This window comes from Pelobates fuscus, chromosome 7, assembly GCF_036172605.1.
Source record: "Pelobates fuscus isolate aPelFus1 chromosome 7, aPelFus1.pri, whole genome shotgun sequence".
NCBI classification, from domain to species: Eukaryota; Metazoa; Chordata; class Amphibia; order Anura; family Pelobatidae; genus Pelobates; species Pelobates fuscus.
Window position 1 is genome coordinate 137053027 of NC_086323.1, and position 131034 is coordinate 137184060.

Consider the following 131034-nt stretch of genomic DNA (forward strand, 5'->3'; position numbering starts at 1 on the left):
GTGAATATTTTTATAATGCCACTCATACAGTGCTTCTGGCCTGGTTTTCTCTTGGGTATTTCTTTAACTTGTCTTTTGAATCAGCTTCACCAGATTCCTTTAACATAGTCATCATTCCAGCACACTTCTTTAACACCACAGATATATTTTGAATATTTTTTTCTTCAAATTGATCCCATGACAACTTATTGAGGTCACGTGTACACCTTATTTATATTGGTGACCCTACATTGATTGCCACATGGCCAAGCTAAACTAGCAATTAATTTAGTTCCATGCTGGATAGCTCAGTTAACAATATTCTATCCAGAAAAGGATATCTTCAATTATTTTGACTATATTGGTGTGGATTTTCCCCATTTTGTTCCCAGGAGAAAAAATAAATAAAATAAAAAGTATGGCAGCATAAACATTCCAGCAATGTAGCAGTAGAGCTGCTTAGTATGAAGAATAATGACGGATAAGAAGAAACACATTACCTTATACTGTTTTTATTAATAAAGACGTTAAATTTTCCTTTACAAAACAATGCATTATCTTCACTATCAATCTAAAAACGGGTCAACGTAGGTTACCCACAAAACATGCTTTACTCAGAGAATGTTGCTTCTGTTAATTCCTCCTCTGCCCCCCATAGCATGCGTGACACCTGCAAAAGACAAAAAAAAACATAATACCTGTTAGGATAGGACAGATCTACATGTTACATGTGTGTAACTGCTTGTTTGCATTGTTTTACGTTACAAGATACAGCAGAAAGATGAACTGTAGAGACTTCAGAAATTTGAGACTTTTTTAATTCTTTATTTTGGCAGATGATGACAAAGCAGTTTCATTAATAAGCATATTCAATATTTTCAAACAATGGTGTCTAGTGTGTTCATCAAATAATAAAAAAAAAAAAAAAAAGGTTAGTGATGAGCAGGAGCAGGTAGTTGAAAGGTTAGCCTTCTCTGCCGGTTAAGCATCTAGGTCGGTAAGACTGTGTCAATGGCATTAGTGTATCTCCTAGGTGGTGTGTAGGCCTCTAACCTATGAGGCAATGGGGGTGTGGGAGGGGAGGGAAATTGTAGGCTTATAATACCCTGTGACATTATGAGCATTGAAAGCCATCTCTTGGGGGTGGGTTTATGTTTCTATAGCAGTACTAAGTTGTCCACCATAAGGCGGTTGTGTGTATAACAGCAACAAGTAAGCACAATTTTCCATACATAAATAACATCGGCATAAAAGCAGAAGGTAAAACTAAAACATTTGGTGACTTTGGTATGGTCAGCAACATTTAGGTTCTCATTCTCGCCCTGGTACAAAGGGAGTGATCGCTGAGACGTCCCAGTGATGGTTGGTTCTCCAAGGGGTTGCGTCAGATATGCCTATTGCCTGGAGGAAGGCCGGGCCCTCTGTGGGCCTTATTGCTCGCAAGGTTTTCCTCTCTTGGACTACTGTGATGGATCTTGGGCAAGTCCAACAATCAGCAAGTCCTGAGGTTTGTAGAGCTCCAGTAATGTATTTGACTTTCTACACAGTAGTGTGGGCCTGCTGAGAGATCTTGCAAGATGGTGATGCTGTTTGATTCAAATTGAAGCAGGGTTTTCCCATTTTGTGCAATGAGCCTTTGTTTATCTGCGATGGATTGGAAGCACAGGATTATGTCTCTAGGACCTGTGGTTGGAGCTTGGGAGGATTTTGTGATGCGGTATGCCCAGTTGAAAGCAAATTGTTTAGCGGATTTCATAGGCAGTATGATTGCGACTAGGAGCCCTATGAGGCGGGGAATATTTTAATGTTGCGTTGTCTTCCCCAGTCATCCAACTGGTCCACTCGAGTGGATAGAGTGGTGTGCAGTGATCTTAGTTGCTGGACAGATTCACTCAGGGAAATCATCCCTTGTTTGAAATCCAGTAGGACCTCCTCCCTAGCCTGTACCCTCTCTGCCACTGCTTGCACTTCAGTCTTTACCAGAGTCAGTTCTGCCGAGAACATGTTTTGAAAGTGCATGTCTTGTTTTGTTGATGGGGGTAGTTTCATTGGCAATGGCTGGGGCTTCGGCTATCACTATTCCTGCTGCGGGCGGTGTGGGGGCAGCTTCAGGCTGAGTTGCAGCCATACCTCTAGTACGCGCAGGGGTCGCCAGCATCTGGCTGATATCTTGCCCATCCTTAGAGGTGGGTCGAATAAGTTTCTTGCACACCATGTTTGACACCTCAGGAGCTGTATAGCAGGTCTCTGTAGGTAAGTTACTGTATGTGTCCAGATAGCCCCAGTATGCTGCACTCCGTTCCCGCGGGACTCCTGCGCGGTAGGCCTGGCTTCCCCACCACTGTGTTTAGGCACTCGCAGGAACAATTAAAGGCATCTGCCAGATTGGGACTGCTTCCTACATATGGTGGTGGTGTTTCTGCTTCGATAGAACACTTGTTTCCAAAGTTAGTTGGTTGTTCAGTGGCGTGATCTGAGCTATTGGAAATGGCGTCTAGCTCGGTGTGCTGCTTGGCTCCACCCCCATTGTGGGATTTTTTTTTTTTTTTTTTTTTAAAGAGTTCCAAGTAAAATATACAGCAGAAGCCAACCAGTAGTTGGCTACTTTTGCACTGACCTCTGACCCTATACATTCTAAATCAATACAAATGGTTCAGAGAAGGGCTACTAAACTGGTTCATGAATTGCAGGATAAAACTTATAAGGAGAGGTTAAAGGATCTTAACATGTATAGCTTGGAGGAAAGACGAGATAGGGGGGATATAATAGAAACATTTAAATATATAAAGGGAATCAACACAAGGAGGAGACTATTTAAAAGAAGAAAAAAAAAAAACACCACAACAAGAGGACCTAGTCTTAAAAGGGAGGGGCAAAGGTTTAAAAATAATATCAGGAAGTATTACTTTAGTGAGAGGGTAGTGGATGCATGGAATAGCCTTCCAGCAGAAGTGGTAGAGGTTAACACAGTTAAGGAGTTTAAAGGGACACTATAGTCACCAGAACAACCACAGCTTATTGCATTTGTTCTAGGGGGTAGAATCATTCACGTTATAAACAGTCTTTTCAGAGAAAATGCAGTGTTTACATTACACAGTCTAGTGATAACTTCACTGGCCACTCCTCAGATGGCCGCTAGAGCTGCTTCCTACCTCAATCTTGCCTAGTTTGAATCACAACATTCAGTATCTCCTCCCTCTACATGCAGACACTGAACTTTCTTCATAGAGATTCATTGATTCAATTCATCTCGATGATGTCAGTGGGCAGGTCTGAAGGAAACAAAGCAAGCAGCTCCAGACTTTAATACAAGTAAGATTTTACTATATTTAGGGAGGCATGAGGGGACCAGGGTGGCTAGATGGTGGTTTTAACCCTATAGGGTCAGGAATACAGGTTGTGTAGGATAGGCACAATCCTAACTATAAGATATGGCCAGGGACTAATGAAAGTATTTAGAAAATTGGGCAGACTAGATGGGGCGAATGGTTCTTATCCTCCGTCACATTCTAGGTTTCTATGGTAAAGACCTATTTTGGTTAAGTGCACTTGCCATGACTTGGCTAAAATTGAAAAACAAAGCATACAAAGTATACATCGATACCATCTATAAAACGTATTATTCTGGCCTACCTACCAACTATCACATGGGTTGTGCAAAAAGAAAAAAAAATTGGAACAAATTCCATCTCAAACCTAAAACGGCAGTCAAAAATCTCCTTGAATTAAGATGTTTTTCTGCCACATATTAAAGCTTATATACTATATTTCGCAAGGATTCACCCAATTGCTGTTTACACATCTGTACAGACTGATAAAACCACCTCTTCAGGCAGAAAATTCCACATCCTTGTACTTAAAGGGAAACTATAGTGTCAGGGAAAACAATGTTTTTTCCCTCTGCGCTGGCTTGGGTCCGCCTCTGTTCCTCCCCTAGATGTGAGCCGGCAGGGGAAACCTAATGCAAGTGCCCTAGGATTTCCCCAATGGGAAAGCCTTATACAATACTTTCCTATGGGGATTCTGGAGACGCAGGATGTCCTCATGCATAGCGTGAGGACATCTGGTTGACAGCCACTAGAGGTGGAGTTACACCACAAAGCTAATTATTGCAGTTAAAAAAAAAAAAAAAAAAAAAAAAAAGAGAATGTTTGCATGGTTAAGGGTGCTGGGACACTGCACCCAGACCACTTCAATGAGCTGTTAATTTCCTTTCTTCCAGTCTAAACACCTGACCTCGTGTCCCATGTATAGTCCTGTTCATGAATAGATTTCCAGACAATGTTTTGTATTGACCCAATCACATGAAAAACATTTTATATACAAGTAATCCCTGCAAAGCCAAAGCATAACATGCTGGAAACTCCCAAATACTGCAAGCATGGGTATTGGGAAGGCACAAATTAGCATACAGCACTTTAGCAAATGTCAGAGCACAAACAAGCACCTCCAGAGCATTTTGGAACCATTTTGGAACAAGAGAAAATTCAAATATGTACACCTGTTAAAAGGAAACTGAGGGAGCAGCAAATTACATTAACAAACCTCGTTGTCTGTTGAACTGACGCCCACGAACTCCAGTCCTTGCAGGTTGCGGCTGTAGCCTCACTCTCCGGAAAGGCTTTGGTTGGCTGGTGCTTGTGTCTAAAAAAAATAAAGACATTTATTTAAGAATTTTTACACACATCTCAATTATGATAGATACATTTCTTTATACATTAGGAGCAATATAATCATGAACCAAGAGGTAGCCCCTCTAAAGTTTAGCAGCTCTCTTAATAAACTACAATGTCCCATCACAGTATATTTACTTTGCGTCCTCTTCCTACTCCATCATTCATTCCCCCATTCCATCTATCCCATCACTTGTTACACCATTGTCCGTTCCTTCACTGTAACTTATATTCACAAATATCCTCCCTTCCCTATAACCTCTAAATTTCACATTTTGCAATACATTCATCCCACCTGTGTAGGAGTAGTGACAGGTTTTCAATGCACGATTTGGTTAATGAAATTACATCACTAGCTCCCAGTATCCATCTCTCACAGGGGTTAACAGTGTGAATAAAATATTTACCTGCAGAACTACTTGAAGGATCTTGGCTTGTGGAAGGAAGATCTGATTCAGGTGCTTGTGCAGCTTCCTCTTCTTGCTGCGACTCAATCTCTATTGTGGATTCAGAGCCAATTCTGGAGGAAATTAGAAAAAAGTCTTATTTAGTACTACATTTGTTATGTATATGTCCAGGTAGAAACCTCAAATTACATAGTTATTAAAAAGAGACTTGTGTCCATCACGTTCAGCCTTAATTTCTTACATATGATTTTGTGGTTGATCCAAAACCAAGAAAAACTCCTTCTTGAACCCAGAAAGGCAGTGAACTTTCTCCTTGCATGAAATGGCTATTACCTCACATATTAAAAATTATATCCCAGAAAATTATGTTTTTGCAAAAAAATCATCCAGCTGCTGTCTGTACAGACTGATGAAACCGTTCAACACTACTGGTACGATTAAATATTTTGGAACTTTGCAAGAAGGTCAGTACGCAAGATGATTTTTTAATATATTTACTTACAAATACATTTGTTAATTTTATTGGATGAGGTTTGCAAATAATTTATATATTTTTTTATTTATAAATCCACAATTTTTTCTTGCAACTGGTGCTTCCATCTTACTTCTCTGAGAAAGTATATACAGAAAGAAGAAATTAAAAATGTTGGGGTTTCTTTTTAATCTTTTGCAATCTGTGTCCTGGCTGTGGCCAGATCATTTGTCAAATCTTTAATAAAACAAACAAAAAAAAATATATGTCAGTTTTATTTAATAGTTACATTTTCAGATGGCTCCCCATTAAAGTAAAAATAATTTATATATATATATATATAACACACAACAAAGTTACCCTTCAGATTCTGCTTCCACAAAAACCTCATCTCCTTCATCGGCTGCTCCGGAGTCCACACCAGTAGTAACATTCCCAGTTGATGTGGTGACCATTGGAACAGACTGGGATGCGTGATCTGAAGTGTCAGCAGCTGTGTTCTCCGCAAAAACAGAGACTGAAAAAAATAAATAAACCAAAATACAGTTTTATGGGAATCAATTTGTTCCTGTATTCCAGCAAATGTAAAAGTTGCCGTTCCAACTGTTGTGGACTAAGCACCCAGTGAAGAGCCAGCATCATGGAAGTTTAATTCACAGCCTCTAGATGGCAAAACGTTGCCCATCACTGACCATTCCTGCTCTGAACACAATACTCTTGCTGCAAAATCTGAGTTTGTGATCACAAAGTAACTTGCAAATCTGAGTGTGTACAAATGAAAAAATACATTTGTTTTAGCTATTTTTTTTTTTTAAGAAATCTGTGACATAGTAAACTTTACACTATTCTAAACATAAGATTGGTCTCTAATTGTGCCAACTCATTATGCATTGCTGAATATAAGAAGACAAATCCACAAGTTGTTAATGACAAACTGTAACCATGGCCCATATGTGATATAAAAAAAAACCCAAAACAGATTAAACAATACATATACACAAATATATAGGATAAGAGTTTTCTATAGGATACATTACAGCCCAAAAGGTTATTCAGCATGAAGTAGGGATTATTTATGTAGCATTGGGCTGTTTATTCATGCAATATTAGAATTTTTGGCAAATTAATTCCATTAATCCAAGTTAATGGAGTTTATGTCTGCAGAGATAACGCACTTTTACATAACAAAAATGAAATGTTATAAAACATATACAGAAAGACCTGTTAGTGAACAGTTAAGGTGCTCTCCAAATGAGTGATTAACCGATTAAACTGAATAAAGATTATGAAATTATTGCAAGATGAAAAATGTATTTTTTTATGGTAACTAACAAAATAAGTTGCAACTGTTAAACTAATCTAAAAGTGATTTTAAATACAAAATCTTCATCTGGTTGCAATAGTAAAGATTAAAACAACCAGCAAGAAGGAATCCATACATTTAAAGAGGATTTAAAACAGTCTTACCGACTAGAGACTAGGCCCACTACCCAAATCCCGACTGTGCCAGTTTCTGTTCAGCCTCTTCATTTCACTTTAACTCTCCTGCAACCCACCATATTAAATCTGCAGAAAGGTTTTATCTAAGAGTTTCAGTGTTAATAAGTTAAGCAAAGCGATTTCTGCAACATACCTGGCGCTGCTACTTGCAGTGGTGTAGTTGGAACACTGCGGCCACCAGACTCATCTTCATGCGCAAGAAACAGAGGTGTTTCATACATGCCTAAACCTACCAATAAAAGTAATGGGACAATACTTTAAAACTACTATACAGTCCAAGTCCCATAACGCACATTCTCTGCCTTTAAAACATACTTCAATTTTAGTGTGGCAAACACTTCATTAATGTCAGTGTAATATTAGGCAATAAATACACAGCAAAGTAGGATATCCAACAGAGCAACACATGTAATTTACTACTGGGGGAAAGTATAGCAAAGGAAAATAATGGTCTCAGCAAAAAGACTTGAATGTTCTAAAACAAAGACATATGAAAATGAAGCCTCCATCACCAAAAACAACTCCAAAAAAAAGGTTATTTAAAAAAAAAAAAAAGTCACCCCAAAAGTAAAAAATAAAAAAAAATCTATTAACACAGCAGGAGATAAATTCTAAATTATAGACTATAGCATTAGGAATACAAATATGCATAACGCTTTAGAGCCCTAGTCACATAAACAAAGTGATTTAACACCTAAATGGAAGAGAATTGAGCAGTAAGGCTTCAGGAGTATGATTTATACACAAAAACTGCTCCATTAAGCTACGGTTGTTTTGGTGACTAGAATGCCCCTTTAAGGTTTGCATTTCTCACATAAGGGAATAGACTATTCGAGATCGAAAGCAAAACAGTGCACTGTGACCGGGGTAGCAAATGCAGTCAAACATACACCCCAAAAAACAAACGTGCTAAAAAGTATTATATGAAGAGAGTAAATAGAAACAATACCCATCAATCATGAACAAATACCAAACTCTCCTCCGCTTTCCGCATCCCAGAATAAATTAAAAAGGACTCACCTCCTTGTGATGCAAGCTGTCCGAGATCAGAATGACTAGAGCTGGCCTGTGGCATGTCTTCTGGTGGCCCAAACCTAAACCGAGGAACACCAGCAACCTGAGGTGAACTAAATAAACCATATTAAAAATATTAATGGCAACAGAATTCTTATTTTATATCCAAATATATATAGCAAAATTATGCTTCCCAAAATTCTTGCCACACAGTGAGATGTGTGTGGGAAAATAATTAGTGTTAAAAAAACAAACAAAAAAAAAAAAACTCGGAACCCCCCACCCCACACATTTTCTTGGTTTTGTGAATAATATGTGCATTATTAGTGCAACTTAATAAAAGTAATTCAACATTAATTATTTTTTGTCCTGATTAAGAGTATAGAATGTCTAGGATTTCAGTTTATTTTTGGTAATTACAGTTAAATTATAGCTCTGCAAACAGAGCATATGTCAGTCTGGGGCCACTGATTCTGCCCCTAGCTGATAGAGTATCAAAAGAAACCTGGGTTTCCTTGGTACCAGCACGGATTTAACCCATGCTGATACTTTTTGTCCAATGGTGGCCTACAGCATCATGCAGTTAAGTCCTGCACGATGGCATAGACCATCATGTGGGGCTCAAGTGGTTAAAAGCCTGCCACATCATCATTTTCCAAGTCAGGCTTGCATGTAAATGTTGGCTAGCCATTTAAAGTTTGGGGAGAGAGTGTTTTTTGACAGACTCAAGCACCCTGTTGAGTATAAGTGATATTCAGTGCATTGCTTCTGCTTACTGTGGAGTGGAATACTGAACTGGGATTCTTATAGAGACTAAACAGCGGTCTGTGTTTGGGAAGAGGATTATGGACAAATAACAGGGTGAAAGTTAGTGGAATAAAAAGGAAATGGTAGGCTGAGGAACTAACGAGGCTAGGTTGAGTTAGGTAGACACAAATATTAATCTGCATTCCCAAATACTGATCCATTCTATCAGACATGGCTTATAGATATCTCCTGTTAGGCAAATAAAGAAACAGCTTAACATAACTTACTGTATAGCCTCTGCAAAGCCATCTGTGCGATGTGGTACTACAAGAGTAGGGGTACTGGGCACGGTCCTGTCTTCATCATCAAAAAAGTGTTGCTGTGATGGTACAGATGGTATATGTGATCAGTTCAAAGTATCCCGACTCCCATACAGAAGACCGCAAAAAGCTCAACGCCTGATTTTATTAATTACACCAGGAATTGTGGAGAATTGATCAGGAAAACCACATTGTTCGTTGAAAAATATGACATTCACCTGTCAATTTTCCACAGTTAACTATATAATATTTGGTCCACAATGAAAGAATGTAACCATGCACAACTCACAACCGGGTGGAGGGGAAAAAGAGGAAGGAGCAGATGTAGGAGTGAACTACTACCACCACCAGATTAATGTGTAAGGCTGAATAATCTTAAACAGTACAAGGTTATTCACTAGAGTGAGAATCCAAAGTGAATTTCAAATACAAGATAAAAATAGCCAAAGTGGAAACAATCTCTAATTCAGCTACGTTTTCAGTTGTGTGTGTCCTTAAGTTTGAAATTGACTGAATTCTCATTTTAGTGAATAACCCTTTTATGCACAATCCAAAGCCTTCTTTCAAAGAAATAGAGGTAAGGGAATAAGGGAGAAGAGACAAGCTCAGACTAAAATGACAGAAAGGAGAAAGGTTGTCTTTTAAGCAAGACACTAAACACCCCAGGGAATGGAACTCCTTTAATGACCCCAAATAGTATTGCATTTAGTAGGCTGGATAAGAGTACCCTCTTGGAAAAACCAAGTTGATATTTGATTTGGTTGTGATGGAACACTGCAGAAGGACACATCCCCACCCATTGGGAATAAGGAACGGCAATGGTGTTAATCTGGAAAAAAGGCAATGGAGGACAGATCTTCCTTGCTACTCTCGGAAAAGGGAAAGGAGGAGGAATCAGAGGTAGGAAACCATCGGCACTTCAGATGTTGTGGACTGCACCTCCCTGCTTTGCTAGTATTATAGCAGTAAGATTATAGGAGATTTTGTCCACAACATCTGGAGTGCCAATGGTTGCGATGGTTGCCAACTCCGATATAGAAAATAAACTTCAGACCAACTATCGGTGAAAAGCATATATTATACTGCAGAATTGCTCATGTCACCAGTTGTCCTCATCAAGGTACTTCTCCTGTGGGTAACTGAATATCTCTCCTGACTCATGTAGGAAAATCAATCTACACTCCATGTATACCAATAGACTGTAGCTCAATGAGAAGTCTTTGCAAGGCAGGTTCTCTGAGTAATTGAGTAAGACCTGTTCACACAAAACACGTCAGCAGGCTAACTGTGTTTGGACTGGTCCTTTAACGAGGAGGACAGGTTCGCTGGACAAAAGAGTCAGTAAATGATACTTCCCAATTTGAAAAAGTATAGAAATGGAACATGGGATTTAAAAAAACACACACTCTAAACATTTGCTAACATGAGTGCATAGCTCAAGTTCTGTACAGTTGTTAAATCATAATCCACATTTTAACTTACCATTCCACCAATGCCAGGGGTTAACTGAAGGCCACGCCCAACAGACTGCCTGCGTGCCATTTGTATTCTCTAAAATGGAAGACATTGGTAGACAAGGCATTATGAACAATACATTTCAACCATCGGCATACACGTGTGTTGCTGCTTCTAATGGAATATGGACTAAACTTTACTGTATTCATTCCAACAAAATGCAAAAAAAAACAAAACACGACCAACCCCCCCCTCCCCAATACATCCCTGTTTGTTTTCTACACTTCAAATGATAATTATAGCAGTAATGCATTGACGGCTTTACAAAAATGTTGCTCACAATAGCGGAATACTCTTCTCTAATGCATAGGAGGTATAGTTTGATTGTTTTCTAAGATGACTGAATATTAGCAAAAGTGCAGTGCTCAACACCTACACCAACATGAATTCAAATAAAAATGGTTCTATAAATACAGATAGAGAGATCCAGTATTAATATTAACATTTATTCGTTTTAAGTTTTGTAAACTGTGTGCTTTACTTAAAGGAACACTATAGTGTTAGCAATACAAAGGTAAATCGTGTTAGTGTCCATACCTGTGGTGGTGGTCCCAATTCCTGTGGTGGAGCATGGATTGTTAGACGAGGAGGGAGTGGATGAGGTGGTCTTCGCGGTGACTGGGGAGGACGGGGGCATACTCTGTCTGAAGCAGATGATGGTTGCTCTTGTGCCTCTTGTGTGAAAGTAGACTCAGCAGGCCCAGTGTCACCTAAAAGTAACAATTGCATGCAATATTAACTTTACAGTTCTATGCATTTTTAGCCATATATTCAAACACACACTCTTTCCAAATGGATGCAGTAGCAATTACACTAGGACATTGGTCATCAAAACCATATAATTATATAACGTAGAATCAGTAAAGGGACACAGAGAATCACATGCCTATGGAAGTAAGAACAGATTTGTTTTATTAGGTAAAACAATGAACTGACAATTTCATTCAATCATTGTACAATATAAAATGTCTCATCTTAATTTTATGAAAATAGCATATGGGAGAGGAAACACACACGACTAGCAATATCACCGTGGAGATCTGTGAACCAATATATACAAATAACCTGAGGTTACTAAAGGGGAAAAAAAAATGGATATGCAAATATTTTTTTTTATTAAACACATGATTTGGTTAAAGTTTTTCCTTTCCATTACCAGACTCAATACTGCAACACACCTCACATATACATAAACGTATTTCAGACAGCAACTTTACTTGTGGTAGCGGTAGAGTGAGTTATTGCTTTCACACATACCACTGTTTTGAGAATCAGCAGCTCTTTGGTTCCCATCTCCTGTACCCATACTTTCTTCTGTCTCTGTACCAGGATCTGTACCTTCAGCTCCCTACAAAAAAAAAACCAAAACTAAATCCTTAGATTATAAAGGAAAACAGGTTTGATATTCATAGCAATGACAACAGTGGGTAACATTCTAATTTTGAAGGGTTACTCCAAGTACCATATACACTTCAGTGATTTCAACCATCATGGTTCATCCGCCTGTATGAGCATGGTACAATAGTAATGTGATTAAACAGCTGGAGGTTTAATTATACAAACACACGATGGTCATCCAATAATGGTATGCTTCTCCCAGCCACCCAGAGCCCCACCTCTGACATGCTTCCTTCTGTAGTGAGGAGGAGTGACATCACGGAAGGTGGATTGGGTTGTAAGAGGGAGAGTGGTGCATGCAAGGGTTGCTCCAACCAAAAGTGTAGTTTTGGAACAGTTGCTTCTTTGTAAATTTACACATTTAAACTAAACCCGGATGATCATAACTTGTTAACATTTCATGTGATGCTAGGTTTTCTTTGAAAATGTATTTTAAAGACTATGCAACGGACAATGCAGTTCAATCCAGGCACAGCCAAGGCATACAGTGCAAATAAGAGAAACACAAACATTGCTTCCTTCTCTGTATTGTTTCTCTAGGATGGCTACCAGGTGCAAAGAACAGAGTTTATAACGATGAGTGAAAGGGATCGATGATGTAGGAACCCAGGTTCTGGACACAGAGGTGTTGATATATACACAATTAGATTATATTTTCCCCACACCTCACATTTGTTAATTGCAGGGGATACATAAACATTATAGATCACTTTTCTTTAAAGTGAAACAAGCACTTTTCAGAATGCTTTAATATAGTGTACTCCCGTGAAGCTGCATGGTGCAATGGTTAAACATTAACTCCTGGTATTATGGGGAGTGGGGGGAATCTGAGATGCAAAATACAGCCTTTTGTCACCAGCAACCGTAACAGAAAGGCTATTTCTTAAGCTGGTCCAGAACATAAAGCACCCTACTGAAATAATTGATATGAACGGTTAAAGCATTGACTTCACTCATTGCATCCATTTTTAAGACAGACATTGCCAGTTACCTCAGCTTCGTCTCCTTCATAAGCTTCATTTCCATCTGCACTTCCAGTTTCTTCGTTACTTTCATCACCATCTCCCATGCCGGTGTCATCATCATCTTCTTCCTCATCCTCCTCATAGTCCTGTAAAGAGAATAAATAAAACCATTGAACATGCTCACGGAAAATTCTAAAATTTCTACTTGTGATTATTGCTTTCCCACCAACAGTTGTACCTCCTGGTCTTCCTCATTTTCATCATCCTCCTCTTCATCACTATCTATCACAATAACATCAGCACGCTTGGGAGGGGTATCCAGAGAGGATTGTACAGTTTGGGACTGATCAGAGGACTGGGTTGCCATGTCCAGAATAGATTGTGAAGTCTCCTCACTGTCTTCAATCTGTGGATAGTCCAGGGAACCACACTGTAAGACCGTGTAAAGATTTAGGATTAGCTTTCTGGCACACGCTGCATCACGCTTACTGCAAATGGCAGACAAAATCTGTTTTTGGGTCGCCAAGAAAGCTTTTTATAGGCTAGTCACTGGAACAAAGAACTTGTATGTTTTACACAGTAGAAACAGAAAGGACTTTGGCAAAGTTCGACAGCTAACCAAAAAGGTTAGTTAAGGTATATACCGTCAATTTGATTCCTTTTTTTAAACTTTCAAATTGAATAAAAACACTGCAAATGCAATTCACAGTAAGTAAGCAATACACAAAAATAGTGACTACATGTAAGGTGTAATCTCCAACGCAGGTTACAAGCCTACTGACAAATGTCATACTTTAGGCATTGTCATCTATAGAAATAGGATTACACAAGGTCGTGAGTAATTCTTCAGTTAGGCCAGCTGCTTAATAAAATCAAATAGGACCTCCATCATGTTAAAATCTTACTATGGATGTACCGAGTGGCAACTAGTAGTTGTACAATAAATATAAAAATACTATGTCGGAATGTATTGGACTCAGAGAAGGGAGAAGTTCAATGTGTTATTATAATAGCACCATCCCCACATAACACCAGGATAGAAACTAGAAAGCCATATACTCCAACGGGCTGGTTTAGGACAGGTCTCAAGTGAACCACTTGGCAATATGACAGGAGAGGATATCCAGTTGGATAGATACCGCAGTAAAACTTTAGATAAATAAGTTTTTTTGGTTTTTTTTTAAATTAAAAGGTGAGCCAACGAAACTAATAGACATAATTGGCCTTAATCAAATATTAAAGCAAGATTGTCCATTATAAACAGCAAGCATAGCACATAAACAGGTTACCTGTGTGTCTTGTGATTCCTGGTTAAGAGTCTGGGATTCTGCCTCCATTTCTTCTGTTATGACTTCCTCCTGCAATAAAGACATTTATAAATTCTATTATAGTCCACTACATTCCCTTGACATCCCTCTGCTATATACACGTTGATGAAAGGTTGCAATAGTTGATGTGCATCTTGTTTACAGATTTACATTTTATTTCCCTGGCAGCATGGAATACCTGTAGGTGCGTGAATGCAAAGGCATACTTGTAAGGTTAGCCAATAATACCTTAGGATTTGTGTAATTAGGGTGTCTAAATAAAAAGTGGTACTCTGCCCATCTGCATAAAAGGTCAGTGTATGTGATGCAGGGTTGTATTTATATCCCTTCTAGAACTATGCTCCTTCAAGTACTCCTGTCTCAGCCAATCCTACAATAGTGAGACACAGAAGAAGCACTATTCCCTGCTGCTATGTTCACAACCCAGTAGACCCTGGTAACTAAACAGGGCTTGATTTCCACTTGACACTGGAATTGACATTTTGAGCAATCAACATACAAGTTCTCGCTCAAACTGTGGGTAAATGTTTCAAGCTGTCTACACAAATTTAAAGAGACATTCCTGTTAACATTGCTGCAAAAATGCTTCTCATCCCAACTTTTGAAATAAATGTAATATTTTTATAGATCTGTGTTGACAAAATCACTAAAAGGTGTTAAATAGTCCAACTACTTTTCAACCCCTCTGTTCCTGTGCGTCCATGTGTTTGGTTACAATTACATGTCTGTTAGTCCACTCATTACACAGTTACGGAATTTTGCTGGCGCTATATAAATAAACACTGACTTGCATAAAAAAAAAAAAAAAAAACACAAATAAAAAAAAAACACTTCTGCTTAGTATTACTTGATACCATTTTTTTCTTAAAATATTAAAATACACACCTCTGCTCCAGTTTGTTGTAGGACCTTAATCTTTTTATTGTGAGGCATATCCAAGTCTTCAACTGACTGCTCGACTGTCTCGGTTGTGCTTTCTTCACCCTCTTCACGCGGTCTCTTGGGTGCCAAAGAAGTTGCTGCAACCGAAATATCTCGTATATTAAATTAAAGTAACGAAAAGGCCATTTGTCACAACTTTGATCTACAATTATTTAAATCATGTATAGGCTTGTGTGATTTACACACAATAAATTACCAACATCAAACGAAGAAGACCAACAGGGTAGAATCTAGTTCTTTGTCTAACCTGCTAAATGCTCAAGTATATTCATGGTAATATTTTCATTTCAGCTGGTATGCATGTCAGTCTAGAATGATACAGATATGCACTTCTTTAGGTACTTCTTGTTTTTCTGGTCTTATAGACACAGCTAAAAAGGAAATTCTCAATCTACTTTAGTTAGAAATTTTGGGAAACTTTAAAAAAAATTATTCATTGGCTGAGTGTCAACTGATGACTGGGATGACCAAAAGTGTAGAAGCTATTTACAAACTATCCACTATAGAACAGATTTTTTTTAACTTTTGATTCTTTCCCTTCATATAGATTTCACACTAAATTAAGTTCAGTTAGCAATGACACAAAAACTGAAGCAGGTCCTTCTCCATTGCCAACGTTTTACATTTAGAGTTACAAAATTCTGCACATCAACCCAAGCAAAGGAAGAAAAGGAATGAAAACCCAAACTTGCCAATACGATCCTATCCAAGACTGTCAAAGTGCCTAAGCAGCTAGAATTGCAAAACACTGTACTCAAAGGATATATCTTTATTCCTGCAATGATGTGGGCCATACATGTATCTGAACAGATATGAAAGTTAAGTGTGTGTTTATGTATGCACAAACAAAGCTTGTCTGAAATCTGAGGTTTCTTAGACGATTACTACAGCATCAGAGTACATTGAGTACATGCCAAGAACAGTGGTGGAGCCTCACTGACTTCGGTAAGAGATTGAAAGTTCCACATGAATTCTTGTGACAATATCTACCATGAACAATAACCAGTAAGCTATTATAATACAAGACCGTACTATATGGGTGGGTCTAGTTGTACTGTGGTCTCCGCCAGATAAAATCCAAACAAAATACAGTCTCTTGAGGTCTTCCCTTTCATGGCTAGGTGTCACCACCAATTACAAAATCTGCCAGCTTGGATCATTAATCAGAAAGATATTAGGCAACATTAAAGGGACACTCCACTGTCCAAAAAAATAAAAAAATGCAAGTTTAGTAGCTATTGGTTGGCTAGATAACTGTGGCACTCAGTCATAACAATGGAGAGCCAAGTAGATTGTGCCATTTGACCTTTAGCGTTCGTAGAAAACTTACATGGATTATATAAAGATGTGGAGGTTGATGGCCTCTCAATCTGAGAACTCTGAATTACTTCTACCACAGCAGGTTCTTGAGTGGATGGCTCTACTGTGGCATGCGTTTGCTGTGTGGGCTGTACAAAGGCAGTGGCTTGGGTTTGCTGTTGTACAGTTAAAATGGTTTGTGGAAGGGAGGTCTGAACATTTGGGCTGGTGGAACGGACAGATCCACTGGTGCTACCAAAAACAGGAACATGTTCCATTAGGCCTTCAGGCTGCATGGCTAAAAGACAAATTGTAAAAAACGGTTAATTGATTTGATGAACATTGCACCATACAAATACCATTCTAGTAGCAACAAATTAAAATAAACCATTACAAATTAACGCATGCAAGTTTAACTATGCAAAAAATAAATAAAGAAATTACCTTCCTGCGTCTCCACTTGTGTTGTAGGCATGACAGTTGCCGTAGGTGTGGTGGTTGGATTAGATGCTGTTGCAGGAGTGACCATCGGGCGTATACTAGCCCTTGGTGTAGGCTTGTTACCAGGTGCTGTGGCAGTGGTCACCTTGCTTGGAGTGGCTACCACTGGTGTGGGCTTGATATTGGCTGTTGGAGGTTCTGAACTACTTGTACTAAATATAAAATGCAAGAACTATGGTTAGAGATGCCAACTATGGACTCTTCAATGGATGAGTGTGTGCACAATGCAGCTGCACTAGAGATGGCAAGTACACTTTAGAAGTATTCGATAAAAAATAAAAATAAATAACCATGAGTAATGATAAAGTAATTCTATAATTCTTAGTCTACAAGGCATGACTCAAAATATAGAAAGTATAAATAGACCTTAATAAATCGTTTTAATCATATCGAAAAGACTAAAGTATGTATTATAGTAAACTAAAGATTTTAGCAAACTAAATCTCAAAAAAATAGTCTAGAGTACAAGAAGTGTTTGTATCTTAAATCACTGCAAGGGGATGTTTTACCCTTAAAATGTTGCCTTGCCCTCAGCATCTTCTGTCTATGCACATCAAACCTTTTTGCAACAACTTGTTATTACATTAATGTAGAGCACTGTAGACTATGTTGGTGTGTTAATATTATATCCAATACAGTACGTCTAAATATGGTGGAACGCTGACATCTAGTGGTTAGAAAAAGTGTTGCAGAATACAGTCTCCTGTCTAATGAACCTTTCCAGTCTAACTCACACTTTATGTGTTACAAAGCATGTCTTCATATTACACATTGACTCTGCAGCTTTCTTTAACCAATACAGATTTCACATTCTGCCCATACTCTCTAGTTTAATGTAACTCCTGCCCTCATCCAAAATGGCCACTCGGTAACAACCACTTCCGGTGACACCATATCAGTTTTCTGTAATAGTGAAGGAAGCCGCATCCGCAGTGTGAGCAGTGAGTGCCGGTATTGTGCTCAAGAGACAGACCCAAAGTGGCTTCACTGAGGACACTGGAGCAAGGAGAGGGAGTGGATACAGAGGGGCTGGGATTACAATATCCATATTAACAGTATGTTTATATAGAGAGATAGCTGTAGGGTGCTTTCGCAGTACTGCACGCAGGAGAAGTGGTGGCATTTTTTGGCAGATTTAACCCATTTTCGGACGAAAATTCAGACAGCTAAAATTTTGGTGCATCCCTAATAATAATAATAATATAGAAACTGAAAGTGAACAGATTTCTCCAATGATTTATCTAAATTTCCACATTAGTCATTTGCCTTTTGCTGGCTTAAGAATAGATTTACATAGATGTAAGAAAAAGTTCTTTCCACTCCTGTCAAATCACCAAAGTGACATAGGCAAAGAGTCAAATAGGCAGTGTTCAGCATATCTGTTGGCAGGAGAACCCTCCTCAATGTGGGTTCTCTTGCTTGTCTTCAGTATATGAGAAAACAATGTCCACAATGGGAGAGGATGGACTTCAGACAGGCTCTATGAGAGCGAAGCTGGGATATGGAGAGAAATAAACAAGGATTTATTACAGCAACTTCTGAGAGGCATATTTCAGCTGGAGAGATATAACAGAAGTGCAGGAACAAGTTCAATCTGCTACAGGAAACAAGTCAGTGTATTTAGTAATATCAAAACTTTGTAAATAGTTTAATAAGAGAAAGAGGGACGGGGTGGGAAGGGCGAACAAACACCTCACAATAAAAAAAACAGAATAAAACCCCCACACAATTTCTAGTGTTAAGACTAATTACTTACGTTCCCCTTTCTCCAGGCGCTGGTGCAGTTTTTAAGGTAACCCATTGTTCACTAAGCTGCAAAAAATAAAAAAAAATTAGGTTACTCTAAATATACACTAAAAAGGAGGGAGTCAAATCTGTTTTACTGCCAACTGCATGCTATGTTTGAAGCCATGCTCCATTTCCAGGACTGAACCAATTGTAAGCACCAACACATGATAGACCTCTAGTGCTTATGAACCCCTATATTTTACCTTTCCCCATCAGTTTTTTTTATGGATTTTTACCCAAAAAAGATATGGGAAAGGGTTGCAGCATTGGTCAATGCAAACAAACATCGATTCATATATTACGTGTTAAAGCAATAGGATCATATTCGCATCACAAGTTTGAGGTGGCATAAGCCAAACATTGTGGGTAGATACCCACAGAAGTCTAATGAGAACATTTGTATTTACAAATGTATTTATTACTGGTATTTATAAAGCGCCAGATTCTGCAGCGCTGTACAATCAGTGGAGGACTTACAATATACACAAACACATAAGGTAGAGAGGACCCTGCCCCTAAGGGGATATGTAGCCATTTAAGCTCTTTGTAGCAGTTTTGATAACATACAGCCATGTGTAGGGGGAAAGTGGTGCAGAAGGAAAAACTGGATAAAGGGGAGATAGGGTGCATAGCCATCACACAATCTGTCAGTCTTGGATGAGGCTCCTTGGGAAAACCTCTGTAGAGGTGTCCTCGCTGGTAGAGGTGGGGGAGGAGGGCTTGCAGTCTGGAAGACTTTAGGTAATTTACTCTTCGCCCTGTGTAGTTGTCCTGGGCGTCTGAGGTACCAGATTTATTTATAGCTCTCTTTGGTCCACGATATACATTAAGGGTTAAAGTTGTGTCATGGTTGATCGGGTGTAATAGTTAAACCCAGTCTAGAAAGGTTTTATATGGTAAGGTGGAGTCTATGGACATACATTCATAGTAATACAGGTGGATTTTTATTATAATTGTAGTGAGGGACAGGTGTGTTGCTTCCAATGGTTTGCTATGAGGTTTCTGGCAGCTATTAAGAAAATAGCCAACACAAGGGTTTAATATCAGGGCAGTCCCACCATGTGGTGTGTCATGAGGGCATGATTGCTTTCTAAAGACCACTGTCTGGAGAATTTGAATGTCTCCTGTGGTAGGGTTTCCATTAGTACTTTATAGCAAAGGGATAGCACGTTGGGCATTTTCGGTCCTTGCCAGCATCTGTTATACAAGAGTTGTGTGTGTGTCTGGTGTCTGTAGAGATAAGTCCGTCTAAGTGCTGGACCTGCCTTTGTACAATTCTTTTCATTTGAAGGTACTGGAATATCGATGAGTTTAGCAATCTGTAGTGTGTCTGGAGGTCTGGAAAGGCCTTTATAGATTCCCAGTGACAGAGATAGTCTATAGTTTTAATGCCTAGGTTCTGCCATGATTTAAGATTTAGTCACAGTGATATCGCCTTCAGAGCCGTTAAGGGCTTATACTGTTGAAATAGGCTGGGTTCTCAGCGTTTACCTCGGAGTTGGTCCCATTGGTGAATGGATAGCATGGTAGAGGGAAATAATGCGGTTGAGCCCCAATTTTTTTTTTAACACAGACCTAATCAAAAAGTCATGGTAACACAATGAAAATCTAGCCCTGAAATTAGTAAAGTTACAATGTTGGGAGGTTTAAATTCTTATAAAAACAATAAGCCAACCATTTCCTTGCTAAATTATTTATTTTATAAATACAAAGGCATCATAGGACAAAAAAAATTTGTTCAACATGCTACCATCAGCATTGCACCAAAGTCACTGCAATGGAAATCTGGGTTCTAGGTTAAGAAAGTTATGGATTACATTTGTTTCCAAGTGTATAATGTTATTGGATTACTACGCTTACACACACCATTACTAACCGAACCTTAGCGCCAAGCCTTCCTGTCAATTTACTCTTTCACGACAGTTTTGCCATACCTTATTTTCTTGAGCCTCATCCCTTTGCTCGTGATGGCGTTGTTGTTGCTCCCTCTGTTCTCTTTCTAGACGGGAAATACGGCCCTCGTACTGTGATTTCAGGGCGCTCATGCGAACCTCCAGTTCTTCTCTTTGCTGGTCTAATTCACCAACCCTCTGTTTCAGTTCTTCGTTCTCTTTAAATAATTGGTCCTTAGATGCTTTAAGAAAACACAAAAAAAAAAAAATATCAAAAAAAACCAAAAAACTGACATATGTCCCAGAAATAGAATTACAAATGTTGGAGTAATCTATAGAAATGGGGAAAAATCTTGAGTACAAACTATTAAAATAAAAGGACAAGTATGTTGTTAAATTGTAAGGTGTTTTCTTTACATCATTTCCCTCTAGAAAAAAATTAAGGTTTTAAAGCAGGGGCATCAAACAGAGGGCAAGGCTTTGGTGCAAAGAGAAAGCAAGATAATAGATTGGCTTTTCTATAATTTAGTGCCTGCATCATGCATTAACATAATATGAGAACTCTGAGCACAGGCAGAAGCTCAGAGAAACCTCAACAACTTGCCCTTCGTTTAGTCCCCACTCAGGTCTCAAAAATGTTTTTCAGTGCTTGTGCCATTACACATAAAACCTAAACTATTTGCATATCAAACTGATCCCTCCCATAAGACAGCCTAGATCCAAAATGCCAGCAAAAGAGGTGTATATATAATATACCACCAGGAATGAGTTGAAGGGTGTAATACAAAAAGTAGGAACAGAGAGGAAAACTGGTATAAAAGGCAGTTAACATAAAAAGGTAAATAAACAGCATAACTCTGCATCATGGCAAATGTTATAGTGCAATGTAAAATATTATTAACCCTCTTAAACTAGTATTCAGGATTAGAACTGAATGTATTAAACCAGTGCATGAAGACATGCTTACAAGTAAGTTGTGCTAGTTTCTGCCTAGCTGCAAATAAGGTTTTCCTGGTCTTCTCTTCCTTTTCGTTATTCTGCAGCCGTGTCTGCTCTTCTTGATTGCTTTTGTCTTTTAAATCTTTCTGAAGCTTGGACAAGTCTGTCTGCAGATGTGAAAGTTGTTCTTGCAAAACCTTTAGCTCATTTTCTTTATCATCAATAATCTGTAAGAATGAGGTCACATGCCAAAACAAACAGATTAGGAGTCTTAAAAAATACAAAATATTGAGAGTACTTTTATTTTACACAATGGATTAGTACCACATGCAAATACAAAACAAACTTCAAACATAAAAACTACAGTCCTCTATGAAGGGCACATTAAAATGACTAGGGTGATTTTTAGCAATATTTTGCAAAATACTACTTCATTGCAATGCTCTGTAACGCACACGGGTTTGCATAGAAACATACAACGTGACGATAGACAAGAACCATTCGGCCCTTTTTGTCTGCCAACAAACAATACCTGTAAATTAATTTTACCTTCTGCATGTTGTCCACTTGGCTTTGCAAAGTTGTTGTTTTCGTCTCTGCTTGTCCCAGAGAATCTTTTAACTCCTGCAATTCTTTTTGAGTAGCTTGGTCATCAGATTTCTCTGCTTGAGCTGCCGCAGTCTCTGTAACCAGCTAAAAAGAAGATTGGGGGGGGGAAGAGTGAGAGATAACAGAAGAGAAAAAAAAACAGAAAAACCAAACAAAAAAAACTTCAGAAAAGTAATTTACTCAATTTCATCCTGTAACATCTGTGCCAAGTACACACTGTATGCCATGATCAAGGCTTTGCATTTTGGATTTATGCTATACAGGATTGATTTAACATTTTAAATAGAATGCTACTAGCCTGGCCTTAAACATTACTCACAACTGCAAGTCTGAAAAGTCAGTAGCATAACGAGAGTGAAATTTCTACTCGTCGAGGATTAATTTTAATTTGCCAATGGCTAGTGTATATTTTAAGCCCTGCTATACACTCGGGTATCTCAAGTTGAAATGGTGATAGTTAAAGGTAACACTGTAGGAATCCGCAAATTGCACCCATCAGTAATAACCGAAAGTTTACACATGGGAGGGACTTTTAAACAAACTTAATTAGCAATGATGGTACACGCCTGAATATTTTAGTTACCCCCCCAAGCCCCCAGTTCTCCGCTCATCACCTTAGTTATTCTGTTCTATCAACTCACTTTGTCATGCTGAGCTTTCAACTCTTCATACTGAGTCTTGTATCGTCGTCCAATCTTTTTGACTTGGGTTATAGTTTTCAATTTCTCTTGGATATCTGCAACTTTTGCATCAAGCTCCTTCTGGAGGTTTTCCTTTTCTGCTTTCATTTTTGTTAGCTCTTCTCTTACATTCTGAAGTTGACTCTGGCTTGTATTTAATGAAGCATTCGTTCTATAATAATAATAAAAAAAAAACATTAGTCCAACGGGAGTAAAGGAATGTAGAAAGTAGTTTTGTGATTTTAGTTTTGATTTTTTTAAGACATTACAATGCGTTCTAATAATATTTCATGACAGACTCATATCAAAATAATTTTTTGTGTGTTACATAATCAGCATGATTGCAATTGCAAACGGATAGGAGTTTAAATACAAGTTAATACGATGTAGTTATATTCTTTGCCTTATTAGATCTAGTTCATTAACAGAAAATAAACACTGGGCAAGTCTTTATAAGCTTGGCAACAACATCACTGCACTCAAAGTTGTATCACACAACCCCGTTAACTTCCATGAAAAGTAGTATGCCAAATAAAAACATGTATTTAGCTAGAACAGCTGTACACTGCCCAACAGTAAGGGACTTGGCCATTCCATTTTGGAATATGAACCTTTAACAGATTGTTAGGACAGCAATTGTCCTTTCCTAAAATGTTTAACAGAGAATACAAAATTAATAATTTAAAAATGCACAAACAGGGGGCGTGGCTTGACCGCCGAGAGTGATGGCTGCTTAGGCAGAGAGCTCAGCGCCCTGCACGATCCAAAAGGCCACGCAAACTGCTACTTACCCCTGCCACCACTCCTACAGTACTCTCACTACCAGAGGGAAGGGCCAGGCAATGGCAGCAAACAAAAAATCCGGCAAGAAGCCGAAGGAAGGTACCCCATTCGTCGCCGACCTGCTCACAACGCCTAGGCCGCACACAGCTAAAGATGGCGGCGGCCATATGAGCGTGGGCTCCCCGGACTCCAGAGAACACAGTCGCCTACCGCAACAGGCAAATAATGCGGAAATACTACAATCTCTGGCAGAGGTGAGACATTACCTGGCGGGGGAGATAGAGAGATCCGCAAGAGAAGTAAAGGCAGAGATACAAACGGTGGGCTAACGCACAGAGGCCTTAGAATGGAGGATGATCACGTGGTGGCGGCCCCTCCGTGAGCCAATGTATATTGCTACGCCGCACTCCGTGTCGACACAAAAATAAAGAATAAAAAAAATAATAATGCACAAACAGCCATATATTTGGTTCTTGTGCCTCACAAGAACCAAAATTATTATGCACCAACTTCCTGGTGTTTTCTTGTGGCAGGAGCAACTCTTATAATTTTATTACAGATTATTGTTAACATTACCTGGCAACCTCAGTTTTTAATTTTCCAGTCTCTTCAGTCAGCTGCTGGATTCGTTTCACGTTTACATCCCGCTCAGAAACCAGCTTTTTGTACTCTTCTACATCAGTATCCTTTTGCTGATTCAATAAATGCTTTAAAATAATAAAAAAAAAACAAAAAAAAAAAACATTAAAATAATTTTTGGATCACGGAATCAGTATATTGGTCCTTTAGAGAGGAATAGTCATTTTTTTAATAGTCATTAATCTAGCATCGTTAGCAAGGAATAAGCAAGTAATCTGCAACAGATGAAAGCTATAGAAGAGCACTTCACTGGATTTAAAAAAAAAAACAAAAAAACAAAAAAACAACCCAACCAATGCGTATATACTACTGGTAGGGAATTAAAATAAAATAAAAAAGAAATAAAAAATCGCCAACAGTTGTTAGCCATTAGCATGTGCCGTCCTTTTGTAGTGAGTCTGGATTTAAATAATTTAAAATCTGATCATATTTAAGCCAACAACTAACATGTATACTTTCTTTTGTATGAAATGTTGCAATGGTATATATGTGGCAGCTTGTATTCCCTTAGCCTTTCATGCTCATATTTAAGCCAAATTAAGACACATTATATTACACATGCACACATAGCTACAGCCTAGTGTGCCATTCACAAACTGGATGGCCAACATCCACAAGTGACAATTTTCCAATTAGAATACCCCAAAAAATAAAAGGCAAACTAGAACAGAAGACTTTATACAATGTCTTTGGTAAACAGACAAAAATTAGATTTTACCCAATTTTCTATTTCTGAGGATGAATATACTTAATTCTTAAAGTTTCCCAGCCCACTCTTATTATGTTATGTTTAACCAGCTGAACCAGACCAGCAGAAACATCCTGGTAATACGTCCTGGGCAAGTACTCTTTGGGATACTTTCAAGTGGTTTTGCAATTTTTGAGGGAAAGAGAAACGTAGCTACCTTACAATATTTCTCTCTTGGATTTATCAAAGTTTTTTTTTTTTTTTTTTTTAGTGAATAACTTCATGTTGACTCTGAAGGCACAAACCTTGGTGGCTAATTGGATATCCCAAGGTTTACAGAGAAACAAAAGCCTTCAGACACAACCTCATATTGGGCATAAAAGCAGCAAATGTGAAGATACCTGTGTTCGAGCTTTCCATCGCTTTACATCTTCCTCAAGAAGTTTTTTCTCTGCCTGCAGCATGCCACTTCTCTCACTAAGCTCAGAGTTGGATTCTTGCAGGGGCAAGATGTTTGTTTCCAATTTACGAATCTAAAAAAAATTAAAATGTTTTGCTTTAATGAAAAGTTCAACACTTTAGAAACATTTTAAAGGATGGTAATGCCACTTTTATTGCAACCAGTTTATAACAGATTTGACTATAGCTTAATGCAGGCAACTTTTTGGCACTCCAGATGTTGTGGACTACCATCCCTTATGATGCTTTGCCTGCTTTATGGCTATAAGAGAAATCTGGTAGAAAACTTCTAGAGTATTGATTGTAGACTACCCCAGGTAGTGCAAAGCACAATAAAGGTTTTATATGCAGGGCTTAAACCGGGGCGCCCAAAAAGTAGATCTTCAGAAGTATTCAAACTTCAGCCTCCATGATGCTTTGTCATTCTAAAGGCTTGCAAAGCATTATAGGAGGACAGAGGTATACAACATTTAAGAATCTACCTTTGGCTTAAAATTTCCACTTGCAACCAGCCATGGGAATTAATTAAAATTTAGACCTGATAGAAATTCCACCATTGTTTTCCTGGCACTTTATATAAAATACACACAAGATATATATATATATTATATATATATTATATAATATATATATATATATATATATATATATATATATATATATATATATATATATATATAATACACACGCTATAAATATATATATATATAAAATACACACACACACACATATATATATATATATATATATATATATATCACACACACATATCTCACACACACATACATATATATCACACACATATATATATATATATATATATATATAAAATCACACACATACATATATATATATATATATCTCACATATACATATTACACTTAGTATGACGTGTGTGTGTGTGTAAAATATATTATAGATTAGAAAAATATATATTTATAATTTATACATTTTTTTATTATTTTAAAAACTTTCACCAGCAAGGGGACTGTCAGCACTATGGACACCTATTGCGGCCATGTAACCGATCTTTCAGAGCTTTCACATGGCCCCTGGGGGTCCTGAATTGGCCCCCCAGTGAAGAACACTGATTGCCGGCGGGGGAACGGCAGCGATCGGGTGAGTACATGGGAATGTAGGAAGAGGGAGGGAAGGGGTTAATAATTTACAAAAAACAAAAAACCTTTTAATCTTCACTGAGTGCCTTGACCCCTTGAGAAACTCAGCACAGGCAGAGCATCGGATGCCTGCATGATTGCTTCCCATGCTCTGCCTTACTGCCGGGCGCCACCCGGAAGTGATCGCTCCGGGCGACCTGGCAGGGAGACATCACTGCAATACCATCAGAGCGGCTGGAAGCGATCATGAGCTTATATTGCTCTAATTCGCCGCAGATGTATTAGATACGTCTGTGTTCCTTAAGGACCGGTTTGTTTTTTTGGGTCGGACGTACCGGATACGTCCGCGGTCGGGAAGGGGTTAACCCCTTAAGGACCAAACTTCTGGAATAAAAGGGAATCATGACATGTCACGTGTCCTTAAGGGGTTAAAGAGGTGGTGTGAGGACAGAGGAAAATTTTCCTATGGTACGGTTAGACCCAGCTAGCTTACATGGATCAGTGAGCAATCACAGAAATACAAAAAACACCAGATATGTTCATAAGCTTTCTGAAACATTGATACAAGTCTTTTATAATGGTTTGGAAACCTAGATTACTTCAGGAGAGTCAATATACTGCACAAGGCTGTAGTAACTTACTAAAGTACAATAAATAATGTATACAAAATTCACCTTAGCTTGTAGTTGTTGCAATTCCTGATCTAATTTTTCTTTGTCTTCCCTTAACTGCTTGTTGCTTTCGATTAAAACATTCATTGTTTCAGTCTTCTTCATTAGTTCTTCATGTTGGGCCATTGTTTTGGCGGTCACCTGAATTACAAACTAGAGTCAATGGAGAGTGGTATCAAAAAGGCCACTGAAAGCCTTCATTTTGGGCCAACAAGAGGATTCCCACAAATTGAGAATTAACTCTGCATTTTTCTGGTTGTAGAATTTACAACTTTATGCCACACAAAACAGATCCCCAAAAATGTTATGTTACATTTTATAGTTTACTACAATGTAGAATATATCCATTAAACAGTGTATTGTAAAATAATTCAATACATTTATATCTAAATGCATCAATAGTTGGTATTAAAGAAAGACTCCAAACCTCTAAAGTATTTCACTGTGCTCAAGGGTTAACAGTGTCCTCTCGGTCTTAATTTATAAAATTGCCAATTTTGAGAGAGAAAGATATTTAAAAAAAATAAAAACAAACACACATTTGGTTATATATAAAGCTTTTGGGTTGTGCAATCCTCACTAGTCTAGAGTGAGCACAGTAAAAAACATTGCCATGCATGCACACTGCCAGCCTATGAGCAGCACTGGTTTGGTTGGGAGATGATCGTTCATCATGAGCTCCCGGAGTCAGAGCAGAGCCGCTGGGAGATGCACAGTGTTTTAAAATCAGTTCAACACTCCAGTGTTAAAGTTATTTATAGCACTGGAGTGTGCCTTAAAGTGGCTCTTTCACCCCAAACTTGCTTTTCCTCAATCGAGTCTTATCTCGAGAGGAAAAAAAAAAAAAGGGACTACTTTGTCTTATGAATGTTGAAGGGCTTAAGGAAGAGAGCAACTTTAAAGTATTTTGGTTTCACCAACATTTGACTTAAAGTGAATACAATCTTGGAGTTTGATTAAAAGTTATGTTGCCTCATAGGACATACTCCCTTTTCATGCTACTGACCTGGACTTTTTCGCGCTCTGCATTCAGACTGCCCTGCAGCTCCTCAACCTCCCTTTCCAAGTGCTCAATTCTCTGCCTGTAGCGCAAGCATTCCACCTGAGCAACCTCAAATCTTGCTTCAGCAATTTCCTTCTCTCTACGCACAAACCTACAGGAGGGGGGGAAATATATATTAACTATTTTTTTTATTTTTGTTGTGCATTATATGGGTTACAAGCAGTCCTGTAATGCCACGACAGCAGTCACAGGTGTATCAACGTTAACATCGTCATGACAGGTTTAATCTGCACATTTTTTGTGAGTAGGTATACGTACTAGTACGTGCAACCAACGTTAACAACGAGCGAATTATTAAAAGTTTTGCTTATTAAAACGTACATATCATGGAAAAGTTGGTAGAGAAAAGACAAAGGAGAAGAACAAGGTTTGAGCATACAATCTACGTTCAAGGTTATACTAGGTAGTTCACATCTCTCGCTTGTGTGTGTGTGTGTGTGTGTGTGTGTGTGTGTGTGTGTGTGTGTCAGGTTCTCTCGCTTTAGTGTGTGTGTGTGTGTGTGTGTCAGGTTCTCTCGCTTTAGTGTGTGTGTGTGTGTGTGTGTCAGGTTCTCTCGCTTTAGTGTGTGTGTGTGTGTGTGTGTCAGGTTCTCTCGCTTTAGTGTGTGTGTGTGTGTGTGTCAGGTTATCTCGCTTTAGTGTGTGTGTGTGTGTGTGTGTCAGGTTATCTCGCTTTAGTGTGTGTGTGTGTGTGTGTCAGGTTATCTCGCTTTAGTGTGTGTGTGTGTGTGTCAGGTTATCTCGCTTTAGTGTGTGTGTGTGTGTGTGTGTCAGGTTATCTCTCGCTTTAGTGTGTGTGTGTGTGTGTGTGTCAGGTTATCTCTCGCTTTAGTGTGTGTGTGTGTGTGTGTCAGGTTATCTCTCGCTTTAGTGTGTGTGTGTGTGTGTCAGGTTATCTCTCGCTTTAGTGTGTGTGTGTGTGTGTCAGGTTATCTCTCGCTTTAGTGTGTGTGTGTGTGTGTCAGGTTATCTCTCGCTTTAGTGTGTGTGTGTGTGTGTCAGGTTATCTCTCGCTTTAGTGTGTGTGTGTGTGTCAGGTTATCTCTCGCTTTAGTGTGTGTGTGACAGGTTATCTCTCGCTTTAGTGTGTGTGTGACAGGTTCTCTCGCTTTAGTGTGTGTGTGTGACAGGTTCTCTCGCTTTAGTGTGTGTGTGTGACAGGTTCTCTCGCTTTAGTGTGTGTGTGTGACAGGTTCTCTCGCTTTAGTGTGTGTGTGTGACAGGTTCTCTCGCTTTAGTGTGTGTGACAGGTTCTCTCGCTTTAGTGTGTGTGACAGGTTCTCTCGCTTTAGTGTGTGTGACAGGTTCTCTCGCTTTAGTGTGTGTGACAGGTTCTCTCGCTTTAGTGTGTGTGTGACAGGTTCTCTCGCTTTAGTGTGTGTGTGACAGGTTCTCTCGCTTTAGTGTGTGTGTGACAGGTTCTCTCGCTTTAGTGTGTGTGTGACAGGTTCTCTCGCTTTAGTGTGTGTGACAGGTTCTCTCGCTTTAGTGTGTGTGACAGGTTCTCTCGCTTTAGTGTGTGTGTGTGACAGGTTCTCTCGCTTTAGTGTGTGTGTGTGACAGGTTCTCTCGCTTTAGTGTGTGTGTGTGACAGGTTCTCTCGCTTTAGTGTGTGTGTGTGACAGGTTCTCTCGCTTTAGTGTGTGTGTGTGACAGGTTCTCTCGCTTTAGTGTGTGTGACAGGTTCTCTCGCTTTAGTGTGTGTGACAGGTTCTCTCGCTTTAGTGTGTGTGACAGGTTCTCTCGCTTTAGTGTGTGTGTGACAGGTTCTCTCGCTTTAGTGTGTGTGTGACAGGTTCTCTCGCTTTAGTGTGTGTGTGACAGGTTCTCTCGCTTTAGTGTGTGTGTGTGACAGGTTCTCTCGCTTTAGTGTGTGTGTGTGACAGGTTCTCTCGCTTTAGTGTGTGTGTGACAGGTTCTCTCGCTTTAGTGTGTGTGTGACAGGTTCTCTCGCTTTAGTGTGTGTGACAGGTTCTCTCGCTTTAGTGTGTGTGTGTGTGACAGGTTCTCTCGCTTTAGTGTGTGTGTGTGACAGGTTCTCTCGCTTTAGTGTGTGTGTGTGACAGGTTCTCTCGCTTTAGTGTGTGTGTGTGTGTGACAGGTTCTCTCGCTTTAGTGTGTGTGTGTGTGTGACAGGTTCTCTCGCTTTAGTGTGTGTGTGTGTGTGACAGGTTCTCTCGCTTTAGTGTGTGTGTGTGTGTCAGGTTATCTCTCGCTTTAGTGTGTGTGTGTGTGTGTGATGTTCTCTCGCTTTAGTGTGTGTGTGTGTGTGTGTCAGGTTCTCTCGCTTTAGTGTGTGTGTGTGTGTGTCAGGTTATCTCTCGCTTTAGTGTGTGTGTGTGTGTGTGTCAGGTTATCTCTCGCTTTAGTGTGTGTGTCAGGTTATCTCTCGCTTTAGTGTGTGTGTGTGTGTGTGTCAGGTTATCTCTCGCTTTAGTGTGTGTGTGTGTGTGTCAGGTTCTCTCGCTTTAGTGTGTGTGTGTCAGGTTATCTCTCGCTTTAGTGTGTGTGTGTGTGTCAGGTTATCTCTCGCTTTAGTGTGTGTGTGTGTGTCAGGTTATCTCTCGCTTTAGTGTGTGTGTGACAGGTTATCTCTCGCTTTAGTGTGTGTGTGTGACAGGTTATCTCTCGCTTTAGTGTGTGTGTGTGACAGGTTATCTCTCGCTTTAGTGTGTGTGTGTGTGACAGGTTCTCTCGCTTTAGTGTGTGTGTGACAGGTTCTCTCGCTTTAGTGTGTGTGTGTGACAGGTTCTCTCGCTTTAGTGTGTGTGTGTGACAGGTTCTCTCGCTTTAGTGTGTGTGTGTGTGACAGGTTCTCTCGCTTTAGTGTGTGTGACAGGTTCTCTCGCTTTAGTGTGTGTGTGACAGGTTCTCTCGCTTTAGTGTGTGTGTGACAGGTTCTCTCGCTTTAGTGTGTGTGTGTGACAGGTTCTCTCGCTTTAGTGTGTGTGTGTGACAGGTTCTCTCGCTTTAGTGTGTGTGTGTGTGTGACAGGTTCTCTCGCTTTAGTGTGTGTGACAGGTTCTCTCGCTTTAGTGTGTGTGTGACAGGTTCTCTCGCTTTAGTGTGTGTGTGTGACAGGTTCTCTCGCTTTAGTGTGTGTGTGACAGGTTCTCTCGCTTTAGTGTGTGTGTGACAGGTTCTCTCGCTTTAGTGTGTGTGACAGGTTCTCTCGCTTTAGTGTGTGTGTGACAGGTTCTCTCGCTTTAGTGTGTGTGTGACAGGTTCTCTCGCTTTAGTGTGTGTGTGTGACAGGTTCTCTCGCTTTAGTGTGTGTGTGTGACAGGTTCTCTCGCTTTAGTGTGTGTGTGACAGGTTCTCTCGCTTTAGTGTGTGTGTGTGTGACAGGTTCTCTCGCTTTAGTGTGTGTGTGTGTGACAGGTTCTCTCGCTTTAGTGTGTGTGTGTGTGACAGGTTCTCTCGCTTTAGTGTGTGTGTGACATATTTTAGTTTTAAATCAAGCTTAAACATTTGGCTTTAAACACAGGTTGGGATTATAAGTATGTTAGAACGGTGCTATAATCACGCTATAAACAATTCAAGTAACGTAAATGCATATCATTTAGCTATATCTGCATAGGTGCATAGTGGCAGTGCGTGGAATCGTTTAGCTAGTAAGAATTTTTATTTTTATACCGGCTATCCTAACTGTCCTTATCATGAGTGACTAAACATAAAACATAATGCATGAAACTTTGCTTTGCCATTAATCAACTGGGTGAGAAAAAAAATTAAAGAAAAGATACTTAATGTGCCATATTCGCCTCTAGGGCATAGCGGTGAGAGTAATCGGTTGATAGGCTAGTGTGGGTAGCTTTGTGCGATGTATGTCAAACTAGTGCATTAAAGTATAGGTCTAACTTGCGCATTAAGCATGAACTAATGAATAAACAAACATAATAAAACATGGTATAAGTAGTGGGGGGTATGCTTTGCCAAGAGGTTGATTGTGGAGAGACGGTCAATCCTCACCCCCTTTGGATAGCCAGTCCAGAGCACCCATGAATGTCCAGGGAAATAAGGGTCAGTAAGGTGTAATTCATGTTCGTAGGCAAGAGCCTTACAGTGTCTGGTGGAGGTGTCTTGGTCTCTGTCTGCAACGTCTTCTGCTGTCAGCCGACGCCTATTCTGCAGGGCTTTGAGTGGGCCTCCTGGGCCAGCGTTCTCCCGCTCTCGTGCCGCGGAGGGGTTCTCCGCTTGTGCCTCCCGCCAGTATCAGGTCTCGCTGCCCCCTGGTCATCGTTACGGCCGGCACCGTAAGTTTGCAGGTGCTTTGTTGCGCCTTGCTGGGTGAGGGTCGTTGGGGCCGCTGAGGTGCTGGTGAGTTGGCATGTTTCCCCCTGAGGCTTGAGGACGCGCCCGTCGGGGCCCCGGGTACCTGGCGCTGTTGCTCCCCTGCTTAGTCTTCCTCCGAGAGCCATCCTGGAGGCGCGAGGGGCATTCCTGCTTAGGAGTCGCCGGGTTGCTGTGCGGATCCACGCTTCCACTTTTCTCATCGCCCTCCTGAATGTCTGTACCTCGGTATGGTGCTTGGCCCAGAGGCCGGCGCGCACTTGATCATGGAACGTCCATGTGTGCTCAGGAGGCTTAATCCGCACGCGTGTTAAGGTTGGCTGTGAGTGAGCCGCCATCTTGTTTGGGCCCAGGCTGGCCCGTCTTGCTTTGGGTGCCCTAGCATGGTCACGCTTGGTTGTAGGGGTGTTCGCCCCCATCGAGGACCGGGATATCCCCCGCCGGTCCATAGGGGGGGGGGGGGCAGCAGGGCTATGCTGCATCTGGGCTGCTGTGTCGGTCCCTTGCCGAGGGATCGGCCGCCTCCCTCGGGCCGTGGGTTCCGCTCCACTACAGGCCGCATGGTCTGCCCGGGCCATTCCGTCTCACTTAGGTGCCGGACTGGTAGCATTCTGTTCCACCTGTGTTCGTGAGACGGATTCTGGTCACCTTGTGCCGCCAGCGTTAACGGTCCAGTCGGTGGTCGCTCGTTTGTGCCCAATATTGCTGGAGCTCTTAGACCATGCATCTGGCCATCTTGGCTGTCAGGCCCCGCGCCCCCCCCATATATATATTAACTATTGATCTTTCTAAAACACAATCAATACAAACATGACTGTCCTACACAGGACGTTTTACAGGAGTCTATATACTTGCCTAAGAATCTCCATTACTTGTTCCTGGGACTTGCCCTCTTCGCTGAAGGACACATTCAAAGATCCTTCCTGAACAGAGACAACCATCTTTTTGCTGAGACTTTCTATCTGTTCGTGTAACAACCTGTTTTGTTTATCCAGGTCTTCACAACGGGACTGGTGTTTAGTTACCTCATCCTGTAAAAGAAGGAAATAATACATATATTAAAATAAATTAAGCCAAGTGACATCATAAGAGCCATTTCCTCCTCAATAACTCCGTTCTTGTTAGAGTTCTAATAGCATAAAATTAGTCAACAATTTTGAGATCACCTTCCATTTTGAGGTTTACTGCTCATAAATGCTTAGAAATATAATCCATATAAAATATGTATAACCTACTGCCTAAATCTTCTCTTAACAGCAGTTTCCTTTAGACTATACACATATTATAAAGAAAAAGGAACCTACCAAACCTAAAAGTTTAGGCAACTAAAAAACAAACTATGTCTTGAGACTATGAGTAATCTTTGACAATTATCCATGTCTGTATAATGTGATGCTATGTGACGCAAGATACCTATATAATCTGATGTGTTATACCAATTAACTCAGAATTGATTTGGACCTCACAGTGGTATTGTGAGTCAATTATCCAGGCTTGTAGATTTAATGCATTGATTGGACTGTAAGGAACTGCCGCTGAAATATCCCCGGGGAAAGAAAATAGTCCTAACCATGTCTATACTCACACTGCTCAATTCCCAGAGGTGGTTCAATATAATAGTGAAAATCTCAATATCTTACTATGACCACTCTTTACCTTAAGCACACGCTCACGATCTTCCCAGGATGACTTTAGTTCTAGAAGTTGGGACTCTGCTTTCTGTGCAGTTTCCTCCAATTTCTGACGGATTTCAGAAGTACTGGCCATTTGTGCTTTTGCGGCCTGAAGGGCTTCCACATCTGCTGCATGCAGCATGAGTTCTCGTTCATACTTATTTTGTGCTTCGGCAGCAATCCTGGCCTTGACATATAAAAAAAAAAAAATTATTTAAACAAACTTGACAATGGCACAAGCCAATTAACAGTGTACCCTGATAGGAACTTACCTGTTCTTGACAATCCTGTCTAGACTTCTGCTCGTTGCTAGTAGCTGTAGTGGCCCTCTGAAGAGCTTGCTGGACTTCTCCCTGCAGGCTGGATAGGCTTTGTCGGAGTTGTGCCAACTACAAAAGACAAAAGATAATTTCCCACATTTCTTGGAAAAAAAAAATGTAAGCAATCCAAGAATCTGAACACACACAAATGTATGTTTACAAATAAATTAAGTTCCTTCTTTAAAACTATTTGAATTAACTTTCCAAAAGTAAATAGATTATATAGTACAATATTCACCACCCCCAAATTCCCATTTGAAACACGTATGGTCTACTGCCTTGCAAAGAATTGTTATTCACACTAGTGCAGGCATAGGCAACCTTCGGCACTGCAGATGTTTTGGATTACGCTTTGCCAGCATTGTGTGTGAGAGCATTATGGGGGATGTAGTCCACAACATCTGGAGTGCCGAAGGTTGCCTATCCCTGCACTAGTGTATGAAAGTCATAACTCAAGCTGTATGTAAAAAAATGCAAAAACAGATAAACAAAAAAAAACCACAAAAAAAAACCACAAAAAAAAAAAAAAAAAAAAAAATACACACTATAACAACCCCTGATTTAAAATCTTTATTGATTCACATTGATAATGCTGCCAAATCAAATTCCTGGAATTAAAAAAAAAAAAATTATTATTTTTTTTTTTTTAAATGCATTATAAGAAGAAATTAGCCAATTAAGGAAAGCTAAAAACAAACTGAAGCCATTTAAAACTTAAAAAAAAAAAAAGTTCAGCGGAGGTTTGTATCTAGGGCTCCTTGATGGAAACCCAAATCGTCGCTCCTTGGACCGGTGGGGGGGGATATCTCAGTCCCCACTGGTATGCCGCCAACCAAAGTTGACCACAAGCCAGTTGCAGAGGATAGAGCCAACCTGAAAAACCTGCAGGGCCAAATCCTTGAGGCCACCATTGCAAGATAGCTGCTGCAATGTCCCGAGCCTATCATCCTACCCTGGCTCAGAAATCTGAACGGTTGACGGTGAAGAAGCGACTGACACTTCATTCCTGGAGAACAGGGAGCAGGCACCCTAGGCTTCAGTCCAACCAGAGACAACTCCATTGGCACAGCTCACACTCGCAGGAGGATGGGGACCGAAACGAGGGAAACGTGCACTGGATTGTGCTAGAGCACCACTATAGAGATCCTGAGTAACATTACTCTGTCAGGTACACTGCATTGTGTGGTGCTGTTATGTTATGTTATCTAACCCTTTGGGAACAAAATAAGGAACCCCTAACAGACCTCCCGGCTCCTCCTGGACAGCTGAATATGTTACTTGTTCATGATTTTTAGGTTTGCTGCTTAATGTATCAGTTGGTCCCAGTGGTTTACTAATCTCAATTTCAGAGTGATATAAAGCATGGCATTATGGCTGTTCTTAGTTTACTGCAACCAGTGCCTCTATCCTACTATGTTATGTTATATAACCACTTTAATCATACCCTCACAGCACCGAGTTTATCGCTTTGTTTATTTTTACTTAATATATATATATATAAAAAAAAAAAAAGGCCCCTGTGTAATGTGGGTGATATGTTATGTTTTCCAGTGTGCGTCTGTTGAATTTCTGTATTGACATGCTTATATTGCACAATTACTATAGGACGATGGAATTTTGTCATTAAGCTATACGCCTCAAAAAAAAAAAAAATTCTAGCTTTTCATTGAATGAATGGAACACTGAATGAGAAGAAAAAATAAAAAAAAAATACACCAAATATAGGATTTAAAGCATAGCAACCAAATATGTTTAGCCAAGAACCACATATATATTAAAAAATAAAAAACGAGAAGGCGGATTTAAAATCAGACAGAATAATTCTCATACTTTGGGAACTACATTTATAAGTCAATGTTGAGGCAGATGTACTACAGTAGTAATCACATCCAATTCATTGATACGGACATGCTAGTAATGGCTGGGTTTTTCAGTTACCATAGACATACCTGTTGCTCCAAACTCCCAACGGCTTTGTGCTTCTCATCTCTAAGCTCTTGCTTCTCTTTCTCTGCTTCCTTTATTTTCTTTTCCAGTTGAGCTTGGTACTCAGATGCTTCCTTCATACGAGACTCAATCATTTTATAGGCTTCCTCAGTGACCTTTAAGTATTTAAAAAAAAAAAAAAAAGTAAAAAAAAAAGCACAAGAGTGTGTAAAGTGAAAGCCTATAAGCACCAGAAGATGTAGGTTTAAACCTTACAGATAGGATATTAAAAATAAGAAATACGACAAGGAGAAGAAAACAAGCAATAAATATCACGATCATTAGCCATAAACTAGATTATATTTACAATACACACAAGTACCTGAGAAAAAAGGAATACACAAAATACCAACCAGATGGCTAAGTAAATTTTTTCATAAAAAAAATAATTTGATAACTAAAAATGCACCTGTTTTTCCTTGTCAAGAGATTCTTCCAAGCCAAGGACAACAGTTCTGTACTGTTCCACATTGCTGGTCGCAGTTTTCAACCTCTCTTTAACGTCATTAAGCTGCTCTTCAGACTGTCTAAGTTTTGTCTTAAGTGCCTCGATATCTTCACCGTCATTACCTAGGGGCACATTAATAAAATTTATTGCACAATTTTTCATTAAACAACAAGTTGCATCTTTGCATCAGAGAGTAAAATTACCCTGCTCAGCGGCCTTCTGGCTTGAACGAGATGCAAGCTGTACTTCAATATTATTCAGCTGTTGCTTCAAAACAGAAATTTCCTTGTTTGCATTTTTCAGAAGTTCTTTTGTGTTACTATGCAGATTTAACTCCGATTCATATTGTTTTTTCAGATCCAAAACCTGTACCTACAGCAGAATAATAAAATGCCATTTAGCCATGCCACACTTTTATTCAATACATATAAAGTCTTGCAGAACTTGAAGTGAAAGCACTAACCACCCATTCAAATGCACGGAGTGACCACATGCACTAAAAAGTTGAAGCATTTTCAATACAGTTAACTTACTCTAAATCGGTCTTTTTTCTTTTTTTAAAGTATAGTATTTTTACAGTGTCCTGAAAACTAATTATACTTATTGGCCTTTCTGAAATCTTACCAAATACCTGCAACTGATTAAAAAAAAAAAAAAAAAATCTCCTTTTTTTCCCATATATCACTATGTGGTGTATTTAGTTAACATTAAGTTTTATGGATTTGATAACTAAATTGTTTAAATCTAAACCAAAAATGGATTGGGGGAGGGAAAGTGGTGGGATACAACTCTGCCAATCACAGCACTGAGGTTTTTAAACAGGAATTAGGCCATTTCATATCAAATGTATGAAATCTTTTATTTTATTAATAAACCTTTATGTGTAATTATAGCAGGGCTTAAAAAGTCATAGGCCACTTGCCAGACTTTTAAAGCCACTACAAGCGTGGAGAGTCCATGGTACATTAACCAGGACTAGACTGTCACTCTCCAATGGCAAGTGGAAATTTTAAGCAATGATTAGTGTCTTAACTTATTCACTAATCAAGTTACACGAGTGGAAACAATATTTTGATAGTAAGTAGGTATCCATAATATTGGCCTTAAAAAAAAAAAAAAAACGAAAAACCAAAACAAAAAACACCTTAATATCTTTAATATTCTCCCCCACTGAAAACTGTATTTTTATTTAAACACATTTGCAATGTTTCCATTATATTTTGAGTGTACTTACATCTTGGTTTTTGCTCAGCAAGTGTTTCTGTTCCACTTCATGCTCCAATTTCTTCTTAGCCTGGGCCAACTCTTGCTCCAACTTTTCAATCTGGTTGTTGTATCGCTGTCTGATCTCGGTGTCAGATCGGTCCAAGGTAACCTTTAAGGTTAAAAAAAACCCCACAAAAGTGTTGGCCAGAAAATACTAGAGCTGTATCATTACACCAAATAGCTCTCTTCGATTTGTCAAATAAAAAGCTAGCCACGATTAACGCGGTTTGGTGCTAAAAGGTATTGAAACCAGATGAAAATCAAAAACGTACAAAGATAGGATAACCATTTTAAAAGACTTGACAAATCTAAAAAGCAGTTCCCAAGTGTCTCCAATTATTTAAAGCACCAATGAGAGACTCCAGGGGTCCCTCAGGGCATAACCCTAGATAGTAATGAAAAACAAACACCAAAGGTGAACCCACTATACTTCCTGGAGATATGAATAGTAGTAGTATGTGGAATGAGTCTTAGATATTGAGCCTGTAGCAAAGTAAATATCCTACCAGATACTGCAATACACTGCTAGAAATAGAATGAAATAAATAACAATGTTATATGGTTACACTCCTACATCAAAATAAAGGGTATACGGTATCCAACCTTACTAGTATAGAGATAATAGAAAGAGCGTTATTAGGTATGGCTCTATATGTGAACTCACTAGTAAAGGCTAATGTGAATGAGTATAGCAAGGATAGAGTGGCAACCAAAACGGCAGAATATGCACCAAGAAAATATGCTAAATGCCAGTAATAGGCTTGAGGATATAAAAAAGGAACAGACTACCTATCTACAGTGATAGCTAGATAGTTGTAAAGGGAAGATACGAGTCCAGATGGACAGTTTGACGTAACTCCCTCTGAATAGCTACAACGGAGGATGGTAAGATAATATATCCCTGAATCACATTAAGAGATCTCCATAGCAATGTATAGGTGAAAAAGTATCCTTCAAAATTCAAAAAGGATACTAAAAAAAAAAAATAATTGCCAAGAGGCCAAAATCAGTATGGACAGTAATGAGAGAAAGGAGGAAAATAAAAATACTATTGCCAGTAAAAGGCTGGCAAAAAATTAAAACTGTTCAAAGCCTCTCTCCCTTTAAAATCGGCATAGGAGGAAAAAAAAAATTCTAAGAAAAGGTAGAAAATACTTAACTGACCAAAGCAACATGCTAATCTAAAGTGAACAAATAATAAAGTGCCCAGTGAAAAAATAAAAAGCTAGAACACCCGACGCAGGACTACCTGCACTTTCGTCAGGGGCAAACGGCATAATGACAGTAGTATATCTTATATCCAGTATTCCCATGTGGGAATATGGGGTGTCAACCTATTAAGAGTCTGCAATCATATCCCGTGTAGGTATTTTGTTGGAAGAGAAATTTGTTTAATTTTTTTCTCTGTTTAATACAAGAATTTTTTTTACCTACCGTACATATATTTTTTTGGTTTTGCAAACTTTAATAAAATTCATAGAAAACTATCTTGAACTCTGAATCTTTACTGGAGCAATCAGATATAACCGAACCTTCCACCGAGGAGAGATCAGAAATGGATGGAGATCTTTGCTTCTTAATTTTTGTGAAAGAGGCAAGTGCAGAGCCTTTCTGCAGCACTGCCTTTCACCTTTATAAAAAAGTTTGCTGCAGACTCATTTTTTTCTGTTTCGATATTTTTTTTTTTAAAACAGACTCCTAAGTACATTGATAGCAAATTTTTTTTGCAGTCATCAGGTAAGGGAATAGAACTATCAGCACATACAAGATGCTTGGACTTGTGTGTGTCCTATTATTTATGTGAAGGGGGAACAACATCTTCCCCCTTTTATCAGTAGCAACAGGACTAGACATGTGAAATAAGTACCAAAAAAATAAAAAAATAACTACATAGTCTTATTAGAAGGTTCTTGAAGATTACAATATTTCCGCTCAAATTAAGAAAGACTGTGGGACTGGTGGAAACTATTTTTCCATGACTGACACACCCTGTGGTTAGTCGGGTGAAGGACAGCTTAAATAGCTTGGTCAAAATTCAAATTTGGCACCAAGCCCAACTCTCCATTTGCGCATGCGCTGTATCTTGGATAGGAGGTAGAATGCAAACGCTTCCTGAGCTGACGAACTTCTATTCCGACACCAGATCAGATTTTTCAATTCATAATCCTCAGGCAAATACTGAGGCTAATGGTGGAAAGAAAAGGACAATAGTGTACACTTACATTTATAATGGCATTACCCTGAAATGTTACAGGAGACTATGCATGTGCAAAACCTGCTATAACAGGACATTTTAAAATCTGCCCCATTTTTGACATGCCTAGTCACTCAAGAAACCGTTTCTACACAGTGACCAGTGAGGGGTGAGTGGACCCCACTACCCTTCCTCTGAAAAAATCTTAGGGTTTCTTCTAAACTATTGCAAATAAGGTCCCCCCATCCCCAAACAAAAAGCGGTGGGGCGCTACCTCCACCAACCAAATCCCCTCCGATGTGCCTTTTCCCTCCCTAGAGAATCAAATGCAGTTTTTCTAGCTATTCCCCTTACTAATTTTATAGCTTGCCTCAGGTACAAGATGGATGCTCCCAGCAGCTTTAGATGCATATAGCTAAAAACAAAACAAGCAATTCCCTTCTCTTCCCCTCCCAACATACAATGCATATATTTGTTATACTGACCTGTATGGTTTGTAAGTTGGTCAACAGTAGATTTTGTGTTCTTTGCTCAGCTAGTAAAGATTCCCGCTCCTGAGTGAGTCTGGCTTCAGACATCTTAAAGAGTTCTTTTTCTCTCTTTAAGTTTTCAGCTCTCACCTTAAGGAAATGGAAATTCAATCAATACAAATTTGGGAGGCAGAGACATGTTTTGTTAAAGTCAATTCTACTGAAACAATTAATTGATATGCTTTTTTTTTTTTTAATATCAAATGTATAAAAACAGCAGAGATATACAGAATCTGTTTAAGAGACCTGTGGAAGTGCTCTACAAAAGTGGCTTTTATACGGGGAATGTCAAGTATATTTTAATATTTCTACTCGTGGCAATATTGTGTTAATGCAATTTCTTCACAGAAAGGTTATATGGAGGAGTTTATTATTTCTAGTAATTACACATTGAGAGAGAGAGAGAGAGAGACTGACTTACTTCTGCTATAGCAAGCTTTTCATTTGCAGCTCTCAGATCCTGGGTTACGGTGTTAATAATCTGTTCTTGTTTTTGGGTGGTGGCAGAGAGCTTTTGGGTTTTCTCCTGCAAAGATGTTATTTCCCGTCGGTAACTGTCAACGTTGTCCTGTAGCATTTCATATCTATAAAAAGCAATACATTTGCAAAAATCACACCAACTGTAAGACTAACCCATCACACAGTCCGATTTCCTTCAGTCTCAACATACATATGGAAAGAAACCCCACACATACACAGTCTTTAAAAGGGAACTTCTTGGGGCAGGGCCTGCTCTTCAAGGCGGTTGGATGCACATCGTGTGAGCTCCAAGCCAGATCTTCACATTTAGTGAGATAACCGATTCCCAGCTCACCAAAAAGCCCCAATCTGAGACTTACCTGCTCCAGGAGCCGATCGGAATGCCTCCTATCATTTTAATTGATCGAGTGGGGTGCATTTATCAGAGGCTTCTGTGAGGCCTATGCCCGATGGGTGAGGTGGCCACTCCCCCATTCAATGTGAAGCTATACTTCTGCAGGCTCATCTTTTACAACCCGCCCCCTCCCGGACCAGTGGGGGTTATCACGGTCCCCACTGGACATGAATACACACTGGTGTGATTTATTTTTACGGTACCTTGTAGGCAGCCTGCTCCAACAAGATGGCAGCTAAGCTTTCTGGTCACCCTGCAGCCGAGAAGGGAGTGCCCTGACCCTGTTGAGCATTAGCGACTGGATGCACATTTTACCCATTTCTGGGATTCACTAGCTGCACATCAAGCCCAAGTGATGCCTATGCCTCAAACAAACAACTGGAGCAGCTGGGGACTGATGGCGCCTGGGCCCACCCCAGGTCTCCCTCCTAGCAAAACGCAAGTATCATCTGCTGTCCGCTCACCCAGACCAGGGGTCATGGGAGAAAAGACCCCACAGCGTAAACCATGCGGGCAGAGGACCAACTGCAAGTTGTGGCTTACCACCGTCACGGCCTTCTGTCTTACCCCATCGGAGAAGGACTGGGACTCGGTGAGCCTGCAAGTTCATGATTCATGACGCCATCCAGAAAGCCGATCCAGGGCTTGAGAGGTGTACGACGTCAAGCCTGAACTACTGCTACACTCGTAGGAAGCGCAGCACATGTATCCATGACCAAGGCATCGGCTAAACTGACGTTTGCAATTGAGGACTGACCTTTGGATTAAAGGCTTACCTTTGCATTCCTACTCCCCTTGCCTTACTAAATTCCATTATATCACTTTTTGTGCTCCATGCCTTAATGAGGTTGTGCCACTGTAGAAAAGTGTGACCCACTGGTTCCCTGAGTGAATTTTGCGCCTACCTACCGTATATTGCTACTTTTGTTTATGCTAACATTTATCTACTGTACCTTAACATGCATACACATCCTGGATACTCACCTTGGCTAATAACTCCCATGCTGTCAGTTAGAGCACTGAAGGCTTAGCCTGTTTTATTATTGTTTACTGACATGTTTATCGTGTCCTCTTTTCACTATATACCTAAAAATTGTGTCTAACTTGTTTCAACATAACAAAAAATGTGCCAAATTAAAATTTTTGTTGATTAATCTATGCATGTTGTGGCACTTCACATATGCTTGTAATTTTCTTGCACAGAAAAAATAAAGACAAAAAAAGATGCACAAAAAAGAAAGGAACCGCTGGCACGCGCACACCCTGGAAGTGGAGGATGAATGCCTCCCTTCTTAAGGACTCGCAGGTCCAAGAGAGTATTAGGCATGAGCTAACAATACTTCCAAGCTAACGACACCCTGGACATATCTCCCACAACTCTGTGGGCAGCCCATAAGCCCGTTATCAGAGGCCTCCTCATTAAACTAGCCACAAATCATAAAAAGAAAAAATACGATAAGCTCACGGACTTACTAAAACTATTACGCAGAACAGAGCTGCAACATAAACTGCCACACCAACCACATATAGAGATTTACAAGAACTTAGACGGATGATCAGGGAGTTGATGGTGGACGAGGTCAGCAAAACATGCGCCACACCAAAAGACTCTTCTACGAGAAGTCCAACAAAATGGACACCCTTCTCGCAAGAGCACATAAAACCACGACAATAATCGTCAAAAATAAACAAGGAACGGTCCTTACCAACCCCACCGAGGTAAATGACGAATTTACACAGTTCTATGCACAACTCTATAATCACTCTCCCGCCCTGACAGAGTCCAACACTGAGTACATGACAGAGCTTCAGGCATTTCTAGCCAGGGCCCGACTCCCGAAACTCGCCATGAACTTGACAAAGCCCCTGGGAAACGCCATAGAAATGGACGAGGTAGTCGCAGCTATCGCAGGGCTCAAGGGGAACAAAGCCCCAGGCCCTGATGGATTTGATGGCGCATACTACAAGGCCTTCAGTGACGAATTAATGCCATACCTAACTAAAATGTACAATGCTGGACTGAGGGCGAAACGACATCACATGGTTGGCCCACACCTCTACCCTGAACATTAGCAGACGCCCAATTAAATACCTAGGGGTGGCACTCCCCCCAGACCCCAAAGACCTGTATGCGGAAAATCATAAACGACTGATTACCACGTTCATAAAAGACCTTGCCAAATGGCACGAAAAACCCATTTCGTGGATAGGCAGACTGCATTGCGTCAAGATGAACATATTGCCGCGCCTCCTGTTCCCTACCGGTACGGGTCACTAAAGGAGACCTAAAACCGATTCAAACAGCCATAGATGACTTTATATGGGCGGGGAAGAGGCACAGGATAGCGAGACAAACCCTATATACACCCAAAAGCAGAGGAGGTCTCGGGCTACCCCACCTCCACACCTACTACCTATCGGCGCAATTAGTGCAAATAATAGAGTGGCACCCACCACCTGACACCCACAGATGGGTCGATTTAGAAACGATAATGAACACAGATCTCCCGCAATATTGGATTTGGGTCCCCAAACCGGAAATTTCCACAACCTGCCCAGCGATCCTGAACTCAATCAGGATATGGGACGCCACAGCTCACAAGTACGCCTTAACACACCCCATCTCACCCCTCACACCGTACTTGCGTAACAACGCCTTCCCACCCGGCCTAACAGCTAGAGACTTTCGGGGTATTGAAAACACAGGAATCCAAAGATACCACCAGCTATACCAGGCAGGTGCTCTCAGAACGTTTGAAAATCTCACTACCCTAGCCCCACTAACCACTAAGGACCACTTCCGATATATTCAGCTCCGGGACTTTGCAGGTAGGACACAAGTGAGGGAAGCAGCTCATGCCAAACCAACCTTCTTTGAAACATTGTGCTTATCCGACGGACCACGTACCGGCCTGATTACCCCCCCTCTACACCCAATTAAGCGCACCAACTGATAAGACATACACTCCCACTTATGTCACACAATGGGAAACCGACCTACAACAAACACTAGAGGGGGGAGATTGGCAAGACATTTGGGAAGCAGCAGCAAAAACATCCATTTGTGTACTCCATCAAGAACAATGCTCTAAAACACTTATGCGGTGGTACACCACACCGGTTAAACTCTACCACATGGGTAAAACAACCATTGACACCTGCTGGAGGGGGTGTGGAGAGAAAGGCACATACATACACATGTGGTGGATGTGCCCCAAAGTAGTGACATACTGGGAGGGAATAGCCCGTCTTATGACGGAAGTACTACACAAAACATTAACTCCAGACCCGTGGTCATTCCTGATAGCTAGACCAGTAGACTGCCTGACCAACAAAGAACAAAAAAACTGTTCAACAAGATCTCTCTGGCCGCAAGACGAGCCTTAGCGCATACCTGGCTACAAACTGATATGCCACAAATGGAAAAAGTAATCCGTAACATCAAAGAGGCAGACCTTATGTATAAATTAACAGCACAAATAAGAGACACATACCCTCTATTCCTCAAAACGTGGGAGCCATGGGAGGACTATACTGACCGCTGAGAACGGCCTAGATACAGTGACGAAATCTCTGGCACACATTCCTGGTAGTGGCCACCGGTGCCGGCCACCCCGACCTCGTTGATGCCCACTCTACACAGACGCCACCCCGTCCTACCCCTTTCCCTCTCCTCCTAAAAAACGTTCCGATCTCTCACCCTGACCTATCATCGGGTCATATCATAAAAATGTTCATGTATAGATAGGGTGTATAGGATACAGATATAAGGCCACAGGCCACAAACGTATAGATCTTGTGGATACACAGAGATAATGAACGGGGAACATGTGGATGGCAACCGGTATCTGAGCTGGAACCACAGGTCGAAGACACAACTCCGACAGGGATCGATTATCCTTGCACCAGAAAACCATGATAGCAAACTACTGTATAATGAAGGATGCTCAACCATAACTGTTCATAGTTACTCTCACTAGACCAGTCTTATTTAACCCTGTACGGAATATTTCAATGACCCTTGTGTATTTGAACCACTGTCAAGCAGTATTTAACTGTATATCTATACAAGCATATTCCCTACAAGTATGTTGTATTCAAGTGACATGCATGAAACTATAAAGATTAAAAAAAAAAAAGAAAAAAGAAAAAGGAACCTCTAAGCACTAGAACCAGACACGTAAGGGTCTTAAAAACACTACTTATTGACAATTGATAAAATTAAATATTTTCTTGCTTTAAAACTTGTAATCTGTTTAGGTTAACGTCTTGTTCATTACCTTTTGGATGCGAACTCCAGCTGAGTGGAAATCTTTGTGTTTTGAGAACGTAGTTCAGTAACCTGTTCTTGCAGCTTTTCGTTATGCTCATTTATAATTTTGTCATTTTCTCCTTTTTCTTTTTTATAGTTTATAAACACTTCCTGAAGCTAATGGGTGGAAGGAAAGGCAACAAATTAATATTTACTACTACAATAATTGCATGCGTAGAGTACAAAATAATGAAACACCTAAAACTTTGCAACAAGTTTCTTACAATAAACATCTTGGCAATCTGAGGGCCACAAGGGAGTGTTTGTAAACACAAATCTAATATGCAAGAGTCATGTTATCTTTTATTTGCCTTAAGGACTGAGCCAATTGTACAAGTTGTGATCAAAACAAAACCTGGAATTTGCGCTGTCTGTTAAACCGTAATTCACCTCTTTCATATTACATTCAACCACACTTTTTATAGATAATTTTGTTCAGGAGAAACAGGGCTTTCATGTATCATCCAATATTTATATAAAACAATTTAATATGAATACAATATAAATGTGAGATATGAAGAAATTGTTATTTTTTTTTAGTTCTGCATGGCATTTTAACTGTGAATGTCATAATACTGTTAGCTGTTACAGCAATAAAGTACACATTTGTATTTAGCGATGTCTTACGGAGTGATACAGTACCACCCATGTACAGGTGTAATGGTGTTTGTGAAGGTTACAGGGTCAAATATAGCAGGTTACATTTTTCATTAAATACACACACTGAAATTTGCAAGCTTGGTTATGTTGCCTTTGAGAGCATATGGTAGCCCAGGAATGAAAATTATCCCCATGTTGGCATACTATTTGCAAAATTAGACAACCCAAGGTATTGCAAATTGGGTATGTCCAGACGTTTTTTTAGTAGCCACTTAGTCAAACACTGACCAAAGTTAGTGTCCATATTTGTTTGTATGTGAAAAATGCAAAAAAGTTTGGCCAGTGTTTGTGACTAAGTGGGTACTAATAAAGACTGAACATACCTCATTTGCAATACTTGGAGTGGTCTTTTTTTGCAAGTTGTATGCCATCATGGGGGTAATTCTCATTCCTGGGCTACCATACGGTCTCCAAGGCAATGAAACCAATCTGGCAAATTCCAATGTAAAAAAAAATACAGAAATGCAAGCCTTATATTTGACCCTGTAACTTTAAAAACAAATCCTGTACATGAGGGGTACTCTTATACTCTGGAGACTTTGCTGAATACAAATATCAGCGTTTCAAAACAGTAAAACGTATCACAACTTTATAGTCAGTGTAAGTGCCGTTTGTGTGTGATAAATGCAAAAAGTTGCACCTTCACTGACAAGATAATTGTTGTGATATATTTTATGGTTTTAAAACACTATTTCTGTTCAGCGAAATCTCCCGAGTAAATCAGTAGCCCCGTGTACAGGTTTTATAGTGTCTTGGAAAGTTATAGGGTCAAATATAGGGCTTGTGGACCACACTCTCTGGCCAGTATGCCTGTGTTGTCAGGCAAGTGCCTCAAATTGTAATTAAAAGGACTTAATTATGTAAAAACATATATATGTACATATATGCATTTATAACTTAATTCTAAATGTATTTTGATTTAAATATATATGTACATTAATATCAAAATACAGTGAGAAAAAAAAATAAACATATCTCAAAAAGGATTAACAAATAAGGTCCTTGAATTGTGTCCTCCAACTTTAACCCCTTAAGGACACATGACATGTCATGATTCCCTTTTATTCCAGAAGTTTGGTCCTTAAAGGGTTAAGGGCCTAACCCGAAAATAGAAATTCATTTTTGTTCCAAAAAGGAACCAAAGTTGTTGGAGTAAAACCTAATGATAGAGCAATATAGAAAAATTAATTAAACAATGACATCCCAAAATTAACAGTGCAAAAACTAGGGTGTATGGGGGCGGGGCTTGAACGCCGAGCTGAGCGGACGCGTGTGAACAAGGCTCCTGCTCGGAAAACCACAAACAACGGTAAAACGGAGAGAAAACTACCCAGAAAAGCAAAAAAAAGGGTGACCACACGACTGGCAAAGAGGAGCTGGTCACTCACTCAGATGCCACGCAAACGATTTTTAATGCCGGATCACCGAGATCAGCAACTGAGGCCTAGCATGCCATGCAGCCTGAATGCCGGGGGAGGCGGCCGATCTCCCGACATGGGGTACGCACCGCACGGCTCTCCAGTCTCCCCGTTACCCCCCCCCTATGGACCGGTGGGGGATATCCCGGTCCTCACCTGGGTCTCACACCTACGTGCCACAAAAGACTATGTTGTCCAAAAGGGAGTTGCACGAAGCACCCAAAATGGCCACCAGGCAAACCTCGCAGCAGGCAAACGAGGACCAAGAGCTCCAGCGGTGGAGAAAACAATTCGAGCTCCGGTTTGACCGAATCTGCCAAGCCTTCTGGAAGCGCCTGCAACTCAGACCTCCCTGCCAAACATCAACCACCATGGAGAACAAAGTAGCAGCCCGTCCAACCAGCTCTGGACGGAAGGCCCATACGATGGCGAGCACACCAAGCCACCTCAGCAGCCGGAAGGCCCTCCGCCCACAACGGAGCCCCGGGACCGAAGCTCACCGTAATAGCAGTGGTAGCAACCACAACCGGCTGAACAAAGCGACTACACCTCAATCTGGCCCCATCCCGATGGGCATAAAGCAGAGAGGCCTAAACCACAAGCGGGGCCTAAACCACGAGCCCAAACCTGGGCCTACACCACAAGCGGCACGGCAGAGGGCAAGGCGGAGGCCCTGCACAGACACCCAACACGGACGGCCTACTTCCAGTACATCTCGCAGCACACATGGGCCACAACTCCCCAAGGGAAACACCCTCCCCTTCCAAACGCGCCGACGGATGGCCCTCACCCTCCACAAGCGACGGAACTCGTACAGAAGCCCCAGAGAACAAGCCTGTCCTGCAACCACACGAGAGATTGCTGCAATGAGAGAGGGGAACTGCTCCAAAGCAGGAGGCCGAGAAGGCCTAGTAGAACGGGACTCTTGTACTCCATATCGCAGGGCCAGCTGGCAAGTAGTGAAGGGCATAGGCTAAACACTGTCATAATCCTAGGAGTCATGTTGTGAGGGAGTCTTAGAGCCAGGCACAACAAAGTCTAATTGTTCGCAATATACACTGGCTTACCCAGGGACACTCACACGCATGTACCGCTAGGCCAAACACCGGCTAACCACGAAACTATGTAAGCATAGGCAGAAACTAAGCTTAGTCAGCATACCTAGTACAGGGGTTAGTTTGTCACAGCTAAATAGTGTTTTCATGTCTTAACCATGTACTTACAGTTAAGCAGTCAGGTTACAAGCACAACCTAAGTTTTATGCTAACTCAAGTTATTTCTGTTACTGCTCATAACGCTGCATGTTATCAACAGGTCTAATCCCTATAAGCTCATTAGTTAGGTACCATCAGCAACTGTAGTCCTTAAATGTTTTTTATTGTTCGGCTTTATCTGCATATATACTCCTTATTTGTGCTTAAACGATTGTAACAGCGGCGATACGCACCTTACCTATTCGAAGTATAGTACACCTTAAGCTTATGCAAGCCTTAACTGTTCTCACAAAACGATGTGTTGGAAGCGTATATATTCCTCACCTGCTCTACTAACTACGTCATGTCAGCATGCATAATCCTTTTTATGATCCTTTTTATGATTCCTTTAAACAAACATAAAATGGTGCAGCTTTATACAATGTGTTACTGGAACTGTATTTGAATTGTCTTGATGTAATGTTTAGAACATGTTGATGCAAAATCTGAGGCTCCTTGCACCTCAAAAATAAAGAATTGAAAAAAAAAAAAACACTAGGGTGTATATAAACCTAAATAAGATTCTGTACAAGACAGTACCATAACAAAACCAATGCTTTATTGTGAGGAATTCCTTTATTATCGCAGGGACCCGGTGAGTACAAAGGACAGCAGGGACTTTCTCCGGCGTTTAGAGCCACCCCGGAAAGGGCGGCATAAAAACGCCCGCCATCCTTAAGGGTTTAAACTACATAACCTGAACAGTTCAGACCAAGAATATTGGAGAAAATGCCTTTCTACAGAAAGTCTTTTGATTGGTTTACACTCACCCCAGAAACAGCTATTGTGAGCCAGAGTGTTTGGCATTATGGATTAAAATGAAATGGGGGAGGGGTGGGGAAACCCCATCAGGGTATGGTATTAATGAGGCTGTTGTGTAATCACCACTAGAACTAATCTTTGTGGCGATTCTTGAAACATTTTATTTTAAAAATACATTCTCCAATAGGAAAGACAGAAAACACGTAAAAGTCTCACCTGTTTTAATGCAGCTTTGGCCTCAGCAGCTTCAGTGGATTCAGAAACCACAATAGTAGGAGCAGGTGTGGAAGTAATTTGTGATACACCAGGGGATTTCCTAGGAGTTATTGCGAATGACACGTCATCTGAGGATAAGTCAGAAACACAGGGTTAGTTAATATTTTGTACGGCACAAAGGAAGAAAAGCCTATTCGTTGCCAAAACCATGGATACAGTGTGAGCTGAGCCGTTAACCATAGTTTAGTTAAATGAGAGCAGTAATGGGAATCATGGGAACGCTCAACTAACCAAAAATATTTCTAAATTTATTAAGGAGTAAAAAACACAAAACAGCCACTGATTCAATGCATCTCTAAGAGGAGATGCGGACGGACACAGTGCTGAGTTTTGCCATGCATGCACAAGAGACGCCCAATGCTTTTATATGGGAAATCATAGTATTGGATGATTTCAGCCACAGAGTGGGGTGGGGCCAGCTGTGGTGAGAGCAGAGCAGCTCTGGAAAAAACTTACATAAACTACCTTTTTAAAGGGAGACAGGGAACCTAAACTCTGTTTTTACAGCTACAGTGTCTGCTTCAGTGAGATTAAGCAGATTAGTGCCTACAGTGTCACTTTAGGCTAGTTGAGCACTAACAAGCAACCAGTCTTGTTTTTTTAGTAATAAAATACAGATTAGGGAACACTGCACACAAAGAAAAAAAAGTGTACAAGGCTACCTAAAAATAGCAAAACAAAATATGGGGATTCAGTTACACCATATGGTCATATTGTGTTAAGCCCACCAATACGTCACAGTACCCAAATATCAGTAAGTCTAACACTAATTTTAACATGGGAGATTTACATGCCAACTGTAATACGTCCAGAGAATCACTTCAAATTTATACTTTCCTGTGGTCACCTCCATAGGTGAGAATCTGGTTTGGACTCAAAATCTACCACAGAAAAAAAAAATAAAAAAAAATCTATGAGTAATTGTGGGTACACCCAGGACATGAATGCATGGTCCGGATGTGCCCACAATTCCCTCCCACCCTACCTTTGTTTCTTAGTAAAGCAAGTTTTTATTTCCAACCATAGAAACCCCTGCCTCACAGAATAAAGTTGAATGCCAGGTCTTACCTTGGGCTGGCAAAGACACACCAGTTGTCTGAGCCAAAAGTATACGATACATGTCCCGTTGACGAACTATGGACTCTACTAGATGAGCCTGGTGGCTGCGAGAGTCTCTGAGCAGTAGGATTTCTGAGAGAGCAACCTCAAGTTCCTTTTGTAATTCAGAAATCCTATTCAAATCAAAGCACAAACCATTAACAAGACAAAAAAAAAAAAAAAAAAGCCAAAACAAAAACTAAGCCAAAACAACCAAATCACAGCCACATTTGGGTCATCTCCAGCATTGTGTTTTCTGTATTTTTTTTTTACATGAACTCTGTTATATAAATTTAACGACAGACCTCTAACCAGACATTCTTGGAAATAGTGAGAGAACATTAAAGAACAGTCACTAGAAAATTCCTCAGATGTAGTCTTGCTAATTTTGTGTGTGGAGTGTTTTAAGTGTTGCCATGGACACGAAGGGATATTTAAGTGAGTAACAAAGACCATTGTAGAATTCAGGCATAATTTTCTTTTATCTGAAACAGATCGACTTTAATAGGTTACGTATTAATGTAGGAAAGCATATTAAATAATAGGTGTTGGGCTAGTGGTTGTTTGATTTGCCTAAAGGAAGAGCAACAGAGGGTTGATTTTCAAACAAGGAAATATAAGAAGCTCTGTTTCTGACAGTTACATGAAATGGGCAATCATCCAGTTAGAAATAGAAGAGAAGCATTTAGTGACATGGTCTAGAAAAACATTTTAGTATAATCAGTACAGGAATCCAAAGTGGTAAGAAAGTGCACCAAGAAATGAACCTTATTTGACCGCAACAGGCAGAGAAAGAATAACAAAGCCTAAGCTTGTAAAGAATTTGAAGGAATGTGGTAGGCAGTAGAAAGAAAAAAAAGTCAAGAAAAATTTGAGCTTAAAAAAAAAAATACACAGAATGGAAAACAAAATATTGTGTATGGACACTAAGACAGAGCTCTGAAAAGTCATGGCTCAGATCTTACTTTGATGCTGTAGTTTCTTGCTCTTCTTTCTCCTTGGTTTCTCCAAGTTCTCGCAGAGCCACCAAGAGCCTCTGATTCTGCTGCTGGAGCTCTTCAATGCTCTTATAAGTAACCAAGTGACGAGTTATTACTTCAGAGGAGCTGCTAATGTTAGCAGAGCTCACATCATCGTCGTCATCTCTTTGGACATGATTTCCTCTTGATTCTTCCAGCTCAATTAACAGAACCCGAATCTAGAAAGACATATACAACAACATCGCACACAAATTAATCTTTTAAACTTGCCAGTAAGCTAGACATTTCAGATGGACAACAGTGGACTGCGCTTGCCATACACAAAGATTTTAGGACAAAAGAAGTCACAGTTGTCTAGTAAAAACGTCAGACAGCTATGCACAAGTTACAGATGCAAAAAGTGTTCTCTTCATTTGGTATATTACCATTCAAGATTGGAATCATGGTAATCCAACATCTGATAGCATGAACAGGACATTAAAAAAAAAAAAGGTAATATTGCCCTTCAACAGAAGAGAGCGAATACAACACAGATGAACCATGAAAAATGCAAATTGGAATGATTTGGCCAAACCTGTTGAGAGAGATCTTTCACTTGTAACTCCATTCTTTGATTTTCTCTTTCAAGTAGTGTTGCACGTTTATTTGCATTATCTGTGTCGTCCTGCAAGCGTTGAATTTCCTAAGAAAATAGAAAAAAATATATATAAAATTTTATATATATATATACACACACACACACACACACACGCGAGAAAAGAAGAAAAAAAACCAAAAAACAAAAAATTCATTTTGAGGATGAAAGTACCTTCATTGCCTGTTCAAGTTTGGCAGAGAGACTGGATACAGTTTTTTGCATACGCTCATACTCTTCTCGCTGACGTTTCAGAATAGGAGCCTTTGCCTCCACTTCTTTCACTATTTCATCCAGATACTTGTTCAATCTTTTATTCTCTTGTCTTTCCATTAACAGCTGGTCCTGGGTTTCTACATATGCATTGTAGAGCTGCAAATTAAAAACATGCAATAAAAAGCATGTACAGAGGAGAACACCACAATTATCTGCCCCGTGTTATCTTATAAAGTCTATTTTGTGCTTTTTACATAGTAGGCTTATAACTAGGATTGTGACTGGAAGCCCATATAAACCAACTTTAAAAGTCACATTTTTGTTAATCAGGGCTAAGCAACTTTCACACTTCAGATGTTGACCACATCTACCCTATGCTTTGCCAGCATTATAGCCATAAGAGCATTATTGGAGATGTAGTCCACTACAGCATCTGGTGTGCCAAAGGTTGCTCACCTGTAGGTCAGGTGCTAGGATTAAACAACCGAAGGTTACATGCATTTAGGATGTACTATTGATAGTCTTAAGGAATAAGAGGCAGTAAATAAATAAAAAAAAAAATTAAATAAAATAAACCACACATTTAAAAATTAAGTGAATAAAACTAGAACAGATTCCCCTCCCCCCCTCCCCCCTGTAAGTTTCATATATATTTTCTGGTTCCATTTAAAAAGGCATATTAAAAAGGTACTACGTTAGTGCAAAGATTTGCTTTATTCACATGACCAAAAAAAAAAGTAGGAAAAGAAAACCCCATACACAACCTCTATGCTTACAAAGGCAATAAAAGGAGTCAAATCATACATCCACACCTGAGGTCTCAGTAATTGAACAAGAGGGGGAGGGAGAAAAAATAAAAATAAAAAAAACACTTTACCTCTGTTAATTTCATACCAGGCTTCACCACTTTGGCAACAGCAGCAGCTGTAGGGGACATTAAGTTTAGTTCCTCTTCAGAAAGCAATGCTCCTGTAAATATAAGAAGGAAAGGTTAAAATGAATTGTTTGTGTATAGCAGACTCATCTCTACTTCCAAAAACAGGAATAGTCACTCCAGAATGGATGGATTGCAATTTTGAAAAGAATCTTTAAATAAATGAAACGCCTTAACCAGTACTAGTGATCACCAGGGCTTAGCTCAAGAGAGCCAATGGAAGATCATAAGCATGCTTTAGTGGTTAGGGTGGAGCATTATATTAAGGGACATGAGCTCTAAACAGCCCCTTATGTGCACCTGCAGTGGGGTAGGTATACCCTAGACCAGGGGTTCCCAAAAGATAGATCCCCAAATGTTTTAAAATTACAGCTTCCATGAGGCTCTCGTTCTAAAAGCATACAAAGCATCATTGGAATTGTAGTTCTACCTTTTGAGCACCTCTACCCTAGGCTGTCCATTTAACTGCACTATTTGGGATTTACAGAGAGCCCTATTTGTTTACCTTTCCTTTTGGTTGAAGACAGTAGGTCATTGGCATTCTCTAGCTCTCGTTCCAGACTTTGGATTTTATCCTTTAGCTCGGTCTCCACTTGGGATTTTGCTAGCTCCTTTTCCGATAACTGGTCCTGCACAGATTTATTAGCTAAAAAGAAGAGAGCATAGCAAAATTCAAACTGAAGCAGATGACCAACGTGTTGCTGTTAAACCAATGACTGAAGGGATACACATTCTGAGAGTTGTTTATTTTACCCCTGCACTGAATTGTAATGGAAATACAGGTAAAAATTCATGCTTTGGCAAAACCAAAATAAAATTGTGTAGTATTGGCTATGGTACCAGCATGCGGTGTCTAACAGCTCAAACAGAGTGCCCACACAACCAACTCCTCCCTCCGGGATACTGCTGTTGAAGTTACTCTTCTGCATTAGCAAAATTAATTTCAGTCAATGAATGAACCCTAATACTTTTCATTTTTTTGATACTCCATGATTTGTATCTTGCTCTATGCTGTATTTTCCTTTCCTAAGTTTCTCTTTTCTTATTTCTTCATTCTCTCCCCCCCCCCCCCAACTTAACTTCTCTTTTTTTAGGATTTAATGTATATATTTTTATTTACAAAGTCCCCAACATGTTTTGGTCATTTTAAACCATTAAACAGACACATTTCACTTTGCATATTGTATTGAACTGCAACTTAGCATTTGGTGATTTGATTCCTCCTTCATGCTCTGTGTCACTTCCTCCACGGACACTGTAGATATACACTTTTCAGAATTTTTTTTTTTTTTTTAATCTTCTAAATACGGTTTCTGAGCTTATCTCAAATCTACTTTAACCTTTGTTGTTATTAAGAGTGAATACATAGTTTGCCGAGGCCTGAATGAGCTTGTTTATTTAGATGTATAGGTCTTTTCACCTGAGAACCTTTCGGACAGTTCCTGGATTTGTTTGATGTGAGTGCCAAACTGGTGTATATGTATATATAGACACATCATTTTAGTGAGTGAGAAAAGATATGAAAATTACCTTGCGGACATACAACTGTTAATTAGTGGAGTTCTTTTTTGAAACGCTCAGCATTATCTATATGCGCTTTACTGACCTTCACTAGCTTCTTTAAGAAGTTTTTGAAGTTCCTCCATTGCACTAGTAACCTCCGTACTCTTGGCATCAGAATCTTCAGCTGCACTCTAAAGAAGAGAAAAAGCAAAGTGACACAATTAAGCATTACAGCAAACACGACTAAGTGCTGCAGAGGTTTGTAGCTTCCCTGCTAGCTAAAAACCCCACACCCTTCCCCTCCACCATTACATGTGAATCATATACTGGATTTCACCCATTCAGCTCTTGGCACAATCAGCTATTTCAAGGAACAATTTTAAGTGGGACCGCCTCTCCCAACAACAACAAAAAAAAAAATTGTATTTCATAAAGATAAAATCTTTACTCAAACCTAGTCAAAAGATTTACGGTCTCATTTCCCCCATTTTTTCCCCAATCTTGGTTAAGCTCCCTGGATGTTGAAAATAGAAGCACTCCATTGTCATCTCAGTACTCAGTGAGTTGAGTATAGCAGCTGGTATTCCCAGCATGAGATTTAATAACGCAACAGTAAGTGTTAGGACTGTGAGAACAATTACAGTTATCTGCAACCACTGGAGGTTTAGAACACACTACCTGCCCTGGACAGCTCATACCCAACTACAGCAGCAAAATAAAACACTTGCCCCAAAATTACCAAAATGACAAGGGAGGCAGTAGGGCATGAGGAGTCCATGATTTGTTATGATGCCTGCAGTGCCCTTTCCAAACCTGTATACTGGGTAATATCTAAACATAGATACTGTTGGTGGAGCGCTGATTAAAATAAGTAGAGATAAGAACAGGATATAAGAACAGGAAAGTTAACTACCTAATACTAAAACAGAAAAACCAATAAACCCCATAACCAATAAAAACAAGTAAGAACAAACGCAAGGAGTATATAAAGTTTCTAAAGGAAACTCCAAGAAGACGACGACGAATCGTTTAGAATAAAAGACCATATCACATGCCATAGCACTGATCTATTTACTGGAATGCCCATGTGGGCTCCAATACGTGGGAAGGACCAAGAGGAAAATGTGTGTGAGAATTAGGGAACATATGCTCAATATAAGAAAAGGATACATGCAACACTCAGTGTCAGCACATAACACCACAATTCACACATGTGCCTTTTGAACTTCAAAGGAATATGCAAAGTAAGAAAAAACTGGAGAGGAGGTGATCACAATAAACAATTGGGCATTAATGAGATGAGATGGATATATAATTTAGATACTACGTAACCTAGGGGTCTAAATGCTGAGTTTGAATTATGCAATTTCTTGGGATGAATGGATTTACCCGAAACAATTGTGAATCTTTATTTCGTGTCTGGCCCTTTAAGAAAAAGATGGGATCAAACGATCGAATTTAAAAAAATTATTTTTGTATTTTACTTTTATTTTTGTATTTTTTTAATGCAATTTTTAGTTTGTATTTCCCTGCCCTCTTCTTGTATATAGAAAGCTCTATTTTAAAGATGGACTTGAGTTTTTATGAAGGGGCTCTAGTGATTAACCAATATTTTATATCTTATGATTATGCTCCAAGATACATAACAAAGAGAGGATGTCCCTTTAAGACACAGGGGTACTTATTTTTCCGTGAATTTAGAATGGTAAAGGATTAACATATCCTTTAATGAGTATAATAATGGCAAGCAATGATATATACATTACTAAAGAACATATAGGCACTTCCAAAGGATTTTTCCCAGAAGTGCTCATTTTAAATTACTTATTTCATATGATCAATTAATCCATGCTGACATCTAACTTTCAGGACAATCTCTTTCACTAGATTTGAGTAATTGTGATGGCTTTGGGTAAACTACTTTTCTTCTCCGAATCTCTAACCCTTTCCTGTCTACATAGATCGGTAGTAAACTGGCAGTTAGATTTTAAATCATCAAAGCGGGTGTTACTATAGAAACGTGTGTAAACATTTAAATCAGTAAATGTGCAGAGATTGATGGACGGTAAGAATGTTAAATACATTTTACGAGCTTTGTACATAAAAAAGGGAGTTTCACTGTGCTACTAAGTTGATACAGTGTTACCGTAAGATGTATTGCTCGTTTGTTATATGCTCTGAGAAAAACGCAGACAGACGCTATATAAGTGAACACAGGAAGACAGACCACATCCATTGATAAATCCGCCGAAGCGGAGAAACGCGTTTGGAAAGGTCTGACTCACATCAATGACAGCCATCACCCAAACTACAGAGAAGAGGAACATTTGGAATCTTTGAAGCTATAGCATCTAGCCGACTCGAGACGCCGAGTATTTCCGGTCTGGATTCTCTTTTTGGCTGCATTTGTGCTTTTAAAAAACAGAATATTAATTTCATATGGGAAGATTTTTATTTATATTTTCAACAATATTGAATTGAATAAATTTGAACTTTTTAACCTAAATGTGTCTTATAAGGAGTTCATAACTTATACCTTTTTCTTTTATATACAAGGAACATTATGGAGGAGTGAGAATTTATAGCATTTATCTGGCAAACTAATTGGACTTTTATTTATATTTTTATTTTATTTCTTTTCATCCTTTTTTTTTTTCAACCCCCGTTTGTGGATCCCCTTTTAAAAAAAGACTCTTTGGTGTATTTTTTAGGGTGTGGGATCTTTTTTACACTATTGTTTAGAGAAGAGGGGTTTATTGTTTTTTTGTTTTAATATCTAAACATGCAAAATGACTTGAGGCTATGTAGCATTTGAAGAACTGTAGTAAAACAAATATAACAGACACATACCTTGTAGAGATTGCAAAGCTTAATATTTGCATTCAATTCACTGTGAAACTTCTCTTCCATACTTGCATGCTGCTCTTTTGCCTATAGTGGGAAGAACACACAACACAAAACTTATATTAGGCAGAGGGTTAGTAAATAATAATAAAAGTGTATTTGCCCCCAGTTATATAAAGTAAAATTTTCCAGATAAACTGCCTAGAAATCAAGATGGCATACCACTAGCTTTTTTTTTTTCTTAACCGTAAAGCCTAAATGTTCGTCAAATATCAATATCATGCATTAAACTTTAAAGCAGATGAATCAGAAACACATTTTGAGCATGTCATAATATAATCATTAAGACTGACAGGGTCACTTACTAAAGGGAGAATTAAACGTGGATGTAACATTTTTGCCCACAATAGCCAAAATGGAATCAAAGCGGGCTTAAAGGACCACTCTAGTGCCAGGAAAGCATACTCGTTTTCCTGGCACTAGAGTGCCCTGAGGGTGCCCCCACCCTCAGGGACCCCCTCCCGCCCGGCTCTGGAAAGGAGAAAGGGGTAAAAACTTACCTTTTTCCGGCGCTGGGCGGAGAGATCTCCTCCTGCTCTCCTCCTCCGATCCTCCTCTTCTCCTCCCCGTCGGCTGAATGCGCACGCGCGGCAAGAGCTGCGCGCGCATTCAGCCGGTCACATAGGAAAGCATTCACAATGCTTTCCTATGGACGCTGGCGTGCTCTCACTGTGAAAATCACAGTGAGAAGCACGCAAGCGCCTCTAGCGGCTGTCAATGAGACAGCCACTAGAGGACATAGGTGGAAGGCTTAACCCATTCATAAACATAGCAGTTTCTCTGAAACTGCTATGTTTCTGAAAAAATGGGTTAACCCTAGAAGGACCTGGCACCCAGACCACTTCATTAAGCTGAAGTGGTCTGGGTGCCTAGAGTGGTCCTTTAAAAGAATTTTAAGTTTAGCTATTTTGACTTTAAAGGAACACTATAGTCACCAGAACAACCACAGCTTATTGCATTTGTTCTGGTGAGTAGAATCATTACCTTCAGGCTTTTTGCTGTAAACACTGTTTTCAGAGAAAACAGTAATTTTACTTACCATAAATTCCTTTTTTCTTAGTATAGTGGCAGTACTTACAAGTGGGATGTTCCTTCCGGGTTTGCACAAGAAGCTCCCCCTTCTTTGAAGATAATTGTTGTGCTCCGCCTGCTGCCTCCATATAACCTGTGAGCCAGCGTACAACTCCAGTAATACAAAAGAACCAAACGGAGACTGAATAATGCAAAAGTTATTTAATTCATATAAAAGTGGGGAAAGCCAGTACTGCCACTATACTAAGAAAAAAGGAATTTATGGTAAGTAAGATTACTGTTTTTCCCTCTCGTATAGTGGCAGTACTTACAAGTGGGATATAGCAAGATCCCTGCAAACAAAAAAAAAAAAAAAGGGTGGGGACTCAGAAGGCCACTGACTGTAGCACCTTACGCCCAAAAGCAGCTTCAGAGGATGGGAATATGTCCAGCCTATAATGTTTAATAAAGGTATGCAAGGAAGACCAAGTAGCCGCTTTGCAGATATCTTCAGGTGAGGCAGCTGCTCTTTCAGCCCAGGAGGTTGCCATAGCCCTAGTGGAATGAGCCTTTAATGCAAATTTAAGTGGAATCCCTTTGGATTGATAAGCTAATCTGATGGTATTGGTCAGCCATCTGGCAAAAGAGGTTCTGGAGACAGCACAACCCTTGTTAGTGCCTTGAAAGGAGACAAAGATGGTCTGAGGTCCTAAACCCCTTAGTCTTCTGAAGGTAGATCTTCAGGGCTCTTCTAACATCAAGGAGATGCCACTTTCTTTCAAGATCCGATGCAGGAGACTGGCAAAAAGTAGGCATAATAATAATAATAAAGTTGGTTCATGGAAGCATTTTAAATAACCTTATGCAAAAAAAGGCCCGGGGGTGCAGGACTACTTTATCTTGATGAAAAACTGAACTCAGGAGAGGAAGATAGAGCCCGGATCTCACCTATCCTCCTAGCCGAGGTGATAGCCACCAGGAATGCAGTCTTGAAGGCAAGCTATTTAATGGGAACCTCCAGTAATGGTTCAAACGGTGGTTCACAACGGGCTTGAAGCACCAATGACAAATCCCTGGTAGGGAAAAGGACTAACTTGGGAGGTCTCTTCAGCCATATGGACTTAAACCTTCGGATAAGCAAATCTGAGGCAATGTCACAATTTAGGAAGAGACTTTGAGCTGAAATTTGTCCCTCGAGAGTGGAGACCCCTAGGCCGGCCTCAAACCCATGCTGCAAAAAAGAAAGAATTTCCGGGACTGATGCTTTCCCCTTGTGACCTTCAAGTCTATATCTGGCCTGCCGAAGCAGGTAACCAACTCCAAGAAAACCTGGTTTGATAGTGACCAGTCTGCCTGAGACCAATGACTCCTGTTGAGGTCGTCTGCAATAACGTTTAGCGACCCTCTGATATGGGTAGCTGCGATTGCGAGAAGTTTTGCTTGGGCCCAAGACATGATGCGATAGAGATCTTGTAGAGCTTTCACCCTTGTGCCTCCTTGGCGATTTAAATAAGCCACTGTAGTGGTGTCGTCTGACTGAATCCTCACTGCCTGATTGGTGATGACTGAACTGAAGGATTTTAGTTCCTTCCATACCGCTTTCAACTGCCTGAAGTTTGAGGAAGCGTTTGCCTCTTCCCTGTTCCAAAGACATTGATGGAACCGAGAACCTAGATGGGCGCCCCAACCAGTCTGGGAAGCATATGTGGTTATCATAATCCACTGTTTTTGTGCAACGAGAGGCCTTTTGAAATGTTGCTTCTTTCTTTCCACCAGTTCAGTTTTTTCACCACTTCGGATAGGTGAAAGGCAGAGTCTAGATCCTCCTGTCTTCGTGACCATTGTGAAAGAATGTCCCATTGCAAAGGTTTTGATTCTGCCTTTGCCCAAGCCACTGCCGGGATTGCAGAAGTGAGGAGGCCCAGTAACCTAATAGCATCCCTGATGGAGCTTGGGTTTTTCTGCAGACTTGACACAGCTGATAAACTAAGAATCTCATCCGAAGTATCCAAAAGAAATTCGTTAGATAATTTCAGGAGGAACATCAGCTGGGCAGGGTCGGTATCGGACTTTCCCATAAGAGACTCTTCCAGGGCTTGTAGCCAAACGCTCTGTGCCCTGAGAACCGCTGAACCTGCTATTTCGGCTCTGCACTGATAGCCTGCGGCTTGGAAGATTCTTCTACACAAGGTTTCAGCTTGTTTGTCCATTGGGTCTTCAAGACTTCGCCAATGGGAAGTGGTCTTCTTTGACAGCTGGGCTATCTGAATATCTACTTTGGGAAGATGCTCCCATTTCTATTCAGACTGTAGTTTGAAAAGAAGTTTAAAATGTTTTGAGATGGGGCGGGGCCGGACCACCAGGCTGAACGGACGCACAATGGAGTAGCTCCTGCAAAAACCTCCAGTTTTAGTCCCAAATAAACGGCATCACGCATACCTGACAACTGGCTGCCGAGCACCGGTGCAAGAGGCCACCCTGGTCCCAAGGAGAGGCTTGCTGAGCAGTTTTAGTCCCTCGGAGGGGCGATCCAATTCACACGATGCAGACCGCTCGGGCGGTGAGTGAGGTGGACGACCGCTGCCTGGCTATCCTGCCCACCAGTGGTAAGGCAGCAACCCAGGGTTAGGCGGGTCCGGCTCAGTTCCCCTCTGGGCCGGCGGGGGTGAACCCGGTCCCCACCATGAGACCCATCGGAACACCACAATGCCGGCGCTTGGAGCTGAGGCAGAGAAAGCCGTTTGGCAAGTGATCCTGTTAACAGCCGAGCGTACTCCCCTATCCTGCGGCCACACTAACAGATCGCCGAACCAGTCAGAGCGGGAATTGACAGAGTGGGTGCTAAGACCCCATGAGCAGAGCAACAAAAACAAAAAAGGAACGGTCACTGCATACTGCACGGACTGATCTTTCACAGCAGACGGGATGCCTGGGATCTCTCACCAGCCCAAGACAAACACCTGACAGACCAGCCAACAAGGGAATATCAGTAGTGCAGCAGACTCCTAAGCTTCTTGCACCAAAGAAACCATCCTCACTGAATAAAGACTGGTCTCCTGACAGGCAAACACAGATCCTTCGCCTGGCCGACATGGAACCCACCTGGGGCGGACATTTTACAGTCTAATCATAATGGTTAAGGCTGCATTAGAGTTTAATATAGCCACTCATGCTCCAGCTCAGCATAACCTGTAACCTCTCTCTCAAAGCTTAGGCAGCTAAGAAAGAGGTCTACCCATTATCTCATTATTGTAATCAGCCTAAGAAGAGCTCGATAACCAGCATGCAAAACTTTATCATTAGCAGTTATAAACCACTTGAATGGTAATGTTGTATTTAGCAGGATAAATTATGCACACTCATTTACTGCAGTCACTAGTATGTAACTGATGATAGCTCAGACAGTCAGTAAACTCACTAACGACAATCTACTTATGTGTGTATGTATAGTCTAATTAATCTAGATGAATGCTACTCTAGTACTCCTAGCGTGACATTTTATAAAATTAAACGTGTTGACAACTCCATCATGATATTGTATACCAATGTGAAGCTTGTACTCGCTGTCGTGGCGCTACAGGTCTGTTTGTAAAAGTATGCACAAGAAAAATAAAGAATTAATAAAATGTTTTGAGATAAATGCTTGTCTTTCAGGATTCTTCCAGTCTCTATGAAGGAGATCCATTATCTTAGGGGGCATCAGGAAACCTTTAACCTTACCCTTGGTAGGTTCTGGTCCTCGTACAGCTGTCGTCACTTCTTTAATAAATGTAAGCTCTTCTGGTGGAAAACCCTCTTCCACACTTGAAGCTAGGCTGGAAATATCAGAAGGTGATGATAAAGAGCATTCTCCTGAAGAAATATCAGACAGAGAAGGAGATCTATTTTTCCTACGTTTCTTAGGCTGTTTCTCCTGAATAGCCGGTTCTCTCTTTACAGCATCTTTAAAAGATTCAAATGTCTGGGAAAGATTTTCCTGAAACCAGCCCAGGAAGGATGACAGTCTGCTTGGCTTTTTCTAGCAATTCCGTAGAGCACTGATTGCATGTCTTTTTGCGACATCCATCAGGTAGAGTCAAAGCACATCAGTAAATAGGAGCATGCAATAGTGATAGGTGTCAAAAAGAGTTTTAAGAGTTAAATCTCACCTCAAACCACCTAAGAACCATGTAGGAGGGCTGGTGACACAGGGAACCAGGACTGTACACCCACCCTTGGTGTCAAAAAGGTCCTGCACAGCTTTATATGCCACAAAATTTTGAATTTGGTGCCAAAAACGCGAACACTGTTTTGCGCATGCGCAGCAGCGCAATTCGGCGCTTGGTGGAACGCAACGCCTCCCGGGCGTGCGTTCCACCGCTGTGCGAATGCGTATTGCTCGATGGTGGGAGGTCCGTCCAGCAACGCCCAGAGACGCTGACCGCACCATTCTCCACCTGGACTGTGGGGAACCTGTCCGTCCCGTTGTAGGGACAAGAAGAACTGGAGTTGTACGATGGCTCACAGGTTATATGGAGGCAGCAGGCGGAGCACAACAATTATCTTCAAAGAAGGGGGAGCTTCTTGTCCAAACCCGGAAGGAACATCCCACTTGTAAGTACTGCCACTATACGAGAGGAAAAATGCAGTGTTTACATTACAGCCTAGTGACAACTTCACTGACCACTCCTCAGATGGCTGCTTCCTATCTCAGTCTTGCCTAGTTTGAATCACATCATTCAGTATCTCCTCCCTCTGCATGCAGACACTGAACTTTCCGCAGAGAGGCATTTATTCAATTCATCTCTCTGAGGAGATAATTGGCCACGACTGTTTGGCTTGTGCTGGCTCTGTCCCTGATCTGCGTCCTTCACCTTCTCAGCCAATCCTATGGTCAAGCATTGTGATTGGCTCAGAACAACACTTCTGATGATGTTAGCAGGCAGCTTGCAGTGAGGCAAACATGGACAAAATCAGCAGCTTCAGGCTTGAATACAAGTAAGATTTTACTATATTTAGGGAGGCTAAGAGGGTGCCAGGGGGACTAGATGGTGGTTTTAACACTAAAAGGTCAGAATATATATTTGTGTTCCTGACCCTATAGTACTCCTTTGAAAATTTGGAATTCACTTTGAACTCTCACATTTGTAAATTAAAGGAACACTATAGTCACCTAAACAACTTTAGCGTATAGATCATGCCTCTCAGGTTTCACTGCTCAATTCACTGCCATTTAGGAGTTCAATCACTTTGTTTCTGTTCATGCAGCCTTTGCCACACCTCCCCTGGCTATGATTGACACAGCCTGCATGAAAAAACTGGTTTCACTTTTAAATCAGATATAAATTTACCTTAAAATTTTTTATTTCTTTATCTGTAAATTGAACTTTAATCACATACAGGAGGCTCTTGCACGGTCTAGCAAACTATTAACATAGCAAGGGATAAGAAAATATATCCTTCCTTAAAATCTAAAGTTTAAATTAAACGGATTATTCTTTACAGGAAGTGTTTAGGAAGACTGCAAGTCACATGCAGGGAGGTGTGACTAGGGTTCATAAACACAGTGATTTAACTCCTAAATGGCAGAGAACTGATCAGTGAGACTGCAGGGACATGACCTATACACCAAAACTGTTTCATTAAGCTAAAGTTGTTTTGGTGACTATAGTGTCCCTTTAACTCTTAAGCCAAAAATCAATTGACACTCAGATGCAGCCAAAAGATACAAGACAAAAGCTCATCTGCATATGATATAAGAAATAAAGTCTCAGAAGTGAGTGACCCATTACCAACTCCTATACCTGCAATCAATCCCATTTGTGGTTACTTGGATTAATGTTGTCTGGCCTTTATAATATGTTTTACAATGAAGTGATTTATATTAATATAAAAAAAAAAAACAAAAAAAAAAACATTCCTATAGACACTCTAAAGTAGCACAAAATGTTCTGGAACATTGTATGACATTGGTCTAGCACTGTATTAAACATGTAGAGTAGAAGTTACAATAAAACTACAACACAATGGCAAAATTAAAAGAAATAAAATAGCATTGGAAGTTACTTGCCTCCTTTAACTTAAACATCAGTTCTTCAGCTTGTTTTTGTAAGTTTTCATTTGACGTCTTGAGGCTTTTAGTTTGTTCCTCCAGTCTGGTGACCTGATAAGATGGCCAGGGGATAACGAGTTAAGGGGGACAACAACGACAACTAGCAGGCAATCATTCCAAGAGACAATGGAATATTAAAAACCCTAAAGTGTATGAACAGAATAGTTTAAAACCATTTAAAAAACAAAACAGAGTCTTAGCATGTCTTAGCAGCTCCTGCTCACCAGAACAAACAAAGCAGAATATCGCGACTAAAACAGCGGCTACCCAATACAGCAAGGTCACCAACCGAGAGGGAACATTGAGGTGAACAAAATTACACCACTTAAGCGACAGTTCAAGCAATACTCACCCATCACCCTGGTGAGGCCTACAAGCAAGGCAGGCGCAGGAGAGACGGCTGCTCCCCTGCTGCCACAACAAGGCCAACAAAATGGTGGATGCTTCCCACGCTACTGACCCACGGCGCTGGAAACGGAGCGCATGTTAAATAAAATCTTCGCCTCCTTTTGGGAGAAACTGAAGGCCCGCATGCAACCTCCGGTGCCGGAGAATCTGCCCACAGAACCTACATCAGGCAGTCAAGCAGAGGGTAGCACCAACCCAGTCTAAAAATAAACCCGCAAGAGGCAAGCAGCAACAAGGAACCATCTCAGGGTCATGCTTCTGGAGCCCCACAGAGTGCAGCAGCAGACCAGGGGTGGCACCCAGAGACCCGTGAAAACCCAGGAGATGGCGCCCAAGACTACCTCACCTGCGAGCGGAGATGCGACACAAGCTCCGGAGGGGCAAAGCGGGCTCAAACAAGCTGGAGAAACTGCGGGACGCAAGGCCCATGAAGCGACAGCCACAGGCGTATCCTCCGTGGCAACCCACGATCGGTCCGGGAGACAGGACACGCAACCACAAGACTCAATATGTCCCACCAAGATCATGTCCACACGGCACAAGGTCCATACGCACCTCAACCCATGGGCTACCAAGCTGGATGCCTCAACCTGCACAGTGTGGATACACGCAGCCCCTGCAAGGCAACGGCTGACTTGAGAATCAAGCCGGGGACTCTAAGATAGGCAAGGTGCCTATTACCTCTAAGTACTTTAGTTGAACATTCACATACGTTTAGCCTCTGCTATAGAGACAGTCCTAACCTACCTTAATTACTTGGGGGGACGAGTGGCGGGTCTTATTTTATGTTTATCTTATGTTTAGTTATTTGACAGAATGCTAAATCGCTCATATGGTTTGCATGCTTGCAGATCGTCTGCTATATCTACAATTACTAACTTACTAAAAATGCTCAGCTCACTCCAGCCATAACACTGTAAAATTGTGTTGATCATGTTTGCGCTTGTTAAAGATGAAAGGTAAAAAAGGTATTGGGTCAAGACCGCTATTCCCGCAATGTCTTAGATAAACCATAGTTAATTATCTGGTTAACAGTATCTAATGTGAAAAAAATTGTAGGAACACGGCTTAATCTAGTACGCTAGTCTCGCATATGGTTGCAGATGGTTTCTTACTGCATAGACAGCTCGGACTAACCGGTCTCCTACTCTACATAAACTTTAAAATATGCAATCAGTATGTAATGCTGGCCATCTAGCATAGTATGTTTCTTGCATTCTCATATCTCCCCTCACAACTATCCAAGTTTAAAAACAGTCTTCACGTCACTATATATAAAAAACGTGCATTGTATTCCCTTGTTGTGCCTTACATTGATGTTTATTACTGTATCGCGGGTACATGCTGTTGGGGCATGGCACACACATTTGCAACTGTTATTTTTCCTTCTGCACTCAAAAATAAAGAATTTATAAAAAACCAAAACAAAAACAACTCAAAAGGATATGCACAAAAAATTAAATGTGCAATAAAAAAAAACACAAAAAAAAGAGTTAAGCAGTATTTTGAAAATCAGGAAATTGAGAAACTCTAGCATTGCTTTTTAAATTTGTTAATAACAAAACAAAAATAAATAATAAAATTCACTGATTTATAGGTGGTCTCAAAAATGAGCATAATGAAACATGTGTCCATCACAAAAGGTTTTCCCATTCCCTACACCCCTGCTCAACAATGCCGTTTAATAGGGTTATATAACCGGTCATTTTTGTTTAATAAAATGTGGGTAAACACCTCCCCTGAAAAAATGAAGAAAAGAAAACAAAGTTAAAGCTGGTGTAGGTTCATGTACACTAATAAGTCATCAACTCAATTCCCCTTTTAGAAGCCTCAATTTAATATAGCTAGAATGTACACCCTAAACTTGAGAATTGCAAAAAAGCTTTTTAGCTGAATCCACAAATGTTACAGGATTGGAGAGCGAGAGTTAATTATGTGGCCGCTGACCACATGGCAGAGTCTATCAGGGTCAACTGAGTAGACATTTGCCTACCAGCCTCAGGTGTGTGTGTGTGTCTACTAATAACCGTGACCATTCAGCAGTACAAGTCATTTGTTGTGGAGGGGTGGACAATATGTATTAATATTAACAAAGCACCCACCTGCTACCAATAGGGGAGTGAGGATGCCACGAAGCCCATCACATTTAATAATGAGTGGGGCCTAGGTTAGGGGAAGATACTAGGATGGGTTCCATTCCCTATTTATTTAATGCCCAACCCCCATTACTTAATGTTCAGTCCCTTCTACATGTTTACCTTGGCAATAAGGAAAGAAGAAAAATAAAAAGTAAATAACCCCACAAAACCACACTAGATTTACCTCATCTTTTTTGTTTTCCAGATTTCCTTTAAGTTCCAGAATTTCATTTCCCTTCTCTCTGTGAATAGCCAACAGCTCATCAGTTTTGGATTGCAATTCCTTATTTAACCAGGTATTCTGACTTTGTAAAAGCTCTCTCTCTTGTTCTAAACGCTTCTCACGGAACTATTGGGAGAGCAACAACAAAAAATAAATAAAATAAAACAACAGCAACACACTATAACAAATATTTCAGTAAAGTAAACAAATACTTCAAGCTTCAGGTGCTGTAAACCAAACTCAAGAAAGCAGTGAGTAATGGACACAGCAAGGACTGGGAGTTGTAATTCAATTACCAACTTTCCAAAGAACGCAAGACCTTGTTTAATTTTAAAAATACTATTTTTAAGGGAAAGAAAGAATTCCCCACCCAAAACAAAAACCATAATTCAACATAATTCACTAATATCTCACAAACTGGTCTCTAAACAAAATCAACTCACTTTTACAGAGCCTTCGGAGGACTGTAACTCATCCAGCTTCAACTGCATCTCCAACTTTGCTACATTAGCTTCCTTAAGTTTTTCATTGAGACGCTTTATATCATCTAGAATAAAGTCAAAAAAGTTTTATTACTGTAGTAAAAGGTGTACCGACTGATGGCCATTGAGTGATATCAATGCCCATTTGCTAGCTGGCATATTCACTTTAACACAGTTAACATAACTTTAATTCTTTCCAACTATACGATTTCCATACCATTTAAATGTTCCAGTTCTTGAGCTCTTCGTTCATTTGTCCGAACCAAATCTCGATTGTCTGCTTCAACAGATTCTTTAGCCCTTGTCAATTGACTCTGGAGTGTGGGGGAGAAAGTTATGCAGGGATTACGTACAGAGGAACAACTGAAAATATAACAATTAATGAAAGTATATCCAACTAATAGGACCACTGACAGACAGTTGACTAATCACTAGTCATTAAAAGGAATATTTACCATCCCGCACAATAAATGGAGATAACAGCTAGCTGAAAATTGGTACAAAATGCAGTAACTGTATACAAATATAAATATATTTATCGCCCATCTGAAAACTTAAGTGATTCAGAAAAAGAGTGGTCCCATCCAAATGATAGGCTAGAGAAACAGAATGGAAGGGAGTACTTAAAAGAAAAAACACTTAGTTATGGCATAATTGTTGAAAAGCCAAGAGCTACTCTATCACACTCTGATCTACATAATGTTGTTTATTTTTGGTATGCAAAGTAAATGAGTGGAACGGGATCTATTCTGCATTCCACAGAATTTTTTTATAAAAAAGGTTTTATAGATTTATACAAGAATGCCTTTATAATTACCTGCAAAGCAATATGTCGATCATTTGAAGACTCTAGGTCTCGAAGCTTTTCATTCAATTCTTTTTGATCGTCAACTTAAGAAAAACAAATATTGCATGAACTATATATTCTAAACCAAGCAACTGCAGAGAAAAAAAAACAAAAACAAAAAAAACCACGCCTATTCGTTGGAAAAATGCATCCTTATTACAGAGTGCAAAATATGAACGGATATAACATAGCTTAAGTGTCGGGTTAAAAGAACACTAAGCACCATTACAGAATCCTGGAGTGATAACTGTGCCAAGAGAGACTTGGTGCTCCCCACTGGAAGGAGACAAACCATTTCCAGATGGTTTGAATTCTTACATGGGATCCACCAGGTCCCTCTCTCTGCCTCCATTCTTAGTAGCTTCAGTTTCTCCTACTGCAGGCAGGAATAGCTTAAAGGGACACTATAGAACTTTAGCTTAATGAAGCAGTTTGTGTCTAGCTCATGCCTCTGCACACTAGATGCTCAGTTCTTTGCCATTTAAGGAATTAAATTACCTTGTTCATAAAGACTTAGGCACACCTCGCTGCAAGTGAGTTACAGTCTTCCTAAACACTTCCTGTAAAGAGAGATCTAATATTTACACTTCCTTTATTACACAGTCTGTTTAATTTAGAATCTCTTATATCCAGCTCTGTTAATAGATCATGAAGGAGCCTCCTGTGTGTAATTAAAACTAATTTTACAGAGTAGTAGATACAAACTTCTAAAGCAAATGAAAACAATTTTCACTCAGGCTGTGTCAGTCATAGGCAGGGAAGGTGAAGCTAGGATTGGATGGACAGGGAAGGAATTAATATATATATATTTTTTAAATAAAAAGTGTTTTAACACCTAAATGGCAGAGAATAGAGATGTGAAACTGCAGGGGCATGATCTTTACACCCATTCTGGTTAATTAAGCGAACATTCAGGGGACCCTGCTGAATATCATCTGTGTGAATCAACCTCCCCCCATCAAAACTACAAACAAAATTTTAACTACAGCACCTTTACATTTCAGATCAGTAGACCCATTTATGTTTAAGATTTATATAGATTATGGAAGTTCATACTTTGTTTATTGTATTTTCCCCTAAGATTATGAAATTCCTGTGACTCCGATACAAGACGCTGTTGACACTGACTCAGTCTCTTTTCAACTTCAAACTGTTGCTGATCTGTGAAGGATATATAACGAAAGAGTATGTTGAAGTTAAACCAGTACATAAAGATTTAAACACATATGCTCTCTCTCTCTCTCTCTATATACACACACACATACACATACACACAGACACAGACAGTATGTGGTTCCCACCCCCAGCTCCCTGTATTATGATGGGATAAGTTGATTATATTATTATAGTATATATACAGGCAGTATGTGGTTCATGCCCCCAGCTCCCTGTATTATGATGGGATAAGTTGATTATATTATTATAGTGTATATACAGGCAGTATGTGGTTCCTGCCCCCAGCTCCCTGTATTATGATGGAATAAGTTGATTATATTATTATAGTATATATATGCAGGCAGGCAGGTTCCCGCCCCCAGCTCCCTGTATTATGATGGGATAAGTTGATTATATATTATTATAGTATATACAGGCAGGCAGTGTGTGTGGTTCCTGCCCCCAGCAATATAATGGGATAAGTTGATTATATATTATTATTATAGTATATACAGGCAAGCAGTGTGTGTGGTTCCCGCCCCCAGCTCCCTGTATTATAATGGGATAAGTTGATTATATTATTATTATAGTATATACAGGCAGGCAGTGTGTGGTTCCCGCCCCCAGCTCCCTGTATTTTAATGGGATAAGTTGATTATATTATTATTATAGTATATACAGGCAGGCAGTGTGTGTGGTTCCCGCCCCCAGCTCCCTGTATTATAAATGGGATAAGTTGATTATATTATTATTATAGTATATACAGGCAGGCAGTGTGTGTGGTTCCCGCCCCCAGCTCCCTGTATTATAATGGGATAAGTTGATTATATTATTATTATAGTATATACAGGCAGGCAGTGTGTGGTTCCCGCCCCCAGCTCCCTGTATTATAATGGGATAAGTTGATTATATTATTATTATTATAGTACAGACAGGCAGGCAGTGTGTGGTGTTCCCGACCCCAGCTCCCTGTATTATAATGGGATAAGTTGATTATATTATTATTATAGTATATACAGGCAGGCAGTGTGTGTGGTTCCCGCCCCGAGCTCCCTGTATTATAATGGGATAAGTTGATTATATTATTATTATAGTATATACAGGCAGGCAGTGTGTGTAGTTCCCGCCCCGAGCTCCCTGTATTATAATGGGATAAGTTGATTATATATTATTATAGTATATACAGGCAGGCAGTATGTGGTTCCCGCCCCCAGCTCCCTGTATTATGATGGGATAAGTTGAATATATTATTAGAGAGTATATACAGGCAGACAGGCAGTGTGTGTGTGTGGTTCCTGCCCCCAGCTCCCTGTATTATAGTGGGATAAATTGATTGTATATTATATTATATTATATACAGGCAGACAGGCAGTGTGTGGTTCCTGCCCCCAGCTCCCTGTATTATAATGGGATAAGTTGATTGTATGTTATTATTATTATTATTATAGTATATACAGGCAGAGTGTGGTTCCTGCCCCCAGCTCCCTGTATTATAATGGGATAAGTTGATTGTATGTTATTATTATTATAGTATATACAGGCAGAGTGTGGTTCCTGCCCCCAGCTCCCTGTATTATAATGGGATAAGTTGATTGTGTATATTATTAATTATTAATATGGTATATACAGGCAGACAGGCAGTGTGTGGTTCCTGCCCCCAGCTCCCTGTATTATAATGGGATAAGTTGATTGTATGTTATTATTATAGTATATACAGGCAGACAGGCAGTGTGTGGTTCCTGCCCCCAGCTTCCTGTATTATAATGGGATAAGTTGATTGTATATTATTATTATAGTATTTACTGGCAGACAGGCAGTGTGTGGTTCCTGCCCCCAGCTCCCTGTATTATAATGGGATAAGTTGATTGTATATTATATTATTATTATATATACAGGCAGACAGGCAGTGTGTGGTTCCTGCCCCCAGCTCCCTGTATTATAATGGGATAAGTTGATTGTATGTTATTATTATTATAGTATATACAGGCAGACAGGCAGTGTGTGGTTCCTGCCCCCAGCTCCCTATATTATAATGGGATAAGTTGATTGTATGTTATTATTATTATTATTATAGTATATACAGGCAGACAGGCAGTGTGTGGTTCCTGCCCCCAGCTTCCTGTATTATAATGGGATAAGTTGATTGTATATTATTATTATTATAGTATATACAGGCAGACAGGCAGTGTGTGGTTCCTGCCCCCAGCTCCCTATATTATAATGGGATACGTTGATTGTATGTTATTATTATTATTATTATTATTATTATAGTATATACAGGCAGACAGGCAGTGTGTGGTTCCTGCCCCCAGCTCCCTATATTATAATGGGATAAGTTGATTGTATGTTATTATTATTATTATAGTATATACAGGCAGACAGGCAGTGTGTGGTTCCTGCCCCCAGCTCCCTGTATTATAATGGGATAAGTTGATTATATTATTATTATTATAGTATATACAGGCAGGCAGTGTGTGTGGTTCCCGCCCCCGGCATGGCGATGCTGCAGGCCCCGGTCATACCGCAGTCCACTCGTAGTTTCTCGCAGCGAGCCTCCAGGCTGTCTATGGCGCTCTGCTGGTCGGTGAAGGCTCTCTCCAGCTTGCTGTGCACGGCCTTGGGCAGCTTGCTGAGCTCAGCCCTCTCCAGCACTTGCTGCAGCATGGCCGCCATCTTTTCGGCCGCTGGAGCTGTAAGGGGACAAGATAACAGTGCGGATCGGAAATACCGCCGACCCGTGTACCAGGGGCTGATGGGAAAACCAGGCTAAGCGCCACTCAAAGTGCGAACCCTGACGTGACGTCTATTTAGAATGGCGGCGGAATTCGCAAAGCACTCCGGGAAATGTAGTGACAACGGCGGAAAGCCAATGTAAGAACACGCAGGGTTTAGAGTACTAAACACAAGAGTTCAGCGCAAGTCACCCAAACCGAGTCACCCCGGGGTATTAAATCAGCAGTTGGAGTCAATCAATTTTTCCAGAGAAACAATAATAGGGGAATGCTGCTCGATAGAAAACAGAAAACGACCGTTGACCAGATTGTTGATGTGTGGACCACAGTCCTGTTTCTTTCTTTAGTGTTTAGAATCCTTCGTCTCTGAATGATGACGTCAACTGCAGCGCTGCTTGTGATTGGTCAAGTCCTTCTATAGTCCACTCAGCAGAGGTGTTGTGCATGGGAGCTGTGAAAGTGAGTTTTGAGCCAGTGTTGTGCCTTATGGATCTCTGTCATAGCAGAATTGTCATTCAATGTGCTGTTCTGATCATGGTTTAATGGCTTGGTATTATTATTATGGTATTATTCCAGCCTTCTTAGTAAAATTCTAATGTTAGAATCTGAATTTATAGCAATGTCTGTGAAAAAGGTTATATATTTAAACCATAAAACTGGTGATGGTTAGAGAATCTAATAATAATAATATACAGAATTGGTGCTTTTTATATGATGTTTAGGTGCTCAACCCAACACATGTTATTGTCTTTTGTATGATCATCATTTAAGACATTACTTTTATATGCACATAGTTCTAAATAGCTCTTGTAAATTGCTTCTACTGGAAAGTGTATAATTCTCACAGCCCTGTCTCCAATATTAGTGCCCAGTAAACATATGGAATGGAACCTTGCATAAAGAACCGTACATAACAAAGTGATTAATGTAATTGAAAGAATGACGTGTGAATAGACCATTTTCTAGAAATAATTCAGTTGTTTTTGTTATACTATTTTATTATCTATTCGAAGGAAAAATTAATAATTGCTCACTATTTATATAAACTTTTCAACTCTGTTTGTTTGTTTAAAAAAATAACAATAAACTAAATGTATAACTAACCACACTTTTGTTTGGCAGACATAATTTATCAGCACTAGAAAGAAAATGGGTAGAAGTTATTATATAGAAGATACAGTTGAGAAATATTTCTCCAAAATCATTCAGCTACAGAAACCATATGTAACTGGACTCATTATAGGCCAAGTAAGTATATGTTTATATACTTGGATCCAATTTGCTTTCATATTAAAAGAGCTCTGTTGACCAAAACCACTTCATATCAATTACGTTGTTATGGTGCATTAAGTGCCCCGGTGCCTACTTACTGTCAGTTTTTAATTCATTTTCCAAAAGTTCAACACTGAAGTGGAGGAATTTACTGTCAAATCGAAACGTTTTAAAGCATTATTTGCCATTGGTGGCCAATGATAGGCGCTGTCAGCTTATTACTGCAGCTCGATTAAACATGTTGAGAAAACTAGACCGTCACCTGGAGGACTCCACTTCAGTGTTCAACTTTTTGAAAAAATGTTTACAATTGAAAGGTAAGAAGGCACTGGGGGACTCCAGGCACCATACAATTTCAATTTTCAATTCAATCTAATCACATTAATATTTATTTATTTATAAAATATTTTACCAGGAAATATACATTGAGAATATACATTTAACAATAAGATAAAAATGCTTATGTATGGGAGTTTTATGCTAAAACATGAGTTAATTTAATTTCAAATATTTATGAATACAGATATTGCAATTTTAGTCTAAATAGTAACTTGCAGTTCTCTTGTCATTTCATCACTTAACTGGTTTTAGTGAATAATCCCCAATGTGTTTTAAGCAAAACAGTGATAGTGTTCAATGAAAATAGTAATTTTGAGATGGTTTATCTTGTTCGCAGTGCTGTGTGCAAAGAGATTATGTTATTCTGGCTGCTCAAACTCCACAAAAAGAGAATAGCGAAGAACCTCCCAAAAAACCTATTCTGTCCAAATTGGATGAAATTGATGATGAATGGGTTTCTGTTCACGCTAGCCAGGTATGGATAACACAACTCTAGTTGGACCTTGCGCAGAAATGAGTCCTTCCGTTGTCCAGTTATTTTGGCATATCTATCCAAGAACAAGTACATTTAAATTTACTTTAAAATCTTAGCATATTTTAAATGGGGTTTTATGAATGCTTGTATGATTTGGCAATTGGGTGAAGTTAAAAGGAACTAAAATATTTTTCTAAGTGTCAGGAAAGAGGATTATTAAAGTGCTAGTAATGCATACATATATAAATTGCTTTTTTAAATAAAATGATAACCTTTATGTAGTTTGCTTGCTTTGTCTTTTACCATAGAAGGAATCCCTAAAAAAAAAACAACAACCCATCAAACTGATATTTTAAATTAAATACTTTATTCTGGTTAGTTCACTGATTACTTCACAGTACAGAGAGATCAACCAGAATGTACAAGGCTATATACAAAACTTACAATTAAAAGTGAGCTTTAATGTGTAGAACAAAATAGCTGAGTTGGAAAAGTTTTCCATTTTGGCTTGATTTTTTTGATTTATTTATTTTTGTCTACAATTGGGAACTGACAATTCTCACGTTAGTGAATAACCCTGTTAAAATTCCAGTGATGCTTAGTGACCAGAATCTACATAAAGGTGAATAATTAACGGAAGCCACATATTTGCTGGAAACATCTTAAAGAAATAAAAGTAAATCAAAGTACCATAAAAATTTTTTTATTTGAAATGTTGCCGGTTCCACACAGGTGGAATAAGTCTCTTTGTCATTTATTTTGGTGTTTCGCTTCCTTATTGTGTTTTATACTGTTTATGAGATAATTGGAAGGAGACCTTAGAGATCTGCACCCAAATTTCGAGTGGAGTGCTGGCCCTCCCTATTTGCCTTGTAGAAGTACCGATTCTTTTAGTACAGTCTGTGATGGTCAGTCTGTCTCACACTAATATTAGATCTCTTGCTGTGTGATTGGTGAGTTCTGTCTGTTACTGGTAATTGTATAGTTCTCTGCAGTCTGTGAACAGTTTATTAATCTGTTAAAACATAATATTTGAAACTAATTTATGTAAAGAGATGCATTACCATTATGGATATTTATTAATTACACATTCGAAAACAGACAAATTCAAGTAACAATGGCGCTAATAAGCGGACCAGAGAAACATTCAAAAAAAGCTTCACATCACACAGTGTATAAACTTAAAATAAAACTCAGTACAATATTAAAAAGGTGCGCTGTGTCTTTAAGACGTGTACGTAGTAAAATATATAAAATCTTTGTATAAATGTTATTTGCTAAAGTGCATATATCTTGAAGTGCAAAAATAAATGTGCACTAGTGCAATAAATAGATAACAATAAAGTGCTTAAATTATTGTGCAAAAGAGCAGTGTAAAGGGCCACACTTTACTTCCACACAATTTACATTGGTATGAGTTGACTCCACATAGAAGGTACGCATGTAAAAAAGGAAAAAAAACATCAACCTCATAGGGCAATATTGCACAGTAAATTTAAAAAGGTATTACAACTTTAAATGGTTAATCATTTTCTGATGAAATTTGTTAGGTGGGCCGCATGCTACCTGGTGGTCTCCTGGTGTTGGGTGTATTTCTCGTGACATCGCCAGATCTTTCAAAGGATTCGCAGAATGCGCTGAGAAAGGCAAGAAGACTCCTTATTCAAACTTTGTAACTTTTCATAGCATAAATGTATATGTCCCCTGCTTGATAGACATATATATGAATCTTGATGCAGACCCTTATTGCTTGCATATATTCGTCTGTTTCTGTTTGTGAACAATGGCAACTGCAACGTTATCCATATACTTGTGTGTAGAATTAAAAGGAATCTATTGCCGCTACTTTACAGACCTTATCAAGCTGTGCCAGGATCTGTGGATTTTAGCTTTAGTGAAATAAATAGGAAGATATTTCAAGAACAAAAATAGTGTTACATAAGTTTATGATAAAATGGTTCAAGTACTAAAAGTCTTAATGTATCACTTGGTCCTGGTAAAGCACATGTGCGACTTGAAAGAATCCTACAAAGATGATTGTAAATTGTAGAAAAGTTATAAGACAATAGAAATTTGTAATCCAATAAAGACATCTGGAAACAAAAAACTTTAAGATATTTGTCTATTTTGACCTTAGTTCATGATTTCGTAAATAAACCTATGAGTTATTTGTAATCTTACTAATTATAATGATGGTATCCATCTCAACAGCTTATTTTTACAGTGGAGAAATCCTCAATGAAGAACAGATTATGGACCTCTGATGACAATGATGTATCTGAGAGGGTAGCTGTTCACATATGCTCTGCAACCAGAAAGTATGTGATCTCATTGTTTTACACATCATACCATTCATTACTCATTGCTTAAAGGGACACTATAGGCACCCAGACCATTTCAGCTCATTGCAGTGGTCTGGAGGCAATGTACCATCTCCTTTAACCCTGCAATAGTAATGAGAAACTGCAACAATTACTATCCAGGGTTAACTCGACCTCTAGTGGCTGTCATACCAGAATCCACTACTGAAATGTGTTTTGCTTTTCTGTTTGAATATGTCCAAGATGAAAGAATTAATAGCTGCTATACAAGAATGTGCACATTGACAAACTATCTTAATTTCAGTATTCTCACCTGCATTTTGTTTGGTTTTCTTTTAAAGAATCACATGTCGCACCTTTGATGTTAAAGATCCCAAGGTAATTTAGAATATTGGTAATAATTTTAAAGAATTATATATTTATATATACACTAAACTACAAGTATGCTGATGTTTGCCGCAGTCAGAAAAGCAATACATTTCTATATTTTCCCTTTCTTTCCAAGAGTACAGCTAAGCCTGCAGATTGGAAATACCAAAACTCAGCATTGTCCTGGCTGACTATAGATTGTAATGTTTGTGTAGATGTGACTATTCCACTTATCTCCTCTTCTCCGTCTTATAAAGAACAACAAAAATCTACAAGGGTGAGTGTCTACATAAAAAGCATTGTAGTGCAATTTAGTGTTTGTCTGCAAAATAGTTTTTTTTTTTTTTTTTTTTATTGATTTTTTTTTTTTTTAGAATGGTCTAAGCACCATAATCACTACATAACTATAACTTTGTTACAAAATCAAAATCTTACAAGATGAGTGTGTCATTAAAAAAGTGACATGGTCGTAATGTATAGAACATATAATAAAATGTCACCTATTCAGGTAGTAGATGAAGTGATAGCCAACATACAAATATATAGTATAAAGCTGCAAGTCTGCTGGTTTACTGAGATGTGCAACCAAAATACACCAACTCATTCTCCGAATGCAATCTGCACTGTCATACGTAGTACTGGGGTGTGAGCAGCATTGTGTGAATGCATAAATCACTCTGCAAAGTAAGGATAGGCTGATTGTCGTTCTGCCAGCTATTAGAACCGATGTTTAGCATTTTACCCAGTTAATCCGTGTCGGCTTTATAATTTACCGATAGTACTGATAAGTCACACATTTCTCCCAGTCAGCATACGCTGTCTTCTGCATCCAGAAACTATAGCTGCCAGTCAATGAAGTGCCATGTCGTTACCTCTCGTCACCTCTTTCTGTGAGTCCCCACCTGCAGAGCTCAGCTGAAGGCAGGGAGGTGAGACAGTGAATAATCTACTGTAATATAGAGCTGGCTGCCTGAGAGTGATAGGAGTGTGATTGCTGTCAGTACTATTTTTATGCATGCAATGTCCAGTTAATAAATCCATTAAACTCACTTTATCTGTTTATTGGGGGGGCTGCAAGTGGGAAGCTTAGAGTTCTTTACCTACAGGCAACTGGCATGTAATTCCAGCCCTGTTATACAGGTTTTCTAGAGAATTTGCAAGTACAATGGACAGATTAAATTGTATTTTTATTCTGTTGCAGACTGGTCTTGCCAAGTGGGCCAAGGAACTTGATGATATAATAATCCTTCTTAATGGACAAGTTAAAGACAAATCTAGCGATCTGCTTGAAGATCAAGTAAGAAAATGACCAATTACACCGATCAAAAGAATATACATCTTTAATAGGTTTACAGAAAAATTGCAGTTGTAGATCAAAACAAAAGTGCTATTTGTTTTCTAATATTTTGACTAAATATTATAGTTACATAGTTAGATAGCTGAAAAGAGACTTGCGTCCATCAAGTTCAGCCTTCCTCACACCTGTTTTTTATAATTATATTATTATTATAAAAAAGATAACTTCAATTAAAAAGTTTTAGATTTTTTAAAAATAACAACATATATATATATATATATATATATATATATATATAAACCAAGAAATTGAGAGCACTCAGTGGATTTTGTAAATCAATAATATATTAAATATAACGCCTACAAATCAACGTTTCGACCGTCTAGCGGTCTTTATCAAGATCTTGATAAAGACCGCTAGACGGTCGAAACGTTGATTTGTAGGCGTTATATTTAATATATTATTGATTTACAAAATCCACTGAGTGCTCTCAATTTCTTGGTTTATATTTTTGCACGGAGAGGCACCTGGTAATTATTGGATGTGACTTATTTGTTTGGGAAGAGTGCCAGAAATTGTTGAAATTTATATATATATATATCTATATCTCAATCAAGCTAACTGCTAAACAGACATGTTTAATCTCATTGTGACTGAGTCTTTTCGAGATTCCGAGTGTTTGTGTTCTTAAATTTCATGTGTTGGAAGCAGGAAAAATAGTCAAGCGAAAAGATCTTAGTGACTTTGACAAGGGCCAAATAGTGATGGCTAGATGACTGGGTCTGAGCATCTTCAAAACTACAATTCTTGTGGGGTGTTCCCAATATGCAGTGGTTAGTACCTACCAAAAGTGGTGCAAGGAAGGACAACCGGTGAACCGGCATCAGGGTCATGGGCCCCCATGGCTCACTGCTGCATATGGGGAATGAAGGCTAGCCTGTCCGGTCTGATCACACAGAAAAGTTCCTGTAGCATGAGTATCAGAACTGAACACAATGGAAAAAGGTTGCCTGGTCTGATGAATCAGGGTATCTTTTAGATAAGGTGGATGGCCTTGTGCTCGTGCATTGTTTATAGGTCCTTAATGGCATATGTGCTATGTGGTTGTTTTTTTCCATTGTAATTTAATGCTTTCTCATGACGGCTCACATGCACATTATATATTTTATTTTAAACTTTATACGATGCCCTTTTATTTTTATTAGTGTGTTTCACTTTTGTAGTATTATACTGTACGTATTACACACTGTACGAATTAAAAAGATTTTAATATCTGATTCTTTATCACTTTCAGAAAAAAGCAAGATCGGTGGCTCATTCCAGTTCACAAATGATTAAAGCAAGCATAGTCAAGCCATCAGTAAGTAGCAATCTGGATTGGGATTTGCAGCAGTATATACACTGATAATGTGTACATCTTCCTGATTAGATCAGTGTCATTATTAAAGTATCCTGGAAGTCTTCCCTGCTTATTACTAGGTTGTGTTCAATAAATACATCCTCTTCATTGAAAAATGCCTTTTCATGGAACACTTTAGAATTAGGAATACAAATGTGTATTACCAACGCTATTGTGTCCTAGTCATTATTTAGGTGACCAGGCCAGCGCTGCCAGAGTTAAAAAACGCAGTTTACTTACCTTTTTCTCTCTCTGCGCTGGTCTTCTTGCTCAAACTCAACCTCTTTGGCTGAGATCATCAGTGTTGACGATCCCAATGAATCCAATGCTTTTCCATAGAAAGTAAAAACAAGAGGAATAGGCGCTCACTAAATAAACTAGAGGTGGGCAGCAGTGAACCGAGCAGGAATTCCCAACGCCTACTCAGAATAGTGAAACAAACAAGGAAAAAAAGTGGTAAACCGCGCCCAAACAGTACAAGTAATAATAAAGATGTATACATACAAAATGTCCTATAATAAGGGATGTATGGAACCTTCAATAGAAAAATACAAAACAATAATAGTGCAGTATATCAGACAAGTAAGAGTAGTTAAAACTTATAAAAGACAAACTCACACTTTGCAGAGCTACTCAGAGCTCTGCCGTATAGCGCCTAGACGGTACAATCCCCGTCTCAGGATGTCAAGTGATGGTGCAGTGCGGGGTCCAATCCTCCACAGTAGTATATGGAAAAAATAGAGATAGGATCCAATAGTATAGTATGTATTACAAACAGTGTTGGTAAAAAAAGGAAAAATATCCTACTTACAGATTTCAGAGCAAATATCTTGCTCTAGTATGTACAGCATACGGTGTTATAATCCCCACCAACGGATATATGTCAGGATTCAGGAAAATCAGGAACAGCAAATAAAGTAGTAAAAACTGTAACTTTATTTAAATATAAGATATGTCTATAATAGAACAAATTGATATAAAATCAACTACTTAACGCGTTTCGCCCAGTCTAGGGCTTCTTCAGAAGTATCAAGTCCAAGTTTGGGTAAAAATCCGCTTATAAAGGTGTCCCTGATTGATGAAATTTAGTCCTGGTGTGATTTCGCTTCCTACTTCCGGGTCGCGCACGTCGCCCGGAAGTGACGTCATCACATCTTTCCGTGGCATGCTGGGACATGTAGTCTCCATCCGTTTGTGTTGTATGCAACACGGAAGTGACGTCGGTATAGCTCCTAGTGCCTTATGGGGCATGTAGTTCGTATTGTCCTCCTTCCCATAGGCACAATTTCGTCACCCGGAAGTGACGTATCGCAATACATAGTAACATGGGAATTGTAGTTCGGCAAATTGCCGATATAGGATACAGTATATACGAAGGGGAAAAAATATAAATAGAAAATAAAGATAAATGAGTAAGCATGATAATATATCAAAACACCTGTGGCATATATTAAAAAGGTAACCAATAAACAAAGATTATAAGTATATGTATGGATATCAGACATTAAAAATATGGGCATGTATACAGATACATAAGGGGTGGACACTATTATAGTAAAAGAGACAACAGGGGCATATATCAAAAAGGTGGCCAACATATTATACATAAAGTAAAATTATGGACAAATAGTATAAGTTTATATAAAAAATATATTCAAATATAAATATAAAATATAAACGGTGGGCATAATTTTAAAATACCATGCATAAAGTGAACCATGCATAAGAGTTCTTAAAGTGGTACTCAAGAGGTGGTGTGTGGACAATAGAAAAAACAGAATAAAATAATATGCAGAGATATATAGTAAAAAATATTAAAAAATAATATAATATAAATACTATAAAAAGTTAAAAAGGTCAAACTCTGCATTTAAGCCTTTTGGGTGGAGTGTGTCTAAAAAAATAGACCCACTCCATTTCTTTCTTGCCCAATTTCTTGATTATATCACCACCTCTCCAGTGTTGAGACAATTTTGAAATACCCATAAATTTTAGGTGACGTGGATCATTGCCATGTAGCTCAAAGTGTGAGGATACCAAGTGGGTTTTTAGCCCTTTTTCTATGTTGCGGCAATGTTCTCCAATTCTGATTTTTAATGGTCTTATGGTTCTTCCTATATATTGTAGTCCGCAAGGACACTCTAGTAGGTATATGACGTTTTTACTCATGCATGTAATTGTGTCTTTAATATTGTAACTTTTATCTGTGTTATTTGATTTAAAATTATAAATGCATCGATCAGTTTTACTAGTTTTTCTACAGGCTACACAACAGTTACATCTAAAAAAATCCATTTTTGTGTTTCATAAAATTGTTTATTACTTCAGACTTTTTCTGTTTTGTGTAATTCTGTGTGAGATGCATTCTCAGGTTTGGGGCTCCTCTGAATATAATTTTTGGCCGATCTGGGATGATTTTTCCTAATATAGGATCTTCCTTCAAGAGGTGCCAATTATTCCGGATTAGTCTTTTTTTAATTTGTTTATTTTTATTATTATAGTCAAGGACAATAGGCAATGTAAAATCCGTCCCATTATTTTTAATGTTTGTAGCCTGTAGAAAAACTAGTAAAACTGATCGATGCATTTATAATTTTAAATCAAATAACACAGATAAAAGTTACAATATTAAAGACACAATTACATGCATGAGTAAAAACGTCATATACCTACTAGAGTGTCCTTGCGGACTACAATATATAGGAAGAACCATAAGACCATTAAAAATCAGAATTGGAGAACATTGCCGCAACATAGAAAAAGGGCTAAAAACCCACTTGGTATCCTCACACTTTGAGCTACATGGCAATGATCCACGTCACCTAAAATTTATGGGTATTTCAAAATTGTCTCAACACTGGAGAGGTGGTGATATAATCAAGAAATTGGGCAAGAAAGAAATGGAGTGGGTCTATTTTTTAGACACACTCCACCCAAAAGGCTTAAATGCAGAGTTTGACCTTTTTAACTTTTTATAGTATTTATATTATATTATTTTTTAATATTTTTTACTATATATCTCTGCATATTATTTTATTCTATTTTTTCTATTGTCCACACACCACCTCTTGAGTACCACTTTAAGAACTCTTATGCATGGTTCACTTTATGCATGGTATTTTAAAATTATGTCCACCGTTTATATTTTATATTTATATTTGAATATATTTTTTATATAAACTTATACTATTTGTCCATAATTTTACTTTATGTATAATATGTTGGCCACATTTTTGATATATGCCCCTGTTGTCTCTTTTACTATAATAGTGTCCACCCCTTATGTATCTGTATACATGCCCATATTTTTAATGTCTGATATCCATACATAAACTTATAATCTTTGTTTATTGGTTACCTTTTTAATATATGCCACAGGTGTTTTGATATATTATCATGCTTACTCATTTATCTTTATTTTCTATTCATATTTTTTCCCCTTCGTATATACTGTATCCTATATCGGCAATTTGCCGAACTACAATTCCCATGTTACTATGTATTGCGATACGTCACTTCCGGGTGACGAAATTGTGCCTATGGGAAGGAGGACAATACGAACTACATGCCCCATAAGGCACTAGGAGCTATACCGACGTCACTTCCGTGTTGCATACAACACAAACGGAGGGAGACTACATGTCCCAGCATGCCACGGAAAGATGTGATGACGTCACTTCCGGGCGACGTGCGCGACCCGGAAGTAGGAAGCGAAATCACACCAGGACTAAATTTCATCAATCAGGGACACCTTTATAAGCGGATTTTTACCCAAACTTGGACTTGATACTTCTGAAGAAGCCCTAGACTGGGCGAAACGCGTTAAGTAGTTGATTTTATATCAATTTGTTCTATTATAGACATATCTTATATTTAAATAAAGTTACAGTTTTTACTACTTTATTTGCTGTTCCTGATTTTCCTGAATCCTGACATATATCCGTTGGTGGGGATTATAACACCGTATGCTGTACATACTAGAGCAAGATATTTGCTCTGAAATCTGTAAGTAGGATATTTTTCCTTTTTTTTACCAACACTGTTTGTAATACATACTATACTATTGGATCCTATCTCTATTTTTTCCATATACTACTGTGGAGGATTGGACCCCGCACTGCACCATCACTTGACATCCTGAGACGGGGATTGTACCGTCTAGGCGCTATACGGCAGAGCTCTGAGTAGCTCTGCAAAGTGTGAGTTAGTCTTTTATAAGTTTTAACTACTCTTACTTGCCTGATATACTGCACTATTATTGTTTTGTATTTTTCTATTGAAGGTTCCATACATCCCTTATTATAGGACATTTTGTATGTATACATCTTTATTATTACTTGTACTGTTTGGGTGCGGTTTACCACTTTTTTTCCTTGTTTTTTTCCATAGAAAAGCATTGGGAGGTTAGTGTGCATGCATGGCAAAAGTCCACGCTGCGCCAATCACATGGTCTCTTGAGGTCATCTGACTAAAAGAGCAGAGTTTTACTCTGCTATATTATGGAAGTGCCTCCCGTGACTTTCATATTGACGTTCCTGCAGAAGCAATGTTTTTAATTGCAGTGTTAAAAGGGGGTGGAAATTACATGGCTTCTATGAGATGAAGGGATATGGGTGCCTATAAGTCTTTCACATTATACCCACCTTCAGTTACCTTCTATTGCAATCATCCCACTCACTTTGCTTCTCAGTTAACTTTGTTTCTAGACCTTTTTTTTTTATTATCATATTCCCATTTGTCTCTGATCTCCCCAGATACCGTTCTTGTTTTTGGAACTCTGAGGCAAGCAACCATTTATGGGCCTTGGCAGCAGTAACCACTTGCAGATTGATTTGCACTGTGCATCAATACCCTTAGTCTCTTGTCAAAGTTCTGATGTAGTGCTGATATCAGCTTGACTCATGTATCCAGTGCTATTTAATGCTGTGCCCACAAAGGCAGGAAGAGTTCTGCTTGTACAAAATGGTACACTGGTACTAAGGGCTGAACCACAGATACAATGATTTGCTGTTGTGATTCTTTCCTCTAAAGATAATTTATTATTGTAACAATTCAAAATTCTGTAAGGATAACCATTATCAAATTTCCATTTCTCGTTTTATAGAAATGTATTACATTTAGAGGGACACTCCAGGCACCCAGACCACTTCTGCCCTTTGGAGTTGTCCGGGTGCCAACTCCCACTACCCTTAACCCTGCAGCTGTAATTATTGCAGTTTTCATGAACTGCAATAATTATATTGCAGGGTTAACTCCTCCTCTAGTGGCTGTCTACAAGACAGCCACTAGAAGGCACTTCCTGGTCTCTAGCACAGGTTTTCTGTGCTAGAGCGTCGTTGGACGTCCTCACGCTATGTGAGGACCTCCAGCGTCGCTCAATTCCCCATAGGAAAGCATTGAAAGCATTTTCAATGCTTTCCTATGGAGAGGTCTAATGCACGCCCGCGCATGTGCATTAGGTCTCCCCCGCCGGCGGCTGCGCATGCACTATCGGTCTCCCGGATGACGTCGGCAGGGGAGGAGCGTGGCCGGACCCGAAACCGCCGCCGAGGGACATCGGCGGGGGTCTCAGATAAGTCACTGAAAGGGTTTTCACCCCTTCAGCTACATGGGATGGATGGTGGGAGGGAGAGGGGACCTTCAGTGCCAGGAAAACGATTTGTTTTCATGGCACTGGAGTGTCCCTTTAATAAAATTACTTTAGTTTTAATTATTCGGATCTGTCCAACTGCTAACGAGCCAGCAGGCAATTAAGGTTGAATAGCAATTTCTTAAATAACAGTAAAATCTGACACAATACTGCTGCTCAGCCAAATAAAAAAGTGCTATTTTCTCCAAATCAATAAACCTTATTCAAAAAACTATATATTCCTGGCTAATCATGGCAGCATCAGGGTTATCCATAAGTGATGCTGCCATGAGAAATACCCAGGAAAAGAAAATTATGGTAAGTTTGTCATACATTTTCTCTATTTTATTAAATGTAATAAATGGTTAAAAGTTGATGACAATTGTTCTTTAAAGGACCACTATTGGCACCCAGACCACTTCAGCTCAATGAAGTGGTCTGGGTGCCAGGTCTGCCTAGTTTTAACCCTGCAGCTGAAAACATAGCAGTTGAAGGGAAACTGCTATGTTTACACAACAGGGTCAATCCAGCCTCTAGTGGCTGTCTCCCTGACAACCACTAGAGGCGCTTCTGCGATTTACACTAAAGTAAATCACACCTAAAGTAAATCGCACTTATTTGACACTGGTCGTCCTCACGTCCAGCGTCAAATAAGATCCCCATAGGAAAGCATTGAAAAATGCTTTCCTATGGGTGGGTTTGAACCTCTTCAGCGCCGAGGGAGGGTGGCACTGGTTTGTATTTCCAGCACTATAGGATCCCTTTAAAAGCTAGAAAACATTTTTGTCTGTGCTCGCTATTCCTGTTTACTGACACAAGATGTCAGTATAACCACAATATAATGAAAACATCAATATAATGTTTGAATGTCCCGTGACATATTCAAAGCCTGCTCTAGCACATGACATTTCATATTATATTCATACTAAACATAATGTTACAACACTTAAACACCTGATCTCTGTGGAACAATGTTTTAGCTCTTTTAAATCCCTTGTGTTTACATTTCTTGTTTTTATTATTTTCCTTTTAGTTATTGGGCAACAACACTAGATCTACAGCTGTTGTTCAGACCTGCAAATCTTCTCTTACAATTCAAGGCATTGTAAAATGTAGAGCTTATATCCAGAGCACCAAAGCAAAAGTGAATGAAGCTTTTCAGGTAACTTTAGTTGGTTACTTTGATGAACAAGACCTGCCAGTGGGGAGTTCTGTACAACCAATAGATTGGGTTCAGTTGTGTTTAGAAAATTGTATACAATTTTGTACCTATATTTTTTATTTTATTTATTTGTTTATTTTATTTCTTTTCTTTTGCATGCAGCCGACATATTCTGCTCATCTAGCAAAATTAGCATTATACATTTTCAAAAATATTGTGTTTTATTGTTGATGCAGACACTGCTCTTGAGGTAAATTAGTAATAAAAATTACTATTTTTCTAAATAACGTTTGTATTTCTGGAAAGATAAGATCAAATTATTGTTAAATGTGTACATATAAGTACATTCCTCTCCTTAGTGTATAGTGGCAATTGGCAAAACTCCCAAGGAGAGGTAGCTGATAGGCGTCTGGGGACACTACTTCTCTTTTAAACTGTTCAAAATGGTTTATCACTAGAAGTTAATACTATAGGCACCATCACTACTTCTTTGAGGTGACGTGGTTATAGTACCCACGCTTTATCTAGTACTATTGTGATGTTCTTCAATCTAATGCGGAACCGATGGTGCGTACAGTGCATTCACTGTGCTCTGCAATTTGGATGCTTTAGTATTCAAACGTAAAGACTATTCATAAAAGATAATGCAATACTAAGCATGCTCCTAGTATCTCTTTCCATGGTTACAGTGTTTCAAGAGTAGCTCTTGTTAAAAGGTTACTCCAATATCATAACCACTACAGTCTGCTGTAGTGTTTATGATGCAACAAGAACCTTCTTAATAGGGCAATCTGTTTGTGTAATCCCGACTCCCTGATATACCTCCGTAAAATAATTGTTGTTCAGAGATTTTGCATTTTTGATTTGTATTTTTGGATAATTAGAGAAGTAGTTTAGCTCGGTGTAGGCATTGCTGATCCATGCAGAGGTGTGCTGCAGTGATAATGTAATATTTCAGGAACCACGAAACCTGTAGACTTCATTTTGGTGTCAAAACAGGTATTGGGGATCAATTAATCTTATAAAGACCGAAAATAACTCCTTAGAGTAACCCTTCTGCCATTTTCTAAAATGGGGGCTATAATAGAGGAAGAAGAGACACATATAGAAGTGAAACAAATATTTAATGTTTTTTAATCCTTTTATGTATACACTAAACAATGTTTACACCAAACAATGTTATGATCTGAATATGAAAAAAACCAACAATGTGTATCACTCCTGTTTTAGACACATTTTCATAGTTCACTTTATTTATTTGTTTTGGCAATCACTTGTGGTACATTTGCATAAGAAGGATAAATTCACACGCTATACTCCCAGTCGATCCTTGAGATCGGCTGATTTAGCCTTATTGAAGATTCCAAATTTTAAAAAGAAAAAGTGCGGAGGGAGAACGAGTGATGTTCAGGGAGCGCAATTTTGGAACTCCCTGCCTCTGACATTAAGACTTGAGAATGATCTACTGAAGTTTCGCCGGAGCTTAAAAACAGTTTTATTTGCTCAGGCGTATGGGATGACATGAAACTTTTAACCTGGTTCAAATGCATGTGATTATAATGCTGTTGTTTGCTGGATATTGTTTTGTCTGTTTTATTGCTGGTATGCGCATCGAGACCCTATGGGTAATAAGACTGCGTTTCTTAAGAATTTTTAATAAATAATAATAAATAAATAAATAAATAATGTTGCACATTTCTGAAGAGCATATCAACAGGGACATAATTTGAAGCATAGGTTTTTCAAGTACATGTATGTGTAATGTCTGTGGGTAGAAGCTTTAGACATTTCGTAGGTTTTACCAACACATCAATATCTTTCCAAACAAATTCACACATTTTTCTCTACATATGCATGATCCAAACACATTTAAACATCTTCTGATCAAGTAGAATGCTCTTTTACTGCGTCCATGCACAGAATACGACATTGGTGGATTTGGATTAGATTTGTTGCAATGTTCATAAATCAAGGATTGTTCGAGTTATGGGTACGATATGGAACAAGTGAGAAAAGACACCTAATCCCGCGTCATATTCTGTGCAAGAAACTTGACCTAGAGATTCCAATTGTTCTTATCAAGGCATTTATTCTTACGGGTGAAGACACTATTAGCAAAATTATAACAAAGCTCGGAGCTTTAACTGCCGAACCCCTGAAGTTTCTGAAAGGGTTTTCTGAAACAGAACAAAAATGTGACTTTAAAGACGTAGAAAAATACATAATGCATGTGTGGTAAACCATTTCCGACCGTCACACATTTGACAAAGTAGAGGTGTTTATGTTCCACCTGGATCTTGATCTGGAGGCCACCTGGGTTTAGGTGGTACAATTAGACAAGAGACTTTGTGGGACATGTAAAAGCTCTAGAGCAGGGGTTCTCAACCTAGTCCTCATGCAGCCCCTACCAGTCCAGGACTTAGGGATTAACTGAGAGAGTCTAAGGTGGTTTTTCCTTTTTTTTTTTTTTTTTCCCTAAACACCTTAGACACACCCAGGTAATCCCTAAATCTTGGACTGGTAGGGGGTCCTGAGGACTGGGTTGAGAACCCCTTCTCTAGAGGATCATTGCTATCCGTTTGTTTGAATCGTACACTAACCAGCGATACACAAATAATTATCTTGGTGGATCCAACTGACTTTACAGAAGACATTGTTAAAATTATTTCTGAATATTTTGGTGCAAATTATCCATTTTATTATGTATATATATGAGGTGCATATGTAAGGAGGTTTTCATAACTATCTATTTCTGTACACAATTGATTTATTGTTACTTTAAGTTTTCATAGTTCTGGTGACAGGAGTCTTGTTTGTCTGTTGATAGCAAAGTGTGAGGTGTCTGTTTCTATCTCCCCATTTTCAAGGCTTTATTGGCCTTCATATCTTACCAACACTTTTCTCATTTAGAGTTGATCTCTGATATATTTGACCTACTAAACACATTCTTTGCATGGTGTTATCGTTTATTTTTTTTACATACCTTGTAATGAATGAACTTGAGTTCAGCTCAATACTAACTGGACCGTTTTGCGTCCAAAGATTTCAGCCTCAATAAGAGCATTGTCTATGCCACATCCACTGAGATAACTTCCTGCACACCGCAACGCAACTTTTGTCATTTGGAAAATACCCATCATTGGATAAAGATTATCACATTACACTGGATTGCTCATAAAAATGTCAGCTACAATATGGAAAATATCTTCATCTCAGAAAATTGGCAGGATAGGCTGGTCTTCAATCTGACCACGTACATTTTGGAAATTTCTTTAGAGTTGTGTATACTGTTGCGTAGTTTGTGACTTGAAATGGTATTACTCAAGAGTGACTATAAAACCTAATTTGCTTTTTCATAGACTGCAAACTTAACTGAAGTCTGGCTGTTACGTTGCTGCTGGGAAATCATTGTACATATTTTCAAATGTATGCACTCATGCAGTTCTGGTGGGCACACAAAATCCGCTACAAATTCACTTTGCTGTTCAAATCAGCTACTCGGCCGAAAACCTAATCTTGGAAGGAACTAGCTGCCGATAAAAAAAATCTGTTTGCCCTTTGAGACTCACATACTTTGTACTTTGTTCTTTCGGCAATCCCTTTGACCCTTGTTCTGGCTAAAACACAGATAACACAGTGAAGATCCTCTGCTTTCTGATCAGTGGTTAGAGGTGAACGAGTGGTAGCAATTAATCTTAGTGGAAGGGCGCTGATCAGTGGTTAGAGGTGAACGAGTGGTGCTTTCTGATCAGTGGTTAGAGGTGAACGAGTGGTAGCAATTAATCTTAGTGGAAGGGCGCTGGAATTGGTTGTTTTTGCTTTCTCAGACTGAATTTTGTTGTAATTCGCTGGCTTTTTTTCCACTGTATACGTCTTGTAGCACTTGTTACAATGATAAAATATTTGATCCTCTTCACCCATCAGTTTCAATCTTTTGTGAACTTCGCCTTACTGTATTTCTGCAGCATCTCAAACTCTCTTCTGCCCAGCCGCAGCTGATGTTAGCTTTTCTTTCATTAGTTTGACATATGACACATTTTTCTTTGTTGAAGGAGTCCACAGATTGTATAATTGGCAACACTCTGTCAGGAGGTAAAGATCCTCTGCTACCACCTGCTTCACTCATGTTTATGATTTTGAAGCAATGGAAAAACTGAAACAATATTAAAATAAATAACCAATATGATGGCCAAAACACATCATTATAGTGCTGCCATTTTGAAAAATGGTGGAAGGGTTGCTCTAAGGAGTTATTTACTGTCTTTGTTTTGACACCTAAATGAAGTATGTAGGTCTCATGGGTCCTGAAATATCACATCATCACTGCAAAACATCTGTCACTTTGTAATGTAATTCACAAACGAGGATATCACACTCAAACTGAGGAATCAGGGCCGGTGCAGGCAAAACACAGTTTAGTAGATAAAATAAATTAGGTCAAGGCACTTAGGATTGCTGCAGGAAGGTAGGTTTATTGGAACAAAAACTGCAATGCTTCGACCTACACAGCTTGATAAAGACCTCTGTGCAGGCCGAAACGTTGCAGTTTTTGTTCCAATAAACCTGCCTTCCTACAGGAATCCTGAGTGCCTGGACCGATTTTTTAACTTTTAAAAATGTCGTCCAGACATGGTTCTCGCTAACCGAATCTAGTTTTGTCTTTTCTGACAGTTCCCTGTGCTAACCACTGTCTGACTGAACACAGATTTGTTTTGTTTATATATGGCTAATCGTGCTCCAAAAAGTGAATGTCATTATACTATCCATCCTTTTTTAATGTCAATTTTATGCTTACCGAATATTGCGTACTCTTAATTCACAATAAAAATTGTCTTGGGGGGAATCCATTTTTTTCCCTGAGGTATATCAAGGGTCCAGGACTAATCGGGGTTAAACTTTGTACTGGAGCGTTTTAATTGTGAAACGCTGCACATACAATCTCCAGGCACCATGACCCATTCAAATCACTGAAGTTGTCATGGTACTTGGAGTAAACCTTCAAAATACCTGATTGAGCTTGCTGTCCACCAGCAATTGCCTCTCACAAACTACAGGCTATTAATATTCACAATAAAGTGTGTGAAAAGAGTCCATCTCTAATCTTTCATTTAAAAAAAAAAATGTTTTTAAATAAAAGCAATCCTTTTTTATTTCTTATTATAAACACATATTTTAGTTTGACAAAACTGTAAAGTGAAAAATGATACTGGCAAAAAGTTACTCATGGTATCAGCTGAAGCAAGTGAGGGATTCAGAGATTTAACTTGTCTATGTCGGCTATGTCTATGTCGGCTCACATTTATAATTCCGCAACCAAAGCCCGTAGATATAACCAACACCCTAGATTTTACAGACCAATAACTCGGAACTCATGCACCTAAACTAGACATTACACATAATGGGATGGAGGTTACATCATTTAAGGGTTGTACAATCTTCGTTTGACATACTGTATGATTAAAATCAAGCGTTTAAAAAGAAGGGGGAAAGAAAAGTCAAAACACCATCTTTTTTTTTCCTCCAAGGCTTTAAAAAGAGATATTCTTAACACCATCGCCGACCGCTGTGAAATATTATTTGAAGACATCATCCTCAATGGACCACAAAATGGTAATCATTTCATAAAAAGGACAAGAATATGTATAGGGTCAAATTATAGTATGGAAAACAGAGTATAATATATCACGCTATTTCATAGGAAAGATTATGTGGAACTAGCGTGTTTAGTGTGACTTTAATTAAATTATATCACAAGCCTTGATGACAGCTTGTTTATGTTTAAGGACTTTAGCCAGGGGGTAGTTAGGTGAACCCCCAGCTATTGTGGAACTACAGTTTCCTTGATGCTTTCTCAGTTGCCCGCAAGGCATCATGGGGGTTCTTGTTCTGCAACAGCTGGGTTATGTATACCTGCTGGCTGTTCTTGCTTTGAGCTTTGCTTGGCCCACACACACTGTTGATATAATAGACAGTTGAAATATTACATGAGACTAAAGATTACTAAGCAAGCAGAGGAGTTGACATATAAACTGTTTATAAAGACCCACACGTGTTTTGCATTCACCATAAATTTAGAAAAGCATATTTTTTACTCCCAAATGTACGTGTGTCTGTGGAAGTACACAATGACTCGCATTAAATACTTTTGCATCAGATACTATATGCAGAGAGTAAAATACACAAAAAAGAGAACTAACTGAAGTGTATCTTTGATTAATTTTAATTTGGTCTGTCTGAAATTAATGTTCACTTCTACCATTACAGAAGGGACCTATACCCTTTGCATATCAGACTTATTATACCCACAGGGGCAGAATGGAACCTAAATACTATTCTTGTCTTGTCCCATTCAAGAGGTACGAGATGATGATGAAGTGATTATCTGCTGGGAAAGTCCTATTTAGCAATCCGTGTCTCACTGCCACAAGTGTTTTCTCTGGTGCTCTTCTCCAACTCACCTGAGGAAAAAGTCACAAAAAAATTACCGTATATACTCGAGTATAAGCCGACCCGAATATAAGCCGAGGCCCCTAATTTTTCCCCCAAAAACTGGGAAAACTTATTGACTCGAGTATAAGACTAGGGTGGGAAATGCAGCAGCTACTGGTAAATTTCTAAATAAAATTAGATCCTAAAAAAAATATATTAATTGAATATTTATTTACAGTGTGTGTATAATGAATGCAGTGTGTGCGTATGAGTGCAGCGTGTGTGTATGAGTGCAGTGTGTGTATGAGTGCAGCGTGTGTGTGTATGAGTGCAGCGTGTGTGTGTATGAGTGCAGTGTGTATGAGTGCAGTGTGTGTGTGTATGAGTGCAGTGTGTGTATGAATGCAGTGTGTGTATGAATGCAGTGTGTGCAGGGCCGGTGCAAGGATATTTGCCCCCCCCCCATATGTCCTGACCTCCCCTCCTCCTCCCTCAGTGGTCCTTACCTCCCCACCCCCGTGTTCCTTCACCCCCCTCCCCCAGTGGTCCTGACTCACCCCTCCCCTAGTGGTCCTTACCCTCCCCTCCCCTAGTGGTCCTTACTTCCCCCTCCCCTCCCCTAGTGGTCCTTATCCCCCCCTCCCTTCCATAGTGGTCCTTATTCCCCCCCCTCCCTCCCATAGTGTTCCTTTTCTCCCCCCCTCCCTCCCATAGTGGTCCTTATCCCCCCCCCTCCCTCCCATAGCGGTCCTTATACCCCCCCTCCCTCCCATAGTGGTCCTTATCCCACCCCCTCCCTCCCATAGTGGTCATTATACCCCCCCTCCCTCCCACAGTGGTCCTTATACCCCCTTTTTTTTATTATTATTTTTTTATTATTATTATTATTATTTTTTATTATTATTTCTTTTTTATATTTTTATTTATTTTTCGTCCCCCCTCCCTGCTTGATACATGGCAGGGAGGGGGGCTCTCCTTCCCTGGTGGTCCAGTGGTAGTTCAGTGGGGGGGAGAGGGGGGCTGGCAGAACTGTAACTTACCTGTTCTGCAGCTCCTGTCAGCTCTCTGCGCCGTCCATGCAGCTCCCTCTGTCAGCTCCCAGTGTAAGTCTCGCGAGAGCCGCGGCTCTCGCGAGATTTACACTGGGAGCTGACCGAGGTGCTGAACGGACGGCGCGGAGGAGGAGAGAGCTGACAGGAGCTGCAGGAGAGGTACAGAGGCTCTGCAGGAGAGGAGAGGCTCTGCCAGCCCCCCTCTCCCCCAGTCTGTATTATGGCAATGCAAATTGCCATAATACAGACCTTGACTCGAGTATAAGCCGAGTTGGGGTTTTTCAGCCCAAAAAATGGGCTGAAAAACTCGGCTTATACTCGAGTATATACGGTAGGTCAATTCTGAGTCATTTTGTGCCCACATGCGAATACATTTCCAAGCTGACCACTAAATGTTACTGTACTAGAAATCCAACAATTGTTTGTTAGCCACAGGCCATAGTTGTCTGTTCAAAATCCTCTGGATGTTCTTTTCAAACAAAATGTTATAACGCATATTAATATATTTAGTACTTTTCAATTGGCCTCCCACAACTGTGCAAAACTAAAAATCAGATCGGTTCAACATCCTTTTCCCTATTTCACAGGCCCATGTTTTAAACCTTAGATCAGTCCCGGTGATGTAAAGAAATCTACCTGACAGGGAGAGTTATAGACAGGGGGCCATTCATTACAGGGGCAATAAATGCAAGTGGAGGAAAAGTTAGTGTCACGGTCTGTGAGTGGGAAAGGTTATGTGACCGTTTGAAACAGAGGGACTTTTATAAGGTGTTCTGTTCTGAACAGTGGAGCAAAGTATGAAATGGGGCAGACAGGTTGCATTGGTGATGTTGCTTTTTAAAGAACACTTTCATAAATCGTCCACAGTGTTATACTCTCTGTGATGACCGTTTGTCCCGCATGGCATCCCAAACAGATGTGATGTTGAGAGCTAATAAATAGGGGGACATAATATCACACCCAGGTCCTGTGATCCTTATACACTGATGTAGTTATTCTCTTTAGTGAGAAATGTGTTTGTTTGCTGACTTGTCATCCTTTTGTTCTAGAATCTGAAAAGACAACCACTCCACTTCCACAACGAGTGTTTGTTCCTATACATGGCTCCAGTGTAATGCTTTGTGATTATGTATTTGGAGATGAATCTGCTGAAGATTTGCAGAATCGTTTTGCTGAGATATTGGACCAAGATGTGCGGTTTGATGGCATCCATTTTGCAGAGGAGAAAGGCAGCGTAATCAAAGCTGGTATGTAAAGTCCTATTATAATGGCCTTAGCATATTTATTAGTGAAATAATTAGGGTCTTCTAACGTTTTTCTATGACAGTGACGTAGGTGTTAAAGTCAGAATAGTTGAGAATTAAATTTGAATTTCAAATTAAATGCCAAAGTAGCTGAACTTTCAGCTACTTACAAGTTCAGGATGACTTCAACGTTCACAGGGCATTTACAGAGACATATTGTATGAGCACAAGCATTCTTCGATATTTCTTCCATGTGCATATGTGCTCAGATGAACAAACATCTATTAAAAAAATAAAATTAAAAATTCTAGTGGAAATAGCCCAGCCAAAAGCTATAGCTAAGTTGGCAAAATTACTATTAAATGATCAATATAAGCCAGGTGCAAACCACACAAGCACTCCCTCAAGTGCTTAAACACTATAATCACTATATAATATAGAATGCACACTATAACACTCACTGATATTAAATATAAACCTTTAATAAGTATGCAAAAAGAGAATATTTTTACATATTATACAAAATAGGAACAGAGTAACAGTACAAGGCAAATTGCACTCAAAATAATATATCCAAACCTTACAAGCCTCAAGGCAGAGACCCAAGTCACCAACTACCCCCAACGTTCCGGCACCAACTGGCATCCTTTATCAAGGATACCTTTATCTGTGTCCTCATGTGTCTGCTTATAAAGCCCCATACAGCTGATGGACATCAGCATGTAATTACCACCAACTCCGGAAGTGACATCATCACCTCGGGTGCTGATAATTCAATAGATACAGCACACTATACATAATAATATATATGCACAAACAAATAAAAGCACAATATCATATACCTTGAAATAATGAAATATGCGATGCATGTCCTCTCCCTCGTCTGAACTCATTATCCCCACGCATGCGTATTATACAGGGTGTAACCTCACACCGCCATTCTGTTTATTGGCATCGCACCTACCCGCGGTAGTGCGCATGCGCAAGCCGTCAACTCGCACTTGCGTACGCCTTCTAAACACGCGTGCGCATTTCGTAAAAATAACCACTGCTAATGTGTCATATACACGGGTGTGTATACCGCGCCATCTTGCTAGATGGCTCTGCCCACACTCCAGAACTGGCACTTAGACATAGCCAAAATGAATGAAAATATTGCTCGAAAACAACTCCAATAGAATGAATAAATGGAGGAGAGGGTAGCAATCTGTTAAGGGCTACAAACCAAAAAATGTGTGATGTTGGATGCACCTAATAGTAAACAGTGTAACCAACAACACACAGATACCACCACCACCACCACCACCACCACATAATATAAGCAAAAATCACAATAAGAAAACAATCACCATAACCAAGTGTAAAATATAATTTATTAGATAACACCCAGTGCTATAGTTATTGCAGTTAGGACATTTATAACATTATATCATAGAACAATTCATTTAATTATACAATTAAGTATAGTGACAATGGTTACAATAGTATGGAATTCACAATATAATACATAGCATGCATTCTTATTTATACAAAGTTTACATAGATATAACCAAAAAAATCGTATTCACTTATATGTAGCATAAATGCATAATGCATAAAAAGCTGTACTATTATCACATCTGTGAAATACTCAACTATTGACCAAACTAAAATGGACTATTTATGGCAAAAAGCCCCTCTAATCCTGGTCCACTATTTGAAGTATACTTCCCCAAAAAACTCATATGCTCCAACATTAACCTGGATCTCAATACATACAGTATGAGCATTATATATTGTATACTATAAAGACATGTATAGATAGAAGTCAAATCTTCAATAATGTCACACCAAATGTAATACATCATCACGCATATATAACATCAGCAATTCTAACCCTCCGTCCAAACAATTTCCATATCATCAAGATCTAAAAAAGGAAAAATATATATTAAAATAAAGATACAGTCCATATGCAGGCAGAATCATTGCCATTACTAAAAACTTCACAAAAAAGGAGATACATCCTTCTCTTCATTAAGACCTCTAGGATACAATGTCTGTAACTCAAAAATCCAGTGTAGTTCTCGTTGTTTCTAAGGTTATTCTGGAACCTCTCCTTTTAGGGGGTTTGACTACTTGCAATACCATGTACTGCAGTTGGGATATCGCATGTTTTTGTTGCGCAAAATGTCGGGCCACCGTGTATTGCAACTTGTTAGTACTATTATAGCTTTTATGATCCCTGGTGGTAAAGGTAAAGGTCTCACCCACATATACCAACCCACACGGGCATTTAAGTATAAAGACCACAAATTTGGACTGACAATTGCAATAATCATTAATAAAATATATCCTACCCGTTCTTGGATGCGTGAAGTAATCCCCTGTAATTACTCCATTACAATTAATGCAATGTCCACAACGATGCATACCAGGCATTGTCGGAAGTTAATTTTCCTTTTTGTTAGTCTTTTCTTCTAAGGTTTGGATATATTATTGTAAGGTTTGGATATATTATTTTGAGTGCAATTTGCCTTGTACTGTTACTCTGTTCCTATTTTGAATAATATGTAAAACTATTCTCTTTTTGCATACTTAGTAAAGGTTTATATTTATTATCAGTGAGTGTTAGTGTGCATTCTATATTATATAGTGATTACATTTGAAGATTGTCACTTGCCAGAATACAATGAGAGAGACACCGTAGACACTATAACCACTTCATCTCATTAAATCATTAAAAAAACGGTTTAATGCTGAATGGAAGGACAGCGCTATGGGGACTGCATACATATAACCACTTTAATGAGATGAAGCAGTTACAGTGCCTAGAGTGTCTCTCTGGATGTAGAAAACAACACATATATCCTGGAACTAGGCGCCTCCATCATGATTTTCTGTCAATCATTGTTAAGAATTTTTTCATTTTCTGCTATTGGACATATGTAGTGGAGCTAGTTATATATCTGGAAAGGACACTGGAAGCTTGTGAGAATGCCAATTAGAACACAAATGTTGCTTGAAAACAGCAGCTAATACGGAGAATAAAAAAGGGAGGAGATGGAGAGAGCACAACAGGACTTCCTGTGAGTAAACTAACAAGTTCACAGGCAGATAAAACAGTAACCCGAACTAAACAGCGCCATCTACAGCTCAGGAGTGCTATTCATACATATGGCACAGAACATGCTGTTTTACTTCCCAACAATAGGAAAAAAACAAACAGCAGTCGATCATTTCAACTGAATTTGCACTTCTGTTCCGCTGCAGTTCAGATGTATGTTGAAATCAGGTGAATCTCTTTATAACTTTATAACTCACGAACTGCTGAATTTCAATGGAATTGACTTCAGTTATTTCAGTTCCCCTGAATTCCCAAACCAAGGCAACTGCTCATAAAATTCTAAGCCTCCTAATCTTAAAACAAGCACCACAACCACTACCTTGCCTCCCATTGTTAGAAGTCAAACCATTTTTTGGAATGGTTTGACTTCTTACTTGGGGTCCTCCGGCACTGCTCCCTGACTCCACTTTGGCCGGACATTTCATTACTGAGCCAAGGCTAGTGGTACAGGGTATAGCTCAGGAGACCTAACAGAAGTTCCTAAGCTGAAATGTCTGGCTCTACTGGCTGCTGAAAAGAGGCTGGCCTCAGGTTAGAAGTCAAATCGAAATTTGACTACTGTAATCAGATAGGCAATATAGCTCTATATTACATTAAATAGACACTATAGTCACCAAAACAACTTTAGCTTAATGAAGCAGTTTTGGTGTATAGTACATGCCCCTGCAGCCTCACTGCTCAATTCTCTGCCATTTAGGAGTTAAATCATTTTGTTTATGAACCCTAGTCACACCTCTCTGCATGTGACTTGCACAACCTTCCTAAACACTTCCTGTAAAGAGTCAGCTAAACTTTATCCTTTCTTTATTGCAAGTTCTGTTTAATTTAGATTTCCTTATCCCCTGCAATGTTAATGGCTTGCTAGACCCTGCAAGAGCCTCCTGTATGTGATTAAAGTTCAATTTACAAAGCAAGATATAAAATTTTTAAGGTAAATTATATCTGGTTAAAAATGAAACCAGTTTTTTTTTTCATGCAGGCTGTGTCAATCATAGTCAGGGGAGGTATGGCAAGGGCTGCATAAACAGAAACAAAGTGATTTAACTCCTAAATGGCAGTGAATTGAGCAGTAAAACCTGAGAGGCATGATCTATACAATAAAACTGCTTCATTAAGCTAAAGTTGTTTAGGTGCCTATAGTGTTCATTTAACTGTGGCTGAAATATCTTTTATTACAAAGTGTTAATAACGTATTAGCTGGTGCACTAATGACCTTTCTAGTGGCACATTAATCTTTTTCATTATAAGTCAACAGTATATTTAAAAGACTCTGGATATTTCGTGACTATGTCTGCAGAAGAATCCCTCCTGCCCACTGCTTGTTTTAATATTTTTAAAAAGCCGCATCCTGTTTGCATTACCGATATATTGCTAGGATTAGTCTAGAGGCCAGAATTCCCCGTGCGAGTCAATTCAGTAGATCAATATGGTTTTTGCAAGAATAACTATTTTTGTCATGTGTATAAAATCACCATGCTTTTATGCAATCATGAAAACCAGCTGGTGAAAACGTAGCTTTTCTTCCTTCGTCATATTTACTCAATAAAGTAATCTTTGTTTTTAATGTGGAAAAGTTAACTGCTCTGTTTCTTGTTCTGTTTTAAATAAATGTGTTTCCCCCCCAAATAATTATGTAAAGAATGCGGCACTTTAAAACAAGCCGTGTAAAGAACATCACGAGGCTCTCTTATATTTCCTGCTATGGTATTCTGTTTGTAGCTATTTTTTCTAATTGTTTTTCAATGACACATTGGGAATTATGCAATCAACACCTCATTGTAGTGATTAGAACTTGCACTGCCAAATTCACACTAAAGTAGCCATGCTATGACTATAGATTAAAGTTGGAGAATTTTGCAGATCATCTATTTTAGCCTGAATTTTGTTTTCTTTTCACCACAAGCCTGTGTTTAGTGAATACGCTTTATTTGGTTATCTTTCCATTTAATAATTACACAAAGCCTGTTTATTTTTTTATTTTTTTTCTGTTGCCGCAAATTATTTTTTAATAAGCCCAACCTATGTCCCCTCAATTTTACTTTGTTCTCCTTTAATTGTTCTCTACACAATATAAGTGTCACTTGCCAGGATTTGTTGTGTTTAACAAATATGCATTTGTATCAAATTAAATTTGTCAATTTAAAATGGAAACTTACCTTTCTCCTATTGTTTTCTTTTTTCTTCCTCTCTCACAATCTGTTCTTTTTGTAATTTTTATTTCTGATCTAATTTTCTTTAAACGGAAGACAAAGTAGGGACTACTTTGTCTTATGTATTTTTCCTACGCCTGACATTCTCTGACACAAGGAGGAGCTTAAGTCTGTTCCATTTCCTGTGGTCAACGAACGTTTTCCCATAATACTCTCTTCTTGACAAAGGAAATGGAGTTGACTTAAGCATCTCCTCGTGTCCGACAATGAAAGGGAAAGCATACAGGAGAGATGAGAAATGAAACATTGTTAATGTTCATTTGCATTTTTTCCTTGGCTTTGCCTAGTCTGGACTGGTTTATGATGTCATTTGCTAAATGTTTGGTAGAATTTTAAAAGAAAACAAAGCATCTCATGAAAAAAGGTTAACACGAATTAGGGTTGAATTCCAATGTTTTAGTTAATTGCGGTGTAAATTCCAGAGAAGTGAAAGTTTCCCTTTAAGTTAGCATAACATTAATTCTTTATAAAATAATGTTAGTTTTCATTAATTCAATCCCCCGCACCCCAGATTTCAAGATAAGAAGTTTGTGTTTTTCTGACCTACATTGTAATCTTATTTTTTTGTTTATGGGCATGGCCGAAGGTTAGACTGAACTACAGAATTCCTCTTATGATATTAAAGAGTAATTGACACTTTCAGAGCAGGGCCAATTCCTTGTTCTATCACCCCTGTGAAAGCGTTTGCAGTATTTGCCAAGGTGAATAAATCAGCAGAGGTCAGTAAAGAACTTATTTGCCTCCACTTTATTATTATTATTATTATTATTATTATTATTATTTTGCTGATCTGCGATTGCTTGGTGACACACTTTTGCTCTCAGTCATCTAGAAAAATGTAGAAATACACAATATGCACAATTGGAATGTTCTTCGGCAGTGCTGTACATGTGCTTATCCTGGCCATACAGCATTGAATGAGTTAACTAATTGACATGCTTTCCCTAACCGTGCATGTATATTTCAAATAATATAAAACTAGAGAAGTTGTAAACTCCTATTACATGATGTTCATACATTAAATAGACATGTTTTACAAAAACTATATATTTCTTAAAATGGTGTTAATTTACAGATTGTTCATTTGTTTCCATTGCAGATGAGAACCAAGACCCAGATGTTTCATGTCACCTAGATCCTCTAAAAGAAAGTCAACTAAAGGCATTGAATAAGAACGTGACATCTTCGAAACTTCAACAGAATCTAGGTAGAATTTTCATGTATTTATTGTTGCCCGACTGATTTGGAAACTAGTGCTCAAAGGTGGAATGTTTTCAGATTAAAGTCTTGTAATAGACATGTGTATTTGTTGCACTCTGCCTTAAAGCTATTCGTTCAACAATGAATTGATTTGACATGCACAGAACCCCTTTTTAAAGTGACTGATTAGCTAAAACCAAATTGAAAGGGGGCAAGTCGATTAGTTTATAGTGGCACTATAGTCAGTCAGACAACTTCATCTTAACCCCTTCAGGACGGAGTCAATAGTGCACGTTCTGATCAAAACAAAACGTAAACAAAAACTGGAATTTGCGCTATATGTCTGTTCAACCGTAATTCACCTCTTTCATATTAAATGCACCCACACTTATTATATATCATTTTGTTCAGGAGAAACAGGGCTTTCATTTCATATAAAATATTTATATATGAAACAATTTATTATGAATAAAATAAAAAAAAAACTGTAAGAAATTAGAATTTTTTTTTTTAATTTGTAGTTCCGCCTCACATTTTAGCTGTAAATGTCATAATACTGTTAGGTTTTACTGCAACAAAATGCACATATTTGTAATCAGCGATGTCTCACGAGTACAACAGTACCCCCCATTAACAGGTTTTATGGTGTTTTGGAAAGTTACAGGGTCAAATATAGAACGTTCCATTTTCAAATTGAAATTTGCCAGATTAGTAATGTTACCTTTGAGACGGTGTGGTAGCCCAGGAATGAGAATTACCCCCATAATGGCATACCATTTGAAAAAGTAGACAACCCAAGGTATTGAACGTGGGGTATGTTTAGTCTTTTTTAGTAGCCACTTAGTCACAAACACTGGCCAAAGTTAGCGTTCATATTTGTTTCTGTGTGAAAAAAGCAAAAAACTAATATTTGGCCAGTGTTTGTGACTAAGTGGCTACTAAAAATGACTGGACATACCCCATTTGCAATACCTTGGGTTGTCTACTTTTGCAAATGGTATGCCATCATGGGGGTAATTCTTATTCCTGGGCTACCATACGGTCTCAAAGGCAACATAACCAATCTGGCAAATTTCAATGTCAAAAAAATGAAATGCGAGCCTTATATGTGACTCTCTAACTTTCCAAAACACCATAAAACCTGTACATGGGGGGTACTGTTATTCTTGGGAGACTTCACTAAACACAAATATTAGTGTTTTAAAACAGTAAAACATATTACAACAATAATATAGTCCATAAAAGTGCCGTTTGTTTGTAAAAAATGCAAAAAACTTCACTTTTACTTAAAATATCATCGTTGTAATACAATTTACCAGTTTGAAACACTAATATTTGAGTTCAGCGAAGTCTCCCGAGTAAAACAGTACCCCCTATATACAGGTTTTATGGTGTCTTGGAGAGTTACAGGGTCAAATATAGTGCTTGCGAATTAAATTCTCTGCACTTTCTCCCTGTGTTGTCAGGCATGTCAATCAAATTTTAATTAATTAAATGACATAATTATGTTAAAAAATTACTTAAATATACACGTAGAATTTTAATATATATGCATTTATAGGTATTTAAATTCTACGTGTATACTAATGTAATCTTTCATGTAATTATATGTATTTATCTATCTATATATATTTGCGGTTATTTGTATTTTATATATAGATAGATATATATATAGAATGTCATTCTAAGTGTATTCTGTTTCCAATATATATATATTAATAACAAAATACAGTTAGAATGAAATTACATATGAATATATAATTTATTTTACATTTTGTTTCAATATTTTATTTATTTATTTTATTATTTTATTTATTTATTATTGTAATTATACGTATATATAATATATATATGTAGATCTATTATATATATATACATATTATATATGTAACGTCATTCTAAGTGTATTTTAATACTAATATATATACTAATATTAATATTAAAATACATTACGTATGACGTTGCATATATATAATATGTATATATATATTATATATATAATATATATATATTATATATATATAAATACTTGTATTTTATTTTAACATGTGTATTTAATTTTTTTTTTTTACACTACCTACCAGCAGGGGGACTCTCTAATATTTTAGACAGTCCCCCTGCTGGCAGATCCATAGCCAGCTATAGGGGGCCATGTGATCGCTCTTTGAGAGCGATCACATGGCCCCCGGAGGCCTCATTTGCCGGAGGGGGGCTGCCTGGGCTCTCAGGCAGACCCCCAGAAGAGGATCGCGGCGGAGGTAAGTATAGCTTACCTCCTGGGGGCTTCAGCCGTTACGGCGTTCTATGCCGCCGCAACGGCTTTAAAGCCCTTTAAAGCCGCGACGGCATAGAACGCCGTAACGGCGTTAAGGGGTTAAAGGAGCACTATAGTGCCAGGAAAACAAACTTGTTTTCCTGGCACTATAGGGTCATTAGGCTCCTCCCACCCTCGTGGCCCCCATCCCCCTAGGCTGAAGGGGTTAAAGCCCCTTCAGCCACTTACCTTTCTCCAGTTCCAGCAACTTTCCTTCCTCTGCCGACGTCAGCTCTGAATGCGCATGCGCGGCAAGAGCCGCACACGCATGCTTTCCTATGGACGTCAGCATCTTCTCACTGTGATTTTCACAGTGAGAATCGCGGAAGGGCATCTAGCGGCTGTCAGTGAGACAGCCACTAGAGGCTGGATTAACCCTCAGTGTAAACATAGCAGTTTCTCTGAAACTGCTATTTTTTTCAGCTGCAGGGTTAAAACTAGAGGGACCATTGAGCTGGTCTGGGTGCCTATAGTGGTCCTTTAACATTACAGTTTTTTAGAAACTTAAAACTCGGTCATGTGCAGGGGAAGCTCTTAGGAATGCATTGACTACAATACTTTCAGATTGTCAATTCTGATGATCTCAGCCAAGGATTCAGGGCGCGGGTAGAGCCAAACGCCGCCCTACCTAATCAGCAGCTCCTCATAGAGATGCATTAAACAATGCATCTCTATGGGGAAAGTTCAGCGTCGCCATGTAGAGAGTGGAGACGCTGAATGTCAGTGCTGCACACCGTGCAGCACTGCCCCAGTAAGCACCTCTACTGGCCGTCTGAGGAGTGGCCACAAAAGGTGTTCCTAGGCTGTAGTGTAAACACTGCCTTTTCTTTGAAAAGTCATTGTTTACATTACTGGGTCTAACTGCCCGGCTTTTATGCAGGTCTCCCACCTGGTGGTCACTCCCCTAGGGGACCAGATGGGAGACTGGGACACAAAGGATACAAGAACCAATCACAGACTTACACATTTCAACAATCCCACAATGCATTACAATCCCTCCTCTCTGCCCTGGAGATAATTGGGAAGTAATCCAATTATCTCCAAGGACAGAGGTAAAACTCCATTAACCACATGTTAGCAAAAGGACATAAAATTACATACGGTTACATTTAACGCATAAAACATATACCTCCTACATATCCCCAGATAGCTTCGATCTGAGCGCACATTATTACCGAATGGCGCTCATATCACATACATACAGTTCAATCGCCATGGAGCCAAAGTCTTTCCCATAGTCTTTCGTTACACGAATAGAGTCCATGGCATGGCTATCTGGGGTGATGCTGTTCATACGGTTAAACTACCGAATGAACAGTCAGTCGGTTCCACTATCGAATGCAGAGGTAAGGATGCTGGAGGCTCAGCAGTGTTCGCGCAATTAAGTGTCCGTTTTCAGTTCCATAGTTTGGGCTCTGAACACCGCTGGCCATTCGGGAGCTAAAATGGCCGCTGCCACGTGTTCGGCAAACGAACAAAGGCCACCCAGCGTTTGTCAATTAAGCTGTGGTTAACCACAGCTTCTGGGCGGTCAATTGACGGCACACTCCATTTCCCAGGTGGTCCATAGTTCGGTACTTTGTTCGGTAGATTGAATCTACCGAACACCCCGGCAGAGAGGCACGAATAAACCTTTCAGCAGGGGAAATAACAGGTTTGAACTGCAGGGCCATAGTCTAAAGGGAGCAGGCGAGCAACCAGGCTTCTCCAGTGCACGGTGGCGAGGTTGGTTCCGCCACATTTCTCCCCTTTACCAATCAGACTAACAGGGTATCGGACCTCCTGTCGGTCAGTACCCTGGTTAGTCCAGCAACCCACCCACAGAACACAATCAGCAGTACAGCCCCCCCACAATAAAGAGTTACTACACCTGGGGTTGTGGGTCGCTTGTCCATGTCCCGGGGTTCCATCTCGGCTCTGGGGGGTACTAGTGCTCCGGTCCAGTGGGTTGCTGAGTGGGCAGAGACCAGAGGTACTCTGCCCTGCTGCCAGCGCTACCATGGGAGTAGCCTGGTTGGAGCCCAGTTGAGGAAATGGTGTAGTAAACTCCTCACTCTGGACCTGGTACTGCTGCTGGAGGGCAGGACAGACCATCCCTAGCCCCTGTGCGGCATATGCAAAGACCACGGTCCCATCTGCACTGGTGTGGGGCTTCTCATCTCCCCTTGGTGGGCTAGGCTGCCGCTGGGGAAGGGGGTGACAAGCTCCTCTCCCTAACTCTCTCTCTGCTGGTGGAGGGGGGGACAGACTGTCTCACCTTTCAATATATTGTCCTGCTGCTGTGGGGCGAGACCGCCTGCCTCATCTGCCCCATCCGGGAGAATAGGGACTCCCCGTTGAAAACTAAGCTGCCGCTGGGGAGAGGTGGTCACCGATTCCTCTCCCTGGAACACTTTCAGCCGCTGGGGAGAGGGGGTAGCAGGTTCCTCTCCCTGACACTTTCTCTGCTGGTGGAGGGGGGGACCGATTGTCTCCCCTTTCAATATTTTTTCCTGCTGCTGGGGATGAAGGACAGTACCTTCAGCCCCCTGTGACACACACACTGCCGCTGGGGAGGAAGAATGGCACCTTCAGCTCCCTGTAACGCACACTGCCGCTGGGGAGGAAGGACGGCACGTTCAGCTCCCTGTGACACACACTGCCGCTGGGGAGGAAGGACGGCACGTTCAGCTCCCTGTGACGCACACTGCCGCTGGGGAGGAAGGACGGCACCTTCAGCTCCCTGTAACGCACACTGCCGCTGGGGAGGAAGGACGGCACCTTCAGCTCCCTGTGACACACACTGCCGCTGGGGAGGAAGGACGGCACCTTCAGCTCCCTGGGATACACACTGCCGCTGGGGAGGAAGAACAGCACCTTCAGCTCCCTGGGACTCACTCTGCCGCTAGGGAGGGAGGACGGCACCTTCGGCTCCCTGTAACACACACTGCCGCTGGGGAGGAAGGACGGCACCTTCAGCTCCCTGTGACACACACTGCCGCTGGGGAGGAAGGACGGCACCTTCAGCTCCCTGGGACTCACTCTGCCGCTGAGGAGGAAGGACGACACCTTCAGCTCCCTGTGACACACACTGCCGCTGGGGAGGAAGGATGGCACCCTCGGCTCCCTGTAACACACACTGCCGCTGGGGAGGAAGAACAGCACCTTCAGCTCCCTGGGACTCACTCTGCCGCTAGGGAGGAAGGACGGCACCTTCAGCTCCCTTTAACTCCTTTTTGGCCAAATCTGCTTTGAACTGCAGGTACTCTGCCACTCTTCTCCTTGTGTTCTGTACGTATTTCTCTTCTGGATTGGGTCCGAAGAAAGCCAGCAGCCTTTTCAGCATATCGTCGAACTCCTCCTGAGTGTAGCTGGGCGCCATGCTTGCTCTGCTGAAGTTGTTTTTTTTGTAGATAGGGTCGCTGTACGGGTACTAACGTTGCCCTCGATTTGTAAATCCAGGGAATGGTGTTACCTTGTAGCTGTCCTTCTGGGCTGTGGGAATGATCCCGTCGCTGGCCACCAATTGTAACGGACCGTTTTGCACACAGAGGTTAAAAAACGGCTTCTCCAGTGCACAGTGGCGAGGTTGGTTCCGCCACATATGGTATTTACTTAAACCGTGAGATTTCTTAGGAATATCTACACACAATAGAATAATGTAAATCTGTATAATTTTAAATGTTTATGTATTCATCCTTCACAGAAATATTAGATGAGTAAAAGCGTGAGAATTTATGGTACTCTCTTAAATACCGTGCTTTACCATAAGAATCCCGATAGCATGCATAAATTATGTCTGCATATCAAGATAATGCACTGATACTGTAACTACAGTTCTGCCAAGTATAGGTACTCTACAGGCTCCTATTGTAGCCTGCATGTAATGTCTGTAGTGGACTTCATGTGTTAAGAACCTTGGCTACAAGAAAGAAGCCAAAAAAAAACTTGTATACTTGCAGAGGATACTATATTTCATATGAAATTCACAGTGTGCAAAGACTTGTAAGCTATGTTTAAAATTGTTTACTTTTAAGGTTTTAAAAAAACAAATGGGGGAAAAATTAAATTAACTGAGTTTTGTTCTCATGCGCTAGCCTAGTTAGCCTGATGCTTACATTACAATTGACTTGCATTATTTTATTTTTTTTTACTAATGTTATCTTGATTCTTTTTTTATTTCAGGAATTGTAATGGCAGCAGCTGCGGCAATTGTTGCTGTTCTATTGTCATTTCAGTATCTACTTGAGTAGCAATTCAAGCTCACCGACAATGTACGGGAATTCGTTATAAACAAGCTGTTCTGACTGTATTCGTATTATTTAGATAAACCTCTTAAACATTACTTAAGTAGTGAAATAATTGGGTACATACTGGATCAAGAGTAAGAATAATAATAGTGCACATCTAAATGGATGCAACTTGTATACCGTATTTATAGAAAAAAAAAGATTGTGCACTGTGCAAAATAGTAAATTGATGGGTTTAACATATGATTAAAAAGTCACTGCCCGTTGTGGTAGTGATGGTGCCCAGGATTCCTCATGTGTCATCCCCCGGTTTTGTTTATAGAGGGATTTTTTTTCACAAATCTTTCACTTTGCAACATTACTCTCTCTATGTGTGGATGGCAGTCAACTTGTAACTGCAGTCAAAATGTAACTTCTGTAATATCGATTTGTTCAGCATGTGGGATGGCACTGGGGGCATGTTGGCAACACATCTACTACTATACACCATAGTGATTATGGTGCTTATTGTGGCTTTTTTATATGAATGGCTTTTATCATTGTATTTGTAGAGGTAATAATTCAGGATAATGTTATAATTTAACTATCATGTAAGCGCAAAATGGGTGCAATCTAAACCAGTGTTTTTTAAGCAATGTGTTATGGCAAACTGGTGTATCTCAAACCACATCAGGACTGTAATAGGTTAAATACAGCCATTAAATTATATATATATATATATATATATTTTAAATCAGTGTCAGCATTAACATTAGGATACCCATCTGGTAATAAATTAAAGCTAATAAGTCAGTTTGGCTAGAAGTGTATCTCTCACTAAGACTTTCAGTAAATGTGACATTCATAAGCTGCTGATGAAGGCGAGAAAGAAATAAAGCAATCGTGCCTTTCTCCCATTGAAGAGTGCATTGGAACAAGAAAGTTTGGGAGACACTGCTTTAAACCGCAACCAAAATTTAAATAATGTCTAGAAGGCAATGTATATATTAGTGGATACTTGAACTTAAAGACTCTCTGTATACTTTTTTAGTAGTTTGCAATTGTTGTGCACTGTGGGATGACCTCCAGAACACAAAGATCACTTTAGTGTACAGTAGTGTGCTTTAATAAAAAAGCCTTCATTCTTTCTATCTTGTGGACTCACTTTTTTAATGAACATCTACATTAGGTAGACCTTCAGGTGACATTCCCTTGACACTTCAGACTAGGGGGGAACATAGTCTTGAATCCTTTCCTTTCTTCTCTGTTGACTCTTCTGGAGTCCTATAAGGGAGTAAAAGAGCCACAGTTATTGGACCAATGTTCAGACATGTAGAGATTGTCGACCGGATGCTTAGATAGGGCTTAACCCAAATTAACTAGAACAGAAACACAAATTGTAAGAGACGGTGTTCAATTGCAAAAGAAACAGCAAAGGGACTAGATCTTAAACGAATACCACCACTAGTAAGTTTATTTGTCCTGGTAATATTGATAAGAGTTAAAAAATCAATGTAGTCTTTATTGGTTTTAAATACACCACAGAAAACTCATATAGATGAGAAAAAATTATTATTATAGTAAACAACGTAATTGTGAAAAGGGGAAATACACAAAAGTGAAGAAATTTTAAATTACTGGATTCTGAATGAGCCGACGGATGTAATCTGGGAAATCTCTTGTATTTCCTAGTAGGTACATATCAAGTGACCTCATTCATTTTGTTACAAGTTTACCAACTAACAATTTGAATAAATGTATCAATTGTATCCATTTGAAAGCTGAAAATGTTATGTTAGCTATGGCTGCCATCAAAACTGTATTGACCACACCGTATGTGTGTTGTTTACTGCTTCACACCAGCTTGATTGATATATATATATATATATATATATATATATATACACTGTATATATATATATAAAAATATTGAAAACCCCTGCACTCCAACTATAACAAAAAATAAAAAATACCTGGTGCCCTGATGAAAGCTCCCTAGAGGAGCTGAAACGTCGATCTACTCTTCGCAATAAAAGACTTAATTATATGAAAATCCTAGAGTGCCGATATTTTTTTCTTTCTGTTTCTTTTTATTTATATATATATATATATATATATATATATATATACATATATATATAATATATCCTAGAATGTAAGCTTGTTTGAGCAGGGCCCTCAATACGGTCTGTTACTGTGTGTCCTCGTCTGGTTAGTGTACCTATTGTACAAAACAGCAGAATTTGTTGCCGCTTTATAAATAATAATAATATAATACATAATGTGCTGTAATTGTGCAATCTGTTCTTGCTTTTGTAAACATTTGATGTTACAAGGAATAACCAGAAAGAGGAGTAATTCTGAATTCTAAACTATACCGTCAATAAAAACAATATATATTTATAAATTCAAACTGTGCCGTGTCCTTTGCTGTAGTAAGACAATCAAGTCTGGGTATACTGAAAGAAATAATTTGTGGTGGGAGTAACGTGGTCAGAACTCAGACATATTGTCAAGACAGGTTCTACCAGCATACATAAACTAAATGGCTATCCAGAAGTCACATTTCTGCAGTTTTATGAACCCTTAACTGCAATCATCAGGAAGAGAAATTGACCAGACATAAAATGTGAAATTCTGCTTACATTCCCTGCCCTCAAGCATAGTTTACAGAATCTTTAATAAACCTAATATAAATTGGTGTAAGACATACTTGTATACTTGTAATTCTCATAGGCTATTGGGTGGAACTATGACAAATGGTACACATATATATATATATATATATATATATAGTTATCATGTTTATATATCAACATGATAACTACTTCAGTGCTTGTAATGGTAATAGTACTTATAGTAGTGTTTCTATGCTGTCAGACCTTTTTCTTTCAACCCATTTAACAAAAAGCAGGGCACACCCTTGAAATCAAAGCCTATCCCCTCTGCAATTGCTTGCATAACGTGCAAGATGATGTGTAGTGTTTATGGTAGAATGCCCCTTTAATCACCTTAAATAAGGACATGTTACTGACTACTTCATATATGTCTTACTCCTCCTTTTTCGCTGTAAGCAGTTTAACAATAAGCCTTTTTGAGATTTTTATTTTATTACATTTCACTGAAATGTATATTCTAACTATAAGTATTTATCCCGTAATAATATTATTTAATGTATTACTGGGATCTCTCTTCAATGATACATAACAGCCGGAAACCGATATGTACACTGCACTAAAAGTGTTTTTAAAATGTTTTAAGCCACTTACAATTTTCCCTCTATGACCTGTCCTTATTGATATTCTTACATAGCCAATATATGTGAATAGATTGTATTTTTTTTTTTTGCTTCATGCTTAGTATATTACAGAATTCTTTCCGAAGACATACTAATGGAAGACTATAACTGCATTCCTATTTTAAGTATAAACATAAATTTTTACGTTTTCTAATTATTTATACCTCGCAGTAAATAATATCCAGCTGTTTAGATCCATTTGCAGGATGTTTTTATTATCTTTCCGTATTGTCAGAAGATTTGCAGAGAATGTGAGTGAACAGGCAGAACATCAGGTTATTAAGTTTATTCACCAATTGGTCTAGAAAATCCCTTATCAATTTTGTACAATACCTAGTTTTGTGAACAAGCCACTAATATGTAAATTGTTGAGAATTCCAAGTAAAATTAAAATTTTAGATAGAAAAAAGTCAAGCCGAGAAACTGGTTTGGATAATTTTTCCAAATCCACTAAATTGGGAAATCTTTCCTCCTGGGACTCTCTGCAAGGCCCTGAAATGAGTCACCTGTGTCAGGACAAGACGTATTTCCCAAATAAGTGGATTAATCTTATAAGAACAAGAATTAGGTTGCTAGAATATTATAGAATGCCAAAAATGGGGTACATGGACAATGTGGCAGGCTTATGCAATGTATGATCATATACTGTAACTAAACATTCATTACTTTTTGCATAGGTTTGGAGTTTAAAAAAACAAAAAAAAAATTGACATTCTGCAAGCTTTTAGATTGCTGTTTAGTGAATGAGTGAGTGTGTTAGATCTTGTATGTAACATCATTTTACCCTATGGCGGGTGTTTTTTTTTTGCATACATTTGATAAAGCTATATTTCTTATCCCACAAGAATCCACAGATGCATTTTGTTTTAGTTTGAGTGAGGGGAACCCTCACTCAATTGTGTGTATAGAAAAATTATGTTTATAGAAAAAATACACATAATGAACATTAGACACAGGATAGCCCAGCAAAGAGTGTGTTAGTTATACATAAACACATGCAAATATTACATGAAATGTGTGTATCAGAAGTCAGAATAACTCAAGCAATATGTCCTAAAATCAGCAAATTATTACATCCTTCATGCAAACGGTAGGATCTGGAGCTAGAGGCACAGAATAGAAGCCAACAAGAAAGGGCTCATAGTCTCTAGAAAAGAGGGATGGTCTCCCAGCAACTCCTCAAGGAATACAATCTCTTTTTAGTTGCTGCAAAATTGGAAGCGCTTCAAACTTTGTTTATTTGTCTTATTTTGGATCAACTGCAAGAGGCTGAACTTGGTGGACACATGCCATTTTTTTCAGCCTTTGTAACAATGTGAAGGGGCATGGGAATGGAATTCCAGGGGCTAATTAACAAAGGTGTTACAACCGCCTTATTGAAACAAGATCTAATGTGAAACCTACTGTGTTTGTAATTTCCCAATAAATATAAATAAAATAGTGCTAATAATTAGTAGTTGTGACGGTAACCCTTGCTTTTGTCTGACCCCACCCTACTTGTACTATAGTGCTCTATATACCCCATTGTATGTAAAGGAGGCTGTTGGGGTCCTTAATGTGTGTGATATGTTTAGTAAAGTGAGTTGCTGTTTAACCTTCACCAAGTGTTGTCTGGTGTTTGGTCCACAGTGGAAAAGGCCCTCAGTGATCCCAGTCAAGCCTCGGCGACTGGGTTGGAAGTGCTCCAGGGTCCCTGATAGCTACGAGGAAGCAGACTTGGCGGAGGTACTCAGTTGGAGTCCTGAAGCTCCATCAAAATTGGTGGTAAGTGGTGGGATGGTTTCCTAGCCAACTGGAATCCCTGCGCATTGTCTGGAACTCAGAGAGAAAGATAGAACTAGCACCCATGTAGTGTCCCCATCCGAGAAGGAAGCTCTGTCCCAGTATGAGTCTTGGGTTAGGGTGAACTGGATTTTAGGGATCAGATCCGAAAGGGACTCTGGAACAAGGTACTCGAGGAAGTTCAGATTCGTCAGAGGGAATACTTCCCAACCCAAGAACAACGACTTCAGGACCAGCTGGATCGCCTGATACATTTCCTGGAAGAGCAGCCCCTGGAGGAATGGGTGATTGAGTTTGAGTGACTGATTTTGATGGAATTGTGGTTAGACAATGGTTACTGGGCCTTATAATGGTATGCAGTCCAGCAGGACCTGTGCCTATCTGATGATGACCCTCCAAAGGGTGTCACGATTCCGGGAACCAAACACGCTAACACACACACAGAAAAGGTGCAGTACCGGACCTTAGAGTGGCCGGGCTAAGCACACAAAGAATAGTCAGGAGACAAGCTGAGTAAGGGGAACCAGAAGACAGAATAACGAGAAACAAGCCGAGTTCAAAGGGTAGGAGAAAGTCAGATAAACAAGCCAGAGAGTACGTAACCAGAAACACAAGTTCAGTAGCAATACTAGCAAGCAAAGACCACAACAGGGCAGAGAGGAACAGGAAAGGTAAGTATTTAAATCCATAGGTTAATTCTGATTGGATAATTTCCAATCAAAATTAACAATCACACGTGGGAGATATCTAGACCTCCCACTGTGATTGAGGCACTGTGCCTTTAACGCCGGGTCAGGTGGCTGACCCCGGTGTTTATTAAATTGGGTGGTCTCCCAGCGTGGTGCGTCATGCATGCTGCCACTGGGGGACGTAGAGGAAGACGCGGGCGGCATCCGTTGCTGGGAGGAGACTGGGAACCTAATAGACTTCATACCCGAGGATCTTGGCCAGCTAGGTGTGGAGAAACCTGTGTTTCCCATACCTGAATCACAGAGATACTGGGCAGCCATTACAGATCCCCAACCTCCTGGCATGGAAAACCAGGAAGCAGAGGTAGAGGTTGTCAGAGCAGCAGATTGAGTTACTGGGAATAGAGGCAGTCGGTCTCTCTCCCCAGCAGTAGTGTGCATTCCAGGGAGAGGAAAGAATCATCCTCCAACCCCAGGAGCAGTGTGAGTTATTGGGATTTGAGACAGTCATTCTCAGTCCCCAGCGGCAGAGTGTGGTCCAGGAGGGGAGAGAAATGGTCTCACTCCCCAGCGGCAGTGTGAGTTCCAGGGAGAGAAGCATATTGTCCTTCTTCTCCAGCGGCAGCGCGAGTTCCAGGGAGTGGAGACAGCCGGTCTTACTCCCCAGCAGCAGAATGTGTTAAATGGAGGGGAGATAGTTTGTCTCACTCCCCAGCACCAGTACTTATTACAGGGAGACGGGACAGTGGACACGCATTGCCAGCAACAGGTATATGCTTTGGTAGATGCAGAGGTCAGCTGAGTGAGTGTCGCTCATGCATGGGAAATTTGTTTGGGGTACCGATTTGGTGAGCACCTTGGTGGGCTGGAGGTACTGACTAAATTCGGAGTCCCCTCATCTGGGGTCTTCTGTATTGGTCTCCTTCCAAAATGGGAGAAATATGCTGTAAACTATCCAGGGCTGGAGACACAGGGTTCCAGATTTGCTTTTGGGGTGTGTGGGTGTCACGGTGGAGTCATAAGAGAGTGGAGAGTGGAGTCATAAGGGGATAGGTTTGAGTTTGGGAGGGGGGCCGTGGCACATTTACTGGGAAGTCCCTTTCTCCACTTCAAGGCCCACTCTTATGTCTAAGTCACCCTGTGCTTATTAGGGGCACAGAGTGACCAGGAAGCCCAGTCTGGCCTGCCCAAACCAGACTTCAATGGACTGATCAGTTATGAGGGCTCCATGCGCCTGACCGGAACAAACTTAAAAAATATATGGAACTTTGTCGAGGAGGCTGCCAGGATGGATTTACTTTTTGGGACTTGTTACCCAACTAACTCAGGCACAGACCGATTTGAGGTCTGGTACCGGGTTAGTCTACCTTGGGGGGGGGGGAGATATGTGACGGCAGTCACCGTCACTGGGGATGGAAGACAGACTCTGTGTGGGTTCCCAGATTCCTTTTGTGTTTTGGTCACCCTGTGCCCATTATTGGTGCAGTGTATGTTGAATGTATTGCTTGTATGTGCCCCTCCACCTTTTTCCTGTCCTATTGTTTCCCCAGCAGGGCGTTATCCCAGGGGCACTGCCAGACCAGTTTAAACTAGCTGCTCTGTCCCTCCTTAATCTCCCATCCGCCCTTGCTCTTGTCTGACTCCACCCTTCCTTGTACTATAGTGCTCTATGTACCCTATTGTATGTAAATGGGGGGCTTAAATGTGTGTGCTATGTCTAGTAAAGTGAGTTGCTGTTTAACCTTCACCAAATGTCGTCTGGTGTTTGGTCCACGGTGGAAAAGGCCCTCAGTGATCCCAGTCAAGCCTCTGCGACTGGGTCGGAAGTGCTCCAGGGTCCCCGATAGCTGCAAGGAAGCAGACTTGACGAAGGTACTCGGTCGGAGTGCTGGAGCTCCGTCACAGTAGCTATTTTCTAGGGGCTTTATTTATATAGTAATAATTACAGTGTCCATTATTTTGTTACTGTTGATGGCTACACACATCAGAAATGCTAATGTACAAAGTATTTTGCAATGTTTCTGCACACTAGGTGACACTCCTCCACCAAAGAAGCAGAATCCACAATTTCTAGCCCCTAATGGAGCAGTGTATCCCTCTCTGACCTCTTGAAGGAGAATTGGTTTCTAGACACTTACTGATACCATAGCCTACCGGAAACTTTAGAGCTACCATTGAAATAAGGCAAACGATTGCATAGGATTGCATTTTGGAGTGCGAATGCTGAGTTAGATGTTTTGTTACCATTTACAAATTCCTGGACATTTATTTGTTTAATAAATATGTTTTATTTGAGTATTTCATCTTTAAAAAATATGTAGACTGTGAGAAATATTCTAATAATAATATTCTAATCTATATCTTGATCTTCCCTTACTCTGAGCCAATGACGACATAAATACTGAGTTACTTACATGCAGCAGTCAAGAGTTCATATTACACAAGCACTTTGCATCCTGTACCATCTCCAACATTCCTAGGGAGTCAGAATTTCAACTGTTCTCCACTTACTACTTAAAAAAAACAACAAAGAAAAAACATTTGCATGTAACCTTCAAATGGTAAACCACCGGTTTATAATTGTGGTTCTGGATGTATAATGGAAATATGTTGTTTCTGCACAGTGATGATAATAAAAGGGAGAGTGAGAAAATGCTGAAATATTTGCGTTCTGTAATTACAAGATTAGCAGTAATGTTCTTCATAGGTCACAAAAACCTCAGTCCAGTGTTGCGATTTCTTATGATACATAACCAGGAGTGTCATTGCTGGAGAAGAGATATATAATAAAGGTCCTGTTATTATATGTCTGTGTGATTAATCCTTTCCATGGGTATTCACTAAAGTGTGAATATGGTACTTTGAGGATCTCTGGTTTTGATCAAATTGTCCGGAAACAGCTTGACCAACAATGCGGTGCTTACCGTTTAATGGCATGTAGTGGTTATGGTTCCTAGACCACCCACTCTGATGTGGAAGAGTTATCAAAATACAGTAGAATGTTGACTGACCCTATTAAACATCTGCTACGTGTCCTGTTCCTACATCACACCCATCTGTGCCTCCTTTCTGTCCTACTGTCCCTCTTTTCAATGACGTCTCTTAAGAATGGCATTTTTAAATCATTATTTTGACTTTACTTTTGACTTCCCACTTACCAATCTTCCCCACAATATTCCCGCATCATCTTTAAAAGGCATGTTTAACATTTTACATGTTTAAATATATACGGTATTAACAGGGTGACCAGATTTTGAAAATAAAAACCCGGGACACCCATTAGCAATACACAAAAATCGTTAAAAACTCCCCAAGAGAAATACATACACACTAGAAGTCTTTAACCTATTCCTGGCCAGAAGTGGCTGATACAGCTCATCAACTTCTGGGACTCAAATGAGTGTCTTTTCATTTACATTTTGTAGAAGCATGATCAGAGCGCACACATATTCTAGACCAGGGCTGTCTTAACAGCAAAATAGACCTCCGGGCAAAGCAATGCACTGGGGACCTGCTTACGCAACCACTCACATGAATAAAAATATCAATTATCAATAAAATTAAGCTTTTATTTATTGGTTTCTCCAACAAATACAATACATACAGACTTGACGGAGGTACTCGGAGGTACAGAAAGCTAAATACATACACCGACAGACTGCTGAATACACACAAACAAACACTGCTGAATACACACACACATACACACAGAGACTGCTGAATACACACAGGCTGAGTGAATACACACACAGACTGTTGAATACACACACTGCTGAATACATAGGCAGACTGTTGAATACACACAGACTGCTACACATATAGACTGCTGAATACACACATACAGACTGGTGAATACACACACAGAGACTGCTGAACACACACACAGATTGCTAAATACATACACAGACTGCTGAATACACACACACACACACAGAGACTGTTGAATACACACACACACACCGACTGCTACACACATAGACTGCTGAATACACACATACAGACTGCTGAATACACACACAGAGACTGCTGAACACATACAGACTGCTGAATACACACACACACACAGACTGCTGAATATATACACAGACTGCTAAATACATACACAGACTGCTAATACACACACAAACAGACAGACTGCTGAATCCACACACACAGACTGCTGAATACACACAGACAGACTGCTGAATATATACACAGGTTGCTGAATACACACAGAGACACAGACAGACAGACTGCTGAATACACACATACACACACAAACAGACAGACTGCTAAATACACACAGACAGACTGCTGAATACATACACAGGTTGCTGAATACACACAGAGACACAGACAGACAGACTGCTGAATACACACAGACAGACTGCTGAATACATACACAGGTTGCTGAATACACACAGAGACACAGACAGACAGACTGCTGAATACACACACACACACACCGGCTGCTGAATACACACACACACACACACACAGACTGCTCAATACACACACATAGCTGAATACACAAACAGACTGCTGAACACACACACAGACTCAGTGGCAGACCTACTGCGGTCGCAGGGGTCGCAACTGCAGCTGGGCCCGTCACTCCAGGGCACCCAGCCGCACTGCAACTGTGGTGCCAACCATCAGCCTGAACCAGCCACTGGAACCCAGTAAGTCACCCTCCTGCACCTAAAAAGGTAGGAAACAGGAAGGTGACTTCAACATTTTGCAAGTGTGTGTGTTTGTGTTTCTGTGTCTGCAAATATGTGTGTCTGTATGTGTGTCTGTTTGTCTGCAAGTATATTTGTATGGGCCCCTACGTATCTATAGGGGTGTTATTCTGTGTAGTTGAATGTGTGTATGTGTATATATATATATATGTGCATGTGTATCGGTATGTGTGTTAGTTTGTGTGTCGAGTATTTGCATGTGTGTCAGTGTGTCTGTATCTGTACATGTGTCAGTGTATCAGCATGTATGTCCGTGTATGTATCTGTATGTGTTATATGGTGTGTATTTGCATGTATGTCAGTGTGTGTCTGTGTATCTGTATGGGTGTCAGTGTTTGTTTCTGTAGGAGTGTCATTCTGTGTATCTACATGTGTGTCTGTGTGTAGATATGTGTCTGTGTATCCGCATGTGTGTCAGTGTGTGTATCTGTGCGTCTGTATGTGTGTCTCTGTATCAGCATGTGTATCAGTATGTATCTGTATGTGTATCTGCATGGATTTCAGTGTGTTTGTCGGTTTATGCAGTGGTGTACACACAATCCATGGGGCCCCGACAGACAGACACACACACACACACATATATACAAACAGACAGGCACACATATATACAGACAGACACACAGACACAGACAGGCACACACACACAGACACATACATACAAACAGACAGGCACATACAGACAGACACACACACATACAGACACACAGATACATATATACAGACAGACACACACACATACATACAAACAGACTGACAGGCACACATACACACAGTCAGACAGACACACACAAACAGACAGGCATACATACATACAGACATACACATACATACATACATACACACACACACACAAAAGTCTTCACGGCGTCCCCCCGCCCCTCCCAAGTTGCCTGTATGCAGTCACACACACAAGTACAGGCAGACAGTCACACAAACAGTTACAAGCAGACAGACACGCTCAATTACAGGCAGACAGTCACACACACTCAGTTAAAGGCAGGCAGATACTCACACACGCTAATAGGCACACACTCCATTAAAGGCAGATAGTCTCACACACACAGTTGCAGTCACACATACAGGCACACACAAATGCACAGCTACAGCAACACACACAGTTATAGTCACACACAGGAAGGCAGTCACACACACAAGCACACAGTCACACACACATAGGAAGGCAATCCCACACACACACATAGGCAGGCAGACACATACACATACACACACACACAGGCAGGCATTCACACACAGGCAGACAGTCACACACACAGGCAGACTGCTGAATACATACATACAGGCTGCTGAATACACACAGACAAACTGCTGAATACATGCACACACAGACGAAGACAGACAGACTGCTGAATACACACACACACACACACACACAGACTGCTGAATACACACAGACAGACAGACTGTTGAATACATACACACAGGCTGCTGAATACACACAGACAAACTGCTGAATTCACAAACACAGCTGAATACACACACACTCACAGACTGCTGAATACAAACACAGACTCAGTGGCAGACCTACTGTGGTCAAAGGGGTCACAACTTCAGCTGGCCAATAACTCCAGGGAGCCCAGTCGCACTGTGAACCCCTGCAACCGTGGTGCCACCCATCAGCCCGAGCCAGCCACTGGGCCCCAGGGAAGTCACCCTCCTGCACCTAAAAGGTAGGAAACAGGAAGGTGACTTAAGCATTTTGCAAGTGTGTGTGTTTGTGTCTCTGTATTGGTATGTGTGCTAGTTTGTGTGTCGGTGTATTTGCATGTGTGTCAGTGTGTGTATCTGTATCTGTACGTGTGTCTGTGTATCAGCATATATGTCCATGTATGTATCTGTATGTGTTATATGGTGTGTATTCGCATGTATGTCAGTGTGTGTCTGTGTATCTGTGTCAGGTACAGGCAGATAGTCACACAAACAGTTACAAGCAGACAGTCAGACACGCTTAGTTACAGGCAGACAGTCACACACACTCGGTTACAGGCAGACGCTCACGCACGTTGATAGGCACACACTCCGTTAAAGGTAGATAGTTACACACACATTTGCAGTCACACATACAGGCACAGGCACACACAAATGCACAACTACAGCGACACACACAGTTACAGTCACACACACAGTCACACAGTCATACACACATAGGCAGGCAGTCACACACAGGCAAGCAGGCAGTCACACACAGGCAGGCAGTCACACACACACAGGCAAGCAGACAGTCACACACAGGCAGGCTGTCACTCACACACAGGCAAGCAGGCAGTCACACACACAGACGAACAGTCACACACACACACAGGCAGGCAGTCACACACAGGCAGACAGTCACACACACACACACACACACACACACAAAGACAGAAAGTCACACACACAGGCAGGCAGTCACACACAGTTACACACACACACAGACAGTCAAACACACAGGCAGGCAGACACACTACAGAGACACACAAACACATACACTTACCTCTTGCCATTATGGCTGGAAGGGGCAGTGTAGGCAGTTGGTTGTTGCTTTCCCCTTCCTGTGCAGCAGTTACCAGGGGCTTCTGGTAGGTTTTAACCCTGCCTCCGCTGCAATTTTAGCCCTGCTTCTGCCTCATGATAAGCCCCACCCCGTAGCTCATAAGCCCTGCCACCACTGCCTTGATTTATTTTCTTCACATACCCGGATGGAGAATAATTAAATCCTCCACCCGGGTATCTGCTTTAGCTCCCATGCACTCCTGTCACCCGGCGATATGGCGCATCCTGCTCCATGGTGCCCTGTGCGGCCGCACAGCTCGCACACCCCTAAGGCCAGCTCTGATCACACTCACCTTCTGTAGCACTATCACACTCACCCCCCCGAATCCTGTCACACGCATTCTCCATCACTCTGTCACTCTGGTCCCCTTTCACCCTGCCACACTCTCCTTTCCCCCTCCAATTTTGTCATAACGTCTGGTCACCCTGGGTATTAATGCCATCTCAGAGGTTTATTTATATGTTACAGTATGTTGTAATATAGAGATTTCAGGAAAACTGGTAAGTGTATTTTGAGATTTATTTTAATTTTGTTTTAACTAACATTTTCAGACAACAATTTCACAATACATTAATTTATTGAGCTGTATCACAAAATGTAGGTTTTTTTTACATTATCCAGAGGTAACTTATTTTTTTGTGTTGAATATATGGAAAGGCTGAGCTTGTGGGTGGAGTAGAGAACCATCTACTTCTGGTTCAAAGGTCATCAACACAAACGACCTAAACTCCAAACAAGCTGGTCTTCTCCTAGTGCGGCCGACGCAAGTATTCATTTTACCTCATTGTAGTAAACAGCCGCCTTCCTACAAGCTCATGGGGCACCACTGTGTCTGGCCCTGACGCAGCTTTTTCTGTTGCTGTTCACGCATTTTTTCTACAAAACCGTAAGTTTGTTTGTTCGCCCATCTGGATATGGCGAATTTCACTACTACCACAAATTAGAGATTATTCTAGCTTTAGTGAAGGAATAATCTAAATTTTAGTAACTACAGGAGGCGAATATTTGCTTAATCTTTCTTTACTGAACCTCCCAGCAGCAAAGAAACAGTTAACAACGATGCAAAAAATTCAACCAATCAGAGTGTACAACAACATCATATAGTGTCATCAAGCTCCTTCCAACTCCTCTTTCTTGCTGTAGCCGAGGCTGGTGTTGATCAACCACTTAAACAGTGTAGCTTTATGAACAGTGGACGAAGCTGAAAGTCCTGTACTTGTCAACCATGTAAACCGACAACTGTTGCTGTAAGCTCCATATCATAATGATCGTAAAAGATCGTAAAAAACGGAGAAAATTCTGTGAAAGTATATATTCTTTTACAAGAGATAATCAAGTCTATCGTTACAGATATTTAACATTATCCATTAGTATACTATCAATAGTAAATATTGGTGAGTGAATTGTAAATTCCTGAACATAATAAATAGAGTGCGTTACCTATGGCATATGGTGCATAAAACTTAAAGGATCACTATAGTGACAGGAAAACAAACTCGTTTTCCTGACACTATAGCATCCTTAGGACCCCCCCCCACCCCCACCCTCAGGGTCCCCCTCCCTTGGCGCTGAAGCCACTTACCTTTATCCAGCGCCGGGCTCCCTCGGCGCTGGTGACCTCTCCTCCCCCGTCGACATCAGCTCCCAAGTGGAGTGGAATGCGCATGCAGCATTTCTCAATTTCTCAATTCTTTCCTATGGACGTTCTGCTCGCTGGATGCAAATGAGGCTGAAGTGGTCTGGGTGACTATAGTGTCCCTTTAACATTGGAACGAATATGTACCCAACTATCTAGTAACTTACCTTAAAGGGTGAGGAGAAGTGATATTAAGAAAAGGAAAATGTTCACCTACTGTTGTTAATACAATTTAGATTATTCCTTCACTAAAGCTAGAATAATCCCAAAGTTTATGGCAAGACAGGAGGCTTCATATTTGCTGTTTTAACGCTCCTGTATGATAGAAGAAGCAGCATGTGGCATAGGTTTGAAATAGAAAGTACGAAATGTGAACTCTCTGGACCAATCTGCGCAGGATAAGATGTCTGAGAGAGAACTGTCTGCCCGAAAGGCAGAGGATGCGAGTGCTCCCCTAACTGAGTGCGCTCCAAAGAATGGGTCAATCCCAGCCCGGGTAAGTAGCCATCTGATCCACCGTGCAATCGTGGGGGAGGAGACTAGTCTGACATAAGAAACCAGAAGAGGTCCCGAAGGAAACGCAGTGTAGTAGTGGTATCAATATAATGTCGAACACAACGTGCCACGATGAGGGACCATCTGCTTAAAAAGTAATGGTAAAAGACGGAAGAAGAATTTGTCTTCATACATCTGGTGATATTAAATCTAACCCCCTCAGGTGTGAAAACTACAAATGCTCGAATATCAGAAACCCTAAGGAAGGATACTAAACATAGGAGCAATGCCAACTTGGCAAAGAGTTGGCGTAACGACAAAGCCTCGTTAAAAGGCCAAGATTCCACAAACGAAAAAACCTGGGTGACATCCCAGAAATTAGTATATCTGGGGTTAGGAGGTCTGGCCAAGCGAATGCCCCGTAGAAGTCTACAAACAGAGGGGTCTTTCCCTATCGAGGAATTATCAATGGAGTTGTGAGCTGCAGAGATAGCAGACCGGAACACATTAATCGATCTATAGGATTTGCCCTGGTCAAAGAGGGTAGATAGAAATTTTTGAATGGCTGTAAGAGGTGCTGAATCTGTGTCTGTTTGTATGTGTGTCTGTTTGTATGTCTGTATGTATATGTCTGTGTGTGTGTCTTTATGTTTGTGTGTGTGTTTATGTATGTGTGTCTGTACGTATGTGTCTCTGTGTGTGTGTCTCTATGTATGGGTCTCTGTGTGTGTGTGCGTGCGTTTGTATGTATGTGTCTGTGTGTCTGTATGCATGCATCCTTGAGATCGAATCTGGAGAACCAATCTCCCACTCAAAGGACCCCCCCCACCTTCAGGGTCCCCCTCCCATGGCACTGAAGCCACTTACCTTTATCCAGCGCCGGGCTACCTTGGCGCTGGTGACCTCTCCTCCCCCGCCGACATCAGCTACCAAGTCCCTGAGAAGATAGATAATAAATCCTGTTTCCACACTGTTGAAAAAAAATGGGTTAGTCGACCTGCTATAGGTACATTAAATAAAGGAAGGTTTATTACCTGAAGCAGTGTGTCCGCATAGGGAAGCAGCTCCACATCCCCATATGGATCCTCTGTTGGTAAACAACTGTCGGTGGTAAGGTCGGGTGGTTCCGGAATTCTGATAATTTTATGTGGGGCGAGGCCTGTAGCCTGTGGAAACAGTTCTGGTGGTTGCTCGGCCTCTAAAACCGACTAGCTCTCCCAGAAAAACACTGTGGTTGAGAGCTAAAGACCCTGCGTAGTGAGGATTGGGCTTTGTTTAAGGTAGTAAATACCGAGACATGTTTAGAGAGATCCCTCATAAAACTATCTCCAAATAATAAACCATTGGCTTCCGGTCCCAATTCTCAGGAACTCAAATCCGCTAATTTAGCGTCAATTTTGTATAGTGCCGCCTTACGTCTCTCAGTAGAGATAGCCACATTCGCATTGCCCATTAAGCATAATGCTCTCTGAGCCCATTCCTGCACTGTATGTGGATCAAATTCCCCACTAGTAATCAGCTAAAATAAATATCTGGATAATTGAACCAGCAATGTCTAAAAGTTTGTCTTGAGCTGCCTTGAGATCATGCTCAATACCCTTGCGAGGGTCCCTGCTAGATTTAGTGAGGAATGTCACTAACATTGGGTCAAACTTTGGCACTAGCACCACCTTATTTGGAACAGTTGGGCAGGGACACTCGGCTCTAAGCTTAGCCCTAATTTCCTTTTCTAGAGGCTTGCACAGCCACATCTTGCAAAAGTTAGTAATGTGGTCAGGCGGGGCCCATTCGGCTGAACATGGGTGTCTAATGACCCTAGGGTTGAAGAAAGGAACGCCAAAAGCATCCAGTAGGATGTCTGAAGGGGGCTCTTTGGGCTTAGAATTATCAGAATCTGGGTCTGTAACAGGTTTCTTGGTAATAAAGGTCTCTTTGACAAATTCCGATGAGGAGTCTCGTGGCGCATTCGCCGGGAGATCCTCGTTGGAACAATTGAGGTAGTAATCATCCATCATCACATTGCCCACATTGGATGTAGAGCCCTCTAGAGAGTCTAAATTATCGTAGGTAGGGCGTGTTAATAACAATTTAAGGGACTTGGCGGGAACCTTGCCCTTGCCTGCGGAGGCACTGTCCCCTTTCCAAGGGCGTGTGTGTGACTTCCTCCTGATTCAAAGGATGAGAATACTCCAAATCAGAGAGTGGACATGCAGTAGAGTTAGCTTTGGTAGAAGTCTGACCATGAAAGGCTGCTAACGCCTTTGGGATTGATTCAGCAATAGTGGAAATAAGCCGAGCTCGTAATTCTTGGGAAATGGCAGGCTCTGAATGATCAGACATATTAGTCTTAATGTAAAGCTTTGATAGTAATAAAATAGAAAATACTGTATAGTGAATGGGGTTTACCCAAAAATAATTGATGCTAAAAATAAGTGCAGCAACACAAAATAGTCAGTGGGATCAAACCACTATAATCACAGTATGTAGGGTATTCCACTATAAAAAAGTAAATGGTAAAAAGGTAAATCACCCACATGAAGAAGGCGGAAAGGGTGCGAAAACAGCCAGCCGCGGACTCTGGAAAATGGAGCCCGCGGCCAAAGTTGATACCTGAGGGAACAAAGTGGGCCGCGGTCTCTAGTTATGAGGAAAGAGTCTGCAGCTTAATAATGGCAAAATTGCGGGAAACACATGCGAAATACCCCGCGGGTCGCTTACAAATGACCTGCAGGTAAATATAAAGAGATATGTAGGAATAAATGAGGTATGAACTAAACGGTTGTTAAAGACAGAAAACTGAAACAAATCTATCTGCAAGTATAATAGAGAATGGATCTAAATAAATGACTAAAATAAATATCAAATGGTGATAGGAAAAACTGTTTTAATATATGGCAATAAGTATTACTATAAAGCAATATAATTGGAATAGACTCACCTGGGAGGCAAACAGCAAAGAAAGAGGAGTTGGGAGAAGCTTGATGACACTAAATTACATTGTTGTACGCTCTGATTGGTTGATTTTTTTTTTTTACATCATTGTTAACTGCTGCTGGGAGGTTCAGTAAAGAAAGATTAAGCAAATATGAAGCCTCCTCCTGTCTTGCCATAAAATTCAGTTTATTTCAATTGTACATACTACATAGCATCACAGTGATGACTTAATTCAGTTCATGCTTTTTGCTTATTGTGTTTGACCCTCATTAGGCCATATCAACTTTTATCATATGCAATTCAGTTAGTCACACTACATTTTAATGTTTTCAGGCACTTATTGTTTAGTAATTGTTGCAACAGACTGTCTAAATTGCAACAGACTGGCTAAACTTATGTCAGACCCAAACTTGGGCCTATACATGTGGTTTAAAAAAAAAAAAAGGTGTTTTTTGGCTTCACTATAACAGCCTGTTTGATATGTGTTTGGTTATTGGGATTTGTTTATTGCATGTTTACTAAGTAATAAGCCATCCCTGCATATTTAGGCCTTTATTAATTCTGGCATGCTAATTTTGTCCTGTTTTATTTTATTATTATTAGCGTCATTTATATAGCGCCAACAAATTCCGTAGCGTTTTCACACGTTTGTCCGAAGTTACTTTAACACTTTTCTGCAAGTAACAACTTTTAACAATGTGTATATTCCCGGTTATTTTGTATTGCCTACTGCATACAACCCTACATAATCTATATTAATACTATACGCACTTGAAGGGACATGCCACTGTTCAAAGACAAAATAAGTGGAAATCACTGTTTAGTGGATGTGTCTCAAATTACAACATGCAGTGGCATTTATTTATGTAATTTTCCTTCAGGGTATGATCTAAAAACATCTTGCAAAACCTGCAGTTATCTTGTCTGCTGCTTTTGTATGCCCTCCCCTTGTAACCCTGCCCGGGCTTTCTGTGCTTGTCTAATCACAGACTTTCAGGTGCAGTTCAATGAGAAGTCTTTACACGGCTGGTGCAGAGTTTGGCTCTGATGGGCTGACAGAGCAAGGGGGTGATAGAGCCTGTTATCTGCTTAAAGCCAGGGTGGGTTAGCCAGGTTGATATATGGAGGTGCCAAAGTCTGCACTTTTTGTAAAAGGGGAAAATATAAAAAGTACACACTAAAGTGCTTTGGGGGTCTGGAGTTCCATTTTAGTTAGTTTCTCATGTCATAAGCAATTTACAAGTGAGTCTTAATAAGCCCTACATTACAAGTGTGTTAACGTGCCCTACAGGGCTTCTACCACTTGGTACGGGCTTTCAATTTGATTACTCCATTTTATGATTTATTTTCTGCTATTTCCTCATTTGACAGCTCAATTACATATTTTTCCCTACTTTCGGGCCGCATTCGACCGCTCAGGTTGTCGTTATACAGTACAACCTCATCCCCTTTTTAGACACGGTTAACATTTCGGGCCAATTGGGCCGTTCATTTTATCGGTTGTACTAACATCAATCATGTTTGTCAATTGTGTTTTGCCACATTAGGTCGGCTTAGGTATTGTGTTTACTCTCACTGTCTTATTTGTACAGTCTGAAAAATTACGTACGTACAAATTAAGTTATAGCTGATGTTAATATTAATTAAATATTCTACCATTGTTCTAGCATTTGCCATTGCTTTCAACTATATTCTTCCATGCCAGTTGTATATGCATAAGTGTTTATACCTCCACTTTCTATTCACCTATTCTTACACCTATTTATCAATTTCTAACATAGCTTTCATCTATCTGCCAGGTGTATGTCTAATCATGCCACATTTATTGTTTTGCTTTTAAGTTTTTCAAGTCACCACATTAGTGATTCGCTTTAGGATACTACCTCCCTTCTTAAAACAACCACTCAGTCTATGGAATTTATCCTTAGCTTGGTCTGGCTGTTAGGGTACCCCAAGTGGCCATAGGTAGTTTTTGGCTTCTTGTGCCATGATATAGCTGTTCCATGAGGCCAACTCTCATACTAAACTACAGAGGTATTGGCCCCTTGGGCCAAATCAAAGTTACTGCCTTGCCTCTTGTCAAAAAACGTTAGGGCCTCACTTGTCTTGGCCAACTTATTTTGAATCTCTCTAATCCTCACCGAGAGGCCAACACTAAACCACAACCCTTGGTGACAAACCTACACAATGGGCCAAATCATAGGTAGAGCCTCTCATCACCACTTGGCAACTAGTTAGGTTCCAAAGTCACCAATTTAGCTTAATTGTTTCGCCACTTGGCATAACATAGATCAGCCATTTTCTTGGTGTTATACCGTATCTTCCACCAATGAATTTCCTCTTTCAGGTGATGTAGAATTATTAAAAACCTGTATTGAACCTATGTTGAATATTTGCACTAACTCCATTTTAACCCACATTACCTGACAGAATCCTCCATTTTAAACTACATTACATGACAGAATTTCCCAATAGCATTTAGTGTAATGAATAGAGACTGTATTTTCTATAAAGACATGACTAACCCCGGAATTATTGAATCTCCTGTAACATGCAACAAAGTATAACCAAGGCCATAGCCAAGGCCATGAGAAGCTGGCCTAATGAAATGTTCTATTCATAAAAGAACCCTGCACCTGACCACGAGTCTGACATCACTAACTACCCAAAATGACGCTCAAGCCCCCCTTCCCACCGAGTAAGCCTCGTGCTGGGTAAGATGGCGCTTGAGCCATCTGTCCACACCCGTGTCCAGAACAATACCACCTCCCGGTGGGAGGACACCTAGCTAACCACTTAGTTCTTGAGCCAATTAATAATATTGATGGCTGGACATTGACATAGCCACTTAACATTTAATCCAATTAATGATGTTTATTTACTGATATCTCG

General features: G+C 39.9%; 2 protein-coding genes across 2 annotated transcripts; one reads left to right on the plus strand and one right to left on the minus strand.

The window, feature by feature from the left end:
• Positions 1–475: 475 nt before the first annotated feature.
• TPR (translocated promoter region, nuclear basket protein) lies at positions 476–74073 on the minus strand. Its single transcript, XM_063426687.1, has 51 exons — positions 73801–74073; positions 71180–71284; positions 70094–70167; positions 69494–69590; positions 69238–69341; positions 68756–68920; positions 65984–66076; positions 58870–58950; positions 56123–56210; positions 55022–55162; positions 54460–54551; positions 53541–53738; positions 53307–53414; positions 52718–52950; positions 51723–51886; positions 50595–50722; positions 46254–46402; positions 41521–41683; positions 41055–41189; positions 38344–38484; positions 37313–37481; positions 37071–37231; positions 36625–36777; positions 34628–34744; positions 34339–34542; positions 33538–33713; positions 28333–28480; positions 27330–27467; positions 25480–25611; positions 24328–24458; positions 22930–23140; positions 22229–22372; positions 21708–21906; positions 20783–20982; positions 18817–18872; positions 17004–17212; positions 16591–16857; positions 15204–15337; positions 14280–14348; positions 13229–13420; positions 13017–13136; positions 11885–11975; positions 11165–11337; positions 10595–10663; positions 9080–9171; positions 8052–8158; positions 7165–7260; positions 5892–6048; positions 5060–5172; positions 4525–4623; positions 476–649 (listed from the first exon to the last, which is right to left on the minus strand). Exons 1-51 carry the CDS (start codon positions 73949–73951, stop codon positions 594–596), a joined length of 6993 nt encoding a protein of 2330 aa, XP_063282757.1. The 5' UTR covers positions 73952–74073; the 3' UTR covers positions 476–593.
• A 336-nt stretch (positions 74074–74409) lies between these two features.
• On the plus strand, positions 74410–111877 carry ODR4 (odr-4 GPCR localization factor homolog). Its single transcript, XM_063426688.1, has 14 exons — positions 74410–74469; positions 75133–75258; positions 75959–76096; positions 77647–77742; positions 78308–78414; positions 78759–78795; positions 78923–79063; positions 79988–80083; positions 81378–81443; positions 88145–88273; positions 93799–93883; positions 96804–97001; positions 103414–103521; positions 109993–111877. Exons 2-14 carry the CDS (start codon positions 75160–75162, stop codon positions 110058–110060), a joined length of 1368 nt encoding a protein of 455 aa, XP_063282758.1. The 5' UTR covers positions 74410–74469; positions 75133–75159; the 3' UTR covers positions 110061–111877.
• Positions 111878–131034: the final 19157 nt, after the last annotated feature.

Coding starts and splice junctions, on each gene's coding strand:
- TPR (XM_063426687.1), bottom strand. CDS start 73,951: ATGGCGGCCATGCTGCAGCAAGTGCTGGAGAGGGCTGAGCTCAGCAAG. Junction 55,163..56,122: donor TCTTAAAGAAGCTAGTGAAG/GTCAGTAAAGCG, acceptor TCTTCTTTTTAG/CTAATAAATCTGTGCAGGAC. Junction 650..4,524: donor TCAGTTCAACAGACAACGAG/GTTTGTTAATGT, acceptor TGTCTTTTGCAG/GTGTCACGCATGCTATGGGG.
- ODR4 (XM_063426688.1), top strand. CDS start 75,160: ATGGGTAGAAGTTATTATATAGAAGATACAGTTGAGAAATATTTCTCC. Junction 78,415..78,758: donor ATATGCTCTGCAACCAGAAA/GTATGTGATCTC, acceptor TTTCTTTTAAAG/AATCACATGTCGCACCTTTG. Junction 78,796..78,922: donor TTGATGTTAAAGATCCCAAG/GTAATTTAGAAT, acceptor TTTCTTTCCAAG/AGTACAGCTAAGCCTGCAGA.